General features: G+C 42.9%; 2 protein-coding genes across 7 annotated transcripts; one reads left to right on the forward strand and one right to left on the reverse strand.

The window, feature by feature from the left end:
* The first annotated feature begins 7,312 nt into the window (after nucleotides 1-7,312).
* On the forward strand, nucleotides 7,313-95,451 carry ccdc88ab (coiled-coil domain containing 88Ab). 6 transcript variants are annotated; one of them, XM_024007232.2, is made up of 36 exons: nucleotides 7,315-8,155; nucleotides 8,289-8,389; nucleotides 14,667-14,775; nucleotides 41,580-41,649; nucleotides 46,138-46,196; nucleotides 47,492-47,575; nucleotides 47,864-48,004; nucleotides 49,721-49,890; nucleotides 64,392-64,473; nucleotides 65,897-66,055; nucleotides 66,234-66,380; nucleotides 66,951-67,095; nucleotides 67,839-68,017; nucleotides 69,134-69,271; nucleotides 69,842-70,156; nucleotides 70,348-71,103; nucleotides 71,599-71,729; nucleotides 71,912-72,050; nucleotides 72,394-72,576; nucleotides 72,737-72,898; nucleotides 73,761-74,038; nucleotides 76,706-76,849; nucleotides 77,131-77,317; nucleotides 77,740-77,885; nucleotides 78,024-78,116; nucleotides 78,641-78,843; nucleotides 79,384-79,455; nucleotides 84,019-84,096; nucleotides 87,122-87,334; nucleotides 87,640-87,702; nucleotides 88,555-88,641; nucleotides 89,177-89,254; nucleotides 89,637-89,890; nucleotides 90,070-90,541; nucleotides 94,729-94,825; nucleotides 95,287-95,451. In XM_024007232.2, the coding sequence occupies exons 1-35, from the start codon at nucleotides 8,093-8,095 to the stop codon at nucleotides 94,788-94,790; spliced, it is 5,763 nt and encodes a 1,920-aa protein (XP_023863000.1). In that variant the 5' UTR covers nucleotides 7,315-8,092; the 3' UTR covers nucleotides 94,791-94,825; nucleotides 95,287-95,451. The 6 variants fall into 6 exon arrangements, with proteins under 6 accessions (XP_070304645.1, XP_070304646.1, XP_070304648.1 ...); XM_070448544.1 differs by lacking the exons at nucleotides 94,729-94,825; nucleotides 95,287-95,451 and having other exon boundaries at nucleotides 7,313-7,499; nucleotides 8,067-8,155; nucleotides 90,070-91,631; XM_024007237.2 differs by lacking the exons at nucleotides 79,384-79,455; nucleotides 84,019-84,096.
* Nucleotides 95,452-98,350: 2,899 nt separating this feature from the next.
* LOC111978248 (ubiquitin-ribosomal protein eS31 fusion protein) lies at nucleotides 98,351-104,039 on the reverse strand. The gene is made up of 6 exons (XM_024008199.2): nucleotides 103,974-104,039; nucleotides 103,800-103,864; nucleotides 103,246-103,300; nucleotides 103,079-103,164; nucleotides 99,133-99,264; nucleotides 98,351-98,539 (listed from the first exon to the last, which is right to left on the reverse strand). The coding sequence occupies exons 2-6, from the start codon at nucleotides 103,845-103,847 to the stop codon at nucleotides 98,390-98,392; spliced, it is 471 nt and encodes a 156-aa protein (XP_023863967.1). The 5' UTR covers nucleotides 103,848-103,864; nucleotides 103,974-104,039; the 3' UTR covers nucleotides 98,351-98,389.
* Nucleotides 104,040-144,179: the final 40,140 nt, after the last annotated feature.

Here is a 144,179-nt window from a genome sequence, read left to right on the forward strand (position 1 = left end):
CCAGAAACAAAATTGTAGACCTGCACCAGGCTGGGAAGACTGAATCTGCAATAGGTAAGCAGCTTGGTGTGAAGAAAAACTGTGGGAGCAATATTAGGAAATGGAAGACATACAAGACCACTGATAATCTCCCTCGATCTGGGGCTCCACGCAAGATCTCACCCCGTGGGGTCAAAATGATCACAAGAACGGTGAGCAAAAATCCCAGAACCACACGGGGGGACCTAGTGAATGACCTGCAGAGAGCTGGGACCAAAGTAACAAAGCCTACCATCAGTAACACACTACGCCGCCAGGGACTCAAATCCTGCAGTGCCAGACGTGTCCCCTACTAAAGCCAGTACATGTCCAGGCCGTCTGAAGTTTGCTAGAGAGCATTTGGATGATCCAGAAGAAGATTGGGAGAATGTCATATGGTCAGATGAAACCAAAAGATAACTTTTTGGTAAAAACTCAACTCGTCGTGTTTGAAGGACAAAGAATGCTGAGTTGCATCCAAAGAACACCATACCTACTGTGAAGCATGGGGGTGGAAACATCATGCTTTGAGGCTGTTTTTCTGCAAAGGGACCAGGACGACTGATCCGTGTAAAGGAAAGAATGAATGGGGCCATGTATCGTGAGATTTTGAGTGAAAACCTCCTTCCATCAGCAAGGGCATTGAAGATGAACGTGGCTGGGTCTTTCAGCATGACAATGATCCAAACACACCGCCCGGGCAACGAAGGAGTGGCTTTCGTAAGAAGCATTTCAAGGTCCTGGAGTGGCCTAGCCAGTCTCCAGATCTCAAACCCATAGAAAATCTTTGGAGGGAGTTGAAAGTCCGTGTTGCCCAGCAACAGCCCCAAAACATCACTGCTCTAGAGGAGATCTGCATGGAGGAATGGGCCAAAATACCAGCAACAGTGTGTGAAAACCTTGTGAAGACTTACAGAAAACGTTTGACCTCTGTCATTGCCAACAAAGGGTATAAACTTTTGTTATTGACCAAATACTTATTTTCCACCATAATTTGCAAATTAATTAATTAAAAATCCTACAATGTGATTTTCTGGATTTTCTTTCTCATTTTGTCTGTCATAGTTGAAGTGTACCTATGATGAGAATTACAGGCCTCTATATCTTTTTAAGTGGGAGAACTTGCACAATTGGTGGCTGACTAAATACTTTTTTGCCCCACTGTATACACTCTACAACATAACCTTCACTCCAAATCAAAACTCCAATCCTACAACCTGGAATTTGGACAAAATTACCTGGAAGGATTCTTACTACCAAGGACTATTCAGGACCATCCAGCAAACCAAAAGTAAAATGCATTACAATAAATTCTAGATATTTTACTTTATAAAGACTGAATGGTAAATTAGGGTTACAGAGCTACCAAGCTTGCTAGGACAGAACTTCAATTTGCAACTTCAATTTGCAGTGAAGTGAGAGGTGTGAAAGCCCTTGGCAAAATAAAATCACAACTTCCCCCGCCCAAATGCAGCCGTGGCTTCTTTACATCCCTTTGCAGAGACTATCATAGTACAATTCCCCTCAAATTAAAAATGACTCCAGAGACACTATCTGCGGACTGCTACAAGACTGGGAACATAAGCAACTTAATTTTCCACACATACAATCCCCTGGCATGGCACACTGCTATAAGAGCACACTACCCCTCTGTCAAGAGAGAGGGTATTGGCCCAGGGTGGGTGGAAAAACAGACGAGGGTCCCTGAAACTGAGACAGCCTATGTCAATTTGTACAAGGTTGGAACAGCGGAAGCTTCAAAGGCTTCCAACAGGACTTTTACAGAATCAAAGACATGGCACAGCAGGAGTCGCTCTCTCTTGGTGACGACTCCCCGACTCCAAGTAAGTCCACTCACCACTGTGACTGACACGAGAGAGAGAGAGAGAGAGAGAGACAGAGAGAGAGAGAGAGAGAGAGAGAGAGAGAGAGAGAGAGGTTTCCTTAGCCAAAGGGGTGGTCTGCGTTTTTAAGAAGCCAGCCAAGTTGAAAGAATTTGTAGAGTTGTTTTCCCTGCTGTGTTCAAGCTGCGTAAGGAATGCTGCTGTTGCTCTATGACCCAATAATGAATTAGTATGCTCTGTTACGCACCACATAAACATGATTAATAATTTATGAATAAAAGACATAGGACCAATCGCATTTTCAAAACCAAGGTTTATGCTAAACACACACTGTTCTCCCCATTGAAAAAACTAAAATGGAGCTCCACTAAAAAAATGTCCACATTAAATATAATTGTATTCAGATTGTGGTAGGTGTGCATTACATGAGTCATGATGAATTGATGAGTATTAATTACCTGTAAGTGTTTCAGAATCTATGTGCTCAGCCTGGCCTGCTGTGTATTTGAATCTGAATCCCCTCCTACAAAAATGGTAGTCCAAAGTCCCGCCCAAACCAGAGAACACATGGAATGTCTACCTAACATCCTCTTTTTGAACATAAACAAAAGCCTACATCCATGGGAGATAGTGTTCCCAGAAAGTCCCAGAAAGTCCCATCAAATGAACTCAAAAGCTCTCCTTCCTTATCTCAGCAGACTGGAGAATGACCTGTGCTGGAAATGTTTAATGTTTGTGCTTTTCTAATACCAAATGTCTGTGTTCTATTCATGTGCTTTTCTAATAACTGTTTTCTGTGTTCATGCAAGTGACTGACTGAACGAATCCCCACTATCAGTAGCTGCAATTTGGCAGTACGCCCAGACCTTTGTTTTGAGAACGAAAGATATCTGAGTTTCAAGGTCTCAACTTAGAGACAAGAAACGTCGTGAGGTATTGATCTGTCAAATGTCTTGAACCAGTATTGGTTGGTCACATGAATGAAACAAAATGGTAATGATGAATGAATCATGCTAAATCATGCAAATATAACTTGTCTGTGTACAGCCGTATATAAGACAACTGCTGGGACTGCCCCGGCAGAGCTCCTAACAGATGTTCACGATGGTGCATTGAGTTGGAACCTCTCCAGTGCACTGGCAATAAACAATGATTCATTTAAGATTGACTTCTAGTGTCCATGTGCAAAATTATTTTCACAACATACCCCTAGTAATTATTTCAGGGAAAGTGGTGTGCTTCCATACATAGATTTTAGCTAAGCCCGCAGACGTAACCATTAACAAGTAAATAATTGTTTTTAAATGGCCTTTTTGGTGGCATTGCCCTTTCCCCATTCATTCCGACAGACCAAATAATCAGTTAGGTTGATTGTGAGGCTTATCTCGTGGGATGCATGACTGGGCTGGTCTCAAAATATGCCACAGGAGGTTGGTGGCACCTTAATTGGGGAGAACGGGCTTGTGGTAATAGCTGGAGCGGAATAGTGAGGTGGTATCAAATACATCAAACACATGGTTTCCATGTGTTTGATCCCATTCCATTTACTCTGTTCCAGCCATTATTATGAGCCATCCGCCCCTCAGCAGCCTCCACTGAAATATGCTTCCTAACTGCTGACAGCTCACCAAATCAAAGTTTATTGGTCACGTACACAGTTTAGCAGAAATTCTTATTTTACTATTCTGAATAAAACTGAGTTACAGGTCATATAAAGAAATCAGTCAATTGAAATAAATTGCATTTTATCGATAGCAATTTGAATGCACAGAGATACCGTGGCTAGACCCTGAGGCCCATTGTCGTACCATTCATCTGCCGCCATCACCTCATGTTTCAACATGATAATGCACGGCCCCATGTCGCAAGGATCTGTACACAATTCCTGGAAGCTGAAAATGTCCCAGTTCTTCCATGGCCTGCATACTCACCAGACATGTCACCCATTGAGCATGTTTGGGAATGCTCTGGATTGACGTGTACGACCACGTGTTCCAGTTCTCACCAATATCCAGCAACTTCGCACAGCCATTGAAGAGGAGTGGGACAACATTCCGCAGGCCACAATCAACAGGAGATGTGTCACGCTGCATGAGGCAAATGGTGGTCACATCAGATAATGACTGGTTTTCTGATCCCGCCCCTACCTTTATTTTTAACGTACACTATCTGTGACCAACAAAGGCATATTTGTATACCCAGTCATGTGAAATCCATAGATTAGGGCCTAATTAATTTATTTCAATTGACTAATTTCTTTAAATAAACTTCAACTCAGTAAAATCTTTAAATTGTAGAAGCGGTGCTCCTAGTGGCCGGAGACTTTAATGCTGGCAAACTTTTACCTCAACGTCCATTTTACCTAATTTCTACCAGCATGTCACATGTGCAACCAGAGGGAAAATAACTCTAGACAAACTTTACTTGCACACAGAGACACAAAGTTCTCCCTCATCCTCCATTTGACAAATCTGACCATAATTCTATCCTCCTGATTCCTGCTTACAAGCAAAAACTAAAGCAGGAAGTACCAGTGACTCACTCAATACGGAAGTGGTCAGATGTCTTCACTGACATTTTCAACCTCTCCCTGACCGAGTCTGTAACACCTACATGTTTCAAGCAGACCACCATAGTCCCTGTGTCCAAGAAGCCAAGGTGACTCTGCTTAAATGACTACTGCCCCATAGCAATCACATCTGTAGCCATGAAGTGCATTGAAAGGCCAACACCAACATCCCGTAAACCCTAGACCCACTCCAATTTACATACCACCCCAACAGATCCACAGATGTTGCAATTTCAATTGCACTCCATACGGCCCTTTCCAAGCAAAAAGAAAAACCTACGTTATAATAGTGTTCATTGACTACAGCTCAGAGTTCAACTCCATAGTGCCTACAAAGCTCATCACTAAGCTAAGGATCCTGGGACTAAACACCTCCCCCCAGCAACTGGATCCAAGCGGTACCAATGCATCAAGTCTGGAACCTGATGACCATGACCATGAACAGCTTTTATGTCCAAGCCATAAGACTCCTAAATAGTTAGTCCAGGTAGTTATTGGTTAACTATTTATCTGCATTGACCCTTTTTGCACTAACTCTTGTGACTCATCCCATATTCTGCTTGCTGTTTATTATCTATCCTGTAGCCTAGTCACTATATGTTATTTTACATTTTTCAATTATTCCAATTCTTTCTCTCTGCACTGTTGGGAAGGGAATGTAAATATGCATTTCATTGTTAGTCTACACCTGTTGTTTACAAAGCACTTTCCCTGGCTGCCACTACTCACCTCTCCTATGGGGAACCCCCCCCCCCCCCCACTTTATGATGATTTGGACATGATTTGGCAGGAACATGAAAAGAGGTACCTTACATGAAAACATAATCATAGTTAGTAGTGGAAAAAGTACCCAATTGTCATACTTGAGTAAAAATCAAGATACTTTCTTTTTTTTCAAGATACCTTAAGAGAAAATTACTTAAGTGAAATCACCTAGTAAAATACTACTCGAGTTATAGTCTAAAAGTATTTGGTTTTAAATATGCTTAAGTATCAAAAGTAAATGTAATTGCTAAAATATACTTAAGCATTAAAAGTATAAATAATTTCATGTTCCTTATATTAAGCAAACCAGACAACACAATTATCTTGTTTTTATTTTATTTACAGATAGCCAGGGGCACACTCAAACACTCAGACATAATTTACAAATTAACTATTTGTGTTTAGTGAGTCCACCAGGGATGTTCTCTTGATAAGTGTGTGATTTGGACCATTTTCCTGTCCTGCTAAGCATTAGAAATGTAACAAGAACTTTTGGGTGTCTGGGAAAATGTATGGAGTAGAAAGTACTGTATATTATTTTGTTTAGGAATGTAGTGTAGTAAAAGTAAAAGTTGTACAAAATATATAAATAGTAAAGTAGTAAAGTACTTAAACTGCTTAAGTAGTACTTTAAAGGAATTTAACTTAAGTACTTTACACCACTGATCATTGTGAGCATATTAATAGTGAGATGTGCATTGCCATTTTGTTCCAATCTTTGATTTATTTAAAAACAACATTTCACAAAATAACTAAAAAAGTGAAAACTTAATTGTTTGTTTGCCTAAGCATGACCATCATCCACATACCAATTTTTTTACCAAACCTTTTTTGTGTCAGCAATTGGACATTGTTTTTAGTGGGGGGGCTAGTTACCCCACGTTAATAAGAGTGATTTGTACAGCAGTAGATATATTAGAGTGGGTTATGTCAATAATCCAGTATATAAATAAATATATGGTGTGTATAAACAGTGTAACTAAAACCCAATGTATGGTAGTAGAAATATTGCAATGAGCCATGCCGAAAATACAGTACTAAAATACGTAGCACAAAACCCCATGGCAAAATGGATAGAATTGCAGGGAATTAGCTTCTGGACCAGAGTACGGAATATAAATAATATGTATGTGAATGGTGTGTATAGACAGTATAGACCGTATGTGAATATAAAAGGTGTGTACAGCAGTAGTTATATAGGATGAGTTATGACTACAGTAGAATACATTATATACATATTAAGTGCGTAAAACAGTATGTAAACATTATTAAAGTGACCAGTCTCTAAGGCGCAGGGTAGAGTACCGGTAAGCTAGTGACAGTGTCTAAGGTTCAGGGCAGTGTACTGGGCAGAGGCCGGCTAGTGATGACTGTTTAACAGTCTGATGGCTTGGAGATAGAAGCTGTACATCAGTCTCTCATGCCCAGCTTTGATGCACTTGTACTTTCTCTGCCTTCTAGATGGTAACGGGGTGAACAAGCTGTGGCTCGGGTGGCTGAGGTCCTTGATTATCTACTTGGCCTTCCTGTGACACTTTGTTTGTAATTACAGGTAGATAACGGTGTAAAAATCCAATATGAATTTCCGTGACCTACAAAGCAGTGCATTCCAATAGGATAATAAAAGGGTTGTGTGTGTTTGAGGATAAATGATATGTGCACTGGCATGCAAGTATCACACAAATTGAAGAAAACTGTTTTTTTTTAATCAATTACATCAGGATATATCAATAGATGGGCAGATGAGGATTTCTTTCAATTCTTAATACAAAGATTTGTCTGGACATTCTTATTGATCTCTATGTGATAACACTAATGATTTTTCTAGTCATGTTGTTTGAGATCATTTATATGAATACTACCCATAACCTACATTGGCAGCCAGCCAGCAGGCTACACACACACACACACACACACACAATGCGTAGTGCTACTGACACACTCACTTTAACAATATTAATTGACAAAGAAGACACATCAAATGTGAATCATTATCTCCTGCTAATGTAGTCTATAGTCTACATACAACATAATCCATTTAATGTGGAAGTGGAACTGTTAATGACAACGTGCTGCAGCCCTATTTTCTTGAGCGCAGTTGATTTTGGCGGAAGAAGACACGTCCTCTACGGGTGGATGAGTTGGCTGGAATGGAAACAAAACGGAGTCGAGCCGGTGGAGGCGGTACTTAGTCTAGCGCCATCAGTAAACTCATGTCAGTAGTAGGCTATTCAGCCGTTAGTCACTTGGCTGGAAGAAGGGAATACATGACAGAAGAAAGACATCTCTGCCCAATTCTATTGGTACAGTCGTTGGTTTTATGGGGGGAAAATATGTGATCTTCAAGACTTAAAAGAACGTGATGGGGAAAGGAATACATTTTTTTAAAGAATATTGTAACTCGACGTCCATTGGAGGAAACCAGTTACTGTCTTTAAGCTTACTACTAGCTCTGTGTTTTATCAGATCAACGTTAGATTTTCATGGAGCATGTTCTTTATTATTAGCCTACCTGTACAGGTCTAATGTCTTAGTTAAAGACATTTAGCTGTAGGTAGGTAAGCTGCCTTAACGGGCACAGGCTAGATGAGATTCAAGGTTTTTCAAAAAATGTGATGCAGTCCTTCTCAAGGAGGGTAACGTTAAAACATGTTTATCTAGGGTAGCAGATACGATAATTGTGGATTAATTTTATTTTCAGCAAAACCCGACGTCATTGACTTGTTTTCTTTATCGGCAAAATTTGTGTCTGTTTAATTAAATAAACCACATGAGCGGCGTCTAAATTAAGGACGCGTTCAGAGGGGTGAAAGGCGACGCAAAGAAAATTCCCCGACAAGAAGAAAATACAGTTTAATTCAAATTCTCAGGAATTGTCGCTGTCCAACACAAGGAAATGGAAAGTGAGGTTTTTACGCCATTGCTGGAACAATTTCTGCTCACGCCTTTGGTCGCCTGGGTAAGGCACCCTAATTAACCATTCTATGGGAAATTGAGCATAGCAATTAAGCAGGGTATCCAAAATAAATGCCCTGTTTAACAAGTGATTTGGTTTTGCTGACAGGTTTGGTGTGTATTGTCATATTTTTCAGGTTAAGGCGGCTGGGAATTCATCAGGAAACGATGGCACCAAACTATCGGAATACATTGAATTGTTGGATGGCATTTATTTAAACGAGATCATGCTTGAGATGTAAGTAGTAGCCTGTCTGTCATTTATGGGTGCTCTCTGTCTTTCACATGAATGGCCATGCATGCTTCTGATCCATTGGCCACTATCATAAATTTTGCCCTGCACTGTAGGTTACAGTGGATTCATGACACAAATTCAGGACAAAAAAAATAAAAAAAATAAGAGTTCCACAGACACATTTCGCAGCCATCGATGCAACTAGATCAGGTGGTCTAATCAGAATGAGTTGTAGGTATTTTGAAGCAGACCGTTTCACCTCGAGTTCTGTATTGATGGCGGAGTCTGCAGCAGGTCATCTTCCACTCGAGCAGTCAGTCACTGAAAAATGTCAGAATGTGAATTGTCATCTGCAGCCTACTGAAGACCTCTCTGGTGCTTGCTCTTCTTGCCTGCTAGAATAATAGAGTGTGGCTATTCTACCTCACTCACCCAGCCTACCCCTTGAGGAGGAGTAGAAATGAGGAATCCATCAATCTCTGCCATGACCACTGACACGCACTACAAAAGAAGGCGGTTTCCACCCATGCTTTTGTCTGGGCTAGGTTTGCATTATAAGGTAGCCTATGTCAATTTTGGCCTATTTATCCTTTATGAGTAGAATGACCCCTAACCAAGTTAATCTGCGCCTCAACAGTTATTTATTATGGGCATTATCACTCTGGATTCAAAATCAGAAGGCAGACCTCAAATAAATAGATTTTTTGTTATTGCTGAGCACCTTCTTCTCACTCTGGGCTTGTTACTTCTCACACATTCTATTAACAGGTCTAAGCTCTACTGGCCCAGAGTATCAGTTATCTCACAGTTTCCAGGTACTTGCTGTGCTCATGCTGCCTTGGCAACACTGTCATCAGCTCTCAAATCTTACTAGGTTGCCAATGACCTTGCAAACTCTACTCAGGTCTGTTGAGGCAAATTTGGTATTGTATCCATATCCATTACTCCAGTCATACCGGTAGACCTTGTTTACAATTGCCAATATAATCAGTCAAAGCCTAATATTTGGAATTGTTGATTCTCATCCCAAGAGCAGTTTTCAGTTTTAATGAACTGTAGTTTAGCTGTGCTTGTCTGACCGGCAGGGTGTTGGGGCTGGCCAGTCTCTTCATCCTAGCTCTTTGTGTGTGTGTGTGCACAGTCAGTTTTGGGCAGCTGTTGGCACTCGTCTGCCCAGCAAGACTCCCATACAGAAGGCACATTGTCAAAATCTGTTGTGAAGCAGGTCTTTGTCTCGCTCTCACAGTTTCATCAAGGCTACATGTTCATCTTGCATTGGCTGGTTTAAGATATTCACTGGTAAATATTTACCTTGTGCTGGATGAAGTTATTATTATTCCCCCATGTTTGTCCTTGGTTTATTTGATTTGGCCATATCAAAACGCAGGCTTCCAGTTTATTTAGTGAAGTTGTACAAAAGAGTAGATTTAGTTCATGTTAACCATGTCACATCTCATATGGCTTCAGTTTATTCAACAGGTCATGGCTACCAAATTTACTGTTGTCTGCAGTGATGCTGAGTTGGTATGCAGAGTGGAGAGCTGCTTTAAGTGATGAAAAAGATGAACTGCCCAGCGGTCTGTAAAGTTGATGGCTTTGCCCAACAATATGCCCTCTCACTGCCCATGTCTGTGTTGAAACTCCTGATAAGTGCTGTTATCGGGGGCGTAGTTGTAGGCATACTTGGTATTGGCCTGCCTATGATCAATATAGCCTTGTAAAGGGGTGCTCAGTCTTGTCCACGAGCAGCCGTTAGAAAGATAAATGGATGTCTGAAAGATCAAACAATCCATTTAAAAACACATTTCTAATAGGCATACAGGCATCATCCTTCTAGCACAGAGCTGTGTAGACCTTCAGGTTCGCATGCTTTGAAGTAGAGGGTGTATCATGTACTGCATAAAATGAACATGAAATTAGTTGCAGTGCTTGTTGTACAAATAGTGAGTTTGGCTTACTACCATTTGAATCTTCTCATGTTAAATACTGTGTGTGTGTGGTTCATCATGTACTGTACACAGATCGGGGCTCCAAATGATTTAAGCATCTGTATGTTAATTTGGTAATATCTCTCCAAGCTGTTGACAGGGAGGCAGGCAGACTTAAGTTGTCCAGGAAGCACAGAGGCCCTGCTGGATTATCTAACGGCTAGTTGGACTCACAGATGGCATGGTGTCACTGTCTGCCCCTCAGTCACTACTGCCCAACCAATTAGACCACCTTTCAGCAATATACTGTAGGTCTGTTTTCTTGTGTGGAGCACAGACTGGACAGAAGTGAAATTTCTCTCTTCTCATTACATTGGTCAAAAAGCAGTTTTTTTCTTCTTCTGGTTGTACTGGCATACATTACAGTGGTTCAGGTCCACAGTTGGAATAAGGTGAATGGCTGCATTTTCAGTGTCTGGGATGGTTGACCTGAAGGCCAAATTGTAGCATAATTTAGAGCTAAACCTGTTTTTGAAGCAAAATGTATGAATCAAGGCCAAACTACATCCCCCTCAATTCTGGAAGTGATATTGTTAGTGTGCTATTTTCCACTTCAGTGCTCAATTACATCACCTCAGTCCATGAAACTCAGATGAATGAGACTAATGAGCATGTGACACGCCATACACACACGTTAATTCCACCTGAAGCCGTGCAGCAGCTGTAGGGAACCCACATGCTCATTGTTCCTGAGCCCCTCCCTCAACACCTCAGTCAGGACAAAAGCACAGACGAGTGCGGCCCACTTCCAACGCGACATGGCCACTTAACGCAGCGGTGCAGCAGCTTAGAGGAAGCTATCTGTTGAAGGACAACAGTTGAATTATCTTAATCCATATAGGATTAAAATCTCCAGCAGCTCCCCAATTCACACAAACAGGTGCTTTCTTTTTTTCAACTGAAAAAAAAAACGGGTGATAAGACAGGACAGCATCACAAGCACCACCTCTGCAACACTGTTGAACCAGACACAACACGCCTCCATGTGTTTTCACTGAGCGGCATGCCTCCTGCTTAGGAAGACGGGGTATAGTTTGGATTCTTGCTGGACGGCTGGTGTGTATTTGTTGAATTTCCCTCAGCTAGGTTATTTTTCCTTGGAAATCAAAGGCTTCAGTCATAGGCTACTACTGACAGCCAGCTAGACAGACATCCCACACCATGCTGCTTGCCCGTTATCTGCCACAGACCGAACCTTAATGACCATCCTCCTTGCGTCGCGTCTTCCTGGCCGACATTCCGTTTATCTGCCTGAACCAAGACATCTCTCCGTGTCTACCTATGGTTGGTGTGAACACAACAGAGCTAGTGGTTTTGTTTTTGAATGGTAATGTAAACAGTGGGCATTTATTATTATGCCTGATGTCTTGTGCTTCACTCACACGGTCACTAGACTACGGTATTGAAGGAGGATGTTAGGCTGGAAAAAAGCCCTTTGAGTCAGACATGCAGGAAGCAGCTGTTGTGACCTTGAAAGGGTACTGCTTTAACAAGGCCATGCAGAGACTCACAGGAATAGGAACGGCCCTATGGAAATGTACATGAATGACACAAAGCTCCATACAGAACCAAACTACTATGATTGGGCAACACTATAGCAGCTCCATCACACACACACCCTGTCATCCTGCCTGCATAGTTCTGAGCACCGCCTCACCACAGTGGGACAACTGTAGTCATCATCCACATTCCTCTCTGGTGATTTCCCCCAGCTAGCCCTCCATGTGCCTGGGAAGTAATCACTCCTCCCCACTAGTGTGTTTAGACTGAGAGACTCACTGGCTCTGTCCTCTCCTCGTGCTGGGCAGCCGGCCCCTGCTCTACTCTGCCCCCGTTGACTTTGATGCCGCATGTCAGAAGTAGGTTATTTCCCAATGCAACGCAGGAGCGCCCTGGGCAGTATTGTGCTCTGCATTGACTATTGACTTATGTTGACTCCCCATTTTCTGAAGCCTATATGATCATCGTGGTACATCATTTGGGTTTTGTCTACCTCACAAAGGGCCCTATTCAGGCGCCTGCTGTCACTAACACTGGGGGTCATGTTGTCCAACGAGGGAGGAGGAATAGAGAAGGCCTCGGCCTAAAAAACTTGGGATTGTGTTTTCAAGGGCACATTGAATTGGCTGTGTGTTTCTGGCTCTGTGATGTATAGAGAAGTTAGTTACTAAATTAGCATCCTCCTTCCCAGCTCCCTCAGTGCAGCCACTGCTCGGCTTGAAAGGATTACAGCTCCCTCCATGCTATTTAATTAGGGGTTAAGACGACCCCACCCCCCACCCCCAAAGTGCTCCTCTAGAGGGGCTCTGAGTGAGCGGTGGGGTCATGTGGCCAGTGCCATTCAAAGTGCTCTTAAAGTGGACCCTGTCTTTCTGATTTGCAAGACTGAGGGGACAGTGTGTGTTTGTGGGAGCATAGCTGATCAAAATGCCTATTAACACATCTGCTTTGTACCCGCTTCCCTTCTCGGGAGAGTTGCTTTCATAAAAAATCATGAATGTTGTCATTTTATTTAGCATAGTTCAATGATAGCTCTCTGGTCTTATGAAGTGCCATTTTTATTTTTTCTAGGCCAACTGCTAAGTCTTAATACAGGGGGTTTCGGGAAGATGCTGGAAACTCTGTTTATTCTTTTTTATCAGTTGCTTGGCAACGGGCCTATTTTTCCATTATGAGTAATATGACCGAGGTGCATTTTATCCCTCACTGAGTGTACTAATTCCATGGAAGCCCAATCTAGAACAGAGTTAACGGTGAGGGGAGAAATTGTGCAAGGTTAATTTGAAATTAGCCGTGTACACATGAGGTTGTGTTAGACATGAATGCTAAAAGCTTGGATCACAGATTCAGGCATGTATGACTGCACGCACATGCTACACACATACATGCACTCATGCAGGTAAACGCACAACCCTGTTTACAATAGATTTAATGAACATGCCATGCCATTTGGGTTTAATGGCCATGCAACAAATTTAGAGAATTTGTTGTCAAAAAGAATTGTCCCATCCTCCAACATTGTGACATCATTCGCTTTATCAGCAAAGCTTTTAGATCTCCAGACCAGTGCAACGCTGCAACACTGCATGGACGCACCATCAGATTGGCTTCAGTAAGAAATGAGGTCAGAGGAGAGCATCCAGAGACTGACCTCAAGCCATCTGGCCAGTGAAGGAGCCCAGTGGAGGCCTGCGTGTGTTTAATCTCTGAGCTCGTAAACCATGTTGGTCCAAAACCTTTTGGTTGATGATCATCAAAGCACAGCTCTGACCTAACAGACAGTAGACGAGAGGGACTCAGAAATTGGGTCAACCTTGATGGTCTGTGAGGACAGATGAGGTGAAATTCCTCTGCTTTTGTCCTGTCAGTGTTCAAGAATTCAATTCAATACCCCTTTTTTTGAATTTCAGGTTGTTTCATAATGAATTCCTCATAGCGTGTAATGAACGTAGTTTTGAAAACAATAATGCAAAATGATTTAGAATGCATGATTAATTACTAAACTGTTGATTAATTAAAGGTAGATTGTTGGAATTGCATTGACATTTTTTTACATTTTAGTCATTTAGCAGAAGCTCTTATCCAGGGCGACTTACAAGAGCAATCGGGGTTAAGTGCCTTGCTCAAGGGCACATCGACAGGTTTTTCACCTAGTCGGTTAGGGGAATGTCATGCATTCCTCATACACTCAGAGCAAGGAAAATACGTATTGTTCAGAAGTACCACACCCATGCTTAGTATGTCTGTTAATGCAGGTTGACACTCCTGATAACAGTTACGCTCCTAGCCCTGGGGGCAGTGCATCTCAATAGTACTCCTTGACTAAACTAGAATGCACTCCCTCTGTGATTCTCACACCAGACTCAGGTAATAGTGAGTTGTTTTTGCTACAAACTGTTCTGCAACACAGACAAACGTTCTAGAGTTTAGACCAGAGCTCTCCAACCCTGTTCCTGGAGAGCTACCGTCCTGTAGGTTTTCGCTCCAACCGTAATCTAGTGTACCTGATTAGTTATAATTAGCTGGTTGATCAGCTGAATCAGGTTTGTTACAACTGGGGTTGGATTGAACATCTACAGGAAGGTAGCTCTCCTGGAACAGGGTTGGAGAGCCCTGGTTTAGACATAGCTCTGTTAGTACTGGGGACATCAACACAACCATGAGAAATGTCAACACTGATTTAACACTGTACTGCTAATGCAGCATTTTACTGACTGACTGAAAGGCAGAAAGACAATTTACAAACGGATTTGTCTATTCTGCTCTTATTCTCATCTATTTCTTCCCCACAGAAATCCAAAAGCCACTGTTCAAAGAACCAACAAGAAAGTGAACAATGACTCAACACTGCGCATACAAAACCTCTCCATCCTGATCCGGCAGATAAAGTCGTACTACCAGGTGAGTGGGCAGTTAACCCTGAAGCTCTAATGGAAAAATGATACAGATTGCATCTGGTGCTGAGGTCTGGTTCATTGTGCTGATCTGTTAAAGCCATTAGCTTCCTTGCTCTTTGGGATCAATGACATTTTCTACCCTGAGGTTTGTCAGCAAGACATGTTTCAGTGGAGACTGCCTTGTACACACACACATGTGCACAAAATCAAGTTTAAACTAGCCTATAAACAAATACACACACACACACACATTGGAAAATAAGTATAAACACACACATATTTGAAGATGTCTGTGGCTGGTGTGATGTGGCAAGGGGACCTCCATCCAGATGTCACGGCGGCTTCTATAAATGGAAGGGAACTGCATGCAGACATGTTAGACATTTTTGGAGCTGAAATGCAGCACACTAATGTGGTTCTCCGTCTCACGCTTTGACTAATGAAGATCTGGGATGTATTTTGGCTTCAGTTTTGTGAGCGCTCAGAACAGTATTAAAACGGACACAATATGAGGAGTTACTTACCCACTATAGTAACTTTAAAAGCTGTCTGCCAGTAGTGTCTCAGTTTCGCTGCTTGGCTGATGTTTTCACTGCATTAGATCATATCAGGTTCTTGCATGTGAGAGTCAATTCAGAGCGTGGTTGATCATTTCCATTCTGCTCAAGTAATGAGACTTCCCATTAATCTGATGGATAGAGGGAGGAAGGGGGACTTCCTGGTGACAAGATCTGGTATACACGATGACTGCGGATGGAGTGGCTCTGGCCTTAATATAAGGGAAGCTTATCTAGCTGTCAGCACCTCTGTCCACCAACTTTTTTGCCAACCTCACATCCGAGAGAGAACACACTTAATAACTAACATGAGGACGATAAAGAATTCCAGCCATGATATGTTGGTGTTTCTGCTGAAGGTGCTGATGCTGGGAGAGATAATTGGTCGTCTCAGGGTGTCTTGGCTCTCAGAATGATAATCAGGAAATGCACTTGATCCAGCATGCACAACACCAACGGCAGGAATGTGTGGAGCTGACTATGGGGTATTTACCCAGCAGCACAGTCTGACAGAGCCGTGGGAAATCCTCTCCTCAATCCGGACAGAGATGTTCTCTCCAGTCGGCCGCCATCGATCTTCCTATAGTCATCTGCAAGTCTCAAAGCAGAAACTACGCAGTCACATCCCCATAAGCCCAATGCTCATCAACATACCATATTGTGAAGTAGGATGATGACCAGGACTCTGGACACTGCTATTACACGCTTGGCTAAGAGACCTTGCTGGAACATCCAATTAAACATCCCTTGAGCATCTCATTACGCAGGGCCATTGTTTATCGACATTAATGTCATAAGCCTTGAAAGCTCTGCTAGGCCCTCTCAAAATGGCTTTCAAAATAATCTGTCACAAAGCCAAGAGTCTTAAGACCCTTATTAGCCGCTTGGGTTAAGTAAGAACATCAACTCTCCAAGTGGCCATGTCAAGCTGAAAGCATTAGCCTTAGATGCACAATGAACGTGTTGTGCTTCTAGGGTGGGTGTCATCAATCTTTTCCTAGCCTTCCCTGCCTTTGCGCTAACCTCATGTTTTATATATTGTCAATCCAGTGAAGCCCCCACTGTTTGTAGCAAGTCTCTCAATTGTCGTTGTGGCTTTACCACCCACAATCAACTACTCCGTTAACTGGAAACGCCATGCCATTTTCCTTTCATGTGGACAGCAGTGATTCTTGTGGTGTTTTGAGAAGACCTGCGTAGTCCGTTTGACTTGTTTGTTTGAAATCCACTTGATTACCTCATTCACATTCATCAAAGGTTGAGATTTGACCGAGGCCTGGCCTTTGTTGTGAATGACAACTACTTGACTGAGATCAGTGGACCAGTTGCCAGCAAACACGGCTTGGCTTTTTTTAACGTTTCTTTTGTGACTTTCAGCAATGTTTTTCTTTTTTTGTTGATGATTCGTGAACAAGTAATTGCTCCACTGAAACAAGAACAGCCCAGTCTTATGATATTGAAATAATTTCAATATCATAAATAATAATAATTTCAGATTAAAGGTCTGGTCAACAGACCCCTTGATTTTTGAGGTCTTGAATTGAAGCATCCTCCAGCACACTACTCCTTATTCCTAGGCTCTGGATTGCCTACTATCCAGCCTTAAGTTGCTATCTCTGCCCTGGCTAAGGTTCACCCTGGTGCTTCAGTGCTGCTGGTTATCAACCTCTATGACTGGCCTGCCTGGCTGATCCAAAACTAGGCTCGTGGAAAACAGGCCAGCGGGCCCCAGCCATTCACCACTGGGGCTGATCAAAGTCTAGAGAGAGGCACTTTGACATTGAACAATGTCTTTGCTTTTCTTTGCTGTGGTCCCAGTTGTTCCTGCCTTTTTAATTCATCCCTTTTTAATCTTACGTGTTCCAGATGGAAATGTAATCAATTCTCTAGGTTTTCAACTAATGGAGTTAACATCATACTAAAGTGGGCACGTAGACACTGCAGGGCTCATTTGGCATATATGGTGGTTATGTTGGCAGCTCTACCATCTAAGGGTCTGTGTAGTTTGGCGGCATTCTTTTGTCTGTCGAGCTTCTGCAGTGTAGCTTCACTCTTGAATCTCGGGAGGAGGAACATTATTAAGCTACTGATCGTGCTGACTCCGTTCAAAGTCTCCTGCAACTGAACAAATGTAATACTTAAGCTAACTCTCCTCTTCAGAGCTCCGGTGTCAGACAAGAGACCTCCATTCCTCTGGGACCCGCCCCCCTCCATCCATCCATCCATCCTATTAGTGCACCAGTGTCTTGGACACGTGGAAAATGACTTTGTGCAGAGGTTGTTAAAGTGGAGTGGCCTATAGTTCCATAATGTCTTTCATATATATATATTTTTATTTTATTGCGGTGTCAACTCTCATTGGCATGCATTTTGTCATGTGTCCCAAGGTTTCTGCTATTGCACTTATCGATCGGCTGCTTAAATATTTGTAGGCGCTAGTCGCTCATTGAGTGCTATTGTTGTTGGCATGGATACTGTGTTACTACGGTATGACACTGTATTGCGGTTCGGTTTTGTAGGAAGGAGCAATGCTCATGACTTGTTTCTGTCAGAAGGAATGATTGATTAGAACCAATGCTTTCCTAGTTCTGACTTATTACACTAGGAGTGCACTAGATTTTCATTTAAAAAATGGCATCGCCTTTTATTTATGAAGTAGGCTATTCATTCTTTGTCATGTTCTTTCAGGATCCTCATTACTCAACTGTACGTAATACCTTCCTTAGCTAGGCTTTGGTCATTAGGATCAGGGCCTGAGGTAATCATTGGTGGATGCATCGCTCCCAGGTACTTTGCAGTCCACTGAATTCAACTGTGAAGCTGTCAGGAGTGCTTTCCAAATACTCAACAGTTCACTGAGTGCTACCTGGTGATTCAGAGTCCAGAAGGTGGTTTTGAGATCTAACTTATTAACCCTATTTCACACTGGAAATGGTCATTTACATTTTCCAAACATTTTAAGTGTTTGGAAACCCCTATTTCCTCCTGTGTGGAGGATGTTGGGATTTTTTAAATGTTTTATTTTTTCATTCCTAGTAATGCTATTTGGGTTTTCCAGTATTGTTGATTGGTCCTATGAAGGTTTCTCTTCTTGGTTACTCAATCCAAATGAATGTTAGGCCTATTTATTTGGTGGTCTCTGTTTGGCATGCATGCAGATTTTTCTGGAGCTCTCGCCAGCCAAATAAATCCATGTGCGTAGCATCACGTCAAATAAAAAAATAAAAAAATAAAAGAATACTTCTAGGCCTACACTTTTCAGTACCGATGTGAATTGAAGAGTGGACCTGCTGTGTAACATCGCCCTTTAGCACTGCTTTGCTTTGGGGTGTGTTAAGGCAGTAGCTCATTTTGTTTTCACTGCATTAAAGGGAACAGTGCTCCATTCACACACAGGGCCTGGTCCTCAGGGCACTGAGCCTAATGTATCTTTTGACCTCACCCCTACCCCATGCCCATTTTTTAGAAGCCATTTAAAGATGAGTTGGCACAATCACAGCTCACATACTCTCTGCTATCATCCAAATGCTAAATAATCCTCCACATATGACACTTTAATGCTGTATGTCTCTATGCTGAGCCCGGAGTAGTGGAGCTTGTTTTGGAGGCTCCAGGGGACTGAGTTCCCCTCGCGGCTGAGGCTTGCTGACCTACACAAAGACTGTCTGTTAGTGGGCCAGAGGGCTGAGATGGCTAGAGCAGAGCCTAGGGTGGATGTTGTTGTTTTTGTCTTGGACTTCATCATGGAAAGATTTAAGTGTGTGTTATTATGGGAAAGCTTCAAGCCAGAGGTTATTTTGCTTTCTTTGAATCATCGGCATTTCACAACATTTATTTAATTTGGGAACCGCGTATGCCTGATCCCCAAGTGATTTCTTTCATGGCCTTTGCATTTGAAACATGAGCAGATCATTTTATTAGGGCATGTAGGCTACTTGTAGCTTGGGGCTAAATGCATCTACTCATGCAATCTCACATGCTAAGCCTAAATGTCCTGTTGATGTCAGAGCTGTGCCGATAGCTGGTACACGTCAGCAGTCTTTGCAGGGTTGTCATTTGTATGTTTCTTTTTTTATTTGGCAGGTGCAATATAGATTGAGGCCGGAATTCAATTCATAGCGCAGCACGCTGGACAGCTGACATTGCGGCTTTTAATGGCCTTTCCCCCGACTTTCGCAGAGCTCACATTCACGGTAAAGGCCGGCATGTCGGCTCCATCAGAAATTAGCGCAGATCTAATGTGGATCGGATCAAACCAAGCCTTTATCTAGATTCTGCATTGCTGTGTAGCCAATGCCCCTTAAGCTACACTGGAGCAAAGTATAATAGAGAATAGCATCATGACTATCTATATAAAAAGAGATTGTGTCAGTGACCTCGCCATGTTCAGAGAAATTATAATTGGATGAGTACTGCCCCTGTCTTAATATAGCATAATGAGAGGTTTTTAATTAATTAAAGCGTATTCCGCAGAAGAGCTTGGCGAGTGTTATATTAAGCCACGACCAAGGTTGATAATTGGTGCAGTCACCCCTATGTGGCCTCCTCGTTGAGCACCACCAGATCTCTAGCAGGCCTGGAGTCCCAGTTAACAGTAAAACTGCACCCTATAGCTACACCCTTATCCTAATCAGTTGAGAGGCTGGCGAAATTGGCGCTCTCTTGTCCCTTTGCGGCAGACATATTGTGAGCAATATGTTTGGAACATCGAATCACAATGAAATCACAGGATCGAATCCAAATATGTGTGGAATCGTAATACATACCAGCCCCAAAGTAACGTGATAATATTGTATCGTGAGGTCCCAGGCAATTCCCAGCCCTAGTTTCTACACACACAGAGCGAGACCCATTTTTGCCTGCTGTAGGGTTTTGGGTGAAAACTGCCACAACGGGTGCACCCTATAGATTGAAGATCAAATAAAGGGAGATGTCTGCCTGAGGACATCCCTGTGACAGAGTAAGAGATCTGTCACCATGACCTGCTTTAGTACAGAAATACGCCTATTTATTTTGCCAAGGATGACCTGAGTTCGATACTCTCGGACCTTGAGTTACACCACTCTTTCTATCTATAGTAAGTATTGTCATGACATTACAGTGCAGCCACTCCAGCAGGTGCACTTCTCCATAGCGACTTACACTGTAGTTGTCTTATTGAGCATGTGTAAAAGAACAGCACATTTCAAGATGAATTTAGATTAAAGTAGAAAGAAAAGAGCCTGATCTGTAGGAGAGACAGGACAGTGTTGGTACCTGCCACCAGATGCTAGTCTCTGAGTGGTGGCAGTGTGGGCCAAGGCTGTCCTAGTGGAGGTGCCTCTATCTTGGTCATGAGCAACAGCAGCAGCCCCAGGAGGCTATATTAAAACCACTCTAACTGATAGCTCTGGAAACAAAGGGAGGACAGGACTAATGGCTATGTACTCTCCTCCTTCACATGTATGAAGTCTGTCCATCTGGCTTGGTCCTTTGGTTTCTCATTTGGCCTTGATAACAAGGGTCATTGACAGTCTGACTCGTGGGGTCGTTTGATCAGTTGGTGGTACTACTGACTGTGACAGCTGGTATGATAACATGGATGCGTTGATGAGATGTTTGTCATGTATCCAAATCGGCACTAAAGCTATGAAATTTGGTATGTGTACAGTAATTTACGGCCAGAGGATTTGATTCTGACCTACATTACAGCAGATCTGATATAACCAAGCACATTAGAGACCATGTTTTATGCCACTATTCACACAGGGAGGTATTCTGAAATCTTTGCGCTGAACTCATTAAATTAGAGAATCATTTATGTGAAAGTTCCACTTGTGCACGCTTATCTCAGCACTGAATTGGACCTACAATCCTGTCTAAAGGTTTTCATTGTTCTCCAGCTTTTCTTGAAATCCTCAACAATAGGAGCGCTTTCCTTGTCTGTCACATGTGGTGAGAGACTGGTGTGTTACAGTGAGAAAGAGGAAACCTGCTGTGGGCGCAGCTCGTTTCCATAGTGCTGCTTTCTGGAGCTGCTCTCGCTCTTTCCTCTCTCCTGCTTTTTCCTCTCCTCTCTGCATGTCCTCTTCTCCTTCTGCTATCTGACCAGCTTAAGCCTGTCTACATATTTGTAATCACATCACGTTTGTACTGTACCGTAGGGGAGTCAAGTCCGCACTGCCTTTCCCAGAAGTGTGTCCATGCGCACATGTGTGCGAGCGAGACGCCCAGGGAAGATTCACCAGGCTGGGGAGAATAAACCCCATCGTCGTTGCTATGGCAACCCACTGTGTGCAGAACGGTTGTGATTCAAGCACTGAGTTGATAAGCAAGCAAGCCACTATCCACCCCCTCCCCGAACCACACACACTCTCACGCTACTGCACACTTGCCCCCGTTTGAGAGGTGCCGGTAGTGGAACCTGGGGAGTTGGGGGTAGTGAGCTGCTTAAACAGACTGGGGTCCTGTGAGACAGAAACACAGCCGTCTCAGAGCAAACCTCCCCTTTCTCCTTCCCTCCCTTCCTGGGGCTAGGGCTCTATACTGTTGGTGCCCTGCCCCAGTGAGGGAGATCTGCATTCTGCATACGGCAGCAGAATACTGTATTAGGGAGAGGCTAGTATATCAGCAAGCATGATTTGTCAGCAGAGCACACTGTCTCATAAGTATACTCCAGTCTATCGGGATAAAGAACACTGTCTAGTTGGCGTACAGTGCCAACAGGATCCACATACTGGCATAATGAGGGTTGTGGTTATTTTGAGCAACTGCATTTTTTGAACACCTTGTCATTGTAAAAATTAGTTCTGTTTTGATGCACTGTGAGAACACGGTTTCATCTCAGCAATACATAGTACTACAGAACTGAATGTGTAGCACTTCAGTAACACCTTATCTGATTGTAACGTGACCCAGTCTTGAAGAGCAATGAACTCTGAGCTGATCTATAATTCAGGAGTACACAGTGTGAAGAGGAAGTGTAAGCTAATCACAGCATACTGTAACTTTCTCTCTCCATACTGGCACATCTGCTTTACAGATTTACTATTTTCTCACCATGAATATTAAGTTGCAGATGTGAGAAGTAAAACAAATCACAAGACAGGCATGTACTGAGTGCTGTTTTTGTTGCCCTCCTGCCTGGCACCATGGAGTGTGCCACTGGATGATGGAGGCTTTTCCATTTCAAAGAGGAGTATATATTCCTGCCACCACATGCTCAGTGTTTCCCCTATATGTATTTAGCAGCCTGTCATCGCAGCTGCTAAATTGTGGATGCCACTGTAAAAATTTAAAAAACTATGTCGAATTAAAGACGGGTTGGTTGTTTAGCAACAAAACCGACACGTGGGCAACAGGGGCAAAACAGACTGGGTTGGCTTAGATTGTTGACATGTAAACTGTTTTTAGTTTCCAAATGTTTATTGAAAATCAGAGGTTAAAGTAAGGCGGTCCGGTACAGTGTCCCGGCAAAATAAATAGTGGGGTATGCCGTACCGGTAAAACATGAGCCTATCACAATAATGAAAAATAAATGGCAAGAACTGCAGGCTATTACACCACTATTTACCATCACTGCATGTTGAGGCATGAAAGATGAGCGAATGGACTTGAAAACGGGTGGTAGGCCTATAGCTTATGCTCCAAAATGCGATGTGGTTCGACGAGAACACTGACATTTTGCCAAGGCAGAGATGAGTGGCCGACACTGAGACGCACGGACAGCAGTGGAGCAATTCATTCTGTTGCCAAAATGGCATTACACTTTTTGGTGTTTTGTGTAACAGATGTCTCTTTCCATTCACCACTGTTTGGAGGCTGGAAATGTGTTGCGAGTGGATCAACGTGCATGAGTAGCCTAGTGAAGGAGCCCCTTGAGTGATTTTGACAATAATATAAAAACATGACTGGTTGTGTTTATGCCACAGCATATATATATACAACTCGTTATTCAACCACTCCACAAATTTCTTGCTAACAAACTATAGTTTTGGGAAGTCTGTTAGGACATCTACATTGTGCATGACGCAAGTAATTTTCCCAACAATTGCTTAGACAGATTATTTCACTTAATTCACTGTATCACAATTCCAGTGGGTCAGAAGTTGACTGTGCCTTTTAAACAGCTTGGAAAATTCCAGAAAATTGTCATGACTTTAGAAGCTTCTGATAGGCTAATTGACATTATTTGAGTCAATTGGAGGTGTACCTGTGGATGTATTTCAAGGCCTACCTTCAAACTCAGTGCCTCTTTGCTTGACATCATGGGAAAATCAAAAGAAATCAGCCAAGACCTCAGAAAAACATTGTAGACCTCCACAAGTCTGGTTCATCCTTGGAAGCAATTTCCAAATGCCTGAAGGTACCACGTTTATCTGTACAAACAATAGTTCGCAAGTATAAACACCATGGGACAACACAGCCATCATACCGCACAGGAAGGAGATGCGTTCTGTCTCCTAGAGATGAACGTACTTTGGTGCGAGAAGTGCAAATCATTCCCAGAACAGCAAAGGACCTTGTGAAGATGCTGGAAAACAGGTACAAAAGTATCTATATCCACAGTAAAACAAGTCCTATAACGACATAACCTGAAAGGCCGCTCAGCAAGGAAGAAGCCACTGCTCCAAAACCACCATAAAAAAGCCAGACTACGGTTTGCAACTGCACATGGGGACAAAGATCGTACTTTTTAGAGAAATGTCCTCTTGTCTGATGGAACAAAAATAGAACTGTTTGGCCATAATGACCATTGTTATGTTTGGAGGAAAAAGGGGGAGGCTTGCAAGCTGAAGAACACCATCCCAACCGTGAAGCACGGGGGCGGCAGCATCATGTTGTGTTGGTGCTTTGCTGCAGGAGAGACTGGTGCACTTCTCAAAATAGATGGCATCCTGAGGAAAGAAAACTGTGGATATATTGAAGCAACATCTCAAGACATTGGTTAGGAAGTTAAAGCTTGGTCGCAAATGGGTCTTCCAAATGGACAATGACCCCAAGTATACTTCTAAAGTTGTGGCAAAATGGCTTAAGGACAACAAAGTCAAGGTATTGGAGTGGCCATCACAAATCCCTGACCTCAATCCTATAGAAAATGTGTGGGCAGAACTGAAAAAGCGTGTAGGAGCAAGGAGGCCTACAAACCTGACTCAGTTATACCAGCTCTGTCAGGAGGAATGGGCCAAAATTCATCCAACTTATTGTGGGAAGCTTGTGGAAGGCTACCCAAAACGTTTGACCCAAGTTAAACAATTTAAAGGCAATGCTACCAAATACTAATGGAGTGCATGTAAACTTCTGACCCACTGGGAATGTGATGAAAGAAATAAAAGCTGAAATAAATCATTCTCTCTACTATTATTCTGACATTTCACATTCTTAAAATAAAGTGGTGATCCTAACTGACCTAAGATAGGGAATTTTTACTAGGATTAAATGTCAGGAATTGTGAAAAACTGAGTTTAAATGTATTTGGCTAAGGTGTATGTAAACTTCTGACTTCAACTGTATTTTTTAAATTTAAAATGTATCCTTTTATTGAACATGGCAAGTTGGGTTAAGAATATATTCTTATTTACGATGACGGCTTACACCGGCGAAACCCGGACGATGCTGGGCCAATTTTGCGCCACCCTATGGGACTCCCAATCGCGGCCGGTTGTGACAGCCTCTTACATGCTGACCAGACCGGACACGTCGCGTGCGCGAGCGTCGCAAAATAAATTTAGAAATCCATGTTATTAAATTATTGCACCCACACTGCTCGCGCGGCCAACGAGCGTCTGCGACGTCAAGGGCTAAAATAGAACTCCTTTCTATTTCTGACGCAGATCACGCTGAAAGTCCTGCCTCTCCCATCTCCTCATTGGTTTATAGAAGCAGGTACCCACGTGCCATCTCCTCATTGGTTATACCCACGTGGGTGATTGAAAGACGAACTTTGTTGCCGGTTGTCGTGGTAATACAATGAAAGTTTGATGCGATCACCATATAAGTTCAATGATGAAAAAGCCTGGAAGGAGGAGAGATGACTAGAAACGATTCGGTTGGCCGTTTTATGTGTGGATTAATTGTCGGAGTAGAAGTCCTTGTGCATTTCAGGTAAAATTAACAACTCAATGTTTATAACCCAGTACAAATTAGCTAGCAACAGCAAACTAGCTAAATAGGACAAATTAACGTTAGCTAGCAAGTGCAAGCTAACTAGCTAAATTGCCATACATGTTTAATGCTTTTCGACCTGTCCCCAAATTAATGTCATTGGTTCAGAGTTTGTTTTGATATTTTAACCTGCTTTTCGTGATTGCTTTAGGTGTGGGATGGCAAAATAAATTTATGCACGATAGCGCACGCACGCAGACGGTTTGGGTTCCGTGTTAGTACCTGTAGCACTAAGATGCGCCACTCGCGAGCCCCAATAAAAGGTAATACATTTTAAAAGTTAAATGACATGTCTTTGACTAGAGATGCTTTTGAATCAAATATAAATCTAGGATTAGGCAGCTGCCTGGAGCGGCAGTTTGACAAGGGCGGAATTTTTTGAGCTCAACTGACCAAGACGCACCTCCAACAACACCTCACATTATTCTTTCCAAAAACAATATCTTCTCTCACTCAGTGGCATGAAGGCTATTTAGGTGAGTGCTGATGCCGCCCCATGATAAGCAATGCATACTTTGCTACAAAATATTTATATTTTCCATGCCCAGCGTGCCTCTCCAGGGTGCTGTTGGAGAAACGCAGCGCTGCGGCTCTCCACCAACGCGCCATCAAATTAATTTAACATAAATTAGACCTATGTAGCCTACAGTAGAAAGAGTAGTAGCCTGTGGGGGTTTTCTGTAGCCTTAGATGGGAGCCCAAATGTATTGCAATGTCATGAGACAGACACTTTTTAAATCATGAACTTATTAATGAGGAGAGAGTGCAGGAACAAAGAGTGCGGTCAACAAGAATTGCAAACGGTCAGCTATGGAGCGGCTGAGGCATAATCAGAGGTAGACAGCAAATGGTGCTGAAAGTAATTTCAAAATTTTTAATTTGACTAAACTAACAACAAAAGGGCTTTGTTGGAGCCCATTTATTCCAATCTATCAAAAAAATAAATAAATGTATAAGCCCAAAGTTGCTTTTAACCTTATTGAAGCAGAAAGGGGGCATTAACCAGACAGACTGTATGTTTCTCAGTTCACCATGTAACAATTCACTGCTTCCCTCTTCACAAGTTCTGTGCCAGGAACACCAGCCTATTGACAGTTTCAGGCTTCAAAGTTGCCGTCTGGCATGTGACCACATTGCCCCCATTGCTAAATCTCTGAGGGCACACAGCCGTGGGAGACTTCTCTCTTGAAGAGGACCAGAGTGAGAAAGAAGAGAAAGTTAGGGATGCATAAGTATTTCTTTGTCAGACAACTCACTTGTGGGAAGTTGGATGCGTGAACTCGCCACCACTCCAAAGGATCAGCCTCACTGTCTGCTGCCATCATCAGTGTAGCTGTCCAGCTCTTGCTCGGTGACTGGTCTCTGGGTTCTTAAGGCAGGTGCACTAATGGTTTTCTTTAAAGATGCTCCCAAGGCTCTTCTTGGACTTCTTTGCTGATTGTGGAGCAGTGGCAGCTTCTTTCTCACTCTGGTCCTCTTCAAGAGAGAAGTCTCCCACGGCTGTGTTCCCTACCAGGAGGGCTTCTGTCTCAGGCAGCTGCTCACCTTCACCTCCACCATCTTCTCAGTGGTCATGTAGGTGGTCTTGAACCTTGGGTGCAGAAAGGTAGCCATGGTGAGCAGCTCATCTGTTTCAGGGTTGGTGCATTTGTCGTTCAGGTGATTGAGGACATTCATAATCTCTTGGGTCAGTTTGGCTTCGCCCTCATTTGATTTCTGAACCTCCGTCTTGAAAAATTGAGGATCGCCTTCAGATAGTACACACTCATGTATGTCTCTCCTGACAGGGCATCTGTGAAATCCTGGAGGGGCTGCAGTGATAGATTCAAAGGCATCAATGTCTTGCCCGGAGGGTGCAAGGTGCTGTGTTCTTTTTTGCCTGCTGCCAGGACTTGTGTGATGGCCTTTTCCTGCACCAGGACTCTTTCCATCATCTGCAGTCGAGATCCCCACTTTGTCGGGGATTCTGTGATGAGTGTGTGGAGGGGCAGGCTCTGTTTACCTTGTGCACTTGTCAGGGCCTTCTGCTTCTTCTAACTTTAGGAAAATGTGTTGACCAGTTTCTTGCACACTCCAGTGGCCCGGGAAACCAGAGGTTCATTTTGGACACTCTTCTCTGAAAAAATAAAAAGGTGAAAAAGAATTACATATGAATCACAATTATTCAATAGAAATAATATTGCATCTTCTATAATTACAGCCATTTACAGCATGGACACTGGACATGATTACAAATGTAATCCATTTATAGATTTACAACTGTTGTGATTAAGAGAGCTATGTTGCATTAGAAAACAGGATAGCCTACTCAATAAATTATTATTGAAAGAAAGAGGATGGAGGCATATATTGAAACCATAGGCAACTGTATCAATTATAATTAAGCAATGTAATCCATGTAATGTTTGGATATTGCACACGTAAACAAATTGCAAATATTATAGATTTGCGTAGCTGTATATATTCGGCGTAACATATGAAGGATCAGACCGTGTAGTCAATTATAACTTTAAACAGAACTTAACTATAGTTCTGCATTTTTTTCTTTATTTTTAAGTTATGTAATTATTCTACCTAGCTCTGTGCTTGGGACATTTTGAAACTTACCAATAGCAATGTATAGCCTGTGTCCGGAATACCTTAGTCTTGTCCATTTTTATTTTTTTTAGCTCCAATGCTTTGACCATGTTCGATCCGCTGTCTGTAGTCCTACATACTTGACGCAACTCTCAGGCCTCAGGAGGAAAGTGCCTTCCTCAGCCCAGCTGCAATTATTTCTCCGGTGTGATCATCTGGGAAATAAGAGGTTTGAAGGAATTGGCTTTGCAGCAGTTGTCGTCAATGTAATGAATCGTGAGGCTAATGTATGGCTCTGTGGTCCGGCTTGATCATAAGTCGGCAGTGGTAAAGAAGAATGCAGCGTTAGGGATTTTGTTGTCAGGACAGCGTTGCCATTCTGTGTAGAGTTCTGGCAGACATGTTTTGTGAAGCTCTGGATCTCGTATCTTGGGTCTAGCGTTCAAATCAACTTCCTGAAACGGTCTTTCTCCACAGTTTAATTGGTTCCATGTCTTTCGCTATGTGATACTTAACTGCATTTGTTATCTCATTCCTCTTTTTGTCATAGGGAGTACCACTAACGAATGATGCCTTGAGTTATAGCTGAGTGCAGGTCTGACTTGAAGATGTCTTGAGACTTGCTCTGGGGGTTTGTTGCACGCATTCTGCTAGATTCTTCATATTCGCGCTAGAGGTTGACCGATTTATGATTTTTTCAATGCTGATACCGATTATTGGCGGACCCAAAGAAAGCTGATGCCATATTTTTTTTATTTTTATATATATTTGTAATGACATTTACAACAATACTGAATGAACACTTTTATTTTAACTTAATATAAAACATTAAATCAAATTAGTCTCAAATAAATAATGGAACATGTTCAATTTGATTTAAATAATGCAAAAACAGTGTTGGAGAAGAAAGTAAAAATGCAATATGTGCCAGGTAAAAAAAGCTAACGTTTAAGTTCCTTGCTCAGAATATATGAAAGCTGGTGGTTCAATATTCCCAGTTCATCAATATTCCCAGTTAAGAAGTTTTAGGATGTAGTTATTATAGGAATTATGACGTGTCGACTATTTCTCTCTATACCATTTGTATTTCATATACCTTTGACTATTGGATGTTCTAATAGACACTTTAGTATTGCCAGCCTAATCTCAGGAGTTGATAGGCTTTAAGTCATAAACAACGCTGTGCTTCAAGCATTGCTAAGGGCTGCTGGCAAACGCAGTAAAGTTTGAATGAATGCTTACGAGCATGCTGCTGACTGAGCGGTGGTAGGCAGACTGCTAATCATATCATAGACTTCATTATAATATAATAAACACAAATACGAGCCTTTGGTCATTTAATATGGTCAAATCCGGAAACTATCATTTCGAAAACAAAACGTTTATTCTTTCAGGGAAATACGGAACCATTCCGTATTTTATCGAACGGGTGGCAACCCTAAGTCTAAATATTTCTGTTACATTGCACAACCTTCAGCCGAGCGGTAGAGATACTCTCAATGATCCAACTGACATTTACTCCCGAGGTGCTGACCTGTGGCACCCTCGACAACTACTGTGACTATTATTATTTGACCATGCTGGTCATTTATGAACATTTGAACATCTTGGCCATGTTCTGTTATAATCTCCACCCGGCACAGCCAGAAGAGGACTGGCCACCCCTCATAGCCTGGTTCCTCTCTAGGTTTTGGCCTTTTCTATGGAGTTTTTCCTAGCCACCGTGCTTCTACAACTGCATTGCTTGCTGTTTGGGGTTTTAGGCTGGGTTTCTGTACAGCACTTTGATATATCAGCTGATGTAAGAAGGGCTATATAAATACATTTGTTTTGATTTATGTCATAATTATGTACAATTTTGGCAAATTAGTTCGCAACGTGCCAGGTGGCCCAAACTGTTGCATATACCCTGACTCTGCTTGCACTGGAACGCAAGAGAAGTGACACAATTTCCCTAGTTAATATTGCCTAACATGAATTTCTTATAACTAAATATGCAGGTTTAAAAATATATACTTGTGTATTGATTTTAAGAAAGGCATTGATGTTTATGGTTAGGTTCATTGGTGAAACGATTGTGCTTTTTTTTCTCGCAAATGTGCTTTTGCTAAATCACTACCCGTTTGGTGAAGTAGGCTGTGATTCGATAAATTAACAGGCACCGCATTGGTTATATGCAACGCAGGACAAGATAGTTAACCTAGTAATATCATCAACCATGTGTAGTTAACTAGTAATTATGTGAAAGTTTTTTTGATAAGATACGTTTAATGCTAGCTAGCAACTTACATTGGCTCCTTGCTGCACTTGCGTAACAGGTGGTCAGCCTGCCACGCAGTCTCCTCGCGGATTGCAATATAATTGGTGTCCAAAAATGCAGATTACCGATTGTTATGAAATTGAAATCGGCCCTAATTATTCGGCCATGCCGATTTAATCGGTCGACCTCTAATTTGCGCACACATTCAGGGTTTTCAGGTACTGAAATATATTGCTAATGTTTCCACCTCTGCCTAGCATAATGCGTTGACACAACTTGCACAGTACTGTTGGTCAGTGATCTTAAAGCGAAACCAATTTCAAACCACAGAGGCCCCCTTTTTCTTTATTTTTTTCTAATCAATTCTTCGTCCTGCGAATCAACCTCAACAGTGTTATTTTCCTTGTCTTCAGTCATCCTCAATGCTTGCTTACACGTTTGCGCTTGATTTTCGGACACTTGCTAACGAAAGGGGTTTACTTCACTAAATGTTTGCTTACTCTGCAGTTGCGCATGCTTGTTCGTATACTTTGATTGGTAGGCAGATTGCGTGTAACATCCATGCTTCTAGTTTTTGTCATTGCTAAAAAAGTATATGTTTTTAGTAAAAGAGAAACAATTTGAACTAGCCCAATAGGCCGTAACACTCGCCTAAAATCTTGAATGAAACAACGGCTTATTTTATTAATTCATCATGACATGGCAAAATCCATATCATGGCAAAACGTCATACCGGTATTCGCGTTCATCCCGCTATACCGCCCACCTCTACAAAAGATGTGACGCTGATGCTTATGGGGATATGTTATTTGTATCTGACATTCTGATGCTGCCTTCAATTTTGAGGAGCCAGAAAATGGACCTATTCTGTCCCTATTATTTGAGCTTTTCACTTTCTGACAAGATGTTTAAACTCAGGAAGCTTTTAGGGAAGCCCTTCTCTTGGGTTAAGCTACGGATGAGTAGCCCAGAGTTGAAGCTTACATTTATCTGGATCAGGCGGATGATCTGGGTGGATGAGTAACTTTTGAAAGTGTCATGTTTAGATTCATACTGATGTCTAATATTATTGAATTATTTGCAAACCGCAACCGTTTCATTGCAAACAAGACACTTTGGATTGACATTGGAGAAATATAGTAATAATGCTTATTTCGCTGTCAATTCTTCCCTGAAACTTTTCAATATCCACCTTTTTGAGACTTTTTCAGAGCGACATTTTCTCTTGATTGCAAGCGGTTTTTCCTCAATCAACGCACCAAGAAATATATATAAAAAAACAACTTGATTTTTAGCAGTGTAATCAGATAAAAAATATTAGGATGTATTATTGACATTGAACTGATTTATATAGCCTACTAACCAGATGTGTTAATTGTTTAATTTGTAGCAAAGGCCTATGAATTGAGCTGCTATTATGTTCTGCCGATTTAGCTGAGAAAATATCGTCCCAAGTACAAACCATAACAAATTACGGCTTCCAGTCACATCGATGTGCACGTAACATTTGTGACATTGTTAGCCAAACCGTCTATAGATGTTTGCCCCAGGAAGACCCCCCCCCCCCCACGCTAGACCCCATCCACATGGTGCAGCACAGCTCCCAGAAAAACAACTTTAAAACTAGATTTCGTAGCTAAGGTAAAACGCTAATTGTGCTCATAGATTATGCATGTGTGAACTACACATTGAGAAATCCAGCCGAAAGTGGGAGGTTTAAAAAATATTTAATATTCCTAAATTTCCAGAGCATGTCTTTAATATGCTAACCTTGTATTTAGCATCAACTCATTTAGCCTTTTAATTTAGCAATTAGTCCTATGCTGCTTGTTTTGCTTTGCCTAATCAAGCATCCATAATGAAACATCATGGAGTTTATCATTCATTGGACAATCTGTGCACCTCCCACTGCTCTATTTAGAATCCAAACCCCCACTTCAAGCATTTATTTGGGGATTTAAAGAGTGAGATTTCATAAACCAAACAAAGGAATACACTTGAGGTCGTTTTAGCCTGGATCTGAGGCTTTCCATTCCCTGTGTTTTCTCTCTTTGCAATAGCAGATAGTTCAGCTTCTTAACCCAAATAGAGGTGACAGAGAGCAGATAAGGTTGGTGGACTGGCTAACGTACACTCAGGCTTTTGACTCAGTGCCTGACAGTGCCACAGTATGTGATTGCATTGCAAACATGTGCTAGTTGTAAGGGACAGGTGTGTGTCGGCAGGTGAGGCAGCAGCTAGAAGGGACATGTGTGTGGTGGAGAGAAAGGGTGTTTGTATTTATTCCTCTTTGGGTTTAGTGGCGCCAGAGGAGATGGCTGCAGTTTTACGGGCTCCTAACCAATTGTTCTGTACTTTTTTTGTAGCATTATTTGTAGCTTTTGTACATAATGTTTCCGTCTCTTATGATCAAAAAGAGCTTCTGGATATCAGAACAGCGAATACTCACCTCATACTGGACAAAGATTTTTTTTCTTTAACGAGTTCTATGCAAAGGATTTACTTCAGACACCGGACAAGTCCCAAATCCCCATCATTCGCATGAAGAAGAGACAGAGATGTAGGGTCGTAGGTCGGGGTGCCTGGTAATTAATCAGACGGCGAATGGATAACCCGCATCTGCCATCAGTCTTATTAGCCAACGTGCAATTATTGGATAATAAACTGGATGAGCTCTGATCAAGACTATCCTACCAACAGGACATTTAAAAACTGCAGTCTTATGTTTCACCGAGACGTGGCTGCCTACATGAGAGGACTAGCTGTTGTGGAAGAATGTGTGATCACGCTCTCTGTAGCCGATATGAGTAAGACCTTTAAACAGGTCAACATTCACAAGGCCACAGGGCCAGACTGATTACCAGGATGTGTACTCCGAGCATGCGTTGACCAACTGACTAGTGTCTTCACTGACATTTTCAACCTGTCCTTGACCGAGGCAGTATTATACCAAGATTTAAGCAGACTACTGTAGTCCCTTTGCCCAGAAACACCAAGGTAATCTGCCTAAATGACTACTGACCCGTAGCACTCACATTTGTAGTCATGAAGTGCTTTGAAAGGCTGGTCATGGCTCACCTCAACACCATTATCCCAAAAACCTAGACCCACTCCAATTTGCATACCGCCCCAACAGATCCACAGATGACGCAATCTCGATTGCACTCCACACTGCTCTTTCCCACTTGGACAAAAGGAACACCTACATGAGAATTAGAGGTGAAACGGTTCACAAAACTCATGGTACGGTACAGTGGTGTCACGGTTCGGTATGGTTTCGATGATACATCGACAAAATAAATGCCTGAAATGTCATTTGTATTTAAATTTTCCATTTATTATAATAGTAAACACGGGTAGCTTGAATTCCCAGGAGCATATGGAAACAAAGGGACTACAAAAAACAGCAGTGGCTGCCGTATAACATGAAATAAAATTTTAAACAGAACTTCAACAAGAGTGCATAGTCCAGCAGCATATATCAAAATTAAGTCACATAGCAGTGCCTTAAACAAAATAGGACTACTTGAGACTGGTTACTTCATCTGATAAAAATGTTAAAAAAAATTTCAAGTTTTTCTTTAACTTCTTGACGCTAGAAGGCAGAATTTTTATGTTTGGAAAAATAACGTTCCCAATGTAAACGGCCTATTTCTCAGGCCCAGATGCTAGAATATGCATATAATTGACAGATTAGGATAGAAAACACGCAAAAGTTTCCAAAACTGTCAAAATATTGTCTGTGAGTATAACAGAACTGATTTTGCAGGAGAAAACCTGAGGAAATCCAACCCGGAAGTGCCTCTTATTTTGAAAAATCCCTGTTCCATTGCCTGCCTTTCCTCCATTTAAAGGGATATCAACCAGATTCCTTTTCCTATGGCATCCTCAGGGTGTGAACAGTCTTTAGACATAGTTTCAAGCTTTTATTCTGAAAAATTAGCAAGATTTATCAAATCACGTCAGTGGACTGCCAGATGTCCTTGATTAGTTCATGCGCGCGAAAGTGGTAGCTCGACATTTTCTTTCTGTCTTGTATTGAATAGTTTACCCTCCGGTTGAAATATTATCGATTATTTATGTTAAAAACAACCTGATGATTGATTATTAAAAAAAACGTTTGACATGTTTCTACGAACTTTATGGATACTATTTGGAATTTTCGTCTGCCCTTCATGACATGCACGAGCCTGTGGATTACTGACCATAACGCGCCACCTAAATGGAGGTTTTTGGATATAAAAATAATCTTTATCGAACAAAAGGAACATTTATTGTGTAACTGGGAGTCTCGTGAGTGCAAACATCCGAAGATCATCAAAGGTAAGCGATTCATTTCATTGCTTTTCTGACTTTCGTGACCAAGATACTATGCTGCTATGTGTTTGTAATGTTTTGTCTACCGATCGATAAACTCACACTAACGCTTGGATTGCTTTCGCTGTAAAGCATATTTTCTGACACGACAGGTGGATTAACAACAAGCTAAACTGTGTTTTGCTATATTGCACTTGTGATTTCATGAATATAAATTTTTTTAGTAATTTTTTTTGAATTTGGCGCTCTGCAATTTAGCGGTTGTTGATTAAAATGATCCTGCTAAAGGTATCCGTGCGCCAAGAGGTTAAGAAGATTAGTCTATCCACATTTTCTGCAATGAGCACAGATCGGCTTGCTGTGACAATGTCAGCCGCTGTGGAGAATACCCTCTCGCTAGGGACAGAGGTCCCAGGCACAGCCAGGTAGCACCTTGCTAATATGGCAACATGACGGTATATTAACTCCTTGGTCTTCCACCATGTAAGTGGACCAGCATCCAGGGGAATACAGTCCACTTCCCTGTATGAGGTCACCACCTCCTCGATGACCTTGACCTTTGACTTGGTTCCCTGCTCCTGGGTCGTGAACAACTCCCCAAAAAGCCCAGCCATGGCAGACTTCTTTCCTGGAGGAGAACCCCTGCCGTCTCTGGAGAGGGGTTGGTATCTGTGGCTTGACCCTGCAGAATTAAATTACATGATAATCTCTGAAGTGGCTTAAATATATGATTTGTGGTTTGAAATGTATATTAGACACTTAAGACTTTAATTGTTAAATCACTAATAAACTAAATGTCACATTAACGAAATAAATACAATACCTGTTGTATATTGGTCACAATCTCTGCTGTGAGTTCATTGTAGACTCTCAGATGTGCAGCAGCATCCAGGTGTAGCAGGGACTTGAACCGGGGGTCCAAAGCGGTGCTCTTGTGTAAGAAGTTTTGGACACCAAGGTCAGCATATCTAGGCTCCAGGTTAACTCTGATAGCAGTCTTGACATCCCTTACTGCGGGTTCATCTTCATCAGATGCCACCGTTGATTTCAGGATCATTGTTTTCATAGGCAGGACCATGGAAACTGATGAAATGCTCTCAGTGCATGTCAGTGTTGACTGTTTTAAGAGGTTTGCACACTTTGATAACTTCCTCTGCTAGTCTTATGTCATTTTCAGACAGTCACAATATCTTTGACATTCTTCCTCACAGCTTGACACCGCAACTTTCTGCTCAAGGTATCTCTCAATCATGTCATGGCTTGAATTCCATCCAGTAGGGACATCTTGGATTAGTTTGTGGTTTGGCAGCTCCAGCATCTCCTGTTTTGTCTTGAAAACATGTGCAGCAGTTGTGCTTTTATGAAAGAAGGATACCACCTTCCTATTAAGGATGCTTTGCTCACATTACATCTGTGGCCCCAATCCAGCAAGTGCGACTGCATTTACAATATTTCTAGCGTTGTTAGTGGTCACAGGAATCGTTACATTATCCCTCTCCAACTTCCACAAGGCAACTACTACCCTCAGCTCTTCCCCCAAGTTTACACTGGTGTGACTACTCTCAAGGTGACGTGTTTGAAGGACATGGCTTTTTATCTCCCACTCTGCCGTGATGAAATGAGCCGTTACAGTAGCGTAGCTCTAATGTCCAACTGTTTGTTAGAGCAACAGACCGCGTTTCTGACAACTCGCTCTCAAGTTGTCATTTTGTATAAGGCCGGTATTAATTTCTGGGCAAAATATGTACGGGAAGGAATAGTGAAGCGTGGCTCGACCACTCAAACATGTTTCTGAACCACGCATTCTCTACCACAGAGAAGGGTCTCATATCTGCCACTATGAATTTTGCTATCGCTGCGTTGATTTCTTTAGCCCTACCCGAGTCAGCCGCATATTGTTGCCTGAAGGCTGTGGGGAGAAGTGGTTGCCGTTTCATTTTTTTCGCCTAGTCCCACCGATTGACACTTTGGGGTGATGTCTGCGCAAATGAGTAGTCGTGTTACTCGTATTGCCACTCGAATACGCTATCGGCAATGAACAGAGCCTACATTGTTGTAGACGTTTTATCCACCACTCGTTGGCAATCCCCCGTTATAGTTTACAGGGAAACCAAAATGTTCCCAGACGGCAGACCTGAATGATACTGGGCCGTCTTCTAGTTTTGGCTCGCCAATGTTTGCCATGTTACTCCTTTGCATTTAGCTAACTGCTAATTCCTTCATAAGCTAATTGCTGCTACGACGGTCTCTCAGCTCTGTTCTCACTATGTGGATATTTTTCCCACGTTAATTTATACGCCGTTGGATTTTGCAATATTTTTTTTATGATGAAAAAATATATGTTTTACTAGCTATAATATATGATTAATGTATTTTCGGTTTGTACCGAACCGTGGACCCTGTACCGAACAATTCAATGCGAATACACGTACCGTTTCACTCCTAGTGAGAATGCTATTCAAGGACTACAGCTCAGCGTGCAACACCATAGTGCCCACAAAGCTCATCACTAAGCTAAGGACCCTGGGACTAAACACCTCCCTCTGCAACTGGATCCTGGACTTCCAGACGGGCCACCCCAAGGTGGTAAGGGTAGGTAATGACACATCTGCCCCTCAGGGGTGCGTGCTCAGTCCCCTCCTGTAATCCCTGTTCTACCACTACTGCATGGCCAAGCACGACTCCAACAGCATCATTAAGTTTGCCAACGACACACCGGTGGTAGGCCTTATCATCGACAACGATGAGACAGCCTATTGGGAGGAGGTCAGATCTGGCAGTGTGGTGCCAGGATAACAACCTCTCCCTCAACATGATCAAGACAGGAGATGATTGTGGACTACAGGAAAAGGAGGACCGAGCACATCCCCATTCTCATCGACTGGGCTGTCGTGGAACAGGTTGAGAGCTTCAAGTTCCTTGGTGTCCACATCACCATCGAGCTGTCATGGTCTAAACACACCAAGACAGTCGTGAAGAGGGCACGACAATGCCTATTCCCCCTCAGATCCTCAAAAAGTTCTACAGCTGCACCATCGAGAGCATCCTGACTGGTTGCATCACCGCCTGGTATGGCAACTGCTCGGCCTCCGACCGCAAGGCACTACAGAGGGTAGTGTGTACGGCCCAGTACATCACTGGTGCCAAGCTTCATGCCATCCAGGACCTCTATACCAGGCGGTGTCAAGGCCCTAAAAATTGTCAGACTCCAGCCACCCTAGTCAGACTTCTCTCTGCTACCGCAAGGCAAGCAGTACCGGAGCGCCAAGTCTAGGTCCAAAAGGCTTCTTAACAGCTTCTACCCCCAAGCCATGAGACTCCTGAACAGCTAACCAAATGGATACGTGGACTTTTTGCGTTGACTGTTATTTTATTGTTGCCCTAATTATTTTTCTTTTTTTTCCCATTTGTATTTATTTGTTTACTTCAGTTTATTTAGTAAATACTTTCTTAACACGTATTAGTAAGCATTTCATTGTATTCAGTGCATGTGACAAATAACATTTATTTGATAGTTATCCAAGGCCATAGTTGCTGTCTTGGGATCTGACTCAGCGGTCAGCACCTTATGCCACAAAATGATTGTGGTGGGATAGCATTTGATGGCAAATCACATGTTATTCCATTCGATCTATTCTATTCTGGAAGCATGGGAAAAAAGTGTGAAGGTACTCCCTTCCTGTGGTGTTAGCCATATAATCATCCATCCACCCTTCACCAGCATGGCAGCAGTACAGGGTGGAGCAGCAGCTTGACACTCATCCTGACTGACACGCAAAACCATGGCAACCGTGTAAAATTCTCACTTTGTAACCCTTGGAAACGAATGACCTTGAGCCCTTCCGTCCCCTGGCGCTCGTTAGTGTGACCGGCATCTACCACACGTCTGAGGTTAGGGGTGCTGTGGATAGGGAGAGTGTGTCTGGTGGCTGAAGCATCAGTATTTTGTCCACTCTTGTCTGTTTATCCTCATGCCATGTTATACACATCATATAGGGCCACAACTGTAAATCTCGCTCAAAAGACGAGCATATTAATGGACAAAATAATTTCCACCTTGTGCCTCCCGAGTGGCGCAGCGGTCTAAGGCAGTGCTAGAGGCGTCTCTACAGATCCGGGTTCGATCCCGGAATGTGTCACAGACGGCTGCGACCGGGAGGCGGCGCACAGCTGGCCTAGCGTTGTCTGGGTTAGGGGATGGTTTGGCCGGCTGGGATGTCCTTGTTCCATCGCACTTTAGCACTGTTCTTACCTTGAATGCCGAGAGTGTGCAAAGCTGTCATCAAGGCAAGGGGTGACTATTTGAAGAATCTTTAATATATCAAATATATTTTTATTTGTTTAACACTTTTTTGGGGGTACTACATGATTCCATATGTTTTATTTCATAGTTTTATGTTTAAACTATTATTCTACAATGTAAAAAAATTCAGAAAAACCCTGGATTGAGTAGGTCTCCAAACTTTTGACTGGTAGTGTGTGTGTAAATCACTCTACTATTATTCTGACATTTCACATTCTTAAAATAAAGTAGTGATCCTAACTAATGTAAGACATGGAACTTTTACTAGGATTGAATGTCAGGAGTTGTGAAACTGAGTTTAAATGTATTTGGCTAAGTTGTATGTAAACTTGCGACTTCTACTGGATATAGATTTATATACACACACACACACAGATATACATATATACACTCTCGCTCGCTACACTGGTCAAAAGTTTTAAAACGTCTCCTCATTCAAGGCTTTTTTAATTTTATTTTTGCTCGCTGGACAAATGACAAGGTCAGGCCACCGCCCCACATACTTTAATGGTTACTTTGGGTTGGAGTTCTTTGGCTCAAGTCCCGACATAGGCTTTAATTACTATTAATTATGCTTACACCGTAAGCAAGGTCATTATCAAAGGTTATTTTCCAAACGGCGGCCAGTCAGTCTGGCAGTCTGTTAGAGATTACACAGTCCCTAGAACAGCACTGCCCACTCGTCTCATTCCAGTCCCACCAGTTCAACAGACTTCTTCACTACTGAATCAATAGTTAAAGCTGTTTAATTGAAGGTCTCCCTCATTTAGTGAGTACTTGGCTTTTTACATAATAGATGAAGACGTGTGTGTGTGTGGACAGAGGTGTTATGCCCATAGGAGGCACAGGGGCACGTGCCCCCTCGGATAAAAAAAAAAAAGTTTGTTTCTCTGTAATACTACTAGCCACCTAGCTAAAGCCAACTTTATAACATTGCTAACTCGGATAGGTTCCCAACCTCAACTAGTTACCAAGAAGCTATTTCAGGCTATCAATCAAGTTTGAGTAGCTAGCATGTCTATTTTAGCTGGCATGCCTGCTGGCAAGGTTTGTGGACTTAACTAAATGTACTGAATAATACTCACATTAAAAAAAAATTTTTTTTTTTAAATAACCCAGATTTGATCAAAGATAGAGAAGCATATTTAGTTTATTAAAAAAAATAATTTAAAAAAGAACCACTAGTCCGGAGGATTCAGACTGCGAGGGCTACATGCGGGCCCCGACAGAGAGCATTGCGGCGTGGTCTACATTTTTCAGGCTGCGGTTGGGAGCAGGCGGTCAGATCAGATGCAAATTGTCCCGCTCCTTAAAGGTAGGCTATAAAATGTATCTCAAGAGAAAGTGCAAGTGTCCACTCTGCTCTCTTCAAACTACATCTAGCCTATTGGTTGATATAGCCCAGTAATACCTACCGATAGCCTAATATAATGGGCCCAGTGAGAATCTCTGGTAATTTAACCTATTTCTTAGGTTATTTTTGTGTTTTTTGATATTGACTATAGGGTGCAATGTTGCTGCGACCTTGGCTGGCAAGTGAGCTTTGTCGTCACATACGTCTAAAATAACATAGCGATACTGCGGTTGGGTTCCAGACCATTTCTTGCGGTAGCGGATGGGAGTCGGACACACAGACAACAGGTGTGGGCGGGGGCAGTATGAAAAGCTGCAGGCGGGAGCGAGATGAATAAATCAGTGTAAACTCGCACAGACCTCTAATATAGAAAGCTGAAGAGGTATGCTTAGATATGCAGAACATTTGACATCGAATTTAAGCATAATGATTATGGCTCTCGATTGCAGGAACAGGGTTTCGGGTGTTTGAAAAATGCTAAATTCTCCAACTTCGGGAATGGCAGTCTAGTTCTCCAAGACCCTCCCCCCCAGCCATCCTCACGTACTTTGTGCCCCCTCAAATTGTTGGGGTTCATGTCACCCCTATGGGTGGAGAATCGACCAGTCGGCATGACTGGCTGCCTGTCAGAGTACCAGTAGCAGCATGGTGGTGTAGTACTGAACTAGGAGGAGCAGGAGATGAGCAGCTTTAGTTGTCTAGTCAGCTGACGACAGCTTTTGCGCTGATAGTGTGGCGCTGTGTGTGTGTGTTTGCACTCCCATGTGCTCATTTTCACATATGTATCTGATATTTGTATGTGAGCTTTAAGTGTGGGCATCCTGTTTTCATGATGGACATATGAACACCTGTGTAGTGAAAGGGGGATTTGAGATTTACAACCTACAGAAAGACCAAGGTCACCGTTGTCACATGACCGCCAAGAGCACAGTCGGCACATAGACACAGGACGGGTGACATCATCAAACAATGCTATATGAGACTTCTGCTTTGTCCGTTGTTGGTCAAATTGATACTCTTTTATATAACATCTCCATTGGGCTTCCCTCTGCCTGTACGGTCTCTGTACACGGCCTGCCTGAAACTCTCTAGCCTATAGCTATCACGTTGTGGGGGGGAGGGGGGATTCATACATGATTCTGCAGTGATCTTTTAAAGATTCCTTCTCCATGCAGTCACTAATCATTCTGATGTTCAGTGAAAACAATATGTACACTTGTCAGGATGTATAAAATCCTATGAACATCTGTAATAACTAATACTGTAATGATAAGTATTTTATGTTTTGTTCTTCCAGGAGACCCTCCAGCAGCTGGTGGCGATGCCTCTCCCCAACGTGCTGGTGCTGGGCAGGAACCCGCTCAGTGGTATGTCCTTCATCTGACTGACCTGACAACAATGCACACTGTTACACACTGTTACACACTGTTACATTTCATGGCTGATCAGTGTATAATACACACTCTGTTACACTGGGATATAATGTGCTTTTTGAACCTTTTATAACTTCATTATTGTGCAACGTACATGTAGGTTGTTTGCATTTCACGTTCCCCTTTTATCTTGAAATCAGTTTTCCTTGTGTCAAACCCTTGTGTGTAGATTTGATTTCCCCCAGCTAGAATTAGTATTGGTTATCTTCATAGTACAATATTGGCTGGTGAAATAAAATGAAGATCAAACCAGCCATTGGTTGTATTGTCAAAATACTGTGATTTGGGAAACACTATGCTGGTTTATTGAATCTTGAATCATTCTGCTACTGTGAAACTTAGCTAGTATCTATCTGCGTCTAGAGTCAAGACCTAGACAACGCAGCCATGAAATTCGATACTCCTATGTGCAAAGTATTATCAGACCAACTCAAAGTCCTGAACCAAAACATGTGGCATTCCAGTCTCTTTCCTATGACCTTTGACCCTGGTGGTGTGCAGCGGTGCTGGTATCTGGAGCCATCTGAAAGTGATTGAACATGTGGCTTTTATTATGCAGTCATTAAGGCTCAGTGGGGTATGGGCCTATTATCAGCACTATGGGAATCCACCCCAGGCTCTGATTATTAACCCACTCTGTGCTCAACACTGCAAAACCCCACTCCTCTGAGCCAACTAACTCATCTGATTACCTCTCCCCTCCTGCCCCCCTACCCCAAACTGTCTGTTGAACTCAGACGTGACTTCCACACTGAATATCATTTCGATTCAGTCTGATCCAGCTTCAAAATGGAAAGCACTTTGGCCAGCTACAACACAATGTGCTCCTAAAGGCTCATCTCCTGTTCAATGTGGACAGTCATGCCCTGTTTGTGTCTTTCTAGTGAAACTTCTCCTTGGGTGCAACAATCAAGCCTTTAATTTCAGAGACTGGACATGGGTGTCAGTTTCCTGCCACGTGGAGAGCAGTTTGTACCTACTTTGTATTGCTGACATTGAGATTCTAGTGTGGTCGTTTAGATGCCAGAGGAGTGTCTCTTTTCAGGAACAATGGCAACTGCATGGAGATATGTGCTCTCCAATGACAGGTGGAGGCAGGCCAGAGTGGCAGTCATCAGCAACGCTGTGTGGGGTTGTGGGAAAGTCAGGAAACCTGAAGTCACATTTAGAAACCTGAAGATGGTTTGAGCACCTGGGGCCTCATTTTATAACCGTTACATAAATTGAACACTAAATATCTGTGTGCGCCATTTCTGAAAAGACTGCACACGTGCAAAAAATATTGAGATTGATAAACTTGGCGCACACCATACATGCGTTTTATAAACTTCAATGCAAAATATTAACATGTTCACCTGTTAATCTTATGAACTGTGCTCCCTGTCGGATGCATAGAGCAAAATACTTCTGTAATTTCAAGTTATCTAATAGGCCCAATTTAAATGAGATGCGTGCATGGTAATTTGTTGTGTAGACACTTCGGGAATATGAGCTCCACTGTTTCAGCACAAGGATACTACTTTTGCCTGCAATGCAATACTTCAACCAATAGAAACTGCGTGCACGTGGTCTAAAGTTTGCGCGAGGATAAGCACATTCTCACTTCAAGCTCAGTTTTTATAAATGGCAAGTTTTGCGTGATCTGGGCACACGCATATTTTGTGCATATACAATATTTATAAATGAGGCCCTTGGAGTAGTGGAAATAAGTGATTTATAACATCAGTTTCAGTTAAGTGAAATTAGCAAAAGTATGGTATTTTCTTATCAGGGGAACCATGAGTAGTCCCTGACTCACGTTATAGACCGATATAATGAATAACAATTCTTGGGCCAATTGACAAAATACACTGACTGTACAAAACATTAGGAACACCTGCTCTTTCCATGACACAGCTTTCACATAGTCATTCTATGATCCCTTATTGAAGTCACTTGTTAAATCCACTTCAATCAGTGTAGATGAAGGGGAGGAGACCGGTTAAAGAAGTGTTTTTAAGCCTTGAGTCAATTGAGACATGGTTTGTGTATGTGTGCCTTTCAGAGGGTGAACGGGCAAGACAAAAGATTCAAGTGCCTTTGAATGGGGTATGGTGGTAGGTGCTGGGCGCACCGGTTTGAGTGTGTCAAGAACTGTGACGCTGCTGGGTTTTTCACCTGTATGCCCCAGCGTCACTGAGGCCTTGTGCCCCTGCCCCCTGGTAGGACCCCCCCCCACCAGGTTCCTGTGAACAATGGCTTGGCAGGAACGGTTGCAGCAATGAGGGGTTAGTCACTGTCTGTCTGCCCCTGTGAGTTTCCTGTCAGGAAGAGCGGCGTGTAGCGACCGAGGGAAGGAGCCACACTAGGCGCATACAGCACTATCATAACAAAGCCTGCGGAGTCAAACCTCAGCAGAGCCAGGGCTTCTGAAGGGAATTTCCATCTATTTTAAACCACCCCCTATCTCCTCTTGCTCTCTCTCTCATTTTCTCACCACATCTTGCTCTCTCCCCCATCTCTCTCTTTCTCTCTCATGCTCACTCGCCATGCTTGGTTCAGTCAGCTTCTTAAATTATTCATCCAGCGCCTGCCTGCTCCTTTATCTTCAGCGCTCAAGAAGATTTGCCTTTCTAAATCACTGTACAGGCTTCTGTGTGTAGGCTCTACTGTGTGTGTATGAATCCTTAAGGCTTTCAGCTGGAAGAAAAAGCATTTAGAAGGCATTCGTAACAGCTGGCCTTCTGTACTCAGAATAGAATCCAGAATGGACTACTCTCGTATTCCCTAAAGGACCACACAGATTGTCGATCTGCCGCTTGTTCGGTGTGGTGTGTTTTAGAGACCACCCGCTGATGGACTTCCCGACTGCCAACATTTTTGCACAATTCTACATGAAGAATGGTTGGCAAATTATGGCCTGCACTCGGTTCAGAGGTGCTAAGTACTCTTGGCCGGCAAACGCTATTGTATGTCCTAGCCTTTATAGATGTTGTTTAGCTTTGATGACGTCTTGTGAGGATGGGCCTCAACTTTCTCATTGTCGTCCGTTCCGTCCATATCCTATCTATCAGAATATTATCTTGAGTTATTCATTGCGACCTTAACACTAAGTGACCAATACCCTTCTCCCCTGATTGCTCAGCTCTAGGAAGAGTCTTGGTGGTTCCAAACTTGTTCCATATAAGATTGATGGACACCACTGTGTTCTTGGGGACCTTCAACTTTGCAGACATTTTTTGTTACCCTTTCCCAGATCTGTGCCTCGACACAACCCTGTCTCGGAGCTCTACGGACAATTCCTTCAACCACATGGCTTGGTTTTTGCTCTGACATGCACTTTCAGCTATGGGACCTTATATAGACAGGTGTGTGCCTTTCCAAATCATGTCCAATCAATTGAATGTACCACAGGTGGCTCCAATCAAGTTGTAGAAACGTCTCAAGGATGATCACTGGAAACAGGATGCACCTGAGCTCAATTTGGAGTCTAATAGTAAAGGGTCTGAATACTTATGTAAATAAGGTATTTCGGTTTATTTATTTAATGCATTTGCAAAAAAAATACTGCTTTTGCTTTGTCATTGTGTGGTATTGTGTGTGGATTTGAGAGGGGGAAACAATTTTAATCAATTTTAGAATGTGGCTGTAACGTAACAAAATGTGGAAAACATCAAGTGTTCTGAATACTTTCCAAATGCTCTGTAGGCTACATCCAATAGTTCAACCTTCCAAACCCACTACCTCTGTCACTACACACCCACATGGAGGGATGCACCATAACATACACGAAGAACAAAATGTTGCCATTGATGTTATGGCTGTCCATGAAGATGTACCTACTGGTGGGGATTTACAGTAGTTGTTATTGCTGTGTGGTCCTTTTTTTCTGAATAGACATGCCTGGTTGTCAAAGCCTGTTAGTAATCTGTGTTTATGGCCTTGGGGCTGATGAGCTGGCTTACACACACACACACACGCAGACAGGCAGACCCACCCACCAACCGGCTCATTATTTTACAGTGCAATTCTACAGATTACCTCAACCTTGTTGAGCTTCCTAGCAGCTGTGTAATCATTTCCTCTACATGTGGCTTGGCATCATACCGTACCTAGCTGATTGGATGCTGCAAAATACAGTACAATCTTTTTGGTTCAGGACCTCGCATTATAAGCAAGCAATAGTAGGTTTGCATGTATGTAATAGGGTTACTTGAATGGCTCATCTCAGGGCTGTAGTAAGTATCCTATCTGTGTGACCGGGCTGGGGGGCAGACATCTTTTTAGATTTTTGCAATATGATACAGAAAAAGCTTTGAAATCACAACCAAATCACAATTTGGTTGTGATTTATGAAATGAATTTGAAACGAGGACAATAAAAACTACAGTCAATGAAAATATGTATGGTAGTAAAACACTAATTGACAATCTCTGTCTGCAGAGCAAGGTCTGGAGGAGATGAGGAAGCTGTTGTTGCTGTTGCTTGGCTGTGCTGTCCAGGTAAGTCCTACTGTACACTCATCATCCCCTTAGTCATCTACTGTCAATAGTCTACCATTTACCATTTCCTGTAGGATTAACACTCTTCTACTGATTTGAGTAGCTCTTACTCACTAGTTCCTGACCATCAACAACCTTCGGCTCTATTGTTCAGACGAGTGTTAACACAGCTACAGTTGTATGAGTAAAATTAGTCATTCTCACTCAGACTAGTATTCGTTTCCTCTTCCTCAGCAGAGTTGGCACTATGACAGGTGGTCTGTCCTCTGTCCTGGCAGCAGGCCAGAGAAGGGTCAGAGGGGCTGTCAGAGGGTGTGTCTGCTCAATGGGATGCTCTGTATGCCCTGACCCGACCCTTGTCTCTGTCTTTGCCCTGGGCCTGGCTAGAGTAGCACTGATGATGCATCATACTTAACCCCTGGCCAGAGAGACGCTAACCTCACACAGTCATTCTCGTTCACACTTAGCTCACTGTTTTAGGGAGTTCTGACCTAGGATACTTCTTCAAGGACTCCTGATAGGGAAATATGCGTGATGTGTGAAGTCAGTGTTGATTAAATGTTGTTTTCTAGATCATAATTGTTAGGTGACACTGTTCTTTTACAGGGTAACTTGATTTCTAGCTGAATTCCTGGTGGTTTTAGTCGTGTTTGACCAAAAAATGAAAATCACAGTTTTTTTCTTTTTCTTTGCAAAATAACTTTGGGGGGGAAATCAGTTGCGGGCCGGTTATGGCCTGCGGGCCGCCTGTTGCTGACCCCTGACCTACATATTCCTTCACAGGCATTTTTCCTCAAAGCCAACCAATCAGAACCCAGGCCATTCTCCTGTTAAGACCATGTAATAATTCAATGCTGAAGCATTAAAAAATAAACTAATGGGACCGGCGCCATTGACAACTACTAGTGCCGTTGCTAACTAGTAAAGCTAGGTCCATGAATTGTAAAGAGTTATGGGATATTAGAACCCTGTTGTCTTAACCTTGTAATCTTCAACCTCGACGTTAGCTAGCTGGCTCGATGTCTTTTTTTCTGGCTTTCGCTTAAAATGCATTTTTCACCAACCTGATATCTGTTTCAGAACGCTTGCCTTCTGCCTAGGCAGCATAGCGACAATATTTTAGCTGCTCCCATGGTTGATTCAGAGTGGTAGAACCTGCTGTATTGTGACGCTGGTGTCTTAATCTTCCCATCTTCAACCTAGCCTGTGTTCAGGAAGCTGACCTCGCAAAGACCTCTCTAATTCCACTCTCCAGACTGTCATCCAAACCCCAAACTTCCTCCTTTTGTTTGCAGTGTGAGAAGAAAGAAGAGTACATCGAGAGGATCCAGACCCTAGACTTTGACACAAAAGCTGCCATAGCATCTCACATCCAAGAGGTATGATAGACGGATATATAGATATATCTATATATCTCATTTTGTGAAGGCATCCAGTTCAAACATAAACCCTGGCGTCTCGTGTGTCTGTTTTGGGCCATCTTTTTGTAAAAGGAAACTTGAGTTCTTGTAGGACAGATCTGTGAGCTTTTCAGCCAAATTTGTCACTGCCCTCCACAGCAGTTTGAGTTCAAGTAAATTAGTTTGCTTCCCATTGCTTTCAACACATTTGTTCTGTGTATTGGCTGGCAAGAGTGTGATGACTCTGCTAATGCTGTTGTTTTGAAGGTGACGCACAACCAGGAGAATGTTGTGGACCTACAGTGGCTGGAGGGGGGTGACCTGCCCCCAGAGGACCTGGACTCCTTCTCCAGGAACATGGCCTTCCATCTCAAACGCCTGGTGGACGAGAGAGACGACCAGCTGGAGGTACATGTCTGAAACCGGGCACATTGGTGCCTTTTTAACTCCACTCAAGTGGTTAGAGCGTTGGGCCAGTAACCGAAAGGTTGTTAGATTGAATCCCCGAGCTGACAAGGTAAAAATCTGTTCTGCTCCTGAACAAGGCAGTTACCCCACTGTTCTTAGACTGTCATTGTAAATAAGAATTTGTTCTTAACTGACTTGCCTAGTTAAAATAAGGCACTAAAGTAAAATTGCCCCAAAATTTGGCTAAGAAATATCCTGAATACAAAGTGTTATGCATGCATTCTGTGCTCAGTCAATAATTTAGATATGAGAAACATACACCATTATTTAGTGATCACACGGGGAGAAGCTCTTTTCGCACCCCTCTTTTATAGCTCAATAATCTCAATATTTTAAGATCAAAATGGCAAATATTGCCAAAAAGGAACAAGCTTGCATCCCTGTAGACAACTCAGACGAGGACCCGGATCATGTATCCTACACACAACTTCTATACTTGACACATGTATCCCTCCCTCCTTACTTGAAGTGACCAGCCCAAGTAATCTAACAGATTTGGATGGGTGAAAACACGGCTCTCACCAAATTGCTTTCAACAGTGTTAGATCATTGATCACAATGAGGGACAAAGCAGTTGTCAGACAGAGTATTGAGGATACTGACAGTGTGTATTGCAGTCTATATATATAGTCTACCGTGACACCTTGTTATTGAACAGTAGAACCTATGTTGTGTCAGGCTCCCCTGCTGTTCTGTCTGCTCAGTCTGGGAGGTGTGAGTTTAGGGAGATGACTCTGATTAGGACGGACCTCAGAGGAGGAGGAGCAGCAGCACCTAGCCACCAGGATCAGTCACTTAAATGGAAACCCCAAACATAATGAAAAGCCCAGTGCTAATGCAGTTAAGGCTCAAGTATCGGCACACAACAAGGGTATATTAGGCTGGGTTCGGAGATAAGAGTCACAAAAGGCATTGGTTTAAAATTGTCTGTGACAACATATCGTCATTGTAGTTCACCACGCAGCCCTCCTCTCTCATCGTCCGTTCATAACCCAGTGGCTACGCAATGAAATGGGCTTTTAATGAAGAGCGTCTAGCCTCCAGTGGAGATCCTTATAATCCCACCTCCTTCTCCCTGCCCCCCTAGCCCATAGGATGCTGGGACTGCTGCTCTACCAGGCTTTGGCAACTGTACAGGTGGGCTGTCCTTAATCAGACTGCTCTGGGTTCAATTCACACACACACCCCAACCATACACACAAACTGATGCACATGCCATAAAAATGCACAGACAACATCGCACCATACAGACTCTATACAGGCCGTTAACTCATTGAGACAACATTTTATGTATTTTATTTTACCTTTATTTAAACAGGATGCATATTTTGGAGTATTTGTATTCTGTACAGGTGTTTGTATTCTAGTATTGTAGTATTCTGTATTCTGTTCTTTTCACTCTCTCAATTAGGTTAGTATTGTGGAGTAACTACAATGTTGTTGATCCGTCCTCAGTTTGCTCCTATCACAAACCCTGTGTGGTATCACGATACCACTCTGTATCGTGATACTTGGCCATCGTTAGTAACATTTTGGTGTAGTGACAACCCCACTCTGAAAATAGGCAGTTTACACAGAAAATGTTTTGTCACCTTCTTGGGCCTTCACCAGTTTGCATCCCTGGTCTAACTGTTATGGTGTTGTGTGTCCTTCCAGACCATTGTGGAGCTGACCCAGGAGAGGGACTGTGGACAGTACTCTCCCCCGCCCCTCTTTGCCCAGTCGCCCAACGACTCGCCTAGCATGCGCCGCACAGAGAGCCGCCAGCACCTGTCTGTGGAGCTGGCCGACGCCAAGGCCAAGATCAGACGCCTGCGCCAGGAGCTGTAAGTACCCTCATTTGGCCTTTCTCCAGCTCCATTGGCCCTTTTTAGTAAGTCTGTGGTAGACTGCAAACACTGTTGGACCTCCCAGGATCTCTTAACACATCATTGGTTCTTACAAGTTCTATAAGCTTCGTACAAGTATCCTAAGAGTACTGTAGGTGCCTCGTGTTGTCTAGCAGAGTGTCTCTAAATGTGAAACTCTGCATTCATCTACTGCTGTCTCGTGACTGCCTAGTAATGGAAAACAACCCAGTACGGTGTGTCATTGGAGCTAGGAACCGTGACTCAGCTCTCTGTCTGAGTATCCCATTCTCTGTTCGCCAGTTCATGGAGCACTCTAATGCTGACCGGAGAGAACCGCAAAAGCAGGACGCTAATTACGGAACTTAAAGTTTTATGTCAGCGATATTGTTAAAGAAGAATACATTTCCTCTTGCCTCTCAGTAGGAAACAAATGGTTCTACACTACTGTTCTGATGCCGTAGTGCTAGACCTTCATTGTTGTCATAAATAATTGAACTTCCTCTTCAGAGTCCATTAACCCTGGGCAGAGACAAAGGCCAGTGGTCAGTTTATCAAAGGGAGGGGTTTTTACGAGAAGCATTCTCTGTTTCAGACGGAAGTGTTTTCTAGGATGCAAAAAACTGAGGCGCTGACTCTGGAATCTCTTAATCAAGTCGATCATAACATTGATACGGTTGGGGTTCTGTAATGCAGGCTTCTTAGTGCTGGGTCGAACCGGTTCTGAGGTACTTTTGGTAATGTAGTGTATGTGGACACCTGCTCGTCGACTTTCATTACAAAATCATGGGCATTAATATGGAGTTGGTGCCCCCCTTTGCTGCTATAACAGCCTCCACTCCTCTGGGAAGGCTTTCTACTAGATGTTGAAACATTGCTGCGGGGACTTGCTTCCATTCAGCCACGAGCATTAGTGAGGTTGGTCACTGATGTTTGGCGATTTAGACCTGGCTCCTCGCAGTTCCAATTCATCCCAAAGGTGTTCGATGTGGTTGAGGTCAGGGCTCTGTGCAGGCAAGTCAAGTTCTTCAACACTGATATCGACAAAACATTTCTGTATGGACCTCACTTTGTGCGTGACGGCATTGTCATACCTTCCCCAAACTGTTGCACAGATTTGTCTAGAATGTCTTTGTATGCTGTAGCGTTAAGACTGCCTTTCACTAGAACTAAGGGGCCACCAAACTTTACAATTGCCACTATGAAATCGGGCAGGTAGCGTTCTTCTGGAATCCACCAAACCCAGATTTGTCCGTTGGACTGCCAGATGGTGAAGTATGATTCATCACTCCAGAGAACATGTTTCCGCTGTTCTAGAGTCCAATTGGTGGCGTGCTTTACACCACTCCAGCCAACACTTGGCATTGTGCATGGTGCTCTTAGGCTTGTGTGTGGCTGCTTGACCATGGAAACCCATTTCATGATGCTCCCGACAAACAGTTATTGTGCTGTCATTGCTTCCAGAGGCAGTTTGGAACTCTGTAGTGAGAGTTGCAACAGAGGACAGACAATGTTTACGCGCTTCAGCACTCAGCGGTCCCGTTCTGTGAGCTTGTGTGGCCTACCACTTTGCGGCTGAGCTGTTGTTGCTCCTAGATGTTTCTACTTCACAATAACAGCACTTACAGTTGACTGGGCAGCTCTAGCATGGCAGAGATCTGATGAACTGACTTGTTGGATGGGGGGCATCCTATGACTGTGCCATGTTGAAAGTCACGGAGCTCTTCAGTAATGCCATTCTACTGCCAATGTTTGTCTATGGCGACTGCATGGCTGTGTGCTCGATTTTATACACCTGTCAGCAACGGTCACTTAGAAATGTCCTTGTTTTTGAAAGAAAAACATTTTTAGTTTTTTTTCCATTTTAAAACTAGACACTAATATACTTGTTCTCTTGCTCAGTTGTGCACAGGGGCCTCGCACTCCTCTTTCTATTCTGGTTTGAGTAGTACACAGCGTTGTACGAGATCTTCAATCTCTTGGCAATTTCTCACATGGAATAGCCTTCATTTCTCAGAACAAGAATAGACTGACGAGTTTCAGAAGAAAGTGCTTTGTTTCTGGCCATTTTGAGCCTGTGATCGAACCCACAAATGCTGATGCTCCAGATAATCAACTAGATACTCACTCCATCACTCTCCTACTTGGTCAAATAGCCCTTACACAGCCTGGAGGAGTGTTAGGTCATTGTCCTGTTGAAAAACAAATGATAGTCCCACTAAGCGCCCACCACATGGGATGGTGTATCGCTGCAGAATGCTGTGGAAACCATGCTGGTTAAGTGTGTCTTGAATTCTAAATAAAACACTGACATTGTCACCAGCAAAGAACCATCAACTCCTTATCCGTTCTTCACACATGCGGAGATCATTCATTCACCTACTCTGCGTCTCACAAAGACATGGCAGTTGGAACCGAAATCAAAAATTTGGACTCATCAGACCAAAGGACAGATTTCCACTGGTGTAATGTCCATTGCTCGTGTTTCTTGGCCCAAGCAAGTTTCTTCTTATTATTGTTGTCCTTTAGTAGTGGTTTCTGTGCAGCAATTCGACCATGAATGCCTGATTTCAGTCTCCTCTGAACAGTTGATATTGATGTGTCTGTTACTTGAACTCTGTTACTTTATTTGGGCTGCAATTTCTGAGGTGCAGTAAATTCTAATGAACCTGTCCTCTGCAGCAGATGTAACTCTGGGTCTTCCTTTCCTGTGGCGGTCCTCATGAGAGCCAGTTTCATCATAGCGCTTGATGGTTTTTGCAACTGCACTTAAAGAAACTTTCAAAGTTCTTGAAATGTTCTGTATTTACTGACCATGTCTTAAAGTAATGATGGACTGTCGTTTCTCTTTGCTTATTTGAGCTGTTCTTGCCATAATATGGACTTGGTCTTTTACCAAATAGGGCTATCTTCTGTATACCACCCCTACCTTGTCACGACACAACTGATTGGCTCAAACGCATTAAGAAGGAAAGGAGTTTTAACAAGGCCCACCTATTACTTGAAATGCATTCCAGGTGACTACCTCATGAAGCTGGTTGAGAGAATGCCAAGAGTGCAAAGCTGTCATCAAGGCAAAGGGTGGCTACTTTGAAGAATCTCATAAATATATTTGGATTTGTTTAACACTTTCTTGGTTACTACATGATTCCATATGTGTTATATCATAGTTTTGATGTCTTCACTATTATTCTACAATGTAGAAAATAGTACAAATAAAGAAACCCTTCGACTAGTACTGTATTTATGTACTGTATCTTTTTTTTTATTCCATAAGATATCCAGAATATCAGAGTGACGCGGCAGACTATTTCTCTGCAGGAGTGCGAGTGCATATATTGTAGTCTCGTATGTGTGTGGAGATGTTATTGCCGTAGATGGCCACAGACCCCTCCAGTCACCCAGGCCTGATGCTGGGTCAGATGTCTGAGGATTTGGCCCAGATCCGATGATGCCGTGCAGAGGCATGTTATTTTTTTATGCGTTTTTGACCTACTTACGCAGTTCCTATTGAATTCCACTTGCTTTCATCCGATTTCTGGCCATTGTTGACTCTGGCGCACCAACACTAGAGGGAAGGGGAACTGGCCATTCTCTGCCAAAGGCATGCTTTAAAACACAATAAATACAGATTCAGTTCTACTGAAGGTCCTTTTGAGGGCCCAGTAAAGTGACCATACATCCTGCAGAATGTCTTTAGAAAATATGGCTTAATGTTCGTATTTTTTTTTTTTTTTTGCCTAAATATGAAACCTGTTAAGAGGAATGCAGGAATAGATTGTGTAGAAATAGATTATGATATAGCCCCTAAAGACTCAATCTCAATCCTGTCAGGTCCTGTGGAACTACAGTAGGGTGCATTTTCTATTGTGAATGTTAGACTGTAAAATGCAGGTAGACCATGGTACCATGGTTGTTAGTGTGACTCAGAGCTGCTGCAGGCTCAGTGCTGTCACCCACAGTGGATGAGCAGCTTTCTGTTAGGCCTAGGCTGTCAACTACTCTCTTTGTTAGGGCCTTAAAGAAACATGGAATACAGTGAAAGGTGTTTTGCTGCTTGGGCTGAATGTCTGATGACAGGATCTATGGTGGGATGGGATTAGATGAAAGGACTCTAAACACAAGGGGTACACACTTGGTGTGTGTGTGCTCACCAAAAGCAGCTGAAGAAACAGAAGCATAACGTGAGTTTTATTCCATACTCGAAGCTAGCTGCTCAAGCCTCTGATTTCAACATGCACATCACAGGAAGCATAGAACAGAACAGTGATAATAATTCCTACAAGCAGCAAAGCCAGTACAGATCGCTAATCTAGCAGGCCATAATAAATTATGTTCAGTGGACCAAGGAGTCTGGAAAGCATCTCCACTCATCTGAAGAATGTACAGGTCTCTTCAAAGCTTTGTGTGGCACATTCTTAATTCCTCACCGACCAGGAGCTTGCAGGACTGGCCACCCTCAGCCTCATCAAGTCCCAACCTGTATTTTGGTTCCATTGCCTGTCTAATGTAGTGTTACAATCACGCAAACCCATTAACAGTCGAATATTTTGTCAGATGAGCTCTATTTGCTGCTAAATCTGGGTTGAGGGGGTTTGAAGTCCGTCTAGTCAGAGACGGAGCGAGGAAAGGAATCTGTTGGCCTGTTGCTCACTTAACATCTGGTGATCTGGATTTGCTCTGTTATAAAGAGCTGGTGGAACTAAAGCAAGGCAGCTCTAAAGTTAGAGATTTGCATGTCATAGGGGAGCTTATTGTGAGGTCATTTGTAGGTTGTGTTTGTGGTCCTACTTTGTATATTTTCAGTTGAGCTATGTTTGTTGTCCTGAGGAAAGAGTTGCTCTGTCACAGTTAAAGTTGTAAAATAACACACAGGCGTTTTTGTTTTTTCCCACTCAAGTTCATTGACTTGCCTCTGAAGGAAATGTATGCTTGGTTCTTTTTTCCCAAGTACAAATCAGGTTGTTTTCATGTGATCAAAAAGACAGAAGACGTACTCACACACTCATGTCAATTGTTCATTACACATATAAATGAATTATCCTCACCTGCAGAGTCTGAATAGCTCCTAAGAATGTCAAATATAATCCACTATGCACTGTATATAATTTGGTAATTAACCACGCCCCCAACCCACACAGGCAGAAGTAAACAAGCTGACCTGACCCGGTAAGGACAGAGGTCCATGGATTCCTATCTGCTGGGTAAACACCTTGGTTTGTACTAACCAATGAGTTACATGGCCTAAGTAAAAATTCCAGTTTTTCAAGACTACTTTAGAGAAAACATAAATAAATATAGCTGTGAGCAGCAATAAACGGGATACATAGGACAGAAAGCAAGCACTTTAGTTCCTACATGATATCTTTATGTGCAGTCAGTGAAGGCATTACCATGTTTATCTCTCAAATTGTTGAGGTTTACTTTATTGAAATCAAAAGCATATTTAGGATAGTGTTAGAGCACAATCCATTGTACAACAAACCTTTTTACACACTATAGCAATTGATTTATTCAAGACAGCAATTTAGAATAAAAATGTTGGTATTTGTTCATTTGCACACACTAGCAATAAACTAATATACAGTGCATTCAGAAAGTATTCAGACCCCTTGACTTTTTCCACATTTTGTTACATTACAGCGTCATTCTAAAATGTTTTCCTCATCAGTCTACACACAATACCCCATAATGACAGTGAAAACAGGTTTTTGGACATTTTTGCAAAAGTATTAAAAATAAAAAACATTCCTTGTTTACATAAGTATTTAGACCTTTTGCTTTGAGACTTGAAACTGAGCTTAGGTGCATCCTGTTTCCATTGATAATCCTTGATATGTTTCTACAACGTGATTGTCCACCTGTAGTAAATTCAATTGATTGGACATGATTTGGAAAGGCACACATCTGTCTATACAAGGTCCCACAGTTCACAATGCATGTCAGAGCAAAAACCAAGCTATGAGATCCAAGGAATTGTCCGTAGAGCTCCGAGACAGGATTGTGTCAAGGCACAGATCTGGGGAAGGGTACCAAAAAATGTCTGCAGCATTGAAGGTTGAAGATCCCCAAGAACACAGTTGGCTCCATTCGTAAATGGAAGAAATTTGGAACCACCAAGACTCTTCCTAGAGTTGGCCACCCGGCTGAACTGAGCAAGTGGGGGAGAAGGGCCTTGGTCAGGGAGGTGACCAAGAACCTGATGGTCACTCTGACAGAGCTCCTGAGTTCCTCTGTGGAGATGGGAGAACCTTCCAGAAGGACCACAGTCTCTGCAGCACTCAACCAATCAGGCCTTTATGGTAGAGTGGCCAGACGGAAGCCGCTCCTCAATAAAAGGCACATGACAGCCCGCTTGGAGTTTGCCAAAAGGCACGTAAAGACTTAGACCATGAGAAACAAGATCCTCTGGTCTGATGAAACTAAGATTGAACTCTTTGGCCTGAATGCCAAGCATCACATCTGGAGGAAACCTGGCACCATCCCTACGGTGATGCATGGTGGCAGCATCAGGCTGTGGGGATGTTTTTCAGAGGCAAGGACTGGGAGACTAGTCAGGATCGAGGGAAAGATGATTGGAGCAAAGTACAGAGAGATCCTTGGATGAAAACCTTCTCCAGAGCGCTCAGGACCTCAGACAGGGGTGAAGGTTCATCTAACAGGACAACGACCCTAAGCACACAGCCAAGACAATGCAGGAGTGGCTTCGGGACAAGTCTCTGAATGTCCTTGAGTAGCCCAGCCAGTGTGTAGCATCATACCCAAGAAGACTCGAGGCTGTAATCACTGCCAAAGGTGCTTCAACAAAGTGCTGAGTAAAGGGTCTGAATACTTATGTTAAAGTGATTCTTTTTTTTCCTTCAGTTTAATTTTTATTTGTAATAAATTTGCAAACAATTCTTAACCTGTTTTTGCTTTGTTATTATGGGGTATTGTGTGTAGGATTGATGGGGGGGGGGGGGGGCTGACTATGTAATCCATTTTAGAATAAGACTATGTAATCCATTTTAGAATAAGGCTTTACATTTAGATTTGTGTCATTGGACTAGACACAATCTTTACAAATGTAAAACCTTAAGTCGCATGGACTCTGTGTATAATAGTTGTTTGACATGATTTTTGAATGACTACCTCTGTACCCCATTTGACCAATTATCTGTAAGGTCCCCAGTCAAGAAGTGAATTCGCAAAAAGGGAACCTGGATGGGTAAAAAAATAAAGCAATACATTGAATATCCATTTGAGCATGATGAATTTATTAATTACACTTTGGATAATGTATCAATACACCCAGTCACTACAAAGATACAGGCGTCCTTCCTAAGTCAGTTGCCGGAGAGCAAGGAACCGCTGGTGACTTTAAAACAGAGTTAATGGCTGTGATAAAAAACTGAGGATGGGTCAGTAACATTGTAAACTCAGCAAAAAAAAGGTCCTCTCACTGTCAACTGCGTTTTATTGTCAGCAAACTTAAGGTGTAAATATTTGTATGAACATACGATTCAACTGAGACAAACTGAACAAGTTCCACAGAAATGTGACTAACTGGAATAATGTGCCCTGAACAAAGGGAGGAGGGGGGGGGGGGTAGAAATCTAAAGTAACAGTCAGTATCTGTGTGGCCACCAGCTGCAGTAAGTACTGCAGTGCATCTCCTCCTCATGGACAGCACCAGATTTGCCAGTTCTTGGCTGTGAGATGTTACCCTTCACTCTTCCACCAAGGCACCTGCAAGTTCCCGGACATTTCTGGGGGGGAATGGCCCTAGCCCTCACTCTCCAATCCAACAGGTCCCAGACATGCTCAATGGGATTGAGATCCGGGCTCTTCGCTGGCCATGGCAGAACACTGACATTCCTGTCTTGCAGGAAATCACGCACAGAACGAGCAGTATGGCTGGTGGCATTGTCATGCTGGAGGGTCATGTCAGGATGAGCCTACAGGAAGGGTATCACATGAGGGGGGAGGATGTCTTCCCTGCAATGACGACAAGCTCAGTCCGATGATGCTGTGACACACCGCCCCAGACCAGTCCTGTCTGGTCCAGCGACAGTGGGTTTGTGCCCGTAGGCGACGTTGTTGCCGGTGATGTCTGGTGAGGACCTGCCTTACACCAGGCCTACAAGCCCTCAGTCCAGCCTCTCTCAGCCTATTGCGGACAGTCTAAGCACTGATGGAGGGATTGTGTGTTCCTGGTGTAACTGGGGCAGTTGTTGTAGCCATCCTGTACCTGTCCGCAGGTGTGATGTTCGGATGTACCGATCCTGTGCAGGTGTTACACGTGGTCTGCCACTGCAAGGACGATCAGCTGTCCGTCCTGTCTCCCTGTAGCGCTGTCTTAGGCGTCTCACAGTATGGACATTGCAATTTATTTCCCTGGCCACATCTGCAGTCCTCATGCCTCCTTGCAGCATGCCTAAGGCACATTCACGCAGCTGAGCAAGCACCCTGGGCATCTTTCATTTGGTGTTTTTCAGAGTCAGTACAAAGGCCTCTTTAGTGTCCTAAGTTTTCATAACTGTGACCTTAATTGCCTACCGTCTGTAAGCTGTTAGTGTCTTAACGGCCGTTCCACGGGTGCATGTTCATTAATAGTTTATGGTTCATTGAACCATGGGAAACAGTGTTTAAACACCTTTACAATGAAGACCTGTGAAGTTATTTGGATTTTTACGAATGATCTTTGAAAGACAGGGTCCTGAAAAAAGGATGTTTCTTTTTTTGCTGAGTTTAGTTACTCCACAATACTAACCTCATTGACAGAGTGTAAAGGAAGCCTGTATAGAATAAAAATATTCCAAAACATGAATCCTGTTTGCACTGAAGTAAACCTGCAAAAAATGTGGCAAAGAAATTAAATGTTTATCCTGAATACAAAACGTTAAGTTTTGGGGCAAATCCAACACACATCATTGAGTACCACTCTTCATATTTTCAAGCATGGTGGTGGCTGCATCATGTTATGGGTATGCTTGTCATTGACAAGGACTAGGGAGTTTTTTGGGGGATAACAATAAATGGAATAGAGCTAAGCACAGGCAAAATCCTAGAGGAAAACCTGATTGTCTACTTTCCAACAGACACTGGGAGACGAATTCACCTTTCAGCAGGACAAACTACAACACAAGGGCAATTATACACTGGAGTTGCTTACCAAGACGACATTGAATGCTCCTGAGTGGCCTAGTTACAGTTTGACCTAAATTGGCTTGACAATGGCTGTCTAGAAATTATCAACAATCAACTTGAAAGAGCTTGCAGAATTTTAAAAGGAATGTGCAAATATTGTACAATCCCAAGTGTGCAATGCTCTCATAGCTGTAATTGCTGCCTAAGGGGATTTTATGTAAATGAGATATTTCTGTGTTTCAGTACATGTTTTTATTCAGGCTGTAACACAACAAAATGTGGAATAAGTCAAGGGGTATGAATAATTTTCTGAAGGCACTGCAAGTAATGTAATAGAATGAACAGTACCTGTCAAATAAATGCAAATCAAACAAACCACATCCATCAATGGAAAGATCTTCAGCTCTTCTTTATTTCTGCGTGTCTCTTGAGTCACTCCCCATTCTCCACCATCCATCTCTGTTTTCCAGTCTTATAAAAGGCAGACTGTTGAATCTCCCTCCAATACCATGTACACTTGGGCTAGGCAGTAGATATTTTCCTGACACTCCAGGAAAGCCGGTATGTGTTGGAGGACTGTTAGGGCCTTTCAGTGGCTGATGGCAGAACTTGTACAGACGGCCTGAGGTATCCACCCGCTTCTGGATCTCTTTCTCCCTGTGGTGCTTGGCCAGTAGCCCATCAACAGCCATTGGCCGTGGCCTTGGTCCAGGACGAACTCCTGTCTTGTTGCCGGTCAGGGAGAAGCTTTCAAGGGGCAGTGGTGGCGTGGCTGGCAGATGTCTGCGCTGCTGGGGCCGGATCGTTCTCAGCAGGGAGGAGAGCAGAAAGTCATGCATGTCCGTCCTCTCCTGAGATAGACAAAGAATTACCTTAAGTGATAATAATCACACAGCTAAACTACGTGAGTGGCGGAGAGGTAATTGTGTGATCATGTCGCTATGCTCTTTTTTTTTTTTTTTTTTTTGCGTTCAGTCACTAGGCACATGGAGCTTTTTTACGTTGTCTTTTTGTAAACGTTTAACTTGCTTTATCATGTGTGTTAGTAATGCGCGGTTTGACTCAAGAGAAAACAATGCATTAAAAATGAAGTATGAGGACACCGCTTCAAATCAGTGGATTTGGGTATTTCAGCCACACCTGTTGCTGACAGGTGTATAAAATTGAGCACACAGCCATGTAATCTCTCATGACAAACATTGGCAGTAGAATGGCCTGTACTGAAGAGCTCCGTGACTTCCAACGTGGCACCGTCATAGGATGCCACCTTTCCAACAAGTCAGTTTGTCACATTTCTGCATGCTAGAGCTGCCCCGGTCTACTGTGTTTGTTATTGTGAATTAGAAACGTCTAGGAGCAACAATGGCAAAGCCGCAAAGTTGTAGGCCACACAAGCTCACAGGACGGGGCTGCCGAGAGCTGAAGAACATCAAAATCTTGTCCTCGGTTGCAACACTCACTCACTACAGAGTTCCAAACTGCCTCTGGAATCAATGTCAGCACAAGAACTGTTTGTCGGGAGCTTCATGAAATGGGTTTCCATGGCCAAGCAGCCGCACACAAGCCTAAGATCACCATGTGAAATGCCAAGCATCGGCTGGAGTGGTGTAAAGCTCGCCGCCATTGGACTCTGGAGAAATGGAAAGGCGTTCTCTGGAGTGATGAATCACGCTTCACCATCTGGCAGTCCGACAGACGAATCTGGGTTTGGCGGATGCCAGGAGAACGCTACATGCTGTTTTTCATTGTTCGGGCTAGTTCCAGTGAAGAGATCTTAACGCTACAGCGTACAATAACATTCTAGAAGATTCGGTGCTTTTCAACTTTGTGGCAACAGTTTGTGGAAGGGGCTTTCCTGTTTCAGCGTGACAATGCCCCTGTGTACAAAACGAGGTCCATACAAAAATGGTTAGTTTGTCGAGATCGGTGAGGAAGAACTTGATTGGCCTGCACAGAGCCCTGACCTCAACCACATCGAACACCTTTGGGATGAATTGGAACGCCAACCTCACTAATGCTCTTGTGGCTGTGGAAGCAAGTCCCTGTAACAATGTTTCATCATCTAGTAGAAAGCCTTCCCAGAAGAGTGGAAGCTCTTCTGGAAAGGGGGGGGGGGGGGGGGGGCAACGCCATATTAATAGCCATGATTTTGGAATGAGATGTTCGACGAGCAGATACTTTTGGCCATGTAGTATAGAATTTTTGTACAATTCATATGAAGCTACATGTATTTTTTTTATCTGGCGTTAGTGCGTAAGCCTAATCTTTAGGGCCTAAGTGTACGAGCACCAATACATGCCAATTACAGGACGGGGCTGCCGAGAGCTGAAGAACAAATTGTGAGGCGGCTTATTCTAATGCTTACCCAATAAAAATCATTGCGCACATGTTAGGCTACACATCATGAAATATGAGACAAATTACAGACAGTAGCCTAACTAGCCTACAAGCAGCAAAATATAACTCAATTTATTGCACATTAAATGTAAATTGATAGGATTGAAATAGGCCTATAGCCTACTGTATTTATATTTTAATGCAGTCATCTGTTTTCATTTGAAGCATGTTTTTATGTCACTTGTTTGTATCATTGGCAACTTTATAGTCAACTTTGTTCTGAACTTATCAGCTGTCACAGAGAGACTGATAAACCATGTGATTCTATGTTTAGCAGAGCTCTTCTGTGTATAAAGTGACGCGGGAGGGCAAAAAAAGCATCTAACGACACACTTATATGGTTTATGAGTGGTCTGAGGCAGGCATTAGATTATGATCACTTTCTTTTTTTTTCAATTTTTTTCCCAATTTTTTTTATCCCCTTTTCTCCCCAATTTTCGTGGTATCCAATCGCTAGTAATTACTATCTTGTCTCATCGCTACAACTCCCGTACGGGCTCGGGAGAGACGAAGGTCGAAAGCCACGCGTCCTCCGAAGCACAACCCAACCAAGCCGCACTGCTTCTTAACACAGCGCGCCTCCAACCCGCACCAATGTGTCGGAGGAAACACCGTGCACCTGGCCCCCTTGGGGCTTATGATCACTTTCAAGTGCAACGTTAATAACGATGGTTTAGGGAAACAGCTCGGAGATTTACCGACGCGCCTACAAAGGATCTAACGATTAGCTTAGCCTTAAAGACATGTGCCAGTCCTTTGACGGCTAAGAAAGAATTTTATAAACCTCCTGCATTGGGCTGGATGTTTAGTTCACACATGCAGAATTACTGTCTAACTCAATTAGACACAAAATCCCTAGTTTGAAACTACTATTTTCTTGAAGCTGTGCCGCGCCATTTCCCCGCACGTGGGCCATATTCCCCGGCGAATCGAGCCCCATAGCAATTTGAGTTCTATCCAATGAGCTTCAGGCCTAACCAGCATTTGCCAATGAGCGAGAGAGAGAGACACTTTTCGGGGACCACTTTTGGCTCATTAGTGCTACTTTCAGAACTACTGGCTAAAAAGTATACCGCCGTCCATCTGCGTGAATGTGTGGTGTGTCTCCCTAATGTTAATTTAACAATTTCAAGACCAATGAATTACAGAACAGTAGGGTGGTGACTGTCATTCAGTTATACTGTACCCCATATCAACCAACTAGCTAGTAGTGACAAGCCTACTTTGTCATTCAGTATTGCTGTAACGTTACTGTAGACTACTACTGTACCCCACCCACATCAGCCAGTACTTAGTGATATAATAGCTAGTTAGCTACAAAGAAACAATCAATGACATCGACAGATGTATAAAATAGAATACTGGATATGCAATATCTCGCCATCTCCCAACCCAGAAAACAAACGTGTTTTTTTTTTGCGTATGTGCTAATATGCATCTACTGTTATAGTGTGGCCATCTTTGAATGCATCAACGTAATTTTCTCAAACACTTCAGGGACTATTGTGATGATTTCAAAGACCACATTTGGAGTGAATCTGACTTTTAGTCCATGAGCAGATTTTCTTCTTTATTTTCAGCATTAGCGTTATATATTCAAAAAAGTAAATTAAGTTTCCTTATTTTCTTTAAGATATCAATGCCAATCTTAACATGGTTCATCATGGTAATGTCTTTGACCCTAGAAGGTTTCAAGTTGATGGGCCATTGGGAAGTGGATTTACAAAGGATTTATATGGACATATAAAATCTGATATACTGATTTTTATCAATAACTCAGCCATCTCTTAACCAATCCCTTACATTTTTCTCAAACTAAGTCAAGAGATGTGGTTGCAAAGCTATCGGTAATTTACCACAGTTACCGGATTCTTCAGTAATTTTGAGATTTAACAATCTATTGTAACTTTGGTAATTTATACTTAAATAACTTAAAACATGTATTCATATATAGTATTAATTTGTGTCCATATTTTCCATTCATTTCTGGTAGATAGACCGTATGTTTCAAGAGAAAAATAATTAATGAAAAAAGCATCTAATCAATGATGGCATTATTTTCAATTAACTCTGCAACTTTTCCCGCTATTGACATTTTTCATAACTGCCACCAGTTTGACACCAAAACATTCACAACAAATACATATTAACAGAGTAAAATAAACAAGTTTGTAAAATAACAAACATTCACTAAGTTGGTTTATATTTAGAAGTGTTTTACACCTTTGACATTATTTATTTGAAAATCATTTTTAATTATTTCCATATTCTACATAAATAATGCCACACAGAGGGAATGACACCTGTAATAATCTGAAGTACCCAAAAGTGCCACTAAATGTCTTGTGATAGATCAAATCCTTGAAAGAGACCAAGATTCTGGTAGTTTACTGGTAAACATTAAACATTTCCAGTAATATACCCTCCGTTTGCAACCCTAACAGTTGGGTCATATACAGGACCTACCGCTGTTATAAGCAGTATCACTTAAACCCTCAAATCGCCATCTGTTTGACCTAGAGACTTGAAACTTGGTATGTAGGCGTATTTCATCATGCTGAACAAATCTGCCTCAAGGACCCATAAGGTCTGTCAGCATATATTTTCCTCCATTTTGGAAAATTGTTGAAAAACTTCTCATTAACCAAGTCCAAATAACAGCAAATTAGTCATGGTTAGGGTTGCAAACGGAGGGTATATTACTGGAAATATAGGCCAATCGGTGCCTTTCTTTTTGACCAAGTTACTCATGGCCTCTAGTTTCTGTGCCAAATTAGAAAAATGTCAAGAAAAAAATATTATAAGAATAACAACTGTGGGACAGTTATGGTCTTGTTTGTGAGGAAGGATTTTTTTATTTTTTATTTTTTTAAATGAGTACATGTGTGATTGAAGATATTTCTCTTTCTCTTCCTTTCGCTCTCTGCCTCTTTCGCTCGCTCTCTATCTTTCAGGGAGGAGAAGAGTGAGCAGCTGCTGGACTGTAGACAGGAGCTGGACAATATGGAGACTGAGAACAAGAGGATTCAGCAAGAGGTACTGGACAAAACAAACCTAGCTACTACAGCACGAAGAAATATAGAACAGATTTCCAACTCTGCATTAGAAAGATGAAACTAGCACAACATATAGCCCAACATAACACATTACCGTCCAACCCCAGAGCAGACTGAGACCTCACAGCTGAGTAATCACCGGGAGTCAATTACAGCTGATGTCAGAGATCCCAGTCCACGTCACATTACACAATTTAGCACCAGCATGACTCCACTTAATACACGAATACACACAGTCTGCCTTGGACCAAACATGTCTCTTCTGATCTCCAGCTACACACTTTCACACACAAACTACGCACCGACCATGCTGCTGAGCTATGCTAGGCATCAATCCAGATTTACAAGCCTGTCACACAGAGCTGGCCCGCCGACAACTGGACAAAAGCTTCACCTATAAGACATGTCACCTGTTGTAACCTGACTGTTCTCAAGGTTATACAACACATCAAACCATCTCCACCGCCTCCTATTTGACATTCTTAATCATGAGGTTAATGCCCTTAACCAATTAGTGGCTGAGCTATCTATAGTTTGGCTATCTCCTTAGATGTAGGCAAAGATGTTCTTTTATTTATAGTCTTTGCTGTAAACATGATTCGCAGCGCTAGAAAGTAGGGACAACAGCAACAGCATGGCAGAGGTGCTTGTGTGTGTGTGGGGTCATTTCAAATCCCCTTTCCAGAGAAGATTACTGGCTAATGACCCTATTGACTAAGAGGAGCTTTTGTGTGTGTGTGTGTGTGTGTGTGCGTGTGCATCTACCTACTCAATCTATGGTGTGTTTGTTTACCAATATTAATTATGCATGTGCGCAATGCATGTACATTGAGTGTATAAAACATTAGGAACACCTGCTTTTTCCATGACATAGCTTTCACCTGGTCAGTCTATGATCCCTTATTGATGTCACTTAAATCCACTTCAATCAGTGTAGATGAAGGGGAGACAGGTTGCGTAAGGATTTTTAAGCCTTGAGACATGGATTGTGTATGTGTGCCTTTCAGAGGGTGAACGGGCAAGACAAAAGATTCAAGTGCCTTTGGAAGGGGTATGGTAGTAGGTGCCGGGCGCATCGGTCTGCGTCAAGAACTGCAACGCTGCTGGGTTTTTCACGCTCAAAAGTTTCCCGTGTGTATCAAGAATGGTTCACCACCCAAAGGATCTCCCAACCGTGGGAAGCATTGGAGTCAACATGGCCCAGCATCCCTGTGGAACGCTTTCAACACCTTGTAGAGTCTATTCCCCGGCGAATCGAGGCTGGTCTGAGGTCAAAGGGGGTGCAACTCAATGTTAGGAAGGTGTTCTTAATGTTTTGTACACTCAGGGGAAATAAGTCTGTGAAAACAGATATCTTGAATGTGTGTGACACTGACATGAAGTGTTTTGTTTGTACCCTCCAGAGCCTGCAGTTGTTGTCAGATGCACGTTCTGCCAGGGCCTATCGTGACGAGCTGGACGTTCTGAGAGAGAAGGCCATCAGAGTGGACAAGCTGGAAAGTGAAGTGGGACGCTACAAGGAGAGGCTCCATGACATTGAGTTCTACAAAGCTAGAGTGGAGGTATACCCAAACAAATAAATAGCAGTTCAGCACCCAACAAGCTTGACGTGTCAATGAAGCATCCATTGGGTGTAACAGAAATGTATTGACTTGTTTCCACAATGTTTGTTGAATGTTGTGAGCCCCGTGTATTAGACGTGATAGGGCTGATGATGTTGCTCTCTGCTGGGCCCTACAGGAGCTGAAGGAGGACAACCAGGTTCTGCTGGAGACCAAGGCCATGCTTGAGGACCAGCTAGAAGGAACCAGGACTCGCTCTGACAAACTCCACGAACTGGAGAAAGAGAGCCTGCAGCTCAAATCCAAGATCCACGACATGGAAATGGTGAGGGAAAGATTGAGAATGAAAGTCTGTGTTTTGTGTGGGATTAAAGTTAACAGACATGCTGGTATGTTTGTATATTTTCACTTTATGGAACCATTTTGTAGGTTCTCTTTGAATAAAATCCCATATGCTGTACTGAATAGGTTCTCACTGTAAAAGCCAATTTATGCTTGATCCTGAAATGTGATCCAGAGGCTCTATACGGAGGGTGTGATGCAATTGCGGAGGCTTGCGGAGGCCAAATCAAGCTACGTACCCGCGTTGTCGTGCACCTTCCAAATTTTGTAACAAACCGGAGGGCTCCGTATAGCTCTGCGTTGACATGATTGGTTGATGATAGGTGGGGGCGGTAGGTCCTGTATAAACGCAAACTCACTTCCTTGACAACTTCCTTTACAACTGCTCTGCAAAGCACAAGAAGTATGAATGCCCTGACTTCTACAGAGGCTGCATCGCAGTAAATGCTGTACTGTCAATGCAAACGCTGGAATTACCTTAAATCGGCTATAAGGTTTAGTAAATTGTATAGCCATCCTGACAGTACGTTGTGTGTTTGTCTATGTGCATCAGGAGCGGGACATGGACAGGAAGCGTATTGAGGAGCTGCTAGAGGAGAACCTGGTGCTAGAAATGGCCCAGAAACAGAGTATGGACGAGTCTCTCCACCTGGGCTGGGAGCTGGAGCAGCTCTCCAAGACCCCTGATCTGACAGAGGGTGAGCAGCAGTAGGCTCTGGCTTCAACCCCAGCCCTGGCCCACCATACACACACACACACAACAGATTGGACAGGGTTTATTTACACATGATTAGCTCCTGTAATTAATATTTAATGAATCCGAGACCCAGATTAGCAACGGGCCTGGATTTGGAATACTGTTTAACTGGTCTTGGATCAGGATAAACACTGTGTGTTTCCTCAGTAACTACAGTACTGATATAGATCTACATTTAGGGATGTCCCATACTTCCTCTTCCCATTAGGAAGTTCCCCAACACTAGAACAGTACCTTTTAGCATATCAATTCAAATTTTATTGGTCACATACACGTGTTTAGCAGATGTTATTGCGGGTGCAGCGAAATGTTTGTGCTTCTAGTTCCAACAGTGCAGCAATATCTAACAAGTAATATCTAACAATTTCACAACATATACCCAATACACACAAATCAAAAATCTAAGTAAAGAAATTAAGAATGTATAAATATATGGATGAGCAATGTCATAGCGGCATAGACTATGATACAGTAGAATAGTATAGAATACAGTATATACATATGAGATCAGTAATGCAAGAAATGTAAACATTATTAAAGTGACTAGTGTCCCATTTATTAAAGTGGCCAATGATTTCAAGTCTGTGTATATAGGCAGCAGCCTCTCTGTGCTAGTGATGGCTGTTTTCAGTCTCTCGGTGCAGTATGTTGTGTGTTTAACATAGAGTTGGTTTCATTGTGCAGTGCCTCAGAAGTCACTGGGCCACGAGGTGAATGAGCTGACGTCCAGCCGCCTGCTGAAGCTGGAGAAGGAGAACCAGGCCCTGCTGAAAACCGTAGAGGAGCTGAGGGGCTCTGCCAGCGAGGACGCCCCTGCACACCGCCTCAAGGCCGACAAGGAGAACCAGAGGCTCACCCAGAGGGTCAGAGCAGCTTTTACAATTGTCCCATACGTCTTCACACTTGCTGCCTAAACATGGGCCCTCATCTGCCCATCAATCATCTGCCCACTCCACATTGGCTCCTTATTGCATCAACAACATAACAATGGCTGCCTGCTCTGTAACCCTACAGTACACTAGCATCTTTCTCCAGCCCCCTATATTTCACCCCAGGACTTGGCTTTCAGGACTCATAGATCCATGACAACAGAGGGAGTTGAAAGAACTGAGTAAATCCTGAAGTCCATTTCTTGACACTTGAAGACTTGACACTTGAAGGTTTCTCCAAGCTAACTCTCTCGGCTATTTTCAGACACTTAAGCCTTCTCTGTGCACTCCACATAAAATGCATGAAATGTGCATTTCTCAGGCGAAACAGAGTTAGGCAACACCACTCTGTCTGTAAAAGAGCTCATTTAAAAGTGAATCCAAGCAGGAGCAATAAGAAGGCAATTTTGAGTTAAGCTGCTTTGACGTAATGAAGTGCTTGTGAGTATATATCTATGATATGATTAGTAATAGTCCGCCTGCTTTTTGAAGAATGGTGTGTGTATGTGTATACAGTGCGCTTGTAGTTGCTGTTGGTGCCACAGTGTTTGTGCGTCATGCGGTGAGCAGAAATGGGAAAGAGGGAGAGAACAGACTGAGGATGAAGCGGCTCGAGTGAAAAGCTTTTATTTGTAGATAATTCAGCCCTTCCCTTTGTAGAGGGTGTGAGTGACATGAGTGGTAATTACCTTGTGCAGTCTGACAGAGCATCCTCCGGAGGGGAGAGGAGACAACAGAGATTGGAGCCGGTGTTCATGGGAAGGGCGATATGGAGTCGCTTACGCCTCTCTTTAATATAGGACATGCATCACAACACGGAGCCACTGTAATTAGAGAAATATAAATGTCTGTATCATAGTCAATTCAGTTTTATTTTGGCAAATCAGGAAATTAAATTGAGAACAGTGGGTTCTTCAATTTCATTGACCGGATTACAATGTAATTGAGTCCAATTTGATGTGTAATGATGTGGTACTGCATAGTGTCATTGTCTGTGATCTAAGTGACTGGGTGCCATGGTAACAGTGCGTCCTCTGTGTGTGCCTGCAGCTGGTGCAGCTGGAGAGTGAGCTGAACACAGAAAGGGAGAGTCTGCACAGTGCAGAGAGTCTCGGCACCGACCTGATGAAGGAGAAGGCTCTGTTGGAGAAAACCCTGGAGACACTGAGAGAGAATGCAGATAGACAGGTACACACACACACACACACACACACACACACACACACACACACACACACACACACACACAGGCATGCATGTCCATGCTCAAGACACAAACAGCCTTTCATTTTAGGCGGGTCAAAGTACTGATTTGACCTTGTTCTGGTCTTGTTCCAAGAAACTCAAAACGACATTGCTACTTAACTCAATCCAAATCCATAATGATTTTCTTAGGAGAGCGTAGTCTTTGTGCTTGCATTCTCCCAGTGAGTTTGAAGAGCTCTGTGTGGCTTGGGGGGTAATGAAAGCCGACAGAATCTAATGAGGCCCCAGACACAGGGAGTTTAGATTGATGAGGTTTACAGTAGAAGAACATATCTCTGGTGAACCTACACTACAGGGTTCAGAGCTAGGGCCAGGAACTTTTCATGACTACTCGACCTGATTAGAACAAATTCAGGACCCTAGGGTATTATAAGAGCAGAGTTTTTCATGGTCAGATAATCTCTGGGGCTCTGTTCATATTAACACCATACTGAAGCATGACTCGAGTTGAAGCTGTCCCATAGCGCCACTCAGACATCCTCTATGTTCCAGGTGAAAGGCTTGGAGCAGGAAAACGAGCATTTGACCCAGACCGTCTCATCGCTGAGGCAGCGCTCCCAGGTGGGCGCTGAGGCGCGGGTCAAAGACGTGGAGAAGGAGAACCGCGTGCTGCACGAGTCCATCCGGGAGACCAGCTCCAAGCTCAACAAGCTGGAGTTTGAGCGCAAACAGCTGCGTAAGGACCTGGAGATGTACAAGGATAAGGGCGAGAGGGCCGAGGAGCTGGAGGTGGAGGCGCAGCGGCTGGAGAGGGAGAACGCGGCCCTGCAGAAACGAGTAGCCAGTCTGGGCATCACCTGTGACAAGGTCAGCCCCTGCGTGCATTGGTGGCTGTAAACTTCACTTATAGTTGTCAGTATACCTGGTGTCTATTGTGTGCCAAATGAGTCACTTATTTCTTTGTTGTGCAGCTCCTATTGTATAAAGTAGATGGGAGTTTGAATGAGGAAAAGTGCTTTGTTGATAAATGTTATATCCATATTCTCCTAAATCCTCAGGTGGTGTCTCTGGAGAAGGAGAACTCCGAGCTGGAGGCAGAGGGCCGTCGTTTAAAGAAGGTGGTGGACGGCCTGCGGAGCACATCCTTCCAGCTGGAGGCCCTGGAGAAGGAGAACTCCCAGCTGGACGAGGAGAACCTGGAGCTTCGCAGGACTGCTGAGGTGCTCCGCTCGGCTGGGAACAAGGCGGCTCAGCTGGAGCTGGAGAACCTTGAGCTGGAGAGTGAGAGGAGCCAGCTGAAAAGGAGCCTGGAGCTGCTCAAGGCCTCCTCCAAGAAAACTGAGAGGCTCGAGGTGAGCAACCAGGGCCTGGATACGGAAAACCAGCGGCTGCAGAAGGCCCTGGACAACAGCAGCCGCAAGATGCAGCAGCTGGAGGGGGAGCTGCAGGACATAGAGCAGGAGAACCAGAGCCTGCAGAGGAGCCTGGAGGAACTGAAGATCTCCAGCAAACGTCTGGAGCAGCTGGAGCAGGAGAATAAGACTCTGGAGCAAGAGAGCTCTCAGCTGGAGAAGGACAAGAAGCACCTGGAGAAGGACAACAAAAGGCTGAGACAGCAGGCGGAGATCAGGGACTCCAAGATGGACGAGGACAACCTGAGGATCAGCCACCTGGAGAAGGACAACCGCTTGCTGGGCAAGGAGATGACCTCCTTCAAGGACTCCTGCAACCGCCTCAAAGATCTGGAGAAGGAGAACAAGGAGCTGGTCAAACAGGCCACCATCGATAAGAAGACCCTGGTCACTCTGCGAGAGGTAATGATGTAGCGACTACCTTAGAGATGCATGTTGTAATGTTAGTATATATATTGTAATGGTAATGCATGGGGTGAATGCCCACAAGTCTTCAAATGTACATTTTAGAATATTGATTTAAAGGAAAACTCTTTTGGTATTTGTTTGTTTCATTAGTCCATTGTTGAAATAGTCCCAAAATGTTTTGCATGTCAGCAATCAAGTTTTCAAGATATATGCAAAATGCATCATACTGGCTGTATTTCTGTGTTTTGAAAGTAAAATATTTAGAATTCCTGACATTTTGGGACTAACCTTTAAGTTCAGCTATAATCATTGCACCTGCATTATGCAAGAAGTAATAAAACCAGAGCACTATGCCAACACTTTTTCTTAAACATGGAACTCAACTATGTTCCATTTAAGTACATTAAGATTGGATTATTCATTAATAAAGGATTAAATTCTAGGGATTATGAATGTAGAGTGACTCTGGATTGGCGTTTGATGTTTCAGGAACTGGTGAGTGAGAAACTGCGGACTCAGCAGATGAACAATGACCTGGAGAAACTGACCCACGAGCTGGAGAAGATAGGCCTCAACAAGGAGAGGCTGCTGCAGGACGAGCAGAGCTCTGACCACGACAGGTAATATACACACAAACCATTATGCTGCTGCTCAAAGGTGCCCATCCCCCCATAAATAATTGTGACCACATCAATTGAGGTTCATGGTAGACACTCTGCCAACAATACAGTGTCAAGACATTGAATTCTATCCAGGAAAGATCCTTGGTCTTTTAATGATTGTGAATGTCTATTATGTGCAGGTACAAGCTGCTGGAGTTCAAGCTAGAGTCCACTCTCAAATCTACTCTGGAGATCAAGGAGGAGAAGATAGCAGCCTTGGAGGCCAGACTGCAGGAGTCCTCCAACCTCAACCAACAACTGCGCCAGGAGCTCAAAACTGTGAGTCCTAAACAATATAGAACAGCAGCCCAATGAATATCTGTACAAAAAAACATTATCCCAGAGAGGTCCTGTGTTATGCTTCTTTAACGCGTGACTCAGAGAAACACTCAAATGCTTCTGAGGCAATTCATTATTTATTAATTCCTTTTCCATTGTGTTATCTATTCATGAGGCACCAGGAGCCTAGAAAACCCAGAGAATAGTTTCTGCAGCACATGTTTAACTTTGTGACTAAAACTAGAACCCTTGCCGCTGAGGTGCCAGAACAGAGATGGAACTCATTAGCATGGGCATATTTTGGGGGATGGAGGTTTAACCCATTCACCTTTGACCTATCCAGGTGAAGAAGAACTACGAGGCCCTGCGACAGAGGGAGGAGGAGGAGAGAATGGTGCAGAGCTCGCCCCCCAGGAGAGGGGACAGGGAGGACTCTCAGGCGGTCAACAAGTGGGAGAAGGAGAGCCACGAGACCACCCGGGAACTGCTCAAGGTCAAAGACCGCCTCATCGAGGTGGAGAGAAACGTAAGTAAACTCAATCTAATCAACAAGTCAAAATAGTCATCTTTGATACAGTATGTGAAGGGCTTCTGTATATAATTAATGCATGCGTTAATCTCGTGTGTGTGTGTGTGTGTGTGTGTGTGTGTGTGTGTCTCTGTGTCTCTGTGTCTGTCATTTTCAGAATGCCACCCTACAGGCAGAGAAGCAGGCCCTGCATACCAACCTGAAGCAGCTGGAGACCCAGAGCAGTAACCTGCAGGCCCAGATTCTGGCTCTGCAGAGACAGACTGCATCTCTACAGGAGAACAACACCACCCTACAGACCCAGAATGCCAAACTACAAGTACGGGAAAGGGGGATACCTAGTCAACTGAATGCATTCAACTGAAATGTGTCTTCTGCATTTAACCCAACCCCTCTGAATCAGAGAGGTGCGGGGGGCTGCCTTAATCGACATCCACGTCTTCGGCGCCCGGGGAACAGTGGGTTAACTGCCTTCTCGGGCAGAACGACAGATTTTTACCTTGTCAGCTTGGGGCTTAGATCCAGCAACCTTTCGGTTACTGTCCCAACGCTTTAACCACTAAGCCCTGGTTCCCTCTGTTGCTCCTTCACTGCTGTGCTCTGCACCCTATACGCTGGCCTTGTCTACACTACATTGTTAGCCTATATTGTAGTTTAAACCCTCCCCAAGCTCTGTCTCTCCACTGCCACGTGGCTAGAGAGAATTGCCCTCTCATAAGCCACATCTATTTTGATGTATTTTATGGCAGCGGTTCAACAAAATCTTGAGTCGTAAAATCTACATCTGAACAGGATTCGGCTGCATTCTGCTGCATGTCAAATCTAACTTTAAACGTGTCTGTGCTTGGGAATTTGTACTTTCAAAAAACATTTGACCACTGATGTATATCCAAATCGAACAAGAACATGCGACGTCTCAACCGTCAGTGTTTACTGGATGGACAGGCTGTCTGGGTACACAGTGCCCCCTATTGCTCAGAACCGACACCTACACCTATTCAAATTGTTTTGTGAGGTTATCGGCCTGTTTTTTCCCCCACATAACTGGATAATCTAATCCAATGCAATGCCTAGAAGGACATGACACAAGCCTTGAAAAAACAGACGTAGTTAAGGGCATTTCTGAGTAACTGAGTTCAGACGGCACAGATGTCCAATCAGATGTCTTGTTTCCCTTTTAGGTGGAGAACTCCACCCTGAACTCCCAGAGCGGCACTCTCATGGCCCAGAATGCCCAGCTTGCGACACAGCAGTCCAGCACGGAGAACGAGAAGGAGGGGGTGGTGAGGGAGAGGGAGGACCTGAGGTCCACCTATGAGATGCTACTGAGGGACCATGAGAAGTTGGCTGCCCTGCATGAGAGGCAGGCCTCGGAGTATGAGGGCCTCATTGGCAAACACGGAGGCCTGAAAAGTGCCCACAAGAGCCTGGAATCACAGCACAGAGACCTGGAGGACAGGTGGGATTTCAACTGGTGCTGTTATGTGCCTACAGCATACTCCAGCACAGCTGGCATCGATCACACACTTAAAACCTCTCTAGGGTACGTGGGACCCACCTCTTCAACAGCCAGTGAAGCTGCAGGGCGCCAAATTCAAAACAACAGAAATCCCATAATTCAAATTCCTCAAACATACATGTATCTTACACCATTTTAAAGATACACTTGTTGTCCGATTTCAAAAAGGCTTTACGACGAAAGCAAACCAAACGATTATGTTCGGTGAGGGCCTATTCACAGAATAACACAGCCATTTTTCCAGCCAAAGAGAGGATTCACAAATCTGAGTGTACATTGGCGCATTACGTTCAGTAGTTCCAAAACATTCGGTGATTTTGCAGAGAGCCACATCAATTTACAGAAATACTCATTATAAATGTTTATAAAAATACAAGTGTTATGCATGGAATTTTAGATGCACTTCTCCTTAATGCAACCGCGCTCGCTCTCACATGAACGCGCATGGTCAGCGCATGTTCAGCTCATGGCAGACCTTACTCAATCCCCTCTCATTCGGCCCCACTTCACAGTAGAAGCATCAGACAAGGTTCTAAAGACTGTTGACATCTAGTGGAAGCCTTAGGAAGTGCAACATTACCAATATCCCACTATCTTCAATAGGAGCTGAGTTGAAAATCGACCAACCTCAGATTTCCCACTTCCTGGTTGGATTTATTCTCAGGTTTTTACCTGCCATATGAGTTCTGTTATACTCAGACATCATTCAAACGGTTTTAGAAACTTCAGTGTTTTCTATCCAAATCTACCAATAATATGCATAATTTAGCTTTTATCGCTGAGTAGCAGGCCGTTTACTCTGGGCACGCTTTTCATCCGGACGTGAAAATACTGCCCCCTACCCCAAAGAAGTTAACCACACATGGCCAAATACATATGCATGACAGTCGTAGTATGCACTCAGTTCCACACTACCATTACACAGTGCTCAAGTCAGAGACACATACATTTGAAGTCGGAAGTTTACATATACCTTAGCCAAATACATTTAAACTCAGTTTTTCACAATTCTTGACATTTGATCCTAATAAAAAATTCCCGGTCTTAGGTCAGTTAAGATCACTGCTTTATTTTAAGAATGTGAAATGTCAGAATAATAGTAGAGATAATGATTTCTTTCAGCTTTTATTTCTTTCATTACATTCCCAGTGGGTCAGAAGTTTACATACACTCAATTAGTATTTGGTAGCATTGCCTTTAAATTGTTTAACTTGGGTCAAACATTTTGGGTAGCCTTCCACAAGCTTCCCACAATAAGTTGGGTGAATTTTGGCCCATTCCTCCTGACAGAGCTGGTGTAACGGAGTCAGGTTTGTAGGATCCTTGCTCGCACGCGCTTTTTCAGTTCTGCCCACAAATTTTCTATAGGATTGAGGTCAGGGATTTGTGATGGCCACTCCAATACCTTGACTTTGTTGTTCTTAAGCCATCTTGCCACAACTTTGGAAGTATGCTTGGGGTCATTGTCCATTTGGAAGACCATTTTTGACCAAGCTTTAACTTCCTGACTGATGTCTTGAGATGTTGCTTCAATATATCCATATAATTTTCCTCCCTCATGATGCCATCTATTTTGTGAAGTGCACCAGTCCCTCCTGCTGCAAAGCACCCCCACAACATGATGCTGCCACCCCCGTGCTTCACGGTTGGGATGGTATTCTTTGGCTTGCAAGCACTTTCTCCTCCAAACATAACAATGGTCATTATGGCCAAACAGTCTATTTTTGTTTCATCAGACCAGAGGACATTCTCCAAAAAGTACGATCTTTGTCCCCATGTGCAGTTGCAAACCGTATTCTGGCTTTTTTATGGCGGTTTTGGAGCAGTGGCTTCTTCCTTGCTGAGCGGCCTTTCAGGTTATGTCGATATAGGACTCGTTTTACTGTGGATATAGATAATTTTGTATTGTTTCCTCCAGCATCTTCACAAGGTCCTTTGCTGTTGTTCTGGGATTGATTTGCACTTTTCGCACCAAAGTTCGTTTATCTCTAGTAGACAAAACGCGTCTCCTTCCTGAGCGGTATGACGGCTGAGTGGTCCCATGGTGTTTATACTTGCGTACTATTGTTTGTACAGATGAATGTGGTACCTTCAGGCGTTTGGAAATTGCTCCCAAGGATGAACCAGACTTGTCTACAATTATTTTTCTGAGGTCTTGGCTGATTTCTTTTGATTTTCCCATCATGTCAAGCAAAGAGGCACCGAGTTTGAAGGTAGGCCTTGAAATACATCTACAGGTACACCTCCAATTGACTGAAATGATGCCAATTAGCCTATCAGAAGCTTCTAAAGCCATGACATAATTTTCTGGAATTTTCCAAGCTGTTTAAAGGCACAGTCAACTTAGTGTATGTAATTTTCTGACCCACTGGAATTGTCATACAGTGAATTATAAGTGAAATAATCTGTCTGTAAACAATTGCTTGAAAAATTACTTGTCGTGCACAAAGTAGATGTCCTAACCGACTTGCCAAAACTATAGTTTGTTAACAAGGAATTTGTGGAGTGGTTGAAAAACGAGTTACAATGACTCCAACCAAAGTGTATATACACAACTGTATATACACACACAGCTGCCATCCACTAACCGGTGGTAATGTGTTGCAGGTATAATCAGTTGCTGAGGCAGAAGGATCAGCTGGAGGAGCTGGAGAAACAGCTGAAGGCAGAGCAGGAGAAGATGCTGTCTGAGAACAAGAGCCACGAGGCCACGGCTATAGACTACTACAAACTGAAGGAGGCGAATGAAAAGTGAGTGTTTCAGGGATAAGCTGAGATCTGTGTGTGTTTGTATGCGAGAGGGGGGGATTTGCCCTGAGGGTTACTTTGAGGTGCAAGGGAACATCCTTCAGCTGTCAATCCAGGTACAGAGAAATCTGTTCATCAAGGTTTTTAGAGAAAGAGGGGGAAATAAAGTTAGCATGTTTTGAGTGGCAATATGCAGACATTTCAAGTGGTTGCAATTAGAGAACTAACCAGGGGGCTATGAGTAAAGAAGCTGCTGTTTAAAACACATGACGTCTGTGTGTAAGGCTGAACATGGCACACCGCCAGCTGGTGAAGGATAATGAGGGCTTGCAGGTTGACCATAAGAACCTGAAGAGCCAGATGAACGGTGCCAAGCTGGAACAGACCCGCCTGGAGGCAGAGTTCTCCAAACTCAAAGAGCAGTACCAGCAGCTGGACATCACCTCTACCAAGCTCACCAACCAGTGTGAGGTACAGTTACACACCCCTCAGTCCCCCTTCACCCCCTCCCACTCACTAACCAGTGTGAGGTACTACAATATCTGTACCCCCTACCCATACACCAACCACTAGATTATAATTATTATGTTCCGCATATTTCCAAACTCTATCACAGGTAACTCTTGGTAAATGTAGTCCTATGTTATGTAAGTGTTCAAAGCCGATATGTGGCCTCGGTTCAGACATGACTATGTTTGCCTAATATCTGTCTGTTGGAAAGGAAGGCTGATAGATGGTTTCTCAATACCATGCTCTTTAAGGCTTAACAAGTGTCTGACCTGTATTCACCCACTGTGAAGGGAAGGCACAGCCCACGTGTAATATATACAACAATGTGAAAGCAACTTGGATACCAACCACTATGCTCAAATAGTCTATTTCTCTCTCCCTAGTTGCTGAGTCAGTTGAAGGGGAACCTGGAGGAGGAGAACCGTCACCTGCTGGACCAGATCCAGACCCTGATGCTACAGAACCGCACCCTGCTAGAACAGACCATGGAGAGCAAGGACCTGTTCCACGTAGAACAGAGACAGTACATGTGAGAGATGACCCCACTATTACATTTTGTAACCAGTGTTCAAGTTAACATTTCAATAAGAGAGAGATGTCTGTTTCTTGGATATGTAGCTAGATGTCATTTGTTCCTGTGCCTAACTGGTCTTTCCCTCCTTCACAGTGACAAGCTGAACGAGTTGAGGAGACAGAAGGAGAAGCTGGAAGAGAAGATCATGGACCAGTACAAGTTTTATGACCCCTCACCTCCACGGAGGTAAGTAGCTAGGAGTCCACTGCTATCGTTGTGGTTGGTGCTTTGACCATGTCAGCCTCTGTCGTAGTAAACAGCTGACTGAGACAATGCTGACATCCCCCACATGAAAATTAAATATATAACTGCAGTAGATTGCTGCAGTTGTCTGGTTATGGTTAATTCCATTGCATATCCAACTGCCCTGGATCTTATGTGCCTAAGCATTCAGTTCTGATTCATTTCCATGCCTGACTAAATGCATATGGTTTACGTCTGAACCTAACCAACTCCTGCATATGGTTCAAATTAACCAAGAAGCTCTGGTTCATCTTTATGCCTAACTAACATCATCATAGCTGTCTCTGGGGAATTGGGAGGCTGTACAAGAACACCCCGGATGCTGGAAAACCACTGGTTCAATAAGCCACAAAATGGGAATACATCCCTTAATTTCAGAAGTTTTCTGCTCTTTTTGTGCCTACTGAACACTACCCAGAGTCAAATAATTTACCCTAAATTACAAAACCCCCTCGCTCTCATCTTAGACGAGGGAATTGGATCACCCTGAAGATGAAGAAGCTGATCAAGCCGAAGAGTCTGGAGCGGATGCGTTCCCTGACACTGACGCCCACGTGCTCTGAGTCCAGCGAGGGCTTCCTGGGGCTTCCTCTGGACAGCCAGGACTCCTCCTCCATAGGCTCTGGCTCCAACTCCCTGGACGACACGCTGACACAAAAGAGGAACAGCAGTGAGTAGACACTCTGACCTGCATGGAAAACACCCTACTGATCAGATCAATTCGAGCCTTATTTGAAGTGCATTAAAACACATCAATATACTTTACGGTAAAATAGACACAATAGAAGGAAGTAATAGACCTATATTTTGAAAGAGAGTCCACTCCAGACCAGAACATAGTCTAGGACTAGGTCTTCCTCTCACTCAATATGTCCCTTCCTCTGATCAGAAGGACTAACAGACAGGAAGAAGGACTAGATCACATATTAGTTAAATAAGACACTGGGAGCAGAGCGTATGTTAATAAATATATGCGGTAAATACATGCAGACACTGGTAATATGATGCACGTAGACAGAGAAACCGAAGTACACTGGGTCAGACGGAAAAGTACATGCTGGCACAGACTAGAACATGAGCAGCGGTCAGTTGTAGACAGTGAGGTATGCAGGGCAGGAGACACCAGGACAGTAGCCCCTTGTTGCTGTGTGGTGGCTGGTTGTGTGGACCTAATGCTTCCTGTGCTTGTTTTTCCCTCTCTGTGCGATAGGGAAGAAAGACTCTCAGAGAGTGCAGCACTCCCATGTGCAGAGTAACCAGGGTAACCAAGGTTCCTCTAATGGTATGCTGAGAGGGGAGGGCTGGGCGGGGCTTGTAGTTGAGCTGTCGTGTCACTCGGCACGTCAGCATGTTGTGTCTCATCCTTCAGTCAATGGTCGCGTTCCCCTACTCAGATGTTGCATGCATCAACCAATGTTTGCGTGCCACGTCATCGGCTGTGTCATCGACTGATAGATTGCTATAACATATGTGATTAGCTGATACATAAAATACCTATCCAGGTGTTGTAAGATCTGGCAGGCGTCAGCAACGCCTGGGCAGAGGAACGCACCCACATTCCATACCTATTAAATGGTGTAGTGCATTATATGTAACCTGTGTTCAATGCACCAGGTATGTATGTATGTATGTATGTATGTATGTATGTATGTATGTATGTATGTATGTATGTATGTATGTATGTATGTATGTATGTATGTATGTATGTACAGTGGGGAGAACAAGTATTTGATACACTGCCGATTTTGCAGGTTTTCCTACTTACAAAGCATGTAGAGGTCTGTAATTTAGTTCATAGGTTACACGTCAACTTGAAGAGACAGAATCCAAACAAAAATCCAGAGGAATACATTGTATGATTTTTAAGTAATTAATTTGCATTTTATTGCATGACATAAGTATTTGATCACCTACCAACCAGTAAGAATTCCGCTCTCACAGACCTGTTAGGTTTTTCTTAAGAAATCCCTCCTGTTCTCCACTCATTACCTGTATTAACTGCACCTGTTTGAACTCGTTACCTGTATAAAAGACACCTGTCCACACCTTCAATCAACTGACTCCAACCTCTCCACAATGGCCAAGACCAGAGAGCTGTGTTAGGACATCAGGGATGAATTGTAGACCTGCACAGGCTGGGATGGCTACAGGGCAATAGCAAGCAAGCTTGGTGAGAAGGCAACAACTGTTGGCGCAATTATTAGAAAATGGAAAGTTCAAGATGACGGTCAAATCCACCCTCGGTCTGGGGCTCCATGCAAGATCTCACCTCGTGGGGCATCAATGATCATGAGGAAGGTGAGGGATCAGCCCAGAACTACACGGCAGGACCTGGTCAATGTCCTGAAGAGAGCTGGGACCACAGTCTCAAAGAAAAACCATTTATAACACACTACGCCGTCATGGATTAAAATCCTTGCGCGCACGCAAGGCTCCCCTGCCCAAGCCAGCTCATGTCCAGGCCCGTCTGAAGTTTGCCAATGACCATCTGGATGATCCAGAGGAGGAATGTGGAGAAGGTCATGTGGTCTGATGAGACAAAAATAGAGCTTTTTGGTCTAAACTCTACTCGCCGTGTTTGGAGGAAGAAGAAGGATGAGTACAACCCCAAGAACACCATCCCAACCGTGAAGCATGGAGGTGGAAACATCATTCTTTGGGGATGCTTTTCTGCAAAGGGGACAGGACGACTGCACCGTATTGAGGGGAGGATGGATGGGGCCATGTATCGCGAGATCTTGGCCAACAACCTCCTTCCCTCAGTAAGAGCATTGAAGATGGGTCGTGGCTGGGTCTTCCAGCATGACAACGACCCGAAACACACCAGCCAGGGCAACTAAGGAGTGGCTCCGTAAGAAGCATCTCAAGGTCCTGGAGTGGCCTAGCCAGTCTCCAGACCTGAACCCAATAGAAAAATCTTTGGAGGGAGCTGAAAGTCCGTATTGCCCAGCGACAGCCCCGAAACCTTAAGGATCTGGAGACGGTCTGTATGGAGGAGTGGGCCAAAATCCCTGCTGCAGTGTGTGCAAACCTGGTCAAGACTACAAACAAAGGTTTCTGTACCAAATATTAAGTTCTGCTTTCTGATGTATTCCAAATTCTTATGTCATGCAATAAAATGCAAATTAATTACTTAAAAATCATACAATGTGATTTTCTGGATTTTTGTTTTAGATTCCGTCTCTCACAGTTGAAGTGTACCTATGATAAAAAATTACAGACCTCTACATGCTTTGTAAGTAGGAAAACCTACTGTATCAAATACTTCTTCTCCCCTGTGTATGTGTATATATCGGTTTTTCTTAATCTTTTACTATTTTCTGTTTTGTACATTGTAGAATAATATTGAAGACATCAAAACTATGAAATAACACATATGGAATCATGTAGTAACCAAAAAAGTGTTAAACAAATCAAAATAAATGTTATATTTCAGATTCTTCAAAGTAGCCAACCCTTTGCCTTGATGACAGCTTTGCACACTCTTGGCATTCTCTCAACCAGCTTCATGAGGTAGTCACCTGGAATGCATTTCAATTAACAGGTGTGCCTTGTTAAATGTTAATTTCTGGAATTTCTTTCCTCCTTAATGCGTTTGAGCCAATCAGTTGTGTCGTGACAAGGTAGGGGTGGTATACAGAAGATAGCCCTATTTGGTAATTGACCAAGTCCATATTATGGCAAGAGCAGCTCAAATAAGCAAAGAGAAACGACAATCCATCATTACTTTAATCCGGAAAATGTCAAGAACTTTGAAAGTTTCAAGTGCAGTCACAAAAACCATGAAGCGCTATGATGAAACTGGCCCTCATGAGGACCGCCACAGGAAAGGAAGACCCAGAGTTACATCTGCTGCAGAGGATATGTTCATTAGAGTTACAAGCCTCAGAAATATCAGCCCAAATAAAATGCTTCACAGAGTTCAGGTAACAGACACAACAACAACTGTTCAGAGGAGACTGCGTGAATCAGGCTTTCATGGTCGAATTGCTGCAAAGAACCCACCACTAAAGGACACAATAAGAAGAAGACTTGCTTGGGCCAAGAAACACAAGCAATGGACATTAGACCGGTGGAAATCTGTTCTTTGATCTGATGAGTCCAAAAGTTAGAGTTTTGGTTCCAACCGCTGTGTCTTTGTGAGACGCAGAGTAGGTGAACGGATTATATCCGCATGTGTGGTTCCTTCCGTGAAGCATGGAGGAGGAGGTGTGACGGTGGTTTGCTGGTGACACTGTCTCTGATTTATTTAGAATTCAAGGTACACTTAACCAGTATGGCTACCACAGCATTCTGCAGCAATACGCTATCCCATCTGGTTTGCGATTACTGGGACTATAATTCATTTTTCAACAGGACAATGACACAACACACCTCCGGACAGTGTAAGGGCTATTTGACAAATTAGGAGAGTGATGGAGTGCTGCATCAGATGACCTGGCCTCCACATTTACCTGAACTCAACCCAATTGAGATGGTTTGGGATGAGTTGGAACGCAGAGTGAAGGAAAAGCAGCCAACAAGTGCTCAGCATATGTGGGAACTCCTTCAAGACTGTTGGAGAAGCATTCCATGTGAAGCTGGTTGAGAGAATGCCAAGAGTGTGCAAAGCTGTCATCAAGGCAAATGGTGGCTACTTTGAAGAATCTCAAATGTATTTCGATTGTTATTTTATAGTTTTGATGTCTTCTCTATTATTCTACAATGTTGAAAAGAGTCAAAATAAAGACAAACCCTTGAATGAGTAGGTGTGTCCAAACTTTTGACTGGGACTGTATATATAGATAGATATACGTCTCTCTATCTATATTATATATCTATCTCATACAGACGCACACAAACATCAACATCACACCTGCCCAGACACACCTGTTCTCACCCCTATCTCCAGTGTCTGCACTACTTCCTCCCACATCCTCAAATCGCACCATTTTGTTCCTTTCTGTCACCCACACTCTTTCAATATTTAGATAATGAAGCATATAATTTTTCCATTGACTTAACAATGGAGGATTGGTTGATGTCCAGTTTTTAAGTATAAGCTTTTTCAAGATAATTCACGAGAAAAGTATCATCCAACCCTTCAGGTATCTCTCTGCCCCCTCATATGACATGTCTTGAAATATGCAGACAGATGGATTAGAAGTACATTGTAATACTTCTGACAATACTTTTTAGCTATACTAAAGGCAATATTTGATGTAACTATGTTTCTTTTGTCTTTTAATAGCTATACTAAAGAACCTTTTACGTAACACACACACACACAATATGTCTGCATTTACAGAAATCTGCCAGTCTATAGAACACACGGAGGTGTCTGTGGAGCTGGAAATCTAAAATGGTGTCTCTATACAGTGTCCCAGGATCTACTATTTTTCTTGCGTTAGTAATGGGATCCCTGTGGCCATTCCTTCCACTGCAGTGTCGTTCCCCTGGTGTCACTGTTGTACTCTCCTAATTGCACCCTTTAATAAACGTCACCCTATGTGTGGTGTTTTGTGTGTGGTATTCTATGTGTTTGTAGTGTCTGTTAGCAGTCTGATGTCTTCGATGTGGCAACCCCCTTCACAGCCATCCCACTTTGCTGTGTGCGTGGCGTTTTGTTTGAACAGTGAGTGAGTGAGAGTTAAAGTGTGTGTGTGTGCGCATGTGTCTGTTTGCATACATATCAGCGTTTGCCCCGATATCTATGTAACACTGTTTTATTACCAGTTGAGTCTTCAGAACGGTACACTGGTTCCCAACGTTAACATCTATCTGTTTTTTTCCCTCCTTTCTTTTCCTCTCCATCTCCCCTGGTATTTCTGTTTCTCCCCTCTCTGCTTTGGCTGTAAACTGACAGCTGTGAAATGGTTACCCTTTATGAGGAACAGATCGAAGGAGAAAGACAAAGCGAAGGACATCTACCGCCGGTCCATGTGTAAGACCTCCGATAGCCTGGCGTCCTACCACCTCCATCCACCTCCTCTGGCCTGCGCCTTCCTGCTTCCCTCACCTAGCTTCTCTTCTCATAGCTTCTAGCTGGTTTCTATTCTTCCTTTCTAGGAATAAACAAAACTCGTACTCTAATTTATCACCAATAGTAGATGCATCTATCTTAACAACACATTTTGTTGGGTTAGATTTGTGTACAGTCGAGGTAATGACATACAAGAACTAACAAATGTAGATATTAGTACAAACTAACACTCTTCAATGATTAACAACACTTATGTGAAGTAATGTGAGTGGTAGTAGTGGTGTTCTGTAGTTCTTTTTCTGTAGTTTTATGTTGTGGTATCTGTAGATGCACTCTAGGTTAGTCTTAGTCTAGGTTATACATTTTTGGGGGGGAGAATTTAATCGGGGTCTAAACTTAATGTTGCGAGTTACAATAATAGAATACACAAGGTGCCATTTAAAAAATATGTCTGTGCATCAGCAGTTTTCCTCTTGTTATGTCAGTCACTGATAGTCAGTCAATTAGCCCATGTCAGCAACAAAAAAATGTGGATTGCTATTTAGGGGCCAGCTATCTAAACTTGTTATCATGGTCGATTTACCAGCCGGGGGGGCCCCAATGGTTTTATTAGTCAGTCTCACTCAGATATTATATTAACAAATTCTAATATTTCTCTCCACTCTATGGCAAAAGGTGTAGAATTGCACAAAATTAACTCTTAAATTAAAAATGTTTCTCTCCGCTGTCAAAATGTCTTGCTCGCAAATTGGCCAACTGCTGCCTCTCATGATGAGTTCAGATTTTTTGTGGCCCCCATCCCCATCAAAGTTGCCCATCGCTGGTCTAGGTGATGTACAGTTGAAGTCGGAAGTTTACATACACTTAGGTTGGAATCATTAAAACTTGTTTTTCAACCACTCCCCAGATTTCTTGTTAACAAACTATAGTTTTGGCAAGTCGGTTAGGACATCTACTTTGTGCATGACACAAGTAATTTTTCCAACAATTGTTTACAGACATATTATTTCACTTATAATTCACTGTATCACAATTTCAGTGGGTCAGAAGTTTACATAAGTTGACTGTGCCTTTTAAACAGCTTGAAAAATTCCAGAAAATAATGTCATGGCTTTAGTAGCTTCTGATAAGCTAATTGACATCATTTGAGTCAATTGGAGGTGTACCTGTGGATGTATTTAAAGGCCTACCTTCAAACTCACTGTCTCTTTGCTTGACATCATGGGAAAATCAAAAGAAATCAGCCAAGACCTCAGAAAATAAATTGTAGACCACAAGTCTGGTTCATTCTTGGGAGCAATTTCCAAACGCCTGAAGGTACCACGTTCATCTGTACAAACAATAGTACGCAAGTATAAACACCATGGGACCACTCAGCCGTCATACCGCTCAGGAGGAAGACGCGTTCTGTCTCCTAGAGATGAACGTACTTTGGTGCGAAAAGTACAAATCAATCCCAGAACAACAGCAAAGGACCTTGTGAAGATGCTGGAGGAAACCGGTACAAAAGTATCTATATCCACAGTAAAACGAGTTCTATATCGACATAACCTGAAAGGCCGCTCAGCAAGGAAGAAGCCACTGCTCCAAAACCGCCATGAAAAAGCCAGAATACGGTTTGCAACTGCACATGGGGACAAAGATCGTACTTTTTGGAGAATGTCCTCTGGTCTGATGAAACAAAAATATAACTGTTTGGCCATAATGACCATCGTTATGTTTGGAGGAAAAAGGGGGTGGCTTGCAAGCCAAAGAACACCATCCCAACCGTGAAGCGCGGGGGTGGCAGCATCATGTTGTGGGGGTGCTTTGCTGCAGGAGGGACTGGTGCACTTCACAAAATAGAAGGCATCATGAGGGAGGAAAATTATGTGGATATATTGACGCTACATCTCAAGACATCAGTCACGAAGTTAAAGCTTGGTCGCAAACGGACAATGACCCCAAGCATACTTCCAAAGTTGTGGCAAGGACTTAAGGACAACAAAGTCAAGGTATTGGAGTGGCCATCACAAAGCTTTGACCTCAATCCTATAGAAAATTTGTGGGCAGAACTGAAAAAGCATGTGCGAACAAGGAGGCCTACAGACCTGACTCAGTTACACCAGCTCTGTCAGGAGGAATGGGCCAAAATTCACCCAACTTATTGTGGGAAGCTTGTGGAAGGCTACCCAAAACGTGTGACCCAAGTTAAACAATTTAAAGGCAATGCTACCAAATACTAATTGAGTGTATGTAAACTTCTGACCCACTGGGAATGTGATGAAAGAAATAAAAGCTTAAATAAATCATACTCTCTACTATTATTCTGACATTTCACGTTCTTAAAATAAAGTGGCGATCCTAACTGACCTAAGACCGGGAATTTTTACAAGGATTAAATGTCAGCAATTGTGAAAAACTGAGTTTAAATGTATTTGGCTAAAGTATATGTAAACTTCCGACTTCAACTGTATATGTGACAGTGCAGTCGGGAGGTACTGTATGCCATTCTACTGTACCTTACTGTATAGGGTGGTGCGGTCTGTAGGTGTGTGTGTGGCCTGCACATTGACTCTGGCCCCATCATCTATATACTGTATCTCTGCCTGTCTGCCTGTGGTGTGAGCGCAGCCTGTCATCCTCCTCACTCCTCTCTCACTACAGAGCCGGCATGACTTTGCAGAACCTCACTGCTCTTTCTCTTTCTCTCGCCACCTCTCACTCACAGCCACCATGTAGGAATTGAAGTGGAGCCTTACAGTGCTTTTTTATCTTTCTTTCTCTTTTTCTTTCATTTCCTGACTTTTTTCTGTGACTGCTATTTTTATTGAGTCTTTCAGTTTGGCTGCATTTCAGCTCTTGTGCATGCCTTGCCGACATGGGCTTGCCCACACTGACTGTGGCACATCTCTGAATGCTGCTGCTTTGACTTAGCAGCTACTTCATGCCTAGCCTAGCGCTGCTCCCTGTGCCCTCGGCTAATTTATCTCCATCTCCACCACAGCCATGAACGACCTGCTGCAGACCATTGCCCTGGCAGGGGGCCAGTGGGCGGGCAGCACAGAGAACCTGGAGGGGCCCGTGGAGGCCAACGGGGGCAGCAGAAGTCGGCACATGAAGGAGCTGGGCTCCATGGCCTACTCCACTAACGCTATCAACTACGCCACCCTCACTTTGCCCACTGGCAACAGGGCCAAGAGGAGCCTGAAGATCAAAGGTAGAGTCTACAGGACCGCTAGTCGATCCTCCTTTGGTGGTGTGGTGAACTATCATCTAGAATGTGTATTTACTACAAGTCTCATTGTGTTTCAGAAGCAAGTCATTGTTTAATCCATCGTAAATGTCATTTTTCATTCTCCATTTTTACTTTTTGATTTGGACACCGGTGAATGCCTACCATCATACTCTAGCTTTCAGAAGATTGTCTGCCACATACTTTGTTTCCTTCGTAAGCCCTATTCTCCGGTAGTTTCCCCATCCCTCCAGCCATAACTCATATTTCCACATCTTTGTCTCCTCCAGACAACGCTTCCTGTGAAGACGTTCCAGCATCCTCAGATGACCCCATTGGGATCAGAGGTCAAGGTAAGTTAACTGTTGACCTTTAGGACAAACTCCCATTACTATTATTTAACCACAGGGCTTTACACCAGTTTATTACTGGGAGACAAAGGAATGAAATATCAAATGGGGAAAAAATTGCCAATGTTTTAAAGCCTTACAGTAAGTGTAAATGTCGTGCCACTGGAAGCTTGGTTTATATCTCTACATTTCAGTTTGCTACCATTAGAGCAGGGTTCTCCAAACCTGGAACGCTACCCTACTGTAAGTTTTCGCTCCAGCCCCAGTTGTAACTAACCTGATGCAGCTGATCAACCAGCTAATTAAAATCAGGTGTGCTAGATTAGGGTTGGAGAGAACATACAGGATGGTCCAGGAACAGGGTTTTAAAGCCCTACGTTAGAGTAGATCTGCTTAAATGACTAGATTCGGCATGCTATCACAAACAGTAAACTCTGCTTAACAAATGGTCATGAGCCGCATTCCTCCCATTAGCTAGTAGATCGGGCTGTCTGCCTACACGATTCTCCCACACACACACATATCACAATTAGTGTCCATTATCTCCATTTTCTGTGCAGTCTTGGCTAGCTTAAATGTCCTCCCACTGTCATGTACGTTGTATTATACAGTAATGTACCTTCTATTGCATGAACTTTACCACGACTGTTTTATTGCACTTTGTTATGATGTGCTGTAAAGTTGGTGAGTTAATTAATATAATGACAGATAACCTAGTACAATGCATTATATCCTAAACTGAGCCAAACTAACAGTAGCTCAGTATAAGTGAACTGCACCACTGTAGCCCAGTGCAGTGTTTAACAACTGTGGTAGCAGGTTAACCCAGTTAGCTGTGTGTGTTGAATGTGCCAGGCCTACAGGTCTTTAGCAGTGCTCAGGCTCTGTCGCCCTCTGCTTTCGACCCGTCCGCTATGTGCAGAGTCCCCTGTAGCATCTGTTGTAAGTGACACACCTGTGTACATCTGTCTAAGACCACTAACAGTACCACTTTACTCAAGACTGCCACTGCTATCAATGATTACCACCCACTACCTGCGGACATCGCTTCCCCAGTACTACTACTGTACCAGCCACACCAAACCTGAACCAAACTGAAGACCACTAATAACAGCAACAACATTGTATCAATTTGCATCCCACACATTCACATACAGCCCACCTATCCTTTGGTACATTCCTCTGCCCCAGGTCTCCTCCTCTCCCTACTCCTCTCAATCACCTGAGCCCCTCCCGTGTTGGTCTCTGGGTCATGTCAATCACAAGGCCCCTCTCCTTTCCTCCAATCAGGTTTTACAACAGGTTTTTCCTCATGAATGATTCCTCCCTTCGTGTTTGTGTGGCCCCTCCCTCTCCACTCCCTTTGTGTGATTGGGCATGTTGGCGTTGTGTGGCACCGTGCCACCCCTCCTGCCTGCACCATCTGCTGACCCGTGTGACGTGTCCTCTCAATCTGTGTCCTCTTATCCCTATCCAGACTCGAGAGCCTCCAGCCTCCATAGTATCAAGACCATCAGCAGTAATACCTCCCACTCCGCTCCGCTCGAGGCCAAAGGTACAGTCACATCACTAAGGAGAACGCCCCCTCTCTCCCACGCTCCTGCATATGACACCGCCTTCATTGTACTCTCTGTTGATTTTCTCATACACACACGTTAGAGAAAAAAACCACAACACTTTTGTGATCTATTAACATTGATACTATAACTCTCTTCCTCTCTCTGTGTGAGATATGTTCTGGAAGGGTCCAGGCTAGGTTCTGGCATGTTTATTATTTATTTATTTATTTGCATTCTCACAAATAAGCTGGTTTCTGAGCTTTGCTAGTTGATATCTAGTGCCTGTCATCACCTTAGGGTGATACTCTTATGTTAGTACCTGAGTTAGTCGTACACTGTTAGAGCAGAACTCGCCTACAGTAGTGTGTTTCTCTTCAGGCACGTTGAACGGAAACCTCAGCAGGCCCCACAGTGAGAGCAGTGGGGAGTTCAGCCTCAGTCTGGACCAGGAGGAGTGGTCCAGCGGGAGCAGCCCTGTCCAGCAGCCCCTGTCCCGCTCCTCTCATCAGAGCCCCATGCTGCTGCAGAGGTCCCTGGAACCCCAGGCCACACAGGCCAAGAAGAAGAATGGCAGCGCCAGCGAGGTGCTCTCTCTACAGCAGTTCCTAGAGGAGCGCATCGACCCTGCAGAGGTGACAGCCTGGAACACACAGCAACACTAGATTACAACACTGTACTATACTATGTTATTCATAGGCATCAGATGTGCTATGATAAGAAACAAGTAGAAGTTATTTCACCAATCAAGTCTGCTATAAAGCCCAGGTAATGTCATGGTATGGCAACTTGAATGTCTCCTCTCCATCTCCAGTCTGGCAGCCAAGAGAATCTGACCGTTGAGTCTCCCCGCCTCTCTGGAGGCACTGAGCATGTGCAGAGGGACCGGGCTGAGCGAGGCTCCACCTCCTGCACCAAGGGGCGGGGCATCCTGCGCTCAGCCAGTGGGAAGGCAGCGCCAGTGAACTCCGATGGCCGCCCCTCCAGGGGTGGCCAACCAGGTCATCCCAGCTTACGAAAGGCAGAGAGTACGCGTGTGAAGGGCATGGTCCAGCCACGGGTCAGCCTCTCCTCCCAGAGTAAAGCCGTGTCTGTGTCTGAGCGTCTGGACATCTCCTCCACCTCCTTCTCCACGCTGCCCCGGGCCAGCAGCGTCATCTCCACAGCTGAGGGCTCCACGCGTCGGACCAGCATACACGACCTGCTGTCCAAAGACGCCCGGCAACCCGTGTCTGTGGACCACTCACCCTCCTCAAAGGCCTCTCCTCGCACCTCCACCACGCCCAGTGAGTACCCCCCAACCAACAACCCCACCCAGTCCCAACATCCCACCCACCAGTCCATCCCCCTAGCCCCAGACCCCATGCCCCTGTCCCTGCCGAAGTCAGTCAGTATGCCCTGCACAGGCAGTCAGCACCCCCTCAGTTGTAAGGAAACTGACCTCTCCAGCCTCGAGTCTTTCTTTGGCTCGTCCTTCACAGTGGAGTCAGTGTTTATGGACTCCATCTTCAGCGAGCCAGCCTTCACAGGGTGCAGTAGCAAGAGCCACACCTTCCTTTCCCTCAACACCTCCCTGGTCAGTAACATCAGCGGCCCCCCAGGCAAAACCCACCTCCGGCCCAACCCTGCCCAAACCGCCCAGAACCAACCAAATGGGTTAAAGCCCAGCCCACCTGACCAGAATGGGGAACATGTCATTGACACCAATCATGTGCTTGATGCTGACCCATCTCCACCCCTTAGCCCAGAGGACCAACAATCGTTGTGGTATGAGTATGGCTGTGTCTGAATGTGTGGCGTCCTGGTCAGCTACTGATCTGGGACCTGCTTAAGGACCGGTGATGGTCGGGGAGAAAGAAGGAATTCTGCATGCATTATCAAAGCCCTATCATGCTATGTTTTCTTTTGAGCTTTTATGTTTGTTTTTTCATGGCTGATTTGTAAATCCCTTTTCCTCACTCCTGGTTTGGTATTTCCCTCCGTCTTATGGAAAGTCGGGTTCTCTGGATGTCTTTGCTTCAAAGGTCTGTTCACACTGTATTTGGCTCACATTATAACTTTGCTTTATGGGGGACATCAATAGCTGTTCTAGTTATTTTATTCATTATTTGCTATTTCTTTTCGAATCACAAATACATCTTCAGAAAACATGCTGCAAAGCTACATTAACCCATTTAATCCCAAATTTTTCCCAGACATGAAAATATCCAAATCAAGTGCCATTAGTAACCCTTTGAAGTAATCAATCATTATTTTTTGAAATTTTAATGGAAAAGTAGGTGAAAAAGTGTGTTTTATGGTCGGTCACAATTGTGACCGGTGGGATAATGTTACGTATACTGAATTAACATATTTCTCCTATGCAGTTATCAAAGTTCTTATATAATCCGCAACCCAGTTATTTAACACATTTAAAACTCTGTCACTAGCAGTCCCCAGCATTGCCACATAGAATGCCCCGTCACATTCTAGTGTGGACTATTTTACACATCAAAACATTACACTACATCGATATGAATACTGAGAGCAAAGACAAAAAACAACCATCATGTATTTCAACATTGTTACTTTTTGTAACATTGTTACTTTAGTGCAAACATGTATTGAACATTAATATTGTAACTTTATTTGTAACATTTGAACTTGTACTTTAGTGCAATATTCATTGTAACATTGTCATTGTGACATTTTAGTGCAACATTCACTAAACAACTGTTATAGCAGTCGTGTGATTCATTCCCACTGAAAATAAAGGTAAATTTAGGATAGAGGGTGCCTGTAGAATATGCATTCAAGTAGAGGCCTACACTGAACAAAATACAATTATTGTATATTTATATTTAAAAAGCACCACTGCACAATGAGTGCTTATATATATATATATATATATATGTACAAGTATCTCCATTGAGAACGTTAGCTTCAAGAACCGAGATGCAAAATGTATGTTTGTGGTAGAGGCAATTCACTATTTAACTGTGATCAGTCAGTCCTACTGTCATACAGTTATGTCTTTGAATCAATTTTGACCTTTTCCCAAATAACATTTCAGTCATTTTGCCTTGTCTTTTTGCGTCGACTTTTCTTTTCTTGGCCTAAGAGTCCTTGTAACTGGCTTCTCCTCACGCCTTTATCGACTTGTTTCTATTTTTCTTTATTTGTCTTTCTTTCGAGCCCATTTTCGATTCGATCTTAATCTCGCTTTTCTACTGTCCATGGTATAATCTTGAAGGGCAGCTCAAATGTGGCAGTGGCACTTTGGCATTTCTCAGCATCCATCGGTAGTGACGTTTGTTCAGGGCACATCGACGACTTCTCTGGAAAGTCCCGCGGTGCAATCTCGTCTTGATTGGCTCAGTGAGAAGTTTTGTGCATGATCTTTGCCTGATCTTCAACCAGTAGCAGTCAGTAAAGATCTCCTTCCGTGCTCAGTGGTTCTGTGGGCCAAACTGTTTGGGCAATATTTGGGCTGTATATATGTGTTGTTGGAATCACATCAGTGGGTAAAACAAAGGGCCTCTTCGATTGTTTGACACGCACTCAATCTTTATTTTTGACGGCACCGTGCAGCTTTTCCGCTTGGCTATTCCTGCGCTGTCGAACCCCTATGGCGCTTGTAGAGGGCCCCTTGGCTCTTCTGATCTGGAACCACTGTGGCGGGGTAGAGGCCGCACATTGGCTCTTCATGTAATCAGCAATGGGAGGGGGTGGGGAAGGTTGTGGATGGGGGGGGGGGTGAGGGGTAGGGTCATCATCCCCTGATTAACGTTGTTCCTGTCATGATCTGTTTGCATGAGTTCATTTATAATGCATTTCACAGCTCTGGCTGGCAAATGGCCTTTCCATAGTCCATATCTGACCCATCGCTATCACAATCACTCAGGACAGCATCTTTCTCATTTTGAGGGATAACTGCAATGTTGCATGCCTTGTCTGGGCAGTCACCTAGATCCAACATATCCAGAACTTGACTCAAAGTGAAACTAAAAGAAAGAACAGAGTAGAAAGTTAGGTAAAACAAGAACTATGTATGTGTATAACTATGTGTATACCTAGACGCACTGTGTTATCCCGCCGGTCACTATTGTTGCCGTCAACATGTTTACACATTCTATGACCACACTGAACAAAGTTGAGTAATTTCAAATGAATGTATCAATACTAGACACCTTAAAGATGATGTGTACCAAAAATCTTTGTCCTAACTTTATGTTAACATACTTTACTAACCTTTTGTTTGGGAGCTTTGATGCAGTCATCCTCTTCTCATGGTGCAACCAGGAAGTAAACAGCTCTGGTCATGTGACAATTCACACTAAACATGTGACACTGCACATCTTTCATTGAGACCCTTTATTATTTCAATATTTGCTGGAAATACATTGATAGATCATTCAGTAAAAGTTTTAGAGCCTTATAACTGAAAACGTTTTTTACGGTCACTATTGTGACCGATGGGATTAAATAGGTTAACTATCATTTGGATGTTCAGTGCATCTTTAAAACATCTTCATGTCAGAAGTCCTCCAGAATTAGAATGGAGCTCTGTTTAATAATAAAGCAATGAGGCTTGTAGAACACGTCCCATGATAGGCTGACTGAGGAACACATTAACTGTCATTATGTAATCTAGCCCTTCAGAGGAAAGCAGTTTCACATCTATTAAAATTAGATAAAATATTTGGTTTCCCCTCTATCTTCTTGGGTGTTTGGTATGTGGGAGAACCCTGTCCTCTCTAAAGTACTGTGTCACATGGCATTACCAGTCTACTTCTACTGTGTCAATCTCAATGCATATTCACTGAACTGCACGGCTTTATTCTGTCTTGGTTTGTTCTGATGCTCTCATTTTGATTGTTGTGATCAAAATGGTTTTGTTGTTTTGTGCATATGACACATTTTTCTGTTCCATTTCTTTTTCTGACCAAACCACTCTCAATGTGGGGATTCTGACTGGGTGAATTGGGGCTATGGGATTGTTTTTGAGGAAACGTAATTCACAAAATGAGCTGAGAGCAATGTTACGTGTTTGAGAGAGAACATTTTAAAGATCGTTGAGTCTTGTGTTTTTGTTGCTCTAAGACAGCATACATAGTGGTGAGAGAAATGTGATGGCCAGATTATGTTGTGAATGAAGGCTCCTCTACTCTTGGTTGTCATGGTATTGGATCTGGGTAAAGCCTTGAATGCTCATGGCCACAATACAAATTCCAATTGCACAATAACACATTTTAGGTTATGTATATTTGTAGACTGACTACACCTTGTACAAACAGATGTTTTAACATTGAGTTATATTCAAGGACAGAAAGCACTCATGTATGCACAAGCAGTAGGAGTAGTAATGTTAGTTAGATTTTTATTTCTGCTTTATGTATTTGCCATTTTGAAATAGTTTTATTGTATTTATCTTGTGTATCAACTAACTTTCAGCCTTTATTCCGATGTAATATGACATGCCTTTGTTCTGCAGATGTGGAAGTGTTACAAGAGCGCAGAAAGTCAAAAAGCAGTGGGGAGCAACAAAGCTCCTAAACATTACTCATCGGCTACCGTTATGAGCTCAAGTGGTGAGTGCTACTCTGAGTCCAGTGGGGGGTGCTCCATGGTAACTCGGTGGCGTAACAGATGTCCCATCCTGTTCATGCTTGCTTATGCTATGCTGGTGTTGTAAAGGGCACATGAATGGCGCCTGGTCTGCATGGCGTCCCTAATAACAGGAGGTCCTGACCTGCTACACTCCCTCCCTCCCTGTTCCTCAGTGTAACGTGTTCATAGCTGGCTTTTCTTTGACTTTTCTCTGCTGGTATTCAGGAAAAACCACTGGTGGCTCTATAGGAGGTTGTGATCCCTTTGTGAACTTATCTGCAGTGCTGCATGGATTGTGGGTCACGCAGCTGAAACCCCTCCCTGTCAATGCATGTAGACTGCTTTCCAGTGCGTCCATATATATGTTCATCCCCTTCTCTGATGTCATCTGCCGCTAACCTCTTTTTCTGTCCCTTCTCTCTTCTGTCTGCCTCCAACTCAGAGAGAAAAGTGACCTTCAAGCTGTCTGACTCTGAAGCCATTTAAATGTTGGTCTACTGAGATGGTCTTCAGTGCGAAAAAAGATTGTGTAAAACAAAAATGTATCTTTATATATACTTTTTTTCAAACAAAAAATCAATTCTTCAATAAAGAAAAGTAAACATCCTCTTTTTCTCCTTGAATCAAGGAAATAAAACTCTTAAGACACAGTATGTGGCGACAATAGTTTTTCTATAAGTGACTTTCTGGTAAATTGCACTGCTATGGTGTGACAGACTGCTAACATGCACTCTACACGGACATACTGTTTGTGCCAATGTTCACGCAAAGCCAAATGGGTGAACTTAAACGAGACCCTGAAGACTCCTTGTCCTCTGTGTGACTTTGAATCAGCTGGATTTTTTCTGTCTGCCAATTGATGCTAATTATACTTTTTTTTTGTAAATGAGCATGCACATGCAGCAACTTTCTGAGGAACAACTGATGTCTACGTTCAACAATCTGCACAGAAGGGAAAAAAATGCATGTGGGCACAGAACAAGGTCAAACACAATGTGCATGGAGCAATCAACCTGCTTCTCTTCCATTTAGAATGGACGATTGTTTTAAGTTGTGTTCCTCTGAAATGCCAAAATGACTCGTGGGAAGCCATGCCAACTGTGATTGACATACAATCCAATCATGAAGGTTGTGTGAGCTGAATGGCACAGCTTTGTATATGTGTACAGTATGTATGTGGCTACTATCAGATTTCTGTCTGTGATGATGACCCTATTGTTCATTTCCTTTTCCACTTTTACATAAATCCATTTGATAAAAATTCCAGAAGAATCCTGTGTCATTTCATCTTCATCACATAAAGGACTGTGACCCTCAAGTAATCTATTCTTCCCCTGATTAATGATTGATTTTGTCTGCGTTTATAGAATCATGAAATCTCACCAGCTAAAGTTGTTGGGATATTGGATCAAAGTAATGTCATGATTTCTATGGACAGACGAATGCAAGGCGCTTAAGATAATCTCTAGCCTAATCTTGTATTGCTTTTATATAAAGAATACAAAGATCCCAGTCAAAGCTTTATGGAACAAGTGATGAACGGGGGTTGTGCAGATGACGTCCATTTACTGGATCGACAAAGCTTGAGTTATCCATTAGCCTACATAAAACGTATACTTTGGCCACTCAATGGTGTAGTCTGCGCAATGAGGTATACACCAGAATATAACCACTTTTGGGGGGGGGGAAGATATGAGTGGATAATCAATGTTCCATGACTGCAGTAATTGTGTCAGAAAGGTGTAAATTACTAGATCTTGCTGAGGGAGATATGAGGATGCAACCACCATAATCACTACTACATTGTCTATAAACCATCCACATATAACCAACAATCAAGACTGCTCTCTTGCCCATAGAAAATAAGGGCTCTCCAGACCTTATTCTCTCCCAAAAGTTAGCTGAAAATTGTAACAATGCCCATTTCTCTTGTGAGAAATTGAAGATTTGATTCTCTGACATGCATTATAATTGTTATATTTTCTACCTTAAACCCAGGGGTGGTTCCAGGCATAAGCGGTCACTTAACCCGGACGATACTGGGCCATTTGTGTACCGCCCTATGGGACTCCCGATCACGGCCGGTTGTGATACAACCCGGGTCTGTAATGACAACGGAAAGCTCCTTGAACCTGGGAATATGCAAGGCCTATTGTATAGATAATATAACGTTTAAGAGATCAGATTTTTCTGTTTTGAAATAATTTGCTACAATGACAGTTGTTTGCCCACCTTCCTTTCTTTTAGCATGTGCACGTAGTACGTATCTTGAGTGGCGCAGCGTTCAATATACGTACTACGTGCACATGCTAAAAGGAACAAGGTGGGTAGACAACTGTCATTGTAGCAAAGTATTTCAAAACAGAAAAATCTGATTAAACGTTTCATTCATTTTTGTTCTATTATCTATACAACAGGCCTTGCATATTCCCAGGTTCAAGGAGCTTTCCGTTTTGATTAGTAGGTTATATTGCCTAAAACCCTTTAGGCCTACCTATAGAAAACATTTTAAAACTGCATCTCTACCCAGCCTGGCAAGAATGGCCAAAAGGGTGTTGAGCATCCCCAGTGGCTCTGCAAGTGTGGAGAGGGTATCCTCCCCTGCTGGCCTGCTCACCAGGCACCATCGCATGAGCCTGAAGCCACAGACCAAACTTGTTTCTAAAAATGAATTCTAAAGGCACTAATGAGTCATTGTTCGTTTAATTTAAATTCTAAGTCAAAGCATATGCGCAATTTATAGACTATAATTATTTAATACAACGAAATGTTTAAATGCTGAGGGCTTTATGTCCCTACCAGCCTATTGTTGCACTCGCAAATCCTTCATAATGCATTTCTTTGTAGACTATAGCCTTGAAATAATTAATTTGTTCCTTCTTACATGCTGACCACACTGCTTGCGTCGCAAAATAAATGTACACATACACGTTATTCAATCACTGCGCCAATGAGCGTTTGCGTTGCCAGGCGCTAAAATAGAAGTTACTCATGGCCAGTTGTGATACAGCCTGTACTTAAACCAGGGTCTGTAGTGACACCTCTAGCACAGATGCAGTGCCTTAGAGCCCCTTCACCCATGTGTGGTTTGTGAATACTTTCTTAAGTACTGTACTTCAGAAAGAACAAAGTTCTGTTCAAAAAGAACCAATGGGCCGCAGGTAGCCTTGTGGTTAGGAGCGGTGGGCCAGTAACTGATAGGTTGCTAGATCGAATCCCCAAGCCGACAAGGTAAATATCTGCCGTTCTGCCCCTGAACAAGGCAGTTAACCCACTGTTTCCTGGTAGCCCATCATTGTAAATAAGAATTTATTTAACTCGGCAAGTCAGTTAAGAACAAAGGTTCAATTTAAAGTAGGGCCACACCAAGCCCATATTTAGAAAATGCTAATGCTTAAACCAATAACTACTTGTAGCCCTGCTAATAATAATTATCCGGAAATGTGATATTTGTTTACCCATCTCATTCATATCCAGTGTGGGAAAAAAAGGAATCAAGCCATCAGTGATTGGAGAAAACATTTTATTTAGTCCAGTCCATCAGTTTACTTGTCCTCAGGCTTGTTGAAGCAGTAAGTGAGGCAGCACTTGCCACAGTAGTGCCTATCGAAGTGGCTGGCCATGAACACACCAGCGCCACACTCTTCAGCTGGACACTCACGACGCAGACGGTGGATCTTGCCATTTTCATCAACCTGAAGATACACCATGGAAGCCATAAGTATAGCAACAAACACGCACACAAACGAGACAGTGGCCGTGTTTAGTAGTGCACAACAGCAAATGTTTTGCAACAGAAAACAAATTCCCTCTTATCACACACCTCATTGACAAGGAATTTGACACCACAGTAAGTCTGAATATTCATTTAAAATTTGCTTTGTTTATGCCTAATAAACATGGCCTATGTATACCAGATTTTTAAAATAGTAATACTTAAATTGACTTTTGGAGCCAGTAACAAATGTCTACAAAACAAATGCTGGCTCCATTCACTAGACCAAGGATTTTTAAACAATGGGTCATGCCCTGGGCATGCGAGGTGGGTCGAGTTATGGAAATTCATCTCATAATAATACTTAATTCAGGCCGTTGAAGGAAAATATGGGTCACGAGAGGCCGGGCAATTTCTAATTTGGGTCTCTAGCTGAAAAAGTTTAAGATCCACTGCACTAGAGACTAGTGGCAGTAGACAGCCAAATTGACATACCAGACTTTTTTTTGTTATCTACTAGACTGCTTATCAGCAATCAAGGAAATGGGCCAGGTTGTGATCCAGCGCATTTACCTTGTAGTACTTGAGCACTGCGAGCTTGACCTTCTTCCTCTTGTGCTTGTTCTTTTTGGGAGTGGTGTAGGACTTCTTCTTCCTTTTCTTGGCACCCCCACGCAGTCTCAGCACCAAATGCAGAGTGGACTCCTGCAAGAAAAAGCAATTCAGTTCAGCCAAAAAGACCAACAAACAGCTATGGCGTCAGTGGTCAATGCTGCATATGACAATCTAAAAATAAATACTTATTTGGGCTGTCTGATTGTAGTGAGAAATTCAAATATAAACCTAAGGAGTATTCACCATCTGTACCAGAATTAACAATACAATGAATGAGTCGGCAGGTAGCCTAGCGGTTAACTTCTTATGGCTGGGGGGCAGTATTGAGTAGCTTGGATGAATAAGGTGCCCAGAGTAAACTGCCTGCTACTCAGGCCCAGAAGCCAAGATCGGCATATTATTAGATTTGGATGGAAAACACTGAAGTTTCTAAAACTGTTTGAATGATGTCTGTGAGTATAACAGTACTCATATCACAGGCAAAACCCCGAGAAAAAATCCAACCAGGAAGTGGGAAATCTGAAATTTGTAGGTTTAAGTCTTTGTCTATCCAATATACAGTGTACAATTTGGTCCGATTGCACTTCCTAAGGCTTCCACTAGATGTCAACAGTCTTTAGAACCTTGTTTCAGGCTTCTACTGTGAAGGGGGAGAGAATAAGAGCTGATTGAGTCAGGTGTCTGGCAGAATGCCATGAGCTCAGTCAGGTGGGCACCCGTGAGAGTTAGCTGCGTTCCTTTTCCTTTCTAAAGACAAAGGAATTGTCCGGTTGGAATATTATTGAAGATTTATGATAAAAACATCCTAAAGATTGATTCTATACTTCGTTTGACATGTTTCTACGAACTGTAATGGACTTTCGTCGGAACTAAGTGCCTGCACCGTGTGAATTTGGATTTGTGAAAACTAAACGTGTGAACAAAAAGGAGGTATTTGGACAAATTATGGACTATCGAACAAAACAAACATTTGTGGAAACAGATTCCTGGGAGTGCCATTCTGATGAAGATCAAAGGTAAGTGAATATTTATAATGCCATTTCTGACTTCTGTTGACTCCACAACATGGCGGGTATCTGTATGGCTTGTTTTGGTCTGAGCGCTGTACTCAGATTATTGCATGGTGTGCTTTTCCGTCAAGTTTTTAAATCTGACACCGCCGGTTGCATTAACCTGTTTGGGCTGCAAGGGCAGTATTGATGTAGCTCTGATAAAAGTTGCCCATTTCAAACGGCCTCGACTCAATTCTTGCTCGTACAATATGCATATTATTATTACTATTGATAGAAAACACTCTAGTTTCTAAAACCGTTTGATTTATATCTGTGAGTAAAACAGAACTCATTTGGCAGCAAACTTCCTGACCAGGAAGTGGAAAGTCTGAAAACGATGCTCTGTTCTAGGGCCTGCCTATAAATGGGCATGTACGTATTAGTATACATGCACGTCATACACCTTCCACTAGATGTCAAGAGGCAGTGAGAGAAGAAATGGAGTGTTTATCTTGGTCTGAGGTGGAATAAATCCTCTTGGCATGACGTGTCACCCATTTCCTGTTTTCTGGAAAGCGCGAGGATGGACCTGGAATTGCCTTCTGAAAAGCTGTCGTTATAGGCGACTACTATCTCCGGCTTTGATTTATTTGATACATTGACAATATCATCGTAAAGTATGTTTTTTCAATATAGTTTTATTAGATTATTGAAATTTATTTGGGACGTTAGGCGTGTTGCGTTGTGTGCCTTTGTTCAGGAAGGAGAGCTTCGCGCCACTTGGCTAGTGTGCTTGCTAATTCAAGAGGGAAAAAGGACGTTCTAAAACCAAACAACGATTGTTCCCGACAAAGGACCTCTTGTACAACATTCTGATGGAAGCTCATCAAAAGTAGGACCCATTTTATGATGCTATTTCATATATCTGTCGAACTGTGTACTATTAGTTTTGGGCCCAGGTTTGGGCACTCTCTTGCCATAACGTAAGCCTTATGTCGTAATGAAGTTATTTTTAGAATTCTAACACTGCATTGCATTAAGAACTAGTGTATCTATCATTTCCTATACAACATGTATTTTTTAGTCATGTTTATAAATAGTTATTTGGTCAGAATATGTGAGTGTCAGAAATATCCGGACGTTGTGGGAAAAAGATGCTACGTTTGCACAATGTATAACCACTGATTTCAGCTCTAAATATGCACATTTTCGAACAAAACATAAGTGTATGTATAACCTGATGTATAGACTGTCATCTGATGAAGCTTATCAAGGTTAGTCAAATTATATATCTTTTGCTGGTTTGTTACGATCGCTAACTTTTGCTGCTGGAAATGGCTTGTGTTCTGGCTATTGTGGTAAGCTAATATAATAGTGTTTTTGCTGTAAAACACTTAATAAATCGGAAATATTGGCTGGAATCACAAGATGCCTGTCTTTCATTTGCTGTACACCATGTATTCAGAAATGTTTTATGATGAGTATTTAGGTATTTGACGTTGGTGTCTGTAATTACTCTGGCTGCTTCGGTGCTATTTCTGACGGTAGCTGTGATGGTAGCTGCAATGTAAAACTGATTTATACCTCAAATATGCACATTTTTCGAAACAAAACAGATTTATTGTGTAACATGTTATAGGACTGTCATCTGATGAAGTTGTTTCTTGGTTAGTTTGGTTGGATCTTGGTTAGTTATGTTGGTTTTGTGCATGCCACCTGTGCTGTGAAAAATGTCTGTCCTTTTTTGTATTTGGTGGTGAGCTAACATAAATATACGTGGTGTTTTCGCTGTAAAACATTTTAAAAATCAGACATGTTGGCTGGATTCACAAGATGTTTATCTTTCAAATGCTGTATTGGACTTGTTAATGTGTGAAAGTTAAATATTTCTAAAAAATATATTTTGAATTTCGCGCCCTGCAGCTGAGCTGGCTGTTGTCATAAGTGTACCGACGTCGGGCTTGCAGCCAGAAGAAGTTTAGGTGAAGTATCTATAATTCCACGCATAACACTTGTATCTGTTATCAATGTTTATTATGAGTATTTCTGTAAATTGATGTGGCTCTCTGCAAAATCACCAGATGTTTTGTAAGCAAAACATTACTGAACATAATGCGCCAATGTAAACTAAGATGTTTGGATAAAAATATGCCGAACAAAACATACATGTATTGTGTAACAAAGTCCTATGTGTGTCATCTGATAAATCAAAGGTTAGTGATTTTCTCTTTCTGCTTTTTGTGACTCCTCGTTGGCTGGACAAGTGGCTGTTTTTCTGTGACTAGGTGCTGACCTAACATAATCGCATGGTATGCTTTCGTCGAAAAGCCTTTTTGAAAACGGACACTGTTGTGGGATTAAAAAGTTTATATTTATAATGGTGTATAATACTTGTATGTTTGAGGAATTTTAATTATGAGATTTCTGTTTTAATTTGGCGCCCTGCACTTTCACTGGCTGTCATATCGATCCCGTTAACGGGATTTCAGCCGTAAGACGTTAAGAGCATTGGGCCAGTAACCTTAGCCATCTAGGTGAAAAATGGCAATGTGCTCTTGAGTAAGGCACTTAGCCATAATAGCTCTGGGTAAGAGCATCTGCTAAAAAACAAAGTCGTCAAATTAAACACTGCTGAGAAACAATGGTGTCCATATTTAATCTACCACAAACAATAATTCCTGATGGCAATACATGTTACATTAAAACATTCTGAAATGTCATACTTTGACCGAATATTCAGCATGCATTGCTTTTAGATATGATCTGAAACATTTTAAGATAAAAGCAAGGCTGAGAACCCCTGGTCTACAGGAATGGTGTTGTGGACTTCAGTGATGTATTCTATTTCCTGCAACACATTTACGAAAGTGTAGTATTGTCAAATGTTTACCAAGGTGAAAATGTCAGCTCACCTTCTGAATGTTGTAGTCGGACAGTGTGCGTCCATCCTCCAGCTGCTTACCAGCGAAGATCAACCTCTGCTGATCGGGAGGGATACCTGGAGAGACATGAGGGTGAGTTCAATCTTTCAGGCAGCCACTTCAAGCAATTCCAAGGATAAAAAAAAAAGTGCAATTACCTTCTTTGTCTTGGATTTTGGCCTTGACATTTTCAATGGTGTCTGAAGGCTCAACCTGCATATAACATTAGAGAACCTGTCTTGAAACGGTAGCTAATGTGGCTAGCAAGAAGACTAAACAGTTCCAAGACAACTCATTCCCAAGGTATTGATGAACTAACTACCAGCAAAATGGCAATAACAAATTACTCATAAGTACATCTACATTAAAGCAGACGGGTGTTATTAGATGGGTAAGATAAGTTGCCGAGCTGTACCGGTCATTTACACGTGTATAAGCAGGGCCATGCTACTAAAATGTAGTTAGCTATTGGTAGCCAACTAGCTAGCAGTTCAGAATAAAAGACCAGTAACCAAATCGGCAAGTTCTGGTAGGCTATTAACTACTGTCCAATAAAGATGAGGGAACTTGCAAAGGTGTTTATACCTGGTGAATTGCCATAACGCACTATAGGCTGATTTTAAAGTGTTACCTAGCCAGCTAGTTTGCTAAAGAATGCATGCGCCGCTATTAGAGGCAGGAAGCACTCCTGCACCAAATCCGAAGTACCCACCTCGAGGGTTATAGTCTTCCCCGTGAGGGTTTTGACGAAAATCTGCATCTTGGCGATCAATCCACCTGCACACAAGAACGACCGTGTTGTAAGTACAACTATATCAGCTAAAACACGATCTACAATATCTTTATTGTGGTAAATAATTGCTTAAAATAGAGAGCACGATCTTACCACCGGTCTCCTACTAATGGCGGATCATGAGAAGAGGGCTTTCCAAGCGTGCGACGGGGTTTTCTCGGCTCGTCTGCAGGGAGTAGGCGTCAAATAAAATGCCTGTTCAAAAACACCCCTCAGAAAAATGCATAATACATCACACTTTACTTTTCGAGGTGTTTTCCCCAAACCAGATTAGTTTTTTCTGAAAAGATAAACATCCGTTTTGCTACTTTTTAGAAATACAGATATTGTGGGATAAGTCCCCCACCTAAAAAAAAAAGTGACTTTAAAATAAGGTGACCAGATTTCTGAGTTCGGCGGTCAATATATAATTAAAATATCCAATGTTATTATCTATGAAATATAAAGGAGGACAATTCCGGTTTCATGTATTTAGTCTAACAGGCACACTGTGATAGACAAAGAAAACAACTATATTACAGAAACACTACAGACAAGACAGAACTGTCCAATCTGAACAGCCATTCAGTGGTCCTGGTAGAATAAGAGCAGAAGAGAACATGAGCAAAATTGAAAAAACAGACAATAGTATATGTGAAATAGTTAACATAATAAAGAAATAAGATGCTGATGATTGGTAACTACATAATATACTTATACCAACCGAATCTGTATATTTCTCAGAAGAATGTATTTTCTTCAGGATTGCTCTGTCTTTGGCCAGCTTCTCCGTGAACTCTTGGCAGGGGAGGTTGATGTTTGTCTTCACAATAAGCATGGCCTTGATGGTAGGAACAGTGAACCTATTTCTTACTGCTGTCCATAGATCATTAATTTGGGAGAACACTCTCTCGACTGGTGCATTACTTCCAGGTAAGCACATGACAACAGACACTAATCTAGCCAGGTTAGTGTGTGGGATGTCATTCTCTTTGAAGTGGGTAACCACCGTGCTCCATCTCTGACTAAGCGGTGTCTCAGATGTTTTCCATTCTTCAAGCGATCCCCCTTTAGGAACTCTTGCAGGCCAGTAACCTCGTCACACAAAGCATCCTCATTGATGGTCACATTGGGGCATTTTTATCGCAGTGTGCCTACTGCCTTCTGGATCTCTTCACGCAGAGGTTGCCTTTTTAAAAGGAGACAATGTAAATATTTTAGATTATCTGTGTGCTTTCCCCATGCTTGCAAGTAGTTCACAGCCATAGTGAAGAATGATTGGGATGTTTTGAGAAAGCTCTCTTTAGACATGGCTCCATTTTCCTCTAGCTCTCTCAGAAGTCCTCTGACCAAAACTGGAATGAAGTTGTCATCACGTCTTGCAGTCAATTTTGCCTCAACGTTTCTCAGAATTGCAGCGGACTCCCCAGCACAGTGGTCCTGGCCTCCAAGCATCTTGATCGTGTCACTGAATACAGTCAAGTTTCCATGGACAAAGACCAGCCAAAGTTTAGTCAGTGGATCTTTGAACATTGTTCACAGGACAACAGAGCATTTGTCTTCAGAAATAAAAAAGGATTTCAATGGCACATACATTTTCAGCACTCTTTCTAGAGCAGGGAGCATGGACATCCAGCAAACATTGCTGTGTCCTAAAATGTTATGGTACTCCTGGCAAACAAACTCACAAAAGCCCTTCAGTCTTTCTACTCTGACGGTGAAAATATGAACATATCCAAATATCTTTGTGAGCAGGTACTCAACATCATATCCAACGCTGTTCTGGCCGTGTTATGAATGATGTGAGCAGGTACTCAACATCATATCCAACGCTGTTCTGGCCGTGTTATGAATGATGTGAGCTGGTACTCAACATCATATCCAAAGCTGTTCTGGCCGTGTTATGAATGATGTGGGCAGGACAACCTAAGCCAATCACCTCCCACTGCAGAGCATTTTTAACTTTGGTATGGACATTGACCCTCCCCAGCCTATTCAGTCCTCCAAAGTTGGTATTTGTTGTCGGCAGAGAATGTTTTCCAGGTTACATTTTTGGATGACCACCAGGACCTCAGCTGCAATTTCCTCTGCTGTTTCTCCATTAAATTCAACAAAATCAAGCAGTTTTGTTTCCACAGATGTGCTGCCATCATATATCTGACTACTAATGGCAGCAGCTTTACATGTCCATGATTGGACGCATCAATGGAGAGGGACACACATTCAACTTGGTCTAGGTCCTGCGTTACCAAAGTAGTTGCCCATGTTGCTAACACGTTACTCACTATGGCGTCACATTTTGTCCTAGCACATGTAAACTTTGGCTCATAAAGCTTCTGTGTCAGTTGTGCTGTGCAGCCCAGAGATCTGTAACTATGATAGTGTCACATAGTGTGGTATGCAAAGACAGCCTCCTGCACAGCTAAACCATATTCTTCTTGGGAAGGCTCTACCTTCTTCAAGAATGTGGTGACAGAGGGCATACCAGCACGGGCAAACAGAGAGGCTTTATGCTTTTTCGTCTGCTGATGTTCTACCACTGCCGTTCTTCTCCGGCTGCCAATTGAAAGAGAGGAATTACAAAGGGTTCAGTGAACAATTCTATTGTCTTGACCTGAGCGTATAAATGGAAATTCTCTCATCATGTTTTTCATAAAAAGTGCATTTCCGTTTCTTGGAAAGAGGTCATTGTATCTCCTCTGTCTGTTCTTCTTCACTCTCCTTGTGTCACTCTTCTTACTCTCTTAACTTTTTATTCTCCTCCAATCTTTCTCCTCCTCTTTTCTTCACTCGTCTTCCTTTCCTTCTCTTCACCTTTCCACCTCACTCTTCTACACTCTCCTTGCTTCACTCTTTTTACTCCCTTAATTTTTCCTTCTCCTTCCTCTCCAATCTGTATTAATAAATAGCATACTATTAGATAAAATACTTTGGTTAACAGATTCCCATTGCATGCCTCATTTTTGTATTTGATCTCAAACATTGTTTGTAATAATAAATTGGCAGGCTCTGTAATCATATCTTTACCTTTCCTCCTCCGTCTCCTTCACTCTTCTTCCTATCCAGTCTTCCTCCTCTCCTTCCTCTCCATTGCTAATGTTATCCATGAACACTTCTAAATATATTTTCACACCACTTATTATAATGCCAAACCATTAAAATTGTAATAAACAAAAATATTCTCAGAATTAATTGTGCATTCATTTTATATAATCATATTTTCAAAATAACCCGTCCACTGCATGTTTAACGTTACATGTGAACGTTTTTTAACCTACCATAACAGTAGCTAACTTAGCTAGCTAACTTAGTCTACATAGCTAACGTTAGCTAGCATAACCTATTTAAAACGTTATAGAGCAGATCATCTATCTATATAATAAATTGTGACAGTATAACATCACTAGTATCTCAAACGATTGTAACTTACCTGGGTTGAAAAGACGTTTGTGGTGATGTTGTGGATTCACTTGACACTTGCTAGCTTCTGTACGAGTTTTCCACAGCAGTTTTCTCTAAAACTATCGCGAGCAAGGAGTTAGTAGAAGAAGAGTGAATGAAGCCGCTATAGCGAGCAGCCCCCCATGTTGGCCTAAACAAGCACAACGCAATTGAGACGTCAACCGGTAGGATCTGCTGCCCGGTCTTTCTTACCAAGTAAAATATTTCACTTTGCGGTCTGTTTTTAACGCACAGTTAAAAACGGGGACATTTCCGGGGACAGCTCCAGCCTGGGACAGGCCACCAAAAACGGGGACGTCTGGTCACCCTATTTTAAAACTACACAACATACCCTTATGTCCATAGCAATCTTCCTGTTTACCGTTTGGACACATTGGACAGACATCTCAGCAAAATGTCTGGTGTTGGATTAATGAAACCATGTGCAAGAAAGGAGAGTGAAAAACAAGAAAATTATGTTTGGAGCTGGAAACTTCCATCACTCAACAGAAGAATATGGAAGAAGAACCTTGCCACCTATCAAATCTGCCAGTGACAATAACTTCCTAGAAGCTCTTGGTGAATACATGTGAGAAGGAACATCGGATGTGTCCAGATGAGGGACTGATGAGCAACGTTACATAATTTACAGTTCTGCATTTGGTATCAAAATAAAGAACCATACCCTTTCGCCTTGTTTTAAGCATCATCACTCAAGCATTTTTGTAGGCCTCTACACCTAACCTGTTTAGAATGCCTGGGCTTGTTGCATAACTAGCTATGCCTTTCTCTTGCTTGTTTGATTTTCACCAGGTAATTGAATATGCAACTGCAAAAAAAACAGTTCTCACCGCCTTCAAGAAAGAGTTTGATGAGTTCATCTGTGCCATAAAGAAGAGTGACCGTGATGCCAAGCTGGCGCATGGGAAACTAAAGGCCATGGTGGCCCAGCTCACCTCCCTTATGTACTGTCAGAGAAGAGCTGTCCAGCTTCAGGAAAGGCAAGCTAGTCACTTCAGTGTTCCAGGTAGCCTCTGAGAAGAACATTGACGAATACACTGATACAGTGACTGAGTTTATCAGGAAGTGTATAGGAGATGTTGTAGCCACTGTGACTATTAAAACCTACCCAAACCAGAAACCGTGGATAGATGGCAGCATTCGCGCAAAACTGAAAGCGCAAACCATCACATTTAACCATGGCAAAGTGACTAAGAATATGGCCGAATACAAACAGTGTAGTTATTCTCTTCGTAAGGCAATCAAACAGGTAAAACGTCAGTATTGAGACAAAGTAAAGTTGCAATTCAACGGCTCAGACACAAGACGTATGTTTTTTTAAATGTTTTTATTTGAACTTTATTTAACTAGGCAAGTCAGTTAACAACAAATTCTTATTTTCAATGACGGCCTAGGAACGGTGGGTTAACTGCCTTGTTTAGGGGCAGAACGACTGATTTTTACCTTGTCAGCTCAGGGATTCAATCTTGCAACCTTTTGGTTACTAGTCCAACGCTCTAACCACTAAGCTACCTGCCATATGTGGCAGGATATACAGACAATCACAGACTAGAAAGGGAAAACCAGCCACGTCGCGGACACCAACGTCTTGCTTCCGGGACAAGCTAAACACCTTCTTCACCCGCTTTGAGGATAACAGTGCAACCGACGCGGCCCGCTACCAAGGACTGTGGGCCCTCCTTCTCCGTGGCCGACGTGAGTAAGACATTTAAGCGTGTTAACCCTCGCAAGGCTGCCGGCCCAGACGGCATCCCTAGCCGTGTCCTCAGAGCATGCGCAGACCAGCTGCCTGGAGTGTTTACAGACATATTCAATCTCTCCCTATCCCAGTCTGCTGCCCCAATAGATCCACAGACGATGCAGTATTTAAGTAAATGTGTATTGTTCTCTGTATGTTTGTGTGCAGATGACTGTCTGTTTGGCTGTCCCAGTTTGGCTCTGCTCCAGGCATTGACTAAGGAGTATCAGGGTCAGCATTCAGTGATTTCTCTGGGCTTTGCCTGCCATGCTCTGCTCAACTCTGATCTGGAGGAACTGGCACTGCAGATGGTGGAGAAAATGCATTCAAGTGGGCAAGATAGGTGATTGGCTGAGAGAAATTGATGATCAAAAGGTTTTGGGTGCTGTCTTGTTAGACTTCAGTGTGGCTTTTGACATTATCGATCATTGTCTGTTCCTGGAAAAACTTTTGTCATGGCTTTACACCCCCTGCTATTTTGTGGATAAAGAGTTACCCGTCTAACAGAACACAGAGGGTGTTCTTTAATGGAAGCCTCTCCAACAAAATCCAGGTAGAATCAGGAATTCCCCAGGACAGCTGTCTAGGCCCTTACTTTTTTCAATCTTTACTAACGACATGCCACTGGCTTTGAGTAAAGTCAGTGTGTCTATGTATGCGGATGACTGTTTTTCAAATGTATAACTGCCTTAATTTTGCAGGATCCCAGGAAGAGTAGCTGCTGCCTTGGCCAGTGTGTCTATGTATGCAGATGACTCAACACTATACATGTCAGCTACCTCAGCGACTGAAATGACAGCAACACTTAACAAAGAGCTGCAGTTAGTTTCAGAGTGGGTGGCAAGGAATAAGTTAGTCCTAAATATTTCAAAAACTAAAAGCATTGTATTTGGGACAAATTCACTAAACCCTAAACCTCAACTAAATCTTGTAATGAGTAATGTGGTAATTGAGCAAGTTGAGGAGACTAAATTGCTTGGAGTAACCCTAGATTGTAAACGGTCATGGTCGAAACATAAAACAATAGCTAGGATGGGGAGTCTGTCTATTATAAAGCACTGCTCTGCATTCTTAAAAGCACTATCAACAAGGCAGGTCCTACAGGCCCTAGTTTTATTGCACCTGGACTACTGTTGAGTCTTGTGGCCAGGTCCCACAATGAGGAACTTAGGAAAATTGCAATTGGCTCAGAACAGGGCAGCACGGCTGGCACTTGGATGTACAGAGAGCTAACATTAATAATATGCATGTCAATCTCTCCTGGCTCAAAGTGGAGGAGAGATTGACTTCATCACTACTTTATTTGTGAGAGGTATTGACATCTTGAATGCACCGGACACCCATGCATACCCCACAAGACATGCCACCAGAGGTCTCTTCCCAGTCCCAAAGTCCAGAACAGACTATGGGAGGCACACTACTATATAGAGCCGTGACTACATGGAACTCTATTCCACATCAAGTAACTCATGCCAGCAGTAAAATTAGATTTGAAAAAAACAGATAAACACACACCTTATGAAACAGCGGGGACTGTGAAGCAACACATAGACACATGCATACAAACAAACGATAACATACGTACTATACACACATGTACACATGGATTTTGTGTTATTGATATGTGGTAATAGAGTAGAGGCCCAAGGGCACACACTTAATAGGTTGTGAAATGTGTTATGAATGTATTGTAATGTTTTTAAAATGTATAACTGCCTTAATTTTGCTGGACCCCAGGAAGAGTAACTGCTGCCTTGGCAGCAGTTAATGGGGATCCATAGTATATACAAATAGGTATGCTATAAGCACCAATCATCAGGGCAAGCAGACATGGCCGCACACACGCACAGTAGTTGAGCTGACCTGTGCTGCTGTGATTTTCAGGTACTATGGAGAAGGTTATTCTGGATGATACTGTGTGTTCTGCAGTGAACTGAGGTGAGATAGCAGGTTGCTGTTGCCAGAACAAAGGGACCCTGCTGGCCCAGGAGATCCTCTTCATCCTGCTGTCTCAGTCAGGGGCCATGTACCTTTCCCCTGGCATAGAGAGCTCCAGGATGATGGAGCACGTGTTCATGTAGGGAGACAGCCACCAGAGGGTGCCCATGGGACTGATCTGAACCAATCCAAGAGGCCTCACAGCAAAGCAACTCCATTTATAACTCACGGTGTCATCCTGCTCAGTGCACACAGAGAGTTGCACAGTCATCCACACAGGTCCTCCAGAGTCCAAATCATTTGAATATAATTTCACTTGTATTATGATCATAAGCAGTGGTGAGTTTAGCATGTACATTTTCGGGGGGCAAACACTTTTTTTTCAAATATATGCCAGCAAAGCCACTACACACATTTTTTTTAAAAGCCACTACACAACACATCACTAAACAATACATGAATTGCACTATAACGGTGACAAACGGTGCCCACAAACTGTTAGGGCCTACATAAAGCTGTCCCAACAGCAGTCCCAACACCTTACCACTGCTACACCTGGCTATCAGCGGAGCCTTGTCTGGCAGCGAAACAGATAATTCAGCCCTCGTTTACTGCCTTTAAAAAAACATAGCTGATGTGGCTGACTTGCTTTAAAAAATGTGGTTCCCACCACTACAGAAAGCACTGAGCTAGGCTGAAACACCTGCATTTTGGAGCTGCCTTAATCAAGAAAGTAAAAAGAGACCAAGTTTGTATGCGGCTTGATTAACTTTTTTTTTTACATTGTTTGCAAACTGATGTGACACGTATTAATGCCAAAATAACATGCAAAACAGGCAACCCCCCCCAAAAATGTATATATTTATTTTAATTGTACCAGTCCAAAGTTTGGACACACCTACTCAATCAAAGGTTTTTCTTTATTTTTACTATTTTCTACATTGTAGAATAATAGTGAAGATGTCAAAACTATGAAATAACATGTATGGAATCATGTAGTAACCAAAAAATTGTTCAATCTAAATATTTTATATATGAGATTCTTCAAAGTAGCCACCTTTTGCCTCAATGACAGTTTTGCACACTTTTGGCATTCTCTCAACCAGCTTTTTATTTTCTTATTTTATTTAACCTTTAATTTAACGAGGCAAGTCAGTTAAGAACAAATTCTTATTTACAATAACGGCCTACCCCGGCCAAACTTGGACGACGCTGGGCCAATTGTGCGCAGCCCTATGGGACTCCCTGGATGAACTTCATGAGGTAGTCACCAGGAATGCATTTCAATTACCAGGTGTGCCTTGTTTAAAGTTAATTTGTGGAATTTCTTTCCTTAATGCAGTTGATTCAATCAGTTATGTTGTGACAAAGTAGGGGTGGTATACAGAAGATATCCCTATTTGGTAAAGTCCATATTATGGCAAGAACAACACAAATAAGCAAAGAGAAACGAGAGTCCATCATTACTTTAATCCGGAAAATTTAAAGAACTTTGAAATTTTCTTCAAGTGCAGTCTCAAAAACCATCATACACTATGATGAAACTGGCTCTCATAAGGACCGTCACAGGAAAGGAAGACCCAGAGTTACCTCTGTTGCAGAGGATAAGTTCATTAGTTACCAGCCTCAGAAATTGCTGCCCAAATAAATTATTCACAGAGTTCAAGTAACAGAAACATCAATATCAACTGTTCAGAGGAGACTGCGTGAATCAGGCCTTCATGGTCCAATTTCTGCAAAGAAACCACTACTAAAGGACACCAATAATAAGAAGAGACTTGCTTGGGCCAAGAAACACAAGCAATGGACATTACACAAGTGGAAATCTGTCCTTTGGTCTGATGAGTCCAAATGTGAGATTTTTGGTTCCAGCCGCCGTGTCTTTGTGAGATGCAGAGTAGGTGAACGAATGATCTCCGCATGGAGGTGGTGGTGTGATGGTGGCGGGGTGCTTTGCTGGTGACACTGTTGTGATTTATTTAGAATTCAAGGCACACTTAACCAGCATGGCTACCGCAGCATTCTGCAGCGATACGCCACCCATCTGGTTTGCGCTTAGTGGGACCATTATTTGTTTTTGAACAGGACAATGAACCAACACACCTCCAGGCTGTGTAAGGGCTATTTGACCAAGGAGAGTGATGGAGTGCTGCATCAGATGACCTGGCCTCCACAATCACCCGACCTCAACCCAATTGAGATGGTTTGGGATGAGTTGGACCGCAGAGTGAAGGAAAAGCAGCCAACAAGTGCTCAGCATATGTGGGAACTCCTTCAAGACTGTTGGAAAACATTCCAGGTGAAGCTGGTTGAGAGAATGCCAAGAGTGTTTAAAGCTGTCATCAAGGCAAAGGGTGGCTACTTTGAAGAATCTAAAATATATTTTGATTTGTTTAATACGTATTTGGTATTAAATATACAAATTATTCCATATGTGTTATTTCATAGTTTAAGCCTTCACTATTATTCTACAATGTAGAAAACAGTAAAAATAAAGAAAAACTCTTGAATGAGTAGGTGTGTCCAAAACTTTTGACTGGTACTGTATATACAGTGTCTTCAGAAAGTATTCAGACCCCTTGACTTTATCCAAATTTTGTTAGGTTACCAGCCTTATTCTAAAATGTATTAAATTGTTTTTTTCCCCTCATCAATCCACACACAATACTGTCACGCGGAATGGCGCTGTTGAGACGAAGCAGGTACGGGGAGTAAAACATTTAATTATAACGGACAGAGACGAGACAGGAACAGCGTCAGAAACAAATTCAAAAGACAAAAACAATACAATGCAGCAGCGGGGAACAGAGCAAGGGAACAGACAAATATAGGGGAGGAAAAGAACATGTGATAAGTGAGTCCAGGTGAGTCCAATAACGCTGATGCGAGTGACGAGGGAGGACAGGTGTGAGTGATGGATGGCAGGAGCGTGTGATGCAGGGTAATCTGGCGCCCTCAAGCGCCAGGGGAAGGGAAGAGCGGGAGCAGACGTGACAAATACCTCATAATGACAAAGCAAAAACATGTTTTTGGTATACATTTACATAAGTATTCAGACCCTTTACTCAGTACTTTGTTAAAGCACCTTTGGCAGCGATTACAGCCTCGAGTCTTCTTGGAAATGACGATATAAGCTTGGCACACCTGTATTTGGGAAATTTCTCCCATTCTTCTCTGCAGATTCTCAAGCTCTGTCAGGTTGGATGGGGAGCTCCGCTGCACAGCTATTTTCAGGTCTCTCCAGTGATGTTCGATCGGGTTCAAGTCCGGGTTCTGGCTGTGCCACTCAAGGACATTCAGAGACTTGTCCCAAAGCCTGTTGGAGGGTGAACCACTGCCCCAGTCTGAGATCCTGAACTTTCTGGAGCAGGTTTTCATCAAGGATCTCTCTGTACTTTGCTCCGTTCATCTTTGCCTCGATCCTGACTAGTCTCCCAGTCCCTGCCGCTGAAAGAAATCCCCACAGCATGATGTTGCCACCACTATGCTTCATCCGTATGGATGGTGCCAGGTTTCCTCCAGACGTGACACTTGGCATTCAGGCCAAAGAGTTTAATGTTGGTTTCATCAGACCAGAGAATCTTGTTTCTCATGGTCTGAGAGTCTTTAGTTTCCTTTTGGCAAACTCTAAGCAGGCTGTCATGAGCCTTTTCCAAAGAGTGGCTTCCGTCTTGCCACTCTACCACAAAGGCTTGATTGGTGGAGTGCCGCTGAGATGTTTGTCCTTCTGGAAGGTTCTCCCATCTCCACAGAGGAACTCTGGAGCTCCGTCAGTGACCATCGGGTTCTTGGTCACCTCCCATACCAAGGCCCTTCTCCCCTGATTGCTCAATTTGGCCAGGCGGCCAGCTCTGGAAAGAATATTTTTGGTTCCAAACCTCATCCATTTAAGAATGATGGCGGCACTGTGTTCTTGGGGACCCTCAATGCTGCAGATCTGTGCCTCGACACAATCCTGTCTCGGAGCTCTACGGACAATTCCTTCGACCTCATGGCTTGGTTTTTGCTCTGACATGCACTGTAACTGTTGGGCCTTATATAGACAGGTGTGTGCCTTTCCAAATCATACCCACTCAATTGAATTTACCACAAGTGGACTCCAATTGAGTTGTAGAAACATATCAAGGATGATCAATGGAAACAGGATGCACCTGAGCTCAATTTCAAGTGTCATAGCAAAGGGTCTGAATACTTATGTAAATAAGGTATGTTTTTTTGTTTTGATAAATTTCAAAAAAATTCTAAAACGTGTTTTCGCTTTGTCATTATGGGGTATAGATGTGTGTAGATTGCTGAGGAATGTTTTGATGTAATCCATTTTAGATTATTAAGGCTGTAACATAACAAAATGTGGAAAAAGTCAAGGGGTCTTAATAATTTCCGGAAGGCACTGTATTGGTCGACCGATTTATGATTTTTCAACGCCGATACCGATTAAATACTGAATGAACACTTTTATTTTAACTTAATATAATACATAAATAAATTATATTTTGTCTCAAATAAATAATGAAACATACTCAATTTGGTTTAAATAATGCAAAAACACAGTGTTGGAGAAGAAAGTAAAAGTGCAATATGTGCCAGGTAAAAAACGCTAACGTTTAAGTTCCTTGCTCAGAACATATGAAAGCTGGTGGTTAAATATTCCCAGTTAAGAAGTTTTAGGATGTAGTTATTATAGGAATTATGACGCGTCGACTATTTCTCTCTATACCATTTGCATTTCATATACCTTTGACTATTGGATGTTCTAATAGGCACTTTAGTATTGCCAGCCTAATCTCAGGAGTTGATAGGCTTTAAGTCATAAACAACGCTGTGCTTCAAGCATTGCTAAGAGCTGCTGGCAAACGCAGTAAAGTTTGAATGAATGCTTACGAGCATGCTGCTGCCTACCACCGCTCAGTCAGACTGCTAATCATATCATAGACTTAATTATAATATAATAAACACAGAAATACAAGCCTTTGGTCATTAATATGGTCAAATCCGGAAACTATAATTTCGAAAAACTAAACGTTTATTCTTTCAGTGAAATACGGAACCGTTACGCATTTTACTGAACGAGTGGCAACCCTAAGTCTAAATATTGCTGTTACATTGCACAACCTTCAATGTTACGTCATAATTATGTAAAATAACTGCAAATTAGTTCGCAACGAGCCAGGCGGCCCAAACGGTTGCATATACCCTGACTCTGCGTGCAATGAATGCAAGAGAAGTGACACAATTTCCCTAGTTAATATCGCATGCTAACATTAATTTCTTTTAACTAAATATGCAGGTTTAAAAAAATATACTTCTGTGTATTGATTTCAATAAAGGCATTGATGTTTATGGTTAGATACATTCGTGCAACGATTGTGCTTTTGTTTAATCATCACCCGTTTGGTGAAGTAGGCTGTGATTCGATGATAAATTAACAGGCACCGCATTGGTTATATGCAACGCAGGACAAGCTAGTTAACCTAGTAATATCATCAACCATGTGTAGTTAACTAGCGATTATGTGAAGATTGATTGTTTTTTATAAGATAAGTTTAATGCTAGCTAGCAATTTACCTTGGCTCCTTGCTTCCTTGCAGAGTCACGTCACCTAATAGTTGGTTTATCAGTTTTAGTAATTCATCAATATTATTTACTCTTAACTGGACTCAAACAATACGATGAAACAACTTCATAATTGAAAATCATCACTACGTACTACACATTTAGATTTGGATCAATGAGATCTACCACATCCCAAATCATTAATGGTGAAAAGCTCTGCAGAATATTGCACTTTCTTTTAATACATTTCCTGCTTCCTGAACACCACTGACCAACCCTTGGTGGTATTAGTGAAGAGGGCAAAACCTATTCCCCCTCAGGAGACTTGATTTGGCATGGGTCCTCAGATCCTCAAAAGGTTCTACAGAGAAATTGTATAAAGAATGATAGTAAAATGCTTTGTGGCACCTTAAATGAAATTTTGGGAAAAAAAGACAACTCGGCTCCTTCATTCATTGAATCAGATGGCTCATTCATCACAAAGCCCACTGATATTGCAAACTAATTAATGACTTTTTCATTGACAAGAAAAGCAAACTTAGGGATGACATGCCAGCAACAAACGCTGACACTACACATCCAAGTATATCGGACCAAATTATGAAAAGACAAGAATTGTACTTTTGAATTCCGTGAAGTCAGTGTGGAAGAGGTGAGAAAACTGTTGTTGTCTATCAACAATGACAAGCCACCGGGGTCTGACAATCTGGATGGAAAATTACTGAGGATAATAGCAGACGATATTGCCACTCCTATTTGCCATAACTTGAATTTAAGCCTACTGGAGAGCGTGAGCCCTCAGGCCTGGATGGAAGATAAAGTCATTCCGTTACCCAAGAATAGTAAAGCCCCCTTTACTGGCACAAATAGCCAACCAATCAGCCTGTTACCAACCGTTACTAAACTTCTGGAAAAAATTGTGTTTGACCAGATACAATGCTATTTCACAGTAAACAAATTGATAACAGAATATCAGCATGCTTATAGGGAATAAGCACAGCACTTACACAAATGACTGATGATTGCCTGAGAGAAATTGATGATAAAATGATTGTGGGGGCTGTCTTGTTAGACTTCAGTGCAGCTTTTGACATTATCGATCATAGTCTGCTGCTGGAAAAACTTGTGTTATGGCTTTACACCCCCTGCTATAATGTGGATGAAGAGTTACCTGTCTAACAGAACAGAGGGTGTTCTTTAATGGAAGCCTCTCCAACATAATCCAGGTAGAATCAGGAATTCCCCAGGGTAGCTGTTTAGGCCCCTTGCTTTTTTCCATTTTTACTAACGACATGCCACTGACTTTGAGTAAAGCCAGAGTGTCTATGTATGCGGATGACTCAATACTATACACGTCAGCTACTACAGCGACTGAAATGACTGCAACACTCAACAAAGAGATGCAGTTCGTTTCAGAGTGGGTGGCAAGGAATAAGTTAGCCCTAAATATTTCTAAAACTAAAAGCATTGTATTTGGAACAAAACACTCACTAAACCCTAAACCTCAACTAAATCTTGTAATATATAATGTGGAAATTGAGCAAGTTGAGATGACTAAACTGCTTGGAGTAACCCAAGATTGTAAACTCTCATGGTCAAAACATATTGATGCAGTAATAGCTAAGATGGGGAGAAGTCTGTCTATAATAAAGCGATGCTCTGCCTTAACAACACTATCAACAAGGCAGGTCCTACAGGCCCTAGTTTAGTCTCACCTTGACTAATGTTCAGTCTTGTGGTCAGGTGCCACAAAAAAGGACTTAGGAAAATTGCAATTGGCACAGAACAGGGCAGCACGGCTGGCCCTTCGATGTACACAGAGCTAATATTAATAATATGCATGTCAATCTCTTCTGGCTGAAAGTGGAGGAGAGATTGACTTCATCACTACTTTTATTTTTGAGAGGTATTGACATGTTGAATGCACCGAGCTGTCTGTTTAAACTACTGGCACACAGCTCGGACACCCACACACACCCCACAAGACATGCCACCAAAGGTCTCTTCACAATCACCAAGTCCAGAACAGACTATGGGAGGCACACAGTACAACATAGAGCCATGACTTCATGGAACTCTATTCCACAACAAGTAACTGACGCAAGCAGTAAAATATATATATTTTTAAACACATAAAAAAAAACACCTTATGGAACAGCGGGGACTGTGAAGAAACACAAACATTGGCACAGACACGTGCATACACAAGCACACACACACGGTGACATACGCACTATACATACACATGGATTTAGTACTGTAGATACTGTATGTGGTAGTGGTGGAGTTGGGGCCTGAGAGAGCACAGTGTGCTGCTGCTTTGGCAGCAATGGGGATCCATAATAAATACAAATAGACTGTTCTCTCTGCTACAGCATTGCACGCAGTACTCGGAGTGCCAAGTCTAGGTCCAAGAGGCTTCTAAACAGCTTCTACCCCCAAGCCATAAGACTCCTGAACATCTAATCAAATGGCTACCCAGACTATTGCATTGCCCCTCCACCCCCCCATCCCTCTTTTACGCTGCTGCTTCTCTCTGTTATTATCCATGCATAGTCACTTCAATAACTCTACCTACATGTACATATTACCTCAATTACCTCGACTAACCGGTGACCCCGCACATTGACTCTGTACCAGTACCCCCTGTATATAGCCTTGCTATTGTTATTTTACTTTTATTTGCTACTTTTATTTCTTATTCCTATTTTTTGTGTAGGTATTTTTAATGTAAATTGTTGTTTTAAGGGCTTGTAAGTAAGCATTTCACTGTAAGGTCTGTATTCGGCGCGTGTGACACATTTGATTTGATTAGTCATTATCCCCACAGAGATGAGAAATGATGGCCACTCCCTGAGTGGCGCACAATTATGTCAACAGAAATACAAAGAGGACACAATGGCAGATAGCAGGCATCTCAGTGGCCTCCCCCTCACACAGTGGACCTATTGTCCTAGTGCAGGGCCAGTCTCAGTCACCCAGCCATATTAGAGTGAGTGAACCTTCCACACAGCACAAACAACGCCCACCATCAATAAACACAGTGTCCAGTTTTCTTTGCCGCCGCCTTAGAGTCATGAAGCCACACTGAGCTGTGTGTCTATGATCCACACAGTCAATCAATTCTGCTCATGTCTTTTGGCACATTGCTGTGTATATCTGTTTGATCCGTTAATGTGTTAGTGAACGGACGTGTGTCGTTGATGGGCTTGTATGTCATACCAATTTAAACCCAGAGCGGATCAACTATGATATGGAAAACAGGGCTCTTATAGAGACTTTTATTCGTATTTGCCACAAATATCACCCATGCAACATTTCGTGTTGTGATTATCAATTGATGCTGGTTGCTCTCCAGGCACCAGAGCAGTTTAGCCCTCACAATCTGTGCTGTTAGGTCTTTGAACATCAATACTTGTAGTGTTAGAACAATGACGCTAGCACACTGTGTTGTCAGACTGCAGATTGTGGGGGCAGCTGGTATCCAAGGGAGACATTTTGCTGGCGAGATGGAGAGACAAGAAGGAGCAAAGAGACAGTGTGCAATGAAAAAGAGAAACAAAGAGCGAGCGAAGGAGACTGTGAAAGGAAGAAATGGTAGCGGGGGAGTGAGAGAAGATGCTGAATCAGCGCAGCATGGCTCCACCCCTCCTGCGGTTATTGATCTCCTGCAGTAAGAGGAGCTGGAGCTGGCCTGGCCGGCTGATGGCCCCGACGCAGCTCCCCAGAGACTCTACCTCCCTGCCCCCTTACTCCACAGCTTACATAGCAGCCCAGTGTCCTGCCGTGAGGACTACCTCAGCCCTGGGTCTCTGTGTCAAAGGGTGCTGTATAACCTTGTGTCTTTGTGTTCATAAAGGGTAAAGGGTGAAAAGGGTGTTGAGTTCTGCCTTCTCTCACATCTTTCGTTTCCTATGCAAAAACTATTATCAACAAGAAAAAGCATTGCAATCCATCTTCCCAAAGCGATGCAATCAATAGTTGTGTTTTGCAAACTGCCTATTAGTCAGGATCCCATTTATAAAAGGATGCATGTAGTGTCCTTGAATAGCACTTTTTGAATGTTAAAATATTGATGATAGTTTTACTAGTACAGAAAAAAACACCAGTGTAGTATCATGGCCCTTTAAAGAGGAGGTATTTCCCTACTCCAGCCTGCCTGTCAGAACCTGTTTAACAGCTCAGGGTTTTCCCTCTGTATTTCAGCTCCAGTGTGTTTCTCGTCTCCAAGAGTGTGGCACAGATATCGGCCCTCTCCTCGGTCCGGCAGCGTTATGTAAACTGACAGCCGTGTCTAGCACACACAGCCTCTGGGCTAGATAGAGCTAAGTGCAGCAGACCAACAGAGAAAGAGAGTGAGGGGGGCGTTGGCCCTAACGTCTCACATGCTTTCGTCCAGACAATGTCCACAGAGGTTTGACTCACTTCCAGGCTTTTGTTTGATAGAGCGTTTGACTCACTTCCAGGCTTTTGTTTGATAGAGCGTTTGACCCCGCTTTAATGCTATCACGTGGGATGTGGCTACGGTTTTGGAAGGAATGTGGTCCGTAATAAATACCTTGGTCAAGCCTTCTATTTCTGAGCTGTGACAGCAGATTTATGCAGAATTGTACTGGGGTGGGAAGGGGAATCTCTGGATTACACAGCACATCTCATACAATTTGTATTGATGTCTCCTACATTTACATTTACATTTACATTTAAGTCATTTAGCAGACGCTCTTATCCAGAGCGACTTACAAATTGGTGCATTCACCTTATGATATCCAGTGGAACAACCACTTTACAATAGTGCATCTAACTCTTTTAAGGGGGAGGGGGGGGTTAGGAGGATTACTTTATCCTATCCTAGGTATTCCTTAAAGAGGTGGGGTTTCAGGTGTCTCCGGAAGGTGGTGATTGACTCCGCTGACCTGGCGTCGTGAGGGATTTTGTTCGCCCATTGGGGTGCCAGAGCAGCGAACAGTTTTGACTGGGTGAGCGGGAACTGTACTTCCTCAGAGGTAGGGAGGCGAGCAGGCCAGAGGTGGATGAACGCAGTGCCCTGTTTTGGGTGTAGGGCCTGATCAGAGCCTGAAGGTACGGAGGTGCCGTTCCCTCACAGCTCCGTAGGCAAGCACCATGGTCTTGTAGCGGATGCGAGCTTCAACTGGAAGCCAGTGGAAGAGGGAGGAGGCGGGGTGACGTAAGAGAACTTGGGAAGGTTGAACACACGACGGCTGCGGCGTTCTGGATGAGTTGTAGGGGTTTAATGGCACAGGCAGGGAGCCCAGCCAGCAGCGAGTTGCAGTAATCCAGACGGGAGATGACAAGTGCCTGGATTAGGACCTGCGCCGCTTCCTGTGTGAGGCGGTCGTACTCTGCGAATGTTGTAGAGCATGAACCTACAGGAACGGGTCACCGCCTTGATGTGAGTTGAGAACGACAGGGTGTTGTCCAGGATCACGCCAAGGTTCTTAGCGCTCTGGGAGGAGGACACAATGGAGTTGTCAACCGTGATGGCGAGATCATGGAACGGGCAGTCCTTCCCGGGAGGAAGACAGCTCCGTCTTGCCGAGGTTCAGCTTGAGGTGGTGATCCGTCATCCACACTGATATGTCTGCCAGACATGCAGAGATGCGATTCGCCACCTGGTTATCAGAGGGGGGAAAGGAGAAGATTAATTGTGTGTCGTCTGCATAGCAATGATAGGAGAGGCCATGTGAGGATATGACAGAGCCAAGTGACTTGGTGTATAGCGAGAATAGGAGAGGGCCTAGAACAGAGCCCTGGGGGACACCAGTGGTGAGAGCACGTGGTGCGGAGACAGATTCTCGCCACGCCACTGGTAGGAGCGACCTGTCAGGTAGGACGCAATCCAAGCGTGGGCCGCGCCGGAGATGCCAGCTCGGAGAGGGTGGAGAGGAGGATCTGATGGTTCACAGTATAAAGGCAGCCGATAGGTCTAGAAGGATGAGAGCAGAGGAGAGAGAGTTAGCTTTAGCAGTGCGGAGCGCCTCCGTGACACAGAGAAGAGCAGTCTCAGTTGAATGACTAGTCTTGAAACCTGACTGATTTGGATCAAGAAGGTCATTCTGAGAGAGATAGCAGGAGAGCTGGCCAAGGACGGCACGTTCAAGAGTTTTGGAGAAAAGAAAAGAAGGGATACTGGTCTGTAGTTGTTGACATCAGAGGGATCGAGTGTAGGTTTTTTCAGAAAGGGGTGCAACTCTCGCTCTCTTGAAGACGGAAGGGACGTAGCCAGCGGTCAAGGATGAGTTGATGAGCGAGGTGAGGTAAGGGAGAAGGTCTCTCGGAAATGGTCTGGAAGAGAGAGGGGGATAGGGTCAAGCGGCAGTTGTTGGGCGCGGCCGCTCACAAGACGCGAGTGTTCATATCTGGAGAGAGAGGGGAGAAAGAGGTCAAAGCACAGGTTAGAGCAGTGTGAGCAGAACCAGCGGTGTCGTTTGACTTAGCAAACGAGGATCGGATGTCGTCGACCTTCTTTTCAAAATGGTTGACGAAGTCATCCGCAGAGAGGGAGGAGGGGGGAGGAGGGGGAGGAGTGTCAGGAGGGAGGAGAAGGTGGCAAAGAGCTTCCTAGGGTTAGAGGCAGATGCTTGAATTTAGAGTGGTAGAAAGTGGCTTTAGCAGCAGAGACAGAAGGGAGAATGTAGAGAGGAGGGAGTGAAAGGATGCCAGGTCCGCAGGGAGGCGAGTTTTCCTCCATTTCCGCTCGTTGCCGGAGCCCTGTTCTTTTGTTGGTTTGATAGTATATTTGTTCACTGTGGTTGTGTCCTGTCCATTTTGTTGAGATTTCCATGGATTAAAGCAGTGCCACATTAGATTTGCAATGGGAATGGAATAAGTTAATTGATTTCCAGCATGGCAGATGGGTAGAGGGAGTGCTTTGTTGTGCAGCTGTCATATTATTATATTGGCAGCAAATACAGTTGAAGTCGGAAGTTACATACACCTTACCAAATATATTTAAACTCAGTTTTTCACAATTCCTGACATTTAATCCAAGTAAAAATGTCCTGTTTTAGGTCAGATAGGATCACACCTTTATTGTAAGAATGTGAATGTCATTATAATAGTAGAGAGAATAATTTATTTCAGCTTTTATTTCTTTCATCACATTCCCAGTGGGTCAGAAGTTTACATACACTCAATTAGTATTTGGTAGCATTGCCATTAAATTGTTTAACTTGGGTCAGAGGCACTCTCTCATAATAGTGGTCTTGCGGTGTGTATTAGGTACTGATATAGAGCGCTCCACCGACCGGGTTAGGAAGCATGCCTATATATACACGTGTGTATAGATAGAGATTGTAGGCGTCCTCTCGCTCCGGTCTGGGCCAGATATTTTGGTCATAATTGTACCTCAAATCATCGTTTCATAAGCCGTTTATTGTTTAGGAGAGTAGGCGGCTCTCGCTCGCACGCGCTTATTTGCACACAGAGCGATTCATGTGTGGCGCCTGTCGACCGCACGTCTTTTGCAGCCGCAACACACTTTGGGAGAAAGCTGGTGCTCCTAGTGCTACCACCGGCTAGATATAGAGAGATATAGGACATGATGTACACTCTCGCGCACGCCGCAAGTGGTGTTCGCTCAATAAGCAAGTTTCAACTTGCCTGATGGGATGTTTCTAAGAGAGCGATAATTCCATAGGCGTTAAGCTTTACGGGGCGTTGTACACTGATGGCTGTCATGAATGCCATCTTATTTTGTGAAAGTGCACCAAGTCACTCTTCCTGCAGCAAAAGCACCCCCACAAACATGATGCTGCCACCCGTGCTTCACGGTTGGGATGGTGTTCTTCGGCTTGCAAGCATCCCCCTTTTTCCTCCAAACATAACAATGGTCATTATGGCCAAACAGTTATATTTTTGTTTCATCAGACCAGAGGTCATTTCTCCTAAAAGTACGATCTCTGTCCCCATGTGTAGTTGCAAACCGTAGTCTGGCTTTTTATGGCGGTTTTGGAGCAGTGGCTTCTTCCTTGCTGAGTGGCCTTTCAGGTTATGTCGATATAGGACTCGTTTTACTGTGGATATAGATACTTTTGTACCGGTTTCCTCCAGCATTTTCACAAGGTCCTTTGCTGTTGTTCTGGGATTGATTTGCACTTTTCGCACCAAAGTACATTTATCTCTAGTAGACAAAATGCGTCTCCTTCCTGAGCGGTATGACGGTTGCGTGGTCCCATGGTGTTTATACTTGCGTACTATTGTTTGTACAGATGAACGTGGTACCTTCAGGCGTTTGGAAATTGCTCTCAAGGATGAACCAGACAATTTTTTTTCTGAGGTCTTGGCTGATTTCTTTTGATTTTCCAAGATGTTTAAAGGCACAGTCAACTTAGTGTATGTAAACTTCTGACCCACTGGTATTGTGATACAGTGAATTATAAGTGAAATAATCTATCTGTAAACAATTGTTGGAAAAATTACTTGTGTCATGCACAAAGTAGATGTCCTAACTGACTTTCCAAAACTATAGTTTGTTAACAAGAAATTTGTGCAGTGGTTGAAAAACGAGTTTTACTTACACTTAGGTTGGAGTATGTAAACTTCCGACTTCAACTGTATCTCCTCTCCAGGGTTAGCTTATGTGACACACAGTAAACAGACTGGGGTCGGAGAGTGGTCATTCACATAAAATAAAAACACTGTTTGGTATAGGATCGGGAGGGAATATCTAATTTTGCCATATCACTGATGAGACTCTCTTGGATTGTTAAAATGTTGTCCACTGCCAGCTCTGGAACTTTCTGTTCTCTGATCTTCCTCTTAACATCAACACCTTCTCCCAGTCTGTTTAACAGCTGAAACATATATTTTCTCCATCATCAGAGTGAGGCTGGGTTTCTGTGTTTAGAGAGAACAGAGAGCTATCTGCCTTGTAATTACATTCTGGGTTTAATCTCAGGGGAATGACAGCCTGTGCTATTCTGTGCTAGAGAATTAAAATGGCCCCAAGGCTTCAAATACAATATTAAATTAATCCTCACTTTTTGTGTGGAGAGGGCTTTGTCAGGTATAGCACACCAAAAATGTGAGGAATTGGGGGGCTCCCAATTAAACACGCAGTAACCTTTGTTTTATGTCCCAGAAGAGGCCGTTTCTTTTTTTGGGGAACATATTACATAAGTGTTTCCTCTTTTAATTAACGTTGCTGGAAGCTCCAGTGGTCTATTCCAGTCAAAACAAGAACATTATGCTTTTAGGACAGTATATCGATGCAGATCCTCCTGTATACAGCCATTTGGGGTTCCACCCTGGGAGGGGACTGCTGGTTTTCATTGGGGCTGATTAGTCATGCTATACTATAAACATATTTAGGGTGTTGTATGCGAGTTCCGTTTGCCTTGGTTGGTCAGTATAATGATGCTCGTCAACACAATCTTTACGTTTTTAAGAATGTATTACCCAGCAAGCACATATGGTTCCTTGGAAGTTGCGGGAACGTATGTTTTTGGTTTTACATTGGTTGTAGAAACAAAGCTTCCTGACAGGTAAAACGTAATGTTTTTTTAATGTTTTGAGAACAGCTGTTCTGCAAACTTTTATTTTTAGGTTGCAGGGACCTTCTGAGAACGTTTTACTCTGGTTCCTTGATAGTTTTCCTGGGAGCTTTTATTAAAGCTCTGAAACGGAAATAATGGGTTATTTGGAGGTTTTGAATAACTTCCTTAAAACTTTAACTGAATGTTTCAATAACACACTGCTAGCTTAATTTGGGGAAACTTTATTGAACTCCAAGCACAGATAGGACACATGGAAATGAATTTCCTTTGCAATTACTCATGCAAACACATTTATTTATTATGACACGACATCAGTGAGATTCAAACCCTTAATCTTCTGTTCTCTATCCATGGAATAAGTCCACTATGCCACCAGGATGAAGCTAGAATACAAAGCTGTTAATTTTACTCTATTCACACACACCCCATTTCTAAGGAAACAAGCACTCCTTAAGACCAGGTGTGGTTAAATGTTCTGAGAATAGTTGCTTGGCTTTGGAACATTCTGCACCATTCCCAGAAAGTTGTGGGAAGGTTATATGCAAAATAACCATAGGACAACCACGCTCTCACTAAACTCTAAGCACAACTTTTTGAGAATCATATGTTTCTATCTGGGTATTCTCTATAGGGATTTAAGATGATCAATTAATAATGTAGAAAATAGGTTCTACCACCTGGTCATACAGGTGGTTATACTGGTCATTTTGATGTATAATAACTGGTCTGCCTTTTGGGGCCACAGATGGTTGGAAGACTATTTATTGCATCCTATCGCAGGTTTCACTTGGCCAGCAGCCTGCTCAATGCAGCAGCCAGAGTTCATGGAATTAGGGGTATTCCGCATTTTGCTTGGAGAGACACAAAGTGTAGGCCAAGAAACATCTGAATTATTGATGAGGCAATTCAATGCATTCACCACTGACCTTCAGTCCCTTGTTCACACAGACACACACAATCGTCAGTCACTTCCTCTGTCGTGAACATAGCGTTCTGTCATATTTGCTGTCTGATGCGATCAGCCTTTATTACACACTTCTAGAGGATTAATACCACCACCCCTCTTCTGTCTTTCTCTCACTCTCTCTCACAAACCTACACGATGAGGCTGTAGAGTCTGTCTCATTGCTGAGAACAGAAATGGAAAACTGTCTAACATGAACTGCAACAGAAAACAGGGTCAAATTCATTCATCACTATCAAAGAAAATATTATTGAGTGAAACGTTATTCAAGCAAAGCTCTCCTCTTATTGTGTTTGCTTTGAATCATATAATCATACCACATAGACAAACGCAAAATAAAATCCCTTTGACATTTCAAAAAGACAACTAACACAGATTATTCAAATGTTTCAGATGCCATTGAAGCAGCTATAATAGGAGAACATTCCTGGCATTTCTGATGCAATACCAGTGTACTGTAACTGTGTCAGAGTTATTGTGAGAGTAGAACAGTTGGAGTTACTCCTGGTTCTGAACCAAGAAGCCTTACAATGTGGCGAATCCTGTTCCCCCTCCTGTAGCGAAGCCATGTGATAAGAAATTGAGCTATTCTAAATCAGGCCTGTTATGTGAGCCACTTCAGCCGACTCATCAATAAAACAACATGGTGGTGTTACTATAGCGCTCCAGCTGGAGCAGAGACCGACAACAACACCGTCTGTGCCATGATCCTGTACCAGACCAAAACAACAGTGAAAGTGCTGCACACTGCCATTCATTAATCTACTCAAACACTACTTTCATGAGTATACATTATCTATTATATTGAGCTGGTGTCTAATCCGTTACAAAAAAGATTGCATAATTATACTGCACTCTGACTGCAATCATTTTTGTAAATCTCCTCTCTTTCCAGTCTAACACATCCGATTGTGTTACTAATATACTTGTATTTATTCACCTTGAGCTGTTTAAATGCCATATTATTTACTTTCTCTGTTTTATTTCTGTAATCTTCATGGTCAGGCTCCAAGATGGCTATGAGGGAGGTATGACTAAGCTGTCTGAGTCTGCTGATGACCTCACCTCTAAAGCCGCTCCAGGCCATAGTTTATAACAATGAGGTAAAATACTGTAACAAAGACATTCACAAGAGATGGAGTCCCACCAGATAAAGGTATTTTGAAACCACAAACACATGTCCAACAAGCTAAGTGGTTACCAGGCAACACCACTAAGCAGAGCAACTGCCATCACCCCTGGCAAATCCAATGAGAATAACAACCAACCTTTCAGTGCCAGGTACTAACAACAACTGTGACATTGTGTTACCTTTTCTACTTACATTACTTGAATACACCTATGGATTAAACAAACGTTTTAGTTGTAAATTATCTCTCATTTTGAATGAAAGTTTGCCACCTTAGTCCTGCATATTCCCAGAGTTTGTTGGATGGAATGAGTTGCCACATGCCTGTCCCATTTAATAACAAGACTCAAGTCTAGCCATGCCAATGATGCTGGCACCCTTCTCTCTCACATCTGTTCTATTGAGGATCCATCCTCATGCTGCTATGCCAGGGCAATGCCCCTCTTCACCCTCCATGCCTGTATGCTTGCACTGCCATGACTCTACACATTACTACTCTGGCAAATGGCCATATCACAGGGCAGGGTCATATTCAAGAGTAAATGATTTACGTTTGCTCTGCCTTGATGCATAATTACATATTCCACATGCAGTGCCTCCAGAAAGTATTCACACCCCTTGACTGTTTCCACAATTTGTTTTTACAGATAGAATTTTAAATTGATTAAATTCATTTTTTGTGTCACTGGCCAACACACAATACCCCATAATGTCAAAGGGGAATTATGTTTGTAGATTTGTTTTATAAATTAATAAAACATGTGTTCAATATTCAAATCCTTTGTTATGGCAAGTTCAGGAGTAAAAATGTGCTTAACATGTCACATAATAAGTTGCATGCTCTCATTCTGTGTGCAATAATATTGTTTAACACATTTCAAACACAGATTCAACCACAAAGACCAGGGAGGTTTTCCAATGCCTCGCAAAGAAGGGCACCTATTAGTAAATGGGTAAAAATAAAACAAGCAGGCATTGAATATCCCTTTGAGCATGGTGAAGTTATTAATTAGACTTTGGATGGTGTATTAATATACCCAGTCACTACAAAGACACAGACGTCCTTCCTAACTCAGTTGCCGGAGAGGAAGGAAACCACTCAGGGATTTCGCAATGAGGCCAATGGTGACTAAAACAGTTACAGAGTTTAATGGCTGCGATAGGAGAAAACTGAGGATGGATAAACAACATTTTAGTTACTCCGCAATACTACTAACCTAAATGAAAAGAGTGAAAAGAAGGAAGCCTGTACAGAATAATAATATTCTAAAATATGTATCATGTTTGCAATAAAGCACTCAAGAACAATTATTCAAAATGTAGCAAAGAAATTAAATCTATATCCTGAATACAAAGTGTTATGTTTGGGGCAAATCCAACACATCACCGAGTACCACTCTTCATATTTTCAAGCATGGTGGTGGATGCATCATGTTCATGACGAGAGTTTTTTATGATAAAAATAAATGAGATAGAGCTAAGCACAGGCAAAATCCTAGAGGAAAACCTGGTTCAGTCTGTTTTCCAATGACACTGGGAGACAAATTTACCTTTTCAGCAGGACAATAACCTAAAACGCAAGGCCAAATATATACTGGAGTTGCTTACCATGATGACATTGAATTTTCCTGAGTGGGTAAGCTACAGTTTTGACTTAAATCGGCGAAGGCTTGAATTTTTTTGGCAAGATGTGATAATGGCTGTCTAGCAACGATCAACAACCAAGTTGACGGAGCTCTAAGAATTGTAAAAAGAATAATGTGCAAATATTGTACAATCCACATGTGCAAAGCTCTTTGAGACTTACCCAGAAAGACTCACAGCTGCCAAAGGTGATTCTAACATGTATTGACTCAGGGATGTGAATACTTATGTAAATTAGATATCTGTATTTCATTTTCATTTTTTTTTTTAAATGTCTAAACATGTTTTCACTTTGTCATTATGGGGTATTGTGTGTAGATTGATGAGGAAAAACATAAATATAATACATTTTAGAATAAGGCTGTAACGTAACAAAATGTGGAAAAAGGAAAGGGGTCTGAATACTTTCCGAATACACTGTATTTAATCCATTTTGAATTCAGGCTGTAACAGAACAAAATGTGGAATAAGTTGAAGAGTATGAATACTTTCTGAAGGAACTGTACATGCCTGAGCCCTGGCATGGACCTCCACCTATTCACTCTCACCGCCGTACAGGATCTGCCACCTATTCACTCTCGCCGCCAGACTGGAAAGAGAGGATTTATTCAGCCATTGTGTGCCAAATTACCAATGTGACAAGCCATTACCACATTATATTGCAGTTTGCTTCACAAGATCGTGGTTTATGTCTGTATTTTAGCACCTCTTGTTGTTTGATGCATTGTCTAATGAAGAAGCTACTTCATCACACTTTATGACTGTGCACAATCTTGCTGGGAAAGTTTGTCGTTTTTGGGATCTGTCACACAATTAAAGAAAGGTCAGAAACTTCTTGAAGCCCAGGACTGTTGTAAATTAATAGGAAGTAGTGGGCAGGGTGGTTTAAAATATTGTAGCATGGGCTATGTAAAAAAAAAAAAAAAAAAAACTTCCATGTAACAAGTGGAAGTTGCTTGAAATTGTTAAAAGGTTTTAAAATAAATTATAATAAATGCAAAGTTGGACAATGGATGAAGACACTCCAAACTTCTAGAATTGTTATACTACATCAGATGTTGACTGAATTATAGCATATAAAACATTTTACTGGCACAGATAAATAATGGAATTCAGGGGTTTTGGTGGGAATTCAGGTATTCAATGTCAAATTTCACTTTTTTTATTAGAATGCACTCATATATACATTTTCTTATATCAGCGATTTGTTTATATTTTTTGTTTAAAAAAGATAATTATATGTGCCTAATTTGCATAAATACACCATGTGTAATACACATGGTGTACTTATGTGATGTGTATTTATGCAAATTAGGCCCATATACTTGTGTATTTGCAAATATGACTAAATTATATGGCCAAAATATCATATCACAGTATTTTTTTTAAATTAATTGACGGTACGACGGTATTTTATGTTTTGAAATAATATGAATGTGCTTTATGAGTAGTGTCATGACTGTCCTGTGAGGATCCAGATGGGTCGGATCAGCTTTGGAATGAATTACTTCAGACAGACCCCCTCTCACCCGCAGAGGGGGGAGAAGGGAGCTGGTGGGGTTGACAGCTCACACCCTGTTGTAAATCAAGAATTAGAACTTTCAGCATCTCCCTCTCCAAATTCACGCAGGAATGTGCCTTTTTTTCACAGACATTTTTCCGCTGAAACTCTAACACGTTCTAAAGCGAATACTGGAACAATATTTATAGCATAGAATGTGTGGAATGGTCAGAGGCGATCTAAAGAACAATGTCATGTCGGTTGTTATTTTGTGATGTCATTATAAATGTTATAAAGGAAATAATGTAACTTAAAGTATATACACTACAGGTATGAAGTCTCCATCCTCTACGTTGTGTATGAAATTTGACAAATGATGAAAGTGTTTTTGTTAAGAGAGGGATGTGATCTTAGAAACTATAAGAGGAAATTGTTTCTAGAACTTTGTACAAGTGAGTAGTCACCACCCCTTGAGTGAGATCAGAGAGCGTGTCAGCCTCACGAACGGCCCCTTTTTGAATGAACTGTATCAAACGGTGGGTTAAGAATTAACATATCGGACCAGAGAGGCGTGTAGCTGCAGCTCATGTCCAAAGTGGTTTGAATTCTGAAATCTCAACACGAGGTAGCGACGATAACGTCACCTCCTGGACAATCACTGGTACGGCTGATTAGTTGTCCTAAGTAAAGTATCTAGAAGAGCAAATTTAAGTGGGACCATTCTACTACTCTCCTCAAATCACCGTCTCATTACCCAATGGGAACCATCGACACGGCTGGCTAGCTTATCTTCAAATAAACACTTTCCAGAGCGAGTGGAAGCAGAGTGAGTTCTGTAGTTCTGTTCAGGACTACATGACAGGTCGCTGGATGCCGGGTGACGGCAGAGGGGAGCAACAGTAGAAGAGACGGGTGGGGACCCCTTTTGACAATAAGAGCCTTACAAGCATGCCGCGGAAAGGCCCAACATCCTTTCTAAGAAGGTTCCGACAGAGATACACGGCGAACAAGGGCATTTACACGTAAATACAGTCATGATTTCTTACTCCAAACGGGCGGCAGTTCGTGTGCAAAGTATATGATTACTGTGAGAGTAGTTTCTAAATGTACCAAAGTATTATGTCTCTGTCCCCCTCTCTCTCGCCCTCTCCATCTCTTCTGTAACAAGCCACCATATTGTGTCCTGTGACCTGTTTTAATGTATTAAGTGTGTATGTTTATCCTGTGTTACCATTTAGTTAGAGTTAATTATTTACTAACTAACTAAGACCTTTAAAGTTTAATTCGGGAGATGGTAACTCTTTAAACAACCGCTCGTGGTGCCCCAATTCCTAATGAGTTAAATTAATAATGTAATAATTAACCGGGTAACAATTAAACATAGTTAGTTGATTAGATAAATAACAATCATCAGATTATTGCAAGTAAAGTCATGACATATTGGAGCCCCGTGCGAGGAATCTAGGACAAAATTAGGCCTTACTGTTGGATTCAGTCTGCATTTATTTTGTAACAAATTACGCTATACACCAATACAGCTGAAGGCAGGATTATCGTTGAGAGTGTGTGTGTGTTTCATTTTGACCCAGATAGCAGGGAAAGATTGCCTCCGGTGTTGTATACCTGACAAAGGGTGAGTAGACTCGCCAATTATTACGTTTCCAGAGCTAGGACATAAGGGCTAACCGATTTAAGGAAGTTTGGCCGAAGCGAAGTCTTATCTCTCTCTTTCCCGTTTCAAAAGCGTGAGTAGTCACGGCGAGTATTTCTTTATGTTATCGCGTGTCCCGGTAACATTGCTAGCAAGAAACGCCGATTGGGTTGAACATGAGACGTCGTTAGTAAACCCTGTTCCAGAATTGAAGGAAACCTTTTTGTGCTTGGAAGTGATTATTCTTGTACAAGAACGTCTAGCTTTGCATTAGATGCTAAGCTAACAAAAGAGAGAAAAGCCTTTGTTTACAGCGAAATCCCATGCTTGGGCGACGGAAGTCCTGCCTTTGCGGGAATCCCATGTGATTTCAGCTTTCAGGGCGAAATCCCGCATCTTGGGCGACGGAAGTCCCGCCTTTGCTGGAATCCCGTCTGATTTCAGCTTTCAGGGGTAAGTGACCCCTTGTGGTGAAGAATCTGCAGTACTTTTGGGGGGCGGGGAAATTTCAATGTGAGGGCCAACGTCTTCTCACATTTGTAACAACTGGTTAAACACTTTAATAATATCCATCCAACCAATTTCAAATGATTGGATATCGTTGTCTAATTCGAAGTTAAATTGGCCAAAAAAGCTTTTTACCAGGTTGATCACTCGGATAAGGACTAAATTAATTTGTTCCAACCAATGAAACATTTTAAACTTGTCAATCTTAATATAGCGACGCTTTCAGGTTAATTAAAGTTTAATTCCCAGATTGTCACACCCTGATCTGTTTCACCTGTCTTGTGCTTGTCTTCACCCCCCACCAGGTGTCTCCCATTTGTTCCCATTATTCCCTGTGTATTTATACCGGTGTTCTCTGTCTGTCTGTGGCCAGTTCGTCCTGTCTTGTCAACAAGCGTGTTTTTTTGTGTTCCTGCTTTTCCTAGTCTCCGTTTTTCTAGTCTTCCTGGTTCTGACCCTTTGCCTGTCCTGACACTGTACCCGCCTGCCTGACCATTCAGCCTGCGCTGACCTCGAGCCTGCCTGCCGCCCCATACCTTCTGAACTCTGGCCTGGTTTATGAACTTCTGCCTGTCCTCGACCTGCCTCTTGCCCTTGTCTGCATCTGGGTCTCCCCTTGTGTCGTTATAGTACGAACTGGCCATTACTGACCCAGTAGACTCGGACCAGCTCCGTCACGCTGTCTCACTGCAGGGAGCCACCATTAAAAAACATAAGGAGCTACTTCAGAACCTAATGGAAGGGCTCCATTCACTGGCGGAATGCCATGACCAGGGTTTCAAGACGTTATTGGAGCAATTCCGTGGACTATCTCACAGGCAGCATGCTCCAACGGAGACCTCCCAAACACTCAGTAATCCCCCTACTAGTGGTGGGTTTGTACAGCCTACCCCGGCTTCCCGAGAACCCCGCTTACCTCCTCTGGAGTGTTATGCTGGGGATCCTGGAACCTGCCGGGCGTTTCTATACCAGCCCTCCCTCAGCGATATTTGTTCCCTTTCGGATCTGTAAAAGTTAGCGTATCTGATTACGCTAATGTCTGGAAGGGCACTCTCCTGGGCTACGGCAGTTTGAGAGCAACAATTCTCCATTTGCCTTCATCTGGAAGATTTCATGGGGGAGGTGAGGAAGGTGTTCGATTCTCCGGGGTCCGGGAGAGAGGCAGCCCAAAAACGACGTCCTCCTATGGGTTTAGGTAAAGCATCGGATTTCTCTGCCGTTCCCGCAGAGTATCAGGACCTTCTGGAGGTTTTCAGCAAGGCTCGTGCTACCTCCCTTCCTCCGCACCGTCCCTACGACTGCGCTATTGACGACCTCCAAGTCACCATCCCGCCTAGAGGCCGGCTATATTCCTTCTTTGTGGAAAAGAAGAACATGTATTGACTACCGGGGCCTCAATGACATCACTGTTAAGAATCGTTGACCCCTACCACTCCTCTCCTCGGCTTTCAAACCTCTCCAGGGGGCAACAATCTTTTCAAAGTTGGACCTTCGGAATGCCTACCACCTTGTTCGGCTAAGTGAAGGAGACGAGTGGAAGACGGCCTTCAACACTGCCAGTGGACACTATGAGTACCTGGTCATGCCGTTTGGACTCACCAACGCTCCCGCTGTTTTCCAGGCCCTGGTCAACGATGTGCTCCATGACATATTGAATCGTTTTGTGTTTGTCTACCTCGATGACATCCTTGTTTTCTCCTGTTCTGCCCAAGAACACATCCTTCATGTCCGACAAGTCCTTCACTGCCTCCTGGAGAACCAGTTGTTTGTGAAAGCAGAGAAGTACGAGTTTCACCGCTCTACTATCTCCTTTCTGGAATACGTAATCGCTGAGGGGAATGTTCAGATTGATCCTGAAAAGATGAGAGCGGTGGTGGATTGGCCCCAAACCACGTCCAGGGTGCAGCTGTAACATTTCCTGGGGTTTGCTCATTTCTACAGCCGTTTCATTCGGGGCAACAGCTCAGTGGCGGCTCCTTTCTCTGCACAACATTTGGAATATCTCCGCACAGCCAAGCGCCTTAATTCTAGGCAGGCCCGTTGGGCTCTGTTATTCACCAGATTCAACTTCACCATCTCCTACCGCCCAGGGTCCAAGAATGTGAAGCCGGACGCCTCACAAGTCCTCACCTGGCAGCTTCATTATATAGTACCCGCAAAACACCAGTCTCAACGTCAACTGTGAAGAGGCGACTCTGGAATTCTGGCCTTCTAGGCAGAGTTGCAAAGAAAAAGCCATATCTCAGACTGGTCAATAAAAATAAAAGATTAAGATGGGCAAAAGAACACAGACACTGGACAGAGGAACTCTGCCGAGAAGGCCAGCATCCCGGAGTCACCTCTTCACTGTTGACGTTGAGACTGGTGTTTTGAGGGTACTATTTAATGAAGCTGCCAGTTGAGGACTTGTGAGGCGTCTGTTTCTCAAACTAGACACTCTAATGTACTTGTCCTCTTGCTCAGTTGTGCACCGGGGCCTCCCACTCCTCTTTCTATTCTGGTTAGGGCCAGTTTGTGCTGTTCTGTGAAGGGAGTAGTACACAGCGTTGTATGAGATCTTCAGTTTCTTGGCAATTTCTCGCATGGAATAGTCTTCATTTCTCAGAACAAGAATAGTCTGACGAGTTTCAGAAAAAAAGGTATGTTTCTAGCCATTTTGAGCCTGTAATCGAACCCACAATTGCTGATGCTCCAGATACTCAACTAGTCTAAAGAATGCCAGTTTTATTGCTTCTTTAATCAGGACAACAGCTGTGTTAACAATAGCAAAAGGGTTTTCTAATGATCAATTAGCCTTTTCAAATGATAAACTTGGATTAGCTAACACAACGTGCCATTGAAACACAGGAGTGATGGTTGCTGATAATGGGCCTCTGTACGCCTATGTAGATATTCCATTCAAAAACGAAATCAGCCGTTTCCAGCTACAATAGTCATTTACAACATTAACAATGCCTACACTGTATTTGTGATCAATTTGATGTTATTTTAATGGACCAAAAAATTTGCATTTCTTTCAAAAACAAGAACAATTCTAAGTGACCCCAAACTTTTGAACGATAGAGTATATTGGAAGTAGTGCCTTTCCTCAGCCACAGTGTTTTATATGTGCAAAAGTATTATCTCACAACTCTTGTGCAGACATTTAGAAACAAAACATGCCAATTTGAAAAATAAGCCACGAGAGTTTGAGAGAGAATTTAGATGACTTTCGAGTAGTAAGACATGCATAAAAGCAACAGATACCATTAATAAGAAGGGGTTAAATAAAAGGCAAAGTTATTGATTATTATTATATCATTGTTTGTGCCCTGGTCCTATAAGAGCTCATTGTCACATCCCACAAGCCGGGTTGTGACAAACTCAGACTCATTCTGATGTTTAATAAATGTATTGTATAGTGTGTGGGTGGCAGGCTTACAATGATGACAAAAAACACAATTTGAGAGTGCGCTGACCCTGGTGCTAGAGGGGGTACGCAGCTGGAGGTTGAATGTTGAAGGGGTATGGGACTATAAAAGTTTGGGAACAAATGTTCTACAGGAACAAAATTGTATTCTACAGGAACAACTCGATTTAGCCAAAAAGAAATACGACGAAGTCCACTCCAAGCGAGATAAATCTGACGAGTTATCTACAAACAGGGTCATGCAACTGGATAACATGCATGCAGTTTTGATGAACAACACTCAAAGCAATAATGTTCTAGTCAAAATGCTGTAGACCAAAGACGATCAGTTAATGAACACAATGACCAAGTTGAATGACAAAACAGCGGAACTCATTGAAGTCGCTGACTAAATTAATGATGAGAGAACCCAGGTGATGAATATGAACAAAATTATCTCTAAGCAAATGGAGGAAATCTCATAACTGAATCTCTTGCTTTGCACTCAAGACCTTATACTTATCTGTCACCTGCAAACCGTGACAGATAAGTATAAGTACTTAAGCGCCCAAGTGGACTCCGCAATGCAGCAGAATACCACCCTTAGGTACCATCTGGAGGAACTCCAGAACAGTCACGAGCTACAGCGTAACTACGCAACCAAGCACGCAACCAGAGCTCGGTACACAAAGGAGTGAAGACAGAAGGTTTCAGACTTTACCTCTCTCAGGTGTCCCTCAGTCTTTTCCTCAAAATTTCATTCGGCCCAAAATCTCATTGGCCCTAAAATGGATGAAGTCAACCCTCTCCGCACACTTGGCACGGAACACCTTGACAAAATCATCAAAACCTTTGGCACCTTTGACCCCGTTCCAGGGAAGTCAAACGACACCGAGACGTTCTTAGCAGACAGAGGACGCCTATGATAGCTACCAGAATGCTACGGGTACTGACAGGCTTTACCTGTTGAAGTGAACGTCGAATAGACACCTGACAAGATTAATCCGTCTACAACAGCAACACGTGCAAAACGACTACACGAAACTTGCCACGGCTTTCTAAATAGAATTCAGTGGTTCTTCGACTCGCAAACACAACAGCTCGCTGGCTAACACTGTCAAACAAGCTCGGAATGAACAGCCACAAGAATACTATCATAGTCTTCGTTCAGCTTACTTTGGCCTACTCACTGAAACAGGAATAGAAGAGCTACTAACCATTCAAACAAATGTTTCAGTCGAACATGTATCCCCACTTCATTAACTACTTGGGCCCTTCAGCCCACGTTGGTTTGCCAATCTCAGAACTCAGAGAGTTTGCGAGCACAGCTTTTGAGGAATCAAAAGTGAGCCGTGCTAAGAGCCCTGACATCTCGGTTTTTAATAGCGAACAGGAACACTAACTCCAGTTAGAGGGTGCGTTATCAGGGATAGGAGCATTGAGAGATGACGCACAAAAACGGTATCTACGAAACCACGATACCAATAACCACTGCGGTCAAAATAACTACAAAGAACGTGACCAACCACACAGGTATCGCTACAATTAACTTGATTGCTACGTTCCTGCACCCAACCCACACAAAGTGTCAGGGCACAAGGGTAACAAAGGCTTCAATTACGATCAAACTGTTGACGGCTGTTCTCTAAAAGTTCAGCTAAGAGAAGTACAAAAGCTAAAAAAAAAAAAATTGCGAAAGAGGAAAAAGATAAGTCACCATGACTAGTCGTGGAATTGCCGGAGAACAGGTCCGCCGAAATGAACTCCATTAGTGAGGAAGTAAACAATCCAATTACTCCCGCTCCCGCTCTCACTCAAAACTCTATCCAGGGCCCACTTGATCAAGAAACAAGCACCCAGGCTTTGACTATAGACTCAGATACAAATGTTGCGACTGACAAGGTAAATAACATCGCAATAGCCAATTCCACTCAAACTCCGATAAGTCAATCTGTTCCCACCATGAACAGAAATAACAAATCACTTTGTTACAAACAATCACTCTTCTCTGTAGGGAATATGACTACAAAACGCAACTCTGAAAGTCGCTACCTGGAAACAGTGCTGGAGGACTGCTTAACCCGTGATGGCCTAATTGATTCAGGCTCAACAATATCGCTCATCTCTCAAACGTTTTTCAATCATCTCAAAAGGGCTGTGAACCCTGCTAAACATTGGTTAAAAACAGAACGATGCGACACTACACTGAGGTTTCACTCAGATTACCTCGCCTCTCACTATGTGACTCATGCTGAAACTACACTTCCAAGACATATCGCTTGTTCGTTTGATCCCACTAATGGATTAGAAAAAAGTATGGTCACAAGTAACCGTGCCGTCTCCACTGACCACACTGCCACCCTAGTGTGTGACCCTAGGGTGGCAACACATACATTCTAAGTGATTTCAATGGGTCTTTCTCCATTCTGATTGTTAAAAATATATAATTTGAGATCATTTCCACACTGCCATATAGGGCTGCATGATGAGGGCTAACAATCTAGGATTTATTTTTTACCAAATGTTACAATTGCGATTTGACTTGCAATTTAGAGCAACACACTTGGGTAAGCTGCTGGAATCATTGAAATAGAATGATTATTCAAATTCTACAGTTAGAATATAATAGTGGGCACTCAGAATACAGTGTTGTTTGACATGACAACGAATGAAAATGCCAGGGAGGAGTTATTGTGTTTCCTGGGGGACCCTATAATCTTTGGCTACATTGAATGTTTCTCTCAGCTACATGTAGCTAACATTCTTACTTTGAGTATCCAACATTATTCCTTATAAGATACTGTTGCACAAACATGCTGATTTAGGTCTACACCATCACTGGCATTACCAGGCTGAATAGATAATTATGTTTGCTTTGAATCAGTACATTTATTAGCTAGCTAGCGATTAGTATTAGCGGCTAACAAGATTTAAACCCAACTTGCTAAGGAAAGACAAACTAGCTGTTTGCAGATGTAAAAACACAAACTAATTGTGTAACTATATAACTCTAGTGGATTTATATTACGAAGCACAGTGAAAACAGCATCATTGTCATCAACATTATTGCATGTTCTGCATTGGCCATGCAGACTGAACGCAAGTGTCTCGTGGTCAACTTGAGTGACGGGGCGGTGCTAGGTCTATGTGGAAAGCGGCTTGGAGAGAGAGAAAGCGAGAGCGGGCAGATGACTCAACTAGCAAACTAAACAATAAAATAGGACGTTACACATGTCGTATCACGTTTAACAAACCAAACATTCAAATACCATTATAGAAGGTCAATTAAAAACCCTAACCGGTCCGTGCGTCCACACCGGTATATTATAAAATATGGTATACCAACCAGCCCTAGCTGCAACCACCAAAAACATACTCTGGGCGTGTTTGAGAGGTAAGCCGAAAGTAGCCAACTGTAGATGGCAGTGGAGTAAAGTCCAGGGAGGTACATACACTACCTTCAGAAAGTATTCATACGCCTTATTTTTTTCACCCATCTACACACATAAACCCATAATGACAAAGTGAAAACATGTTTTAAGAAATGTTTGCAAATGTATTGAAAATGAACATTTACATAAGTATTCACACCCCTGAGTCAATACTTTGTAGAAGCACCTTGGCAGTGATTATAGTTGTGAGTCTTTCTACGTCTCTCAGAGTTTTCTACACCTGGATTGTGCAACATTTGCCAATTATTTTCAAAATTCTTCAAGCTCTGTCAAATTGGATGTTGATCATTGCTAGACAGCCATTTTCCCCTTGACTTTTTCCACATTTTGTTACGTTATAGCCTTATTCTAAAATGAAGTAAATTTTTTTCCTCCTAAAGCTACAATACCCCATAATGGGTGGTAGTAGTGGTATCTACTTTTAAGTACCTTGGCATCATACTTGATACCAACCTCTCTTTTAAAAAGCATGTGAAAAAGGTAATTCAGATAATCAAATTCAACCTAGCTAATTTCCGATTTATACGAAATTGTTTGACTACAGAGGTAGCAAAACTGTACTTCAAATCTATGATACTCCCCCACTTAACATACTGCTTGACTAGTTGGGCCCAAGCTTGCTGTACAACATTATTAAACCTATTCAGTCTGTCTACAAACAGGCTCTCAAAGTGCTTGATAGGAAGCCCAATAGCCATCATCACTGTTACATCCTCAGAAAGCATGAGCTCCTGAGTTGGGAAAATCTTGTGCAATACACCGACGCATGTCTTGTATTCAAGATCCTAAATGGCCTGGCTCCCCCTCCACTCAGTATTTTGTTAAACAGAAAACCCAAACATATGGCAGCAGATCCACAAGGTCTGCCATGAGAGGTGACTGTATAGTTCCCTTAAGGAAAAGGACCTTTAGTAAATCTGCTTTCTCTGTGAGAGCTTCCCATGTGTGGAATGCACTGCGATCAGACACACAACTGCACCACATATCACACTTTCACAAAATGCATGAAGACATGGCTAAAGGTCAATCAGATTTGTGAACATAATCCCTAGCTGTGTATTGCCGCTTTCCATGTTGTCTGTAGCTTGTGAGGTGTGGAAACACTTTGTCGCTTTTATGAATTTTGCTTTTATGAATTTTGTCTTGCTGCTTTTTGTTCTATGTTGCTCTGTCTGTATGCTACGTCTTTCTTGTCCTATGTTGCTCTGTCTGTATGCTATGTCTTGCTTGTCCTATGTTGCTCTGCGTGTGCTCACTGCTCAATGATTGCCTATATTGTAATTGTTTTTAATAACCTGCCCAGGGACTGCGGTCGAAAATTAGCCGGCTGGCTAAAACCGGCACTTTTACTGAAACGTTGATTAATGTGCACTGTCCCTGTAAAAATAAAATAAACTCAACTAATGTCAAAGCGAAAATAGGTTTTTAGAAATGTTTGCTAATTTATTAAAAAATAAAAACAGATATACTTTATTTACATGAGACACGAAATTGAGCTCAGGTGCATCCTGTTTCCATTGATCATCCTTGAGATGTTTCTAAACTCAGCCAAAAAAAAGAAACGTCCTCTCACTGTCAGCAAACTTAACATATGTAAATATTTGTCACGGCCTTCGAATGAAGAGGACCAAAGCGCAGCATGGTGAGCGTACATATTCCTTTTTATTAGGATGATGCCGACAAAAACAATAAACAATACAAAAACGACCGTGAAGCTTAAGGCTATAGTGCCACAAACAAAGACAACTTCCCACACTGAAAGGAGGGAAAAGGGCTACCTAAGTATGGTTCCCAGTCAGAGACAACGATAGACAGCTGTCCCTGATTTGAGAACCATACCCGGCCAAAACATAGAAATACAAAAACATAGAATGCCCACTCCAAATCACACCCTGACCAAACCAAATAGAGACATAAAAATGCTCACTAAGGTCAGGGCGTGACAATATTTGTATGAACATAACAAGATTCGACAACAGACATAAGCTGAACAAGTTCCAAGGACATGTGACTAACAGAAATGGAATAATGTGTCCCTGAATAAAGGGGGGGGTGTCAAAATCCAAAGTAACAGTCAGTATCTGGTGTGGCCACCAGCTGCATTAAGTACTGCAGTGCATCTCCTCCTCATGGACAGCACCAGATTTGCCAGTTCTTGCTGTGAGATGTTACCTCACTCTTCCACCAAGGCACCTGCAAGTTCTCTGACATTTCTGGGGGGGGGAATAGCCCTAGCCCCCACCCTCCAATCCAACAGGTCCCAGACGTGCTCAATGGGATTGAGATCCGGGCTCTTCGCTGACCATGGCAGAACACTGACATTCCTCGTGACAGAACGAGCAGAATGGCTGGTGGCATTGTCATGCTGGAGGGTCATGTCAGGATGAGCCTGCAGAAAGGGTACCACATGAGGGAGGAGGGATTGTGCGTTCCTGGTGTAACTCGGGCAGTTGTTGTTGCCACCCTGTACCTGTCCGCAGGTGTGATGTTCGGATGTACCGATCCTGTGCAGGTGTTGTTACATGTGGTCTGCCACTGCGAGGACGATTAGCTGTCCATCCTGTCTCCCTGTAGCGATGTCTTAGGCGTTTCACAGTACAGACATTGCAATTCGTTTCCCTGGCCACATCTGCAGTCCTCTTGCCTCCTTGTAGCATGCCTAAGGCACGTTCACGCAGATGAGCAGGCACCCGGGGCATCTTTCTTTTGGTGTTTTTCCAGAGTCAGTAAAAACGCCTCTTTTAGTGTCCTAAGTTTTCATAACTGTGAACATAATTGCCTACCATCTGTAAGCGTCTTAACGACCGTTCCATAGGTGCATGTTCAATAATTATATTTATGGTTCATTGAACAAGCATGGGAAACAGTGTTTAAACCCTTTACAATGAAGATCTGTGAAGTTATTTAGATTTTTACGAATTAGCTTTGAAAGACAGAAACGTCCCTTTTTCAGGACCCTTTTTTTTTGCTGAGTTTACAACCTGGTTGGAGTCCACCTGTGGTAAATTCAATTCATTGGACATGATTTGGCAAGGCACACACCTGTCTATATAAGGTCCCACAGTTGACAGTGCATGTCAGAGAAAAAACCAAGCCATGAGGTCGGAGGAATTGTCCGTAGAGCTCCGAGACAGGATTGTGTCGAGGCACAGATCTGGAGAAGGGTACTCCACCAATCAGGTCTTTATGGTAGAATGGCCAGAAGGAAGCCACTCCTTAGGGAAAGGAACAGAGCAAAGTACAGAGAGGTCCTTGAAGAAAACCTGCTCCACAGCACTCAGGACCTCAGACTGGGGCGAAGGTTCACCTTCCAATAGGACAACAACCCTAGGCACACAGCCAAGACAACACAGGAGTGGCTTCGGGACAAGTCTCTGAATGTCTTTGAGTGGCCCAGCCAGAGCCTGGACTTGAACCCGATTGAACATCTCTGGAGACACCTGAAAATAGCTGTGCAGCGACACTCCCCATCCAACCTTACAAAGCTTGAGAGGATCTGCAGAGAAGAATGGGAGAAACTCCCCAAATACAGGTGTGCCAAGCTTGTAGCGTCATACCCAAGAAGAGTCAAGGCTGTAATTGCTGCCAAAGGTGCTTCAACAAAGTACTGAGTAAAGGGTCTGTATACTTATGTAAATGTGATATGTTTTTTATTTTAAAGAGATTTGCAAACATTTTTAAAAACCTGTTTTTGCTTTTTCATTATGGGGTATTGTGTGTGGATTGATGAGGGGAAAAACTATCGAATCCATTTTAGAATAAGTGTGTAACGTAACAAAATGTGGAAAAAGTCAAGGGGTTTGAATACTTTCCAAATGCACTGTAAGTCAAAACTGTAACTTGGCCACTCAAGAACATTCACAGTCTTCATGGTAAGC

The sequence above is a fragment of the Salvelinus sp. IW2-2015 genome, linkage group LG18 (genome assembly GCF_002910315.2).
Source record: "Salvelinus sp. IW2-2015 linkage group LG18, ASM291031v2, whole genome shotgun sequence".
In the NCBI taxonomy this organism is placed as follows: domain Eukaryota; kingdom Metazoa; phylum Chordata; class Actinopteri; order Salmoniformes; family Salmonidae; genus Salvelinus; species Salvelinus sp. IW2-2015.

What these genes read in the sequence shown, in the direction of transcription:
- ccdc88ab (XM_070448544.1), top strand. Translation starts at nt 8,093, where the DNA reads ATGGAAAGTGAGGTTTTTACGCCATTGCTGGAACAATTTCTGCTCACG. An exon ending in CAGAGCTCTGACCACGACAG is followed by an intron (nt 71,730 to 71,911) that starts GTAATATACACA and finishes TATTATGTGCAG; the next exon opens with GTACAAGCTGCTGGAGTTCA. An exon ending in TAACCAAGGTTCCTCTAATG is followed by an intron (nt 79,456 to 84,018) that starts GTATGCTGAGAG and finishes GTAAACTGACAG; the next exon opens with CTGTGAAATGGTTACCCTTT.
- LOC111978248 (XM_024008199.2), bottom strand. Translation starts at nt 103,847, where the DNA reads ATGCAGATTTTCGTCAAAACCCTCACGGGGAAGACTATAACCCTCGAG. An exon ending in GGAAGACTATAACCCTCGAG is followed by an intron (nt 103,301 to 103,799) that starts GTGGGTACTTCG and finishes TGTTATATGCAG; the next exon opens with GTTGAGCCTTCAGACACCAT. An exon ending in CAAAATCCAAGACAAAGAAG is followed by an intron (nt 103,165 to 103,245) that starts GTAATTGCACTT and finishes ATGTCTCTCCAG; the next exon opens with GTATCCCTCCCGATCAGCAG.